Source organism: Myxine glutinosa, chromosome 1 (genome assembly GCF_964187855.1).
Source record: "Myxine glutinosa chromosome 1, kmMyxGlut1.1, whole genome shotgun sequence".
Classification (NCBI taxonomy): Eukaryota; Metazoa; Chordata; class Myxini; order Myxiniformes; family Myxinidae; genus Myxine; species Myxine glutinosa.
In genome coordinates, this window is record NC_136261.1 from 65,552,766 (window position 1) to 65,696,944 (window position 144,179).

At 45.4% G+C, this 144,179-nt stretch overlaps 1 protein-coding gene across 1 annotated transcript; it reads left to right on the forward strand.

Annotated features, from left to right (window-relative positions):
- Positions 1–32,487: 32,487 nt before the first annotated feature.
- On the forward strand, positions 32,488–113,459 carry LOC137422177 (uncharacterized). Its single transcript, XM_078770909.1, has 8 exons — positions 32,488–32,751; positions 54,744–55,091; positions 55,202–55,432; positions 55,560–55,829; positions 55,931–56,170; positions 105,893–106,000; positions 113,069–113,124; positions 113,204–113,459. The coding sequence occupies exons 1-8, from the start codon at positions 32,655–32,657 to the stop codon at positions 113,318–113,320; spliced, it is 1,467 nt and encodes a 488-aa protein (XP_078627035.1). The 5' UTR covers positions 32,488–32,654; the 3' UTR covers positions 113,321–113,459.
- Positions 113,460–144,179: the final 30,720 nt, after the last annotated feature.

Consider the following 144,179-nt stretch of genomic DNA (forward strand, 5'->3'; position numbering starts at 1 on the left):
CTCGGGTAGCGACTTCAGTGGCGGAGGTGCACAGGTAGTTGGACCTGCTAGTGGAGCCACAAGACCCAGCCCCGAAATTGTGCAAGGGCACAGGGAGAAAATTTGTGGGAGTGAGACCCAAATTTCAAGGGCACCACAGAATGGACAATGGGAATTCGGGTTTTTAGAACCACATAGTTTAAAGAAGGCCGATTGGCAGTGTATGACCCCGGGTAGGTGAAAAGTAAATGTCAGTAGTGTAGTTAGGAAGAGAAATCCCTTCGCGCCATCCACAGCCAGTCACCGAGGAGGACGAAACTCCACACCAGGGCTTGTAAACCGTTTCAGTGTAAGGCGCATCATGACGTAATGAGACATTGTGTTTGTTCCATTCCTTCCTTCCTGGGAGGGATTGGGAGACGAATTTGAATTAGAGGGGGATATGGGAGACAAGACAAAGGGACGAATTTGTAAATACAAGGAAGGGCTAGGGTAGTGTAAGCCGACGATGGGGGGTACAGATGGCTAGGGACGAGTCTGCTCTGCTCGCTCTTCCGCACCCCTCACACTGCATTACCTTGTGTTTTTGTGTATCTTTGTGGCCTTTCCGCTTTGCTGGTCGTGCTTTGTCTCTCCCCCCACCCCAGGACCATTTTGGAGGTGGAGCTGTGCAGCACCATCGACCTGTACAGCATCCCTGCTGCACTTTGTTACATCTGTGCAGCAGAACTGCGCAGCACTTTGCTGCCATATCCTTTTGTTATAACTTTGCTGCAACCATGCAGCACTTTGCTGCCGTGGACACTTTGCTGCACCACACACACTATGGACCACAAGTCTTGTGGCCTTGCACCTCTGCTGTGCAGCACCTTGCTGCAGAATCACCTTGCATCTTCGGACCACTTGTTTTGAGTGGCATTAATGTCACGCAGTCGGACCATATGAAGTTGGCCTGCTTGGCAAAGAAATACAATAAACGCATTTGTTGTGCATTTTAAATATGGTGTGCCAGGGACGAGAAGATTTGTAAGGTAGATAGCCCTGAAGATCAGGAATGGCCTGTATGCTGGTCCGGCGGCTAGCCAGTTTGATAAGCACACTGAAGAAGCAAGAAGCAAGACGCAAGAAGCAAGCAGCAAGTGTTATGAATTTTTGAGTGTGTTTGTGTTTTTGCTGTGCTTTCTCTCCCCTCCAATCTTCTCTTCAAAAAAAAAGGACAGGTCCTGGGTCATAGAATTGTAAATAAGAGTAAGTTTTTCTGTGCTTGTAAATATAAGATGCTGCCCACCGGCTATATGTTTAGTTTGACCAATTCCGGATTCGGTTAGTTGTGGGCATGATTCTGTTAGACAGCTACTCAACGCAATAGGGGGGACATATTTATTGTTTTAAAACTGTCGCATACACGGGTTAGAGTAAATGTTAGGGGGAACCACACCTAGATGTCACATGTAAAAGTAAAAGTAACTTGCATATCATTCTCAAAACCGGTCGTTCCATTTTTGTTGGGTTCGACTCGGGGACGAGTCTGACGAGGGAGAGGGGTGGTGTTGCGGTTTTGAGTTTGTACAATAAAGGTTGATTTCCCCCTCATAGTTAGTCACATTACAACACGTAGCCTCGCGATAGTTCAGTTATTTCATAGTAAATGTAAGCATAATCCTTTTCCTGTGTTAGTCTTGCGTTGAGTAGAATAATGAGAGTTAGGTCCTTTCATTGCCTTATGCAGCCTTATGCCGCCTTATGCCGCCTTTGGCTTTTGGCAAAAATTAACACGAAGCAGGCCTGACAAGTCGAGGCAAGACCGAAGGAAGGCGGAGGAGAAGCCGACAGTAAGAGCGAGATGCCAATCAGGGCTCGAAGGGAGTGGCTGTGGCACTGCATCACAAGGCATGGTTAGAACATTCGAGAGAGCTAAGGGGGTTGGCAATATAACCCGTTGCGCGAAGCCCCCACCGCAGTTCTGCGAGAGGTGAGCTGAACCAAGCTATAAGAGAGGGGCTTGAGTGTTGAGCAAGTTACGAGTTCTGAGAGAAGATGCGCATGAACCAAGCTATAAGTGCTCTTACAAATTGGACGCTCAGTTGAGCTTGAGGCAGAGCCTCTATTGGGTTACGCGAGTGAAAGCGCGCTGGTAATTAATCGCGCTAAGAGAAACCGCCAAGCCTGGCGAGAGATGCGCTGCAAGTATCCCTCCCACCACCTGCTTGCCGTCATCGACGGACGTGCTGTGGCCGGGGAGAGCCACACAGGGCGGAGCCGTTCCTGGAAGACCAAGTCAGCGCGTGAACATCATCCTACCTTCATTTCCCCCTGTGAGTGTGATCGGGCCCGTGTCTGGGGTTAACATAAGACTGTATAAGGCTGCTCTGTGTCTCTGCTTTCTACCGACTTGTACATAAAAGGGTAAATAATAATTAAACCTGTGTTCTTCCTTCCATTCGATTGTCCCCGTCATTTCCATCATTGACTTAGCGTGGTACGAATAAAACCGCTCTAATCGGGTTCCAATACCAAAGGTAACTGCACGGACCACGTGGTATGCAATCCGCTCAGTGTACTCAAATTACGCGTGGCTCATGCGAGGCTTGATTCCCCGCTTCCGCGGCGGTGCAGGTATTTAGGTACGTGCGAGAATTGTCCCGTAACCCTACTTTGCATTTGCCCAGGAGGGGCGATTCAAGCCTCTCGGTTGCACGGACCCAAGAAGAAAAAGGGGCCTAATCTCCCCTTGGTAAGGGAAGGGGGGTCGCGCGAAAACCGTAACAATACATATGCACGTCAATCTCTTTCACAGATAATGAATTATGGCTTACATATTGTCGCGTTCCCAGGGTGAACACCCCTGGGGATGGAATAGCCGAGCAAGCTTAACACTCTGAGGCGTTCAGTCAATGATGGCAGAGTTAATACGCACGTGGGAATGAGGCAGCGAAGGCTAACGAGGCTCTTACCTTCACGGACTCCACTGGATGTCTTCGCCCCTGCAATAATTAATTCAACTAACACGGAATTAAAATACAAAAATATCGGCTTTATTGAAAGAAATGCCGGTAACAAAAGAATGCACGGTAATCCTAATATTCCGAAATGGAGCGCCCCCGCACAGACTCTTATGCAACACAAGGGGAATACAAAAGAAAGAAAGCAAAAATGTAGTGTACTTAGCTTTGAGCGGCTCTTGAACCACGTCGGGAATCGTCACAGGCCCCGCGCCTCTGCACGGGAAAACACAACCCTCCATGCACATTTCACTCGCGGGAAATGCAGGCCTCGTTCTGCAGTTCGCTCCTCTAGCCACCGAGGGCGCAGCGAGCAGGCCGCACCGGTCCACTCCACACAGCCTTCAGACAACACACCGACGTCGTCTCTCTTCAGACAACACAACACACTGTCTAGAGCCAAGGCAACACACCGACATGCCCCCAACAATTTCTCGGACATGCATGGACAAATTTTGTTCAAATTTGGCACAAAGACAATACATGAGAGTAGATATGTGCAGAATATTTTGTTTTTTAATTCGACCAAAGATGGCCGACTGGTCGCCTTTAACTCCGTATAGCAAAATTACTAAAACCATGGGGGCTATGACATTTCATGTCTTTTTCTTCTTGTTACTTACATGATAAATAGATGGTATTAAAGCGCGGCGTTACGCGCGCTGCTTGCGAGCAAGGAGGAAGCGGACAAGCGGTAACTTATAAGCGTCTTTATTTCAGGAGCTCACTGTAACACTGGCGCGCTCCGGGCTGCGCGCCCGGTGTATATCATGAGGCCACGCCTACCCCTCGGGCGTGGCCACCGCCCACTTGGTGCGCGGAATGATGTCACCACGCCAGTGGGCTTTTGTGTCCGCCACACGCGCCCCCCTAGAATTCCCGCGCACCTGGAGGGCCAGTTTGCGGGGCAGACAAATGACCCGGCCGAAGCGCCCCCTGGCGATCGGCGGTGTCCGGGCTGCAGGGATGCCAGGTGGGATGCCCCTGGCTGCCCCTGCGATGGGTGCAGGACCGGGGGGCGGCGTGGCTGGGCGGTGCCGGGGGTCCGCCCACAGGGGGGCGGCCCCGACGTGGGGGTCGGGCCACTGGCGGTGGATGGTCCACGTCGAGGTGGGCCGGCTTGAGGCGGTCCACCGAAACGCGGTCAGGAGTACCGCCGATGTCCAGGGTGAAGTGCTTCGCCCCGGTCTCCAGCACGCGGAAAGGCCCGTCGTACGGGGGCCGCAGTGGTGTCCGGTGGGCATCGTGGCGGACGAAGACATACTCCGCCGTGCGAAGCTCCGGGGCGACGTGCGTCGGTGGGTGCCCGTGGCATGCCGTTGGCACCGGGGCGAACCTCTTGGCGGTCTCTTGCAGAGCGGAGCGCTGCTGTGCAGCGTCACCATGGTGCCGTGGAGTCGGGGAGGAACTCGCCCGGCACCCGCAGCGGTTGCCCGAAGACCAACTCCGCCGCGGATGCGTGCAGGTCCTCCTTGGGCGCCGTCCGGAGGCCCAGCAGGACCCAGGAGAGCCTGTCGACCCAGCCGCCTTCGCGGAGGGTGGCCCGGAGCACGGCCTTCAATGAGCGGTGAAATCGCTCACACAGGCCGTTAGCCTGGGGGTGGTAGGCCGTGGTTCGGTGCAGCCGGACCCCGAGCCCCTGCGCGACCGCCCCCCAGAGCTCCGAGGTGAACTGGGGGCCGCAGTCGGACGAGATGTCTGAGGGGGCGCCGAACCGGGCGACCCAGGTGGCGATGAAAGCCTGCGCGACATCGGCCGCCGTTGTCGACGCCAAGGGCACGGCCTCCGGCCACCGGGTGGTGCGGTCCACCATGGTGAGGACGTAGGTGCACCCCGCGAGGGGGGCAGAGGTCCCACCAGGTCCACGTGGACGTGGTCAAACCGGCGTTCCGGCACCGTGAACGGGGCCAACGGGGCCTGGGTGTGCCGGTGCACCTTGGCGCGCTGGCACGCGAGGCACGTCCTGGCCCAGCCACGGACGGCCTTCCGGAGGCCATGCCAGACGAACTTGTTGGCGATCAGCCTTTGGGAGGCCCTCGCGCCCGGGTGGGAAAGGCTGTGGATGGCGTCAAACACCTGGCGCTGCCAGCCCGCGGGCACGATGGGGCGAGGACGCCCGAGGGAGACGTCGCACAAGAGGGCCGCGCCCGTGCCGTCGAACGGCACCTCGGTGACGCGGAGGCCAGGGACGGCGGTCCGCAAGGCCTGGACGTCGGGGTCAGCGGCCTAGTCCGCTGCCATCCGGGCATAGTCGATGCAGAGGTGGACTGCGTGGGCGACGGCCCGGGAAAGGCAATCCGCCACTGGGTTGTCCTTCCCCGCGACGTGCTGGATGTCCGTCGTGTACTCGGACACGGCCGAGAGGTGACGCTGCTGCCGGGCCGACCACGGCTCGGTGACCTTGCCCATCGCGAAGATCAGCGGCTTGTGGTCGACGATGGCAGTGAACGCACGGCCCTCGAGCAGATGGCGGAAGTGCCTGACCGCCAAGTGAAGCCCGAGCAACTCGCGGTCGAAGGTACTGTAACGGCGTTCGGGCGGGCGAAGCTGCCGGCTAAAGAACGCCAGCGGTTGCCAAGCTCCACGCAACCATTGCTCGTGCACCGTGCCCACCGCGTAGTCTGAGGCATCGGTGGTGAGGGCGATCGGTGCATCGGGCGCCGGGTGCGCGAGCATGGTGGCGTTAGCCAAGGCGAGCTTCGCGCCCGTGAACGCCGTGTCCATCTGCTCGGTCCAGGTAACGTCGCCTTTGCCCGGCTTACCTAGGAGAGCTTCGTGCAGGGGGCGCAGGAGCTGGGCGATACGGGGCAGGAACCGATGGTAAAAGTTCACCATGCCCAGGAACTCCTGCAGCCCTCTGATCGTGCGGGGGCGCGGAAACCCCTTCACCGCCTCCACCTTGGCCGGCAGGGGGACGGCTCCGTTCCTGGTGACACGGTGCCCCAGAAAATCGATTATGGCGGCGCCGAACCGGCACTTTGCGGGGTTCACAATCAGGCCATGCTGGCCCAGGCGTTCGAAGAGCGTGCGGAGGTGGCGTAGGTGCTCTTCGCGGGACGCGCTGGCGACGAGGATATCATCCAGGTAGACGTAGACAAAATCCAAGTCGCGCAGGACGCTGTCCATCAGTCGCTGGAACGCCTGAGCCGCATTCTTCAACCGAAGGGCATGCGCAGGAACTCGAAGAGTCCGAATGACGTGATGACCGCCGTCTTCGGGACGTCCTCCGGCCTGATGGGGACCTGATGGTAGCCGCGTATGAGGTCCACCTTCGAGAAGAAGGACATGCCCGCCAAACGGGCGGAAAAGTCCTGAATGTGGGTGACGGGGTAGCGGTCAGGAGTCGTGGCGTCATTGAGATGGCGATAGTCCCCGCACGGTCGCCATCCCCCATCGGGCTTCGGCACGATGTGCAGCGGCGACGCCCAAGCGCTCTCTGAGCGCCGAACGATGCCGAGTCGCTCCAGGGTAGCGAACGCCGCTTTTGTCACCGCCAGCTTCGTCGGCTCGAGGCGGCGTGCCCGGACGTAGACCGGTGGCCCGACGGTGGGGATGTGATGGGCCACCCCGTGCTTGACGGCCCCCGCCGAGAAGGTGGGCCGCGTGAGGGCCGGGAAGCCGGCGAGGAGGCGGGTGAATGCGTCCGCTGCCGGAAGCATACAGACCAACGTGGCCGGAACCGAACCGTTTGGCAAGCCGCTTGGCAAGCCGCTCGTTGAGCTGCTCGCCAAGCTGGGCAACGCACAAGCGAGCGAGCTGAACGTCTCGGCCTGGACAAGACGTCTGCGCTTGACGTCGACCAGGAGCCCATTAGCGCACAGGAAGTCCGCGCCAAGCAGTGCCATGGGCACGTCGGCGGTGACGAACGTCCATCGGAAAACCTGCCCTCCGAACCGCAGAGAGAGGCAGCGTTTTCCGTACATACGGATGGGCGTCCCGTTCGCGGCAAGCAGTGCGGGGCCCCCACCCGCGGCGTGCTTGTCTGACGTGCCGGCGGGAACGACACTCACCTGCACTCCCGTGTCGCACAGGTAATGGCGCCCGGAGAAGGTGTCCGTTATGAACAGCAGGCTGCCCGAACGGCCGGCGCTCATCGCCACTATTGAGCGCCGGCCCGGGCGTTTCCCGACCTGTTGAAGGAGCATGGCGGATGACACTGCCGAGCTTCGTGGCCGAACTTGGCGTGGAACCAGCACCAGGTGGTGCAGCTGGAGGAGCGCGGCTGGCTCCGCCAGGCCGGTGGAGTTGGCGGGTTTCCCCGCGGTGGCGGTTTTCGCCGCGGCGGTGGGCGGGGCGTGGCGGCGGTCACGAGGTGCGTATCAGCATGCTGCGTATGCTGTATAAGCTGATGCTGTGGATCAGCAGCATCAGCAGCATTAGCAGCATCAGCAGCATTAGCAGCATCAGCCACGAGGGCCGTGACGGCCACGCCGACTCTCGCCCGCGTGTCCGAAGCGGCGAAGTACTTGTCCACCTCGGCCGCCAATGCTCGGGGTTCCGTTAGCCCGGTCCCGGCCAACGCGAGGCGAACCTGCGCTGGAAGTTGGCGACGGAAAAGCGCCCGGAATAGAGAACCGGGGGCTCCGTCGCCCAACAGTGACAGCATATGGTCCATTCGGACCGACGGGCGCATGTCACCGAGCTCGGGGAGATCCAGGAGGCGGTCGGCCCGTGCGTCGTCCGTGAGGCCGAACGTGGCTAGGAGTAGCCGCTTGAGTGCCTCGTACTTGTGGCCGTCCGGTGGGTGGCGAAGGACGGACACAACTCGAGCGGCCGTGCCGGGCCCGAGGGAGGCGACGACGTGGCAATAGCGCGTGTCATCGCCGGTGAGGCGCCGAAGCTGAAATTGGGCTTTGGCCTGGACGAACCAGACTTCGGCCTGAGCCTCCCAAAATTCGGGAAGTTTGATGAAGTTGGCCATGGCAATGGCGTCGCGTGTGGAAGGATCGCTCCGGCAGATCCAACGTCGAGGGTGTCACCAGTAAAGCGCGGCGTTACGCGCGCTGCTTGCGAGCAAGGAGGAAGCGGACAAGCGGTAACTTATAAGCGTCTTTATTTCAGGAGCTCACTGTAACACTGGCGCGCTCCGGGCTGCGCGCCCGGTGTATATCATGAGGCCACGCCTACCCCTCGGGCGTGGCCACCGCCCACTTGGTGCGCGGAATGATGTCACCACGCCAGTGGGCTTTTGTGTCCGCCACAGTATAGTGTTTTAACTGATAGGTTTTCAGAACCTTCCCCTACGCCCCCATTCTCTTCCCAGTTCTCCTCCCTTTTCACTATCTTCCGCCTTTCTATTCTCCCCTCCCTCTTCTACCCCTCCACTATCCTCCCCCCTCCCTCCCCTTCCTCTCCCCATTCTCATTCCTTTCCACTACCCCCCCCCCCTTTCAATTCTCCCATCCTCCCCCTGACCTCTAAGCCCCTTCATCCCCCTGCCCTCCTTCCTCCTCCCTCTCCTCCCCTTCCCTCTCCTTTCCCTCCTTCTCCTTCACCCTCCCTGTTCCCCTTATATCATGTACAATGCTCTATACAGAGCGTCAGTTTTGCCGAAGCAGTTTCTCTCCCCTCCCCCTCCCTTCTTCCCTATTACCTCCCATATCGCCCCCTCTTCTGTTTCCCCCCCCTCCTTCCCCTCCCTTATCATCCTCCCTTCACCTTCTCCCTCGCCTCCTTCATTCTCCTTTTGAATGGTATGCTGCCATTTGGTTGGTCATTATATAATTATCATTGATACAAATGAGAAACTCCATTGGAATCATTGAAACAGACAACTATCTATTGAAAGTTTAAAAGTACCATGGTCGACTATTATAATACTTCATTGGGTATTCATTCCTTGGGTTATTTTCATACAAAAGCAACGAAGATGAATATTTTTTTCTAATCTCACAGAATGAGAAGTAACTTTGTGGCTGTGTCCTTCCTCTTCCGATTTGCAACAACGGAAGCAGCTGACAATAGTCATTGTGAAACATTATGATTATTTGATGACAGTATTTTCCGTTGAATGTGTTGTTCACTTTTTTTTCTTTTTTCTTTTGTATACAGAATCGAGATTCGTGTAAGAGCTAACACATTGAACATGAAAACATGCACATACACATAAAACATGCAATAAAAGGAGCGGGAGACAAGAGGGGGAGAGAGGGAAACACAGAAGCACAAACAGAAGAGAACAGGGACGTCGGTAGATCTGTGGAAGGGGGAGGGCTGGGGGAGGGGAAAACGGTACAAAGCAAATGAACACTTTTTTTTTTCTTTTTTTTGTATACAAGATCGATGCTCGTGAAAGAGCTAACATTAATCACACAGAAAGACAAACCGACACATAAAACATTTCACATGGGGAGCGGTAGACAAGATTGGGAGAGAGGGGGAAGGACACAAACACAACATTTGAGAGCAGGGACATCGAGAGATCTGTGGGAGGGAGAGGGTTTTGGGGGGCGGCATGGGAAGGGGGGGGTGGGAGAGGTATAAAACATATGGACCCTGCCAGGTCTTCTAGGAAAGAAGTTGGAATTTCAAACAAGGTGGATCTGGGGTGAATTAGCGGGGGTAGAAAAGATCAAAGTTTTGGATGGGGGAAGATAAGAGATGGTGGTGAACAGCTGTTTTAAAGACCTGGAGGGAGGAGTGGGATTGAAGGGAGTGAGGGAGTTTGTTCCAGAGGTGGGAGAAAAGGGGAATGAAAGGGTGAGGATGAGCAGAGAGCCTAGATTTCGGCAGTTTAACCATCAGAGGGCTGCTGGCAGATCTTGTGCGACCTGTAGGAATATTTGGGGGACAAAGCACAGAGAGAGCTGGGGGAGCAAGGCCGGAGAGGAGTCGGTAGAAGGCAGAAAGACCACCAACCTGCCTGCGGTGAGTGAGTGAAAGGCCCTCGGAGTTATCTTCATCGCAGGAGATTCCAATGACTCTGAAAGCTTTGGTTTCAACAGCGTGAAGCTGAGCTAGGTGTGAGGCAGGAGCACCGGCCCAGAGGGGAGAGCAGTATTGCATTGAGCTGCGGATGAAAGCCTTGTATGTGGTGAGGAGCTCAGGTGTGCCAAGGAAGGACCCCCACACGACGGAGGATGCCCAGTCGGCGACTGGCTTTGGAGGCCAGATTTGAAATGTGGTTTTCCCAAGAAAGATCATGGCAGATAGTGAGACCTAAAAGCTTGAGGGACAGAACTTCTTGGAGAGGATTATTCAGAAAGTTGTTGGGAGGGTTGTCCAGTCGGTCTTTTCGGAGAGACATAGTAAGAGTGGGAGATTTGTCAGGATTGAAAGACATGTTCCACTTATTTGACCAGTCTGTGATTTTGTCCAGGTCTGCAGAGAATGAGGAGGCTGCAGACTGCCGATCCGAGGGATGAGGTATGGAGCGGCAGAGAGTGGAGTCCTCAGCCAAGAAATAGAGAGGATTTTCCAGAGTAGGAGAGATCATTGATGAAGACCAGAAAAAGCACAGGGCCCAGAACACTGCCTTGGGGAACTCCAGCCAGAACAGAAAGAACGTACTCAACTAACTCGTGTGACTCATTTGTGTAAAAAAAATTAAAAAGACACACACACAATGTGTGGTTTATGTACGTACATATAGCTCTTTCTTGTCCAGGTGCCGGAAAGGGTACCATAGATCTGGAAAAGCATGGGAATGTTGGAAATATCGCAGTAAGTATTTCTCTTTTCTTTAAAATGTGATACGAGTGAAATGATCGATTAACAATAATTGTCTGTCCTCGTTCTTGTTGTTTGCTATTACAGGACGAAGAAGAAGTGAAATATGACACAGTGCATATAAAAAGGGGAGAAATAACAGCAGAACCAAATGAGACAACCATCTATGCCTCATTAAAAAAGCATGAGAGAAATGAAAGATGAATTCAGGATATCCATCGAATTTTAGGATAATGAAAAAAAAAACTTCTAACATCGCAGATTTCAAACAAAAGGTACAAAATGTCGATTAAGAGGGAGCCATGACATCCGACTAATACCCAGGTTGATCCGTTTGGTGTTCCCATCATAGTATGGAGCATGCATCTCTAAAAATACAGGTATCTAAACACTTTACATTTTACAGGTAATACAGGTATCCCAGCTTCAATTCCATTTTTATATTATGCTGATTTGTCTATTGTCTAAAAATGTCCTTGCAATTCATGTTAACGTGTAATTTCTAACATTTTTCTTCGACATGTGTTACATGTTCAAACGCCTCAGTTTAAAATAACTCCGTAAATAATACTGTGACAAGGATGGCTTCGTAAATCTGTAAGTTTAGTCAATAAATGGGGAATGCAGTGTAATGTTTGTACTTATTTTGAGGTTAATTTGAGATGTTTTTTTTATTGAGTTTCGTGCTTTTTAACATGGACATTTCAATGTACAGTCGTTATTTTACACAATTTTAACCATTTAAAATGAACGTTCACCATTATTGTATTTCTCTTCTCACATTCATTAAGTTACAGATTTACCAATCATTGTTGGTATGAAAATTACAAACAAGAAAAACAATCCTTGCATGAAAATAATACTAATAAAGAGCCAGCGCAAAGTCGATGACGCACCATCGCAAATCCACACGCTTCCCACCTAAAGCAAAGTTGAAGGGTGACAAAAGGTTCCACTAGGAATGACCCAATATCAAATTTGGAGTTGAAAGAATATTTTGTCCCCTGTGACCCTAAGTCCCCACCCAAGGGCATGACCTGCGTCAAATTTTAAATATTGTTACACATTTAATATGTCCCCCAATTTTGACTGCATATTCAAACTTTCACTAAATATGTTTTAAAACGTGCCCGTAATTGCATTTTTTTTGGTATTTGACCTTTGACCCTTCCCCAGGGCCCCATTGGACCGGGCCAAAATTATTCTGCTCCTGAACCTTCGTGCCATGTGGTGATCATAACTACTAAGTTTGGTGAATTTATACACAACTGTTTAGAAGGATATAGCGTGACAGACGGACAGACAGACAGATGAAGCCGATTACAATATCCACTTTTTTTTTATTTCACGGCGTAGCCCACAGGGCAATTTCGTGGAGAACAACATTTGTCTGTCTGTATATTCTCACAAACGTACACCAATCAGAGCTGAGGATTTGATCACATGACTGGGGGGCACATTTAGTAATGATTACAGTTGCATATTTTACTAAAAAGAAATATAATAACCTCTAGTGGAATGTTTTGGGGTCCCATCGGGTGTCGTAACATGGGTAGGAGGTTTCAGAAAATTACTCAATACAATTATGATTTTGAAATGCGATCGACACGGATCTTGTTCCCGAATCCGGAAGTGACCCAATGATGACGGTTTTCTGGTTTGATAATATCTCAATACAATCGTGATTTAACATTATATCTTGATATATTAATACAATCTTACTATAATTCACCAAATGCCCGTCCGTCTGTTCGAAGGTACTGCAAAAACGGCTGAACCGATCGCAACGATATTTTGGGTGGGTAATCCTGGGACCCCTGGGAGTAAAATAGGCTATATTGTTTTTCCAATTTTTTCCCCCCAATTTTCCAAGTTTTCCAATTTTCCAGTTTTTCCAAACACGATGGAATAATATTTACTGATATGAACAGTGTTGTGGCTTTTGTTGAAATTCTACAAATACTGTTTATTCTATGTACCAGGAGAGAGTAGATCGACTCCTGACGAACTCTTCCGATATAAACGTGCAGCTCCGAAGTAACATGGCAGCGTGTGCAAAGCGACTGAAAAACAGGTGTAGCGGCTGCTTCAGTGTTACAGATTTGGTGCGCACTCTTCATACATAAACGTGCGACTGAGAAAGACGCATAGCGGCCACTTCCGTTTTGCAGAATTCAATCTTTTTTCAAAATGGGCGCCATGTACTGCTTAGATTTTGATGATTTGCGTGTGATATGATTCAACGAATGTTTATATGAATCGTTTAAAATTAAAAAAAGCCTTCAATTTCTGGTAATTTGCCTTTTCATTTGGGCTTCCCAATTGAATCCCCGCCCGTAGGGCGAGTTCCGTTGCCAGCAGTATTAATCTGTGATTGGAATGATGAATGATGCTGTTTGGAATGAAAATAGAGAGAACGTGTTGTCAATGCCTGACGTTCGACTGAAGGTGGCACACAAATGTAATATTCATTGGTTCATCGTTTGACTTTCGCCGTTTTTTACCCAAGTCATTCACGAACAGGCTGTCCATGCCTGAAGTCAAAAAAAATTAATACTTACATTATATGCTAACTGTTAACTGGTATCCCCACCCAGGTCATACTATCCTCATCAACTAAAGTATCAAACAAGCCCAGCTACGCCGCTATTAAACTTTCGGTCTTGTTTTCTTTAAAGCTCGTGGATCATTGAATACCCTGCATGAACAAAAGAAACATAAATGGGATAAGATGAGCACTTGATGATTGCATATACAATATACATGTTTGTGGCTGTGTATGCGGTGCTGCGGAATTGTCGATTTACCACTTTACTATTGAGCCTTTTGCAAGATTTATGTTATTTTGGGAACTTTGAGGCTCATAATTGCTTTGGTGGCCACCTGTAAGTCTTGAGGTGAAGGATGCTTCCTGTAAGTCTCGTCCAGCCCGGCTGTGCTGGATGTGGGCCGTACGTTGTTTCCTTTCTCTGATACCATTCTTCAGCCAATGGATTTAACTGCAACTCCATTTACAGAATAGCTTCATCTCACATCATCCATCTGTGCTACATTCCTCTCCAACCCTGTGATTTGTTTTTCATCCATATTGTCGACACCACCTTGCCTCCACCATTCTGCTCCTTATCTCCATTCACTGCAAATTCCTCAAACATCATCCGCCTCTGCTACAACTCTTGTCATCTTTACGCTGCCTTTTCTTCTTCACATCACAATGTTTTTGAATATCTGCTGCCTGTGCAATGCCATTGCCAATCTTCTCTTTGGCGCCATAAACCCTCCCTCCCCATTCCCTGCTCCTTCTATTCCCTTGCTCTCCCCTAGTTCCATATTTTCCCATCCTTGCTACTTCCTCCTTTTTTAAACCAGTTTGTTTATTTAAATGCTTTTGGTTATTTCAAACTTGTAGAAAGCTTTTTAATTGCAAATGTTTATCTCTTGTTTGGGCTTAGTTGCAATAGTTAGAGAAGCCTCTTTGGTGTGCAGGGAAACAAGCTATTGCTGTATTGTTTTGCAATAAATTTTCGTATTTGTTCTTTATTGTTCATTTTTATTTTTACCCTGTTCCTGTATCGTTTTTCAGTTTCTTCATAATTACTTAGATATAGCTGCGTAGCAATTTGCTGTCTCGTTGATCTCGCTCCTACCCTCCCTCCCCTCCATATATATTATCAACCCATCATGTAATCCCTTGCATCATGTAATCTCCATTTTCATAATTCTTATCCAGCCCCAGCACCTTACCTTTGTTTATGTTAAACTGCATCTGCTAATCCTTTGCTCAATCTATGAACGTTTCTAGACTTTTCTGAATCTGAGCAAATAACTATGATTATGATTAACACAAGCATGGATCGGCTCTTTGCACTCGCCTAACCACACATCGCTACAGAGGCACAGGCTTGTTTTAACTGAGGATAATGACCTTTCTGAATTTGAGTTGCTATGTTGTCATGATTTAAACCAATCATTATACAAACATTTCTTTTGTACAAATTTTTTTTTTTTTGTTTTTTTTTTGTATACAAGATCGAGGCTCGTGAAAGAGCGAACATTAATCACACAGAAAGACAAACAGACACATAAAACAAATAACATCGGGAGCGGTAGACAAGATGGGGAGAGAGGGGGAAGGACACAAACACAACATTTGAGAGCAGGGACCGAGAGACATGGAGACATCGAGAGATCTGTGGGAGGGAGAGGGCTTTGGGGGGGAGGCATGTGAAGGGGGGGAGGCATGTGGCGGGGGGGAGGCATGTGAAGGGGGGGGGGTGGGAGAGGTATAAACATATGGACACTGCCAGGATTTCCAGGAAAGAAGTTGGAATTTCAAACAAGGTGGATCTGGGGTGAATTAGTGGGGGTAGAAAAGATCAAGGTTATGGATGGGGGAAGATAAGAGATGGTGGTGAACAGCTGTTTTAAAGACCTGGAGGGAGGAGAGGGATTGAAGGGAGTGTGGGAGTTTGTTCCACAGGCGGGAGAAAAGAGGAATGAAAGAGTGAAGGTGAGCAGAGAGCCGAGATTTCGGCAGTTTAACCATCAGAGGGTTGCTGGCAGATCTTGTGCGACCTGTAGGAATATTTGGGGGACAGAGCACAGAGAGAGCTGGGGGAGCAAGGCCGGAGAGGAGTCGGTAGAAGACAGAAAGGCCACCTACCTGCCTGCGGTGAGTGAGTGAAAGGCCCTCAGAGATAGCTTCATCGCGGGAGATTCCAATGATTTTGAAAGCTTTGGATTCAACAGCGTGAAGCCGAGCCAGGTGTGAGGCAGGAGCACCAGCCCATAGGGGAGAACAGTATTCCATTGAGCTGCGGATGAAAGCCTTGTATGTGGTGAGGAGCTCAGGTGTGCCGAGGAAGGACTTCGCACGACGGAGGATGCCCAGTCGGCGACTGGCTTTGGAGGCCAGCTTGGAAATGTGGTTTTCCCAAGAAAGATCATGGCAGATAGTGAGACCCAAAAGCTTGAGTGACAGAACTTCTTGGAGAGGATTGTTGAGAAAGTAGATGGGAGGGTTGTCCAGTCGATCTTTTCGGAGAGACATAGTAAGAGAGTGAGATTTGTCAGGATTGAAAGACATGTTCCACTTGTTTGACCAGTCTGTGATTTTGTCCAGGTCTTCAGAGAGTGAGGAGGCTGCAGACTGCCGATCTGAGGGAAGAGGAAAGGAGCGGCAGAGAGTGGAGTCATCAGCAAAGAGATAGAGAGGATTTTCCAGAGAGTCGGAGAGATCATTGATAAAGACCAGAAAAAGCACAGGGCCCAGCACACTTCCTTGGGGAACTCCAGCCTGAACAGGAAGGGGAGATGAGAGAAATCCATTCAGGGCCACACGTTGACTACGACCAGAGAGGAAGTCCGCAAGCCATGCCTGGAGATTTCCATGGATACCATTACCATATTTGTAATATTGGTGATATTGTGGCGGACACAAAAGCCCACTGGCGTGGTGACATCATTCCGCGCACCAAGTGGGCGGTGGCCACGCACCAGGGGTAGGCGTGGCCTCATGATATACACCGGGCGCCCAGCCCGGAACAGTACAGTGTTACAGTGTGCTCTTACAATAAAGACATTTATATGTTACCGCTTGTCCGCTTCCTCCTTGCTCACAAGCAGCGCGCGTAACGCCACGCTTTACTGGTGACCCTCGACGTTGGATCTGCCGTAGCGATCCTTCCGAACACGACGCCATTGCAATGGCCAACGACAAGGCAATGGCGATTAAACTTCCCGAATTTTGGGAGGCCCAGGCCGAAGTCTGGTTCATTCAAGCCGAAGCCCAATTTCAGCTTCGGCGCCTCACCAACGACGACCTGCGCTACTGCCATGTCGTCGCCTCCCTCGGGCCCGGCACGGCCGCTCGAGTTTTGTCCGTCCTTCGCCACCCACCGGACGGCCACAAGTACGAGGCACTCAAGCGGCTACTCCTAGCCACGTTCGGCCTCACGGACGATGCACGGGCCGACCGCCTCCTGGATCTCCCCGAGCTCGGTGAGACGCGCCCGTCGGTCCGAATGGACCATATGCTGTCACTGTTGGGCGACGAAGCCCCCGGTTCGCTATTCCGGGCACTTTTCCGGCGCCAACTTCCAGCGCATGTTCGCCTCGCGTTGGCCGGGACCGAGCTAACGGAACCCCGAGCATTGGCAGCCCAGGCGGACAGGTACTTCGCCGCTTCGGACACGCGGGCGAGCGTCGGCGTGGCCGTCACGGCCCTCGACGCTGATGTTCAGCAGCATGCTGATACGCACCTCGTGAACGCCGCCATGCCCCGCCCACCGCCGCGGCGAAAACCGCCACCGCGGGGAAACCCGCCAACTCCACCGGCCTGGCGGAGCCAGCCGCGCTCCTCCAGCTCCACCACCTGGTGCTGGTTCCACGCCAAGTTCGGCCACGAAGCTCGGCGGTGTCATCCGCCGTGCTCCTTCAATGGGTCGGGAAACGCCCGGGCCGGCGCTCAATAGTGGCGATGAGCGCCGGCCGTTCGAACAGCCTGCTGTTCATAACGGACACCTTCTCCGGGCACCGTTACCTGTGCGACACGGGAGCGCAGGTGAGTGTCATTCCCGCCGGCACGTCAGACAAGCACGCCGCGGGTGGGGGCCCCGCGCTGCTTGCCGCGAACGGGACGCCCATCCGTACGTACGGAAAACGCTGCCTCTCTCTGCGGTTTGGAGGGCAGGTTTTCCGATGGACGTTCGTCACCGCCGACGTGCCCATGGCACTGCTTGGCGCGGACTTCCTGTGCGCTAATGGGCTCCTGGTCGACGTCAAACGCAGACGTCTTGTCCAGGCCGAGACGTTCAGCTCGCTCGCTTGTGCGTTGCCCAGCTCAACGAGCGGCTTGCCAAGTGGCTTGCCGAACGATTCGGTTCCGGCCACGTTGGTCTGTACGCTTCCGGCAGCGGACGCATTCACCCGCCTCCTCGCAGGCTTCCCGGCCCTCACACGGCCCACCTTCTCGGCGGGGGCCGTCAAGCACGGGGTGGCCCATCACATCCCCACCGTCGGGCCACCGGTCTACGCCCGGCACGCCGCCTCGAGCCGACGAAGCTGGCGGTGGCAAAAGCGGCGTTCGCTACCCTGGAGCGACTCGGCATCGTTCGGCGCTCAGAGAGCGCTTGGGCGTCGCCGCTGCACATCGTGCCAAAGCCTGGCAGGGGATGGCGACCGTGCGGGGACTATCGCCGTCTCAATGACGCCACGACTCCCGACCGCTACCCCGTCCCCCACATTCAGGACTTTTCCGCCCGCTTGGCGGGCAGGTCCTTCTTCTCGAAGGTGGACCTCATACGCGGCTACCATCAGGTCCCCGTCAGGCCGGAGGACGTCCCGAAGACGGCGGTCATCACGCCATTCGGACTCTTCGAGTTCCTGCGCATGCCCTTCGGTCTGAAGAATGCGGCTCAGGCGTTCCAGCGACTGATGGACAGCGTCCTGCGCGACTTGGATTTTGTCTATGTCTACCTGGACGATATCCTCGTCGCCAGCGCGTCCCGCGAAGAGCACCTACGCCACCTCCGCACACTCTTCGAACGCCTGGGCCAGCATGGCCTGATTGTGAACCCCGCAAAGTGCCGGTTCGGCGCCGCCACAATCGATTTTCTGGGGCACCGTGTCACCAGGCACGGAGCCGTCCCCCTGCCGGCCAAGGTGGAGGCGGTGAAGGGGTTTCCGCGCCCCCGCACGATCAGAGGGCTGCAGGAGTTCCTGGGCATGGTGAACTTTTACCATCGGTTCCTGCCCCGTATCGCCCAGCTCCTGCGCCCCCTGCACGAAGCTCTCCGAGGTAAGCCGGGCAAAGGCGACGTTACCTGGACCGAGCAGATGGACACGGCGTTCACGGGCGCGAAGCTCGCCTTGGCTAACGCCACCATGCTCGCGCACCCGGCGCCCGATGCACCGATCGCCCTCACCACCGATGCCTCGGACTACGCGGTGGGCGCGGTGCACGAGCAATGGGTGCGTGGAGCTTGGCAACCGCTGGCGTTCTTTAGCCGGCAGCTTCGCCCGCCCGAACGCCGTTACAGTACCTTCGACCGCGAGTTGCTCGGACTTCACTTGGCGGTCAGGCACTTCCGCCATCTGCTCGAGGGCCGTGCGTTCACTGCCTTCGTCGACCACAAGCCGCTGATCTTCGCGATGGGCAAGGTCACCGAGCCGTGGTCGGCCCGGCAGCAGCGTCACCTCTCGGCCGTGTCCGAGTACACGACGGACATCCAGCAAGTCGCGGGGAAGGACAACCCGGTGGCGGATTGCCTTTCCCGGGCCGTCGCCCACGCAGTCCACCTCGGCATCGACTATGCCCGGATGGCAGCGGACCAGGCCGCTGACCCCGATGTCCAGGCCTTGCGGACCGCCGTCACGGGCCTCCGCGTCACCGAGGTGCCGTTCGACGGCGCGGGCGCGGCCCTCTTGTGCGACGTCTCCCTCGGGCGTCCTCGCCCCATCGTGCCCGCGGGCTGGCAGCGCCAGGTGTTTGACGCCATCCACGGCCTGTCCCACCCGGGCGCGAGGGCCTCCCAAAGGCTGATCGCCGACAAGTTCGTCTGGCATGGCCTCCGGAAGGCCGTCCGCGGCTGGGCCAGGACGTGCCTCGCGTGCCAGCGCGCCAAGGTGCACCGGCACACCCAGGCCCCGTTGGCCCCGTTCACGGTGCCGGAACGCCGGTTTGACCACGTCCACGTGGACCTGGTGGGACCTCTGCCCCCCTCGCGGGGTTTCACCTACATCCTCACCATGGTGGACCGCACCACCCGGTGGCCGGAGGCCGTGCCCTTGGCGTCGACAACGGCGGCCGATGTCGCGCAGGCTTTCATCGCCACCTGGGTCGCCCGGTTCGGCGCCCCCTCAGACATCTCATCCGACCGCGGCCCCCAGTTCACCTCGGAGCTCTGGGGGGCAGTTGCGCAGGGGCTCGGGGTCCGGCTGCGCCGAACCACGGCCTACCACCCCCAGGCTAACGGCCTGTGTGAGCGATTTCACCGCTCATTGAAGGCCGCGCTCCGGGCCACCCTCCGCGACGGCGGTTGGGTCGACAGGCTCCCCTGGGTCCTGCTGGGCCTCCGGACGGCGCCCAAGGAGGACCTGCGCGCATCCGCAGCGGAGTTGGTCTTCGGGCAACCGCTGCGGGTGCCGGGCGAGTTCCTCCCCGACTCCACGGCACCATGGTCCGCGGCACAGCAGCGCTCCGCTCTGCAAGAGACCGCCCAGCGGTTCGCCCCGGTGCCAACGGCATGCCACGGGCACCCACCGACGCACGTCGCCCCGGAGCTTCGCACGGCGGAGTACGTCTTCGTCCGCCACGATGCCCATCGGACACCACTGCGGCCCCCGTACGACGGGCCTTTCCGCGTGCTGGAGACCGGGGCGAAGCACTTCACCCTGGACATCGGCGGTACTCCTGACCGCGTTTCGGTAGACCGCCTCAAGCCGGCCCACCTCGATGTGGACCATCCACCGCCAGTGGCCCGACCCCCACGTCGGGGCCGCCCTCCTGCGGGCGGACCCCCGGCACCGCCCAGCCCCGCCGCCACGCCGCCCCCCGGTCCTGCACCCATCCCAGGGGCAGCCAGGGGCATCCCACCTGGCATCCCTGCACCCCGGACGCCGCCGATCGCCAGGGGGCGCTTCGGCCGGGTCATTCGTCTGCCCCGCAAACTGGCCCTCCAGGTGCGCGGGAATTCTGGGGGGGCGCGTGTGGCGGACACAAAAGCCCACTGGCGTGGTGACATCATTCCGCGCACCAAGTGGGCGGTGGCCACGCACCAGGGGTAGGCGTGGCCTCATGATATACACCGGGCGCCCAGCCCGGAACAGTACAGTGTTACAGTGTGCTCTTACAATAAAGACGTTTATATGTTACCGCTTGTCCGCTTCCTCCTTGCTCACAAGCAGCGCGCGTAACGCCGCGCTTTAATATTATTTATTTGTAATTTATAAGTAATCAAAAAAGGTTCAAGTGGTTTAAAGCTCGAAATGGTCAAGAGTCCAAGCTGGTCTAAGTTTTTATTAGGAGATGTCAGGGTCTAAAGGGGATTTCAAGGAAATAGGGGATTAAAGGGTCTTTGGGATAATAGAGGTCTTTTGGATCTTCAGGGTCTTTGGGTCATCAGGTTATTTTGGGTCTGCTGGGTCTTTGGGATCTTTAGGGGTCTTGGTGGACTTAAAGTGTCTTCAAAATGATACGGGGTCTCGGCAGGCTAAAGCGTCGAAAGGAAATTTAGAGAAGAAGACGTTTTGGTCACAACTATAATATAACTATAAACGTCTAGCCATTCACACGTCTAGCCAAAGGAAATTGTAATACCCTCTGCCACCAACACCAAGTGGCACTACACGGTACACATATACAAAGAGAATTTATGTCCCTATCCCAGTCCCCGACACCCCCGGATGAGGCCGTGGCCACATAGCCAAAGTTACCCTGCAGCCAAAGTTGTATTTTTATTTGTACACCGAGTAAAGTATATACGTATTTATAGCTGGAGTACTCAGCATTGCTCAAGCGAAAAAGAAAAATTAACGTATTTGAAATGAGGGCAAATATAATGGAAAAGCAATTACATCCAAATCAGGATCCACCACAAATGTCAAATCATAATTTCACCTTTTTGTTGAATATCTGCTGCTGAATGTGCCGTTAATCACGTTTCTGAGTTAAGTGTGATGCGGATTAGGAAGAAGAAGAAGCCTTACTACCAACTTCGTAAACTTCTGGAATTGTTTGATTTATTTGTGTTCAAATGTTTGCGAATTGTTAAGTATTTATTTATGCGAATGTGTGCTTGTAGATAACTGTCATTAATCAAAAAGGTTTCGGTACTATAGAGCGATTTTTTAAAAATCCAAAAAATATCTTTTTTTTAAAAATTATTATTATTATTTTTTTTTTGCCTAAAACACTCCCAGGCACTCACTGAAAGTTTGACGATGATCCATTCAGCCATCTCTGAGAAAAATGGCGACACACACACACACACACACACACACACAGACAGACAGACCAACGGCTCTCTTATATAGTAGGAGCAGATCACCCACCCACATGAAATTGGGAATTTTGGTGCAAAAAAATAATGTGTACTGACCGAATAAGTGCGGACGTTTTTCAGTGGAAGAGACAGCGATCGGACCAGATAAAATGCAAAACCTTCCAGCCAAAACTCCATTGGTGCGATAATAACACCCCTACCTCCCCTCGGATGTCCTGTTTTGATGTCCCATCGTTCCTGAGGCCAGGCTTCCACGTACAGATCTTAACTGCTCTTTGATTTGTTAGTTGCTTATTAATGTCCTTTTTTGTATACATGGTCGAGGCTCGTGAAAGAGCTAGTACACTAAACGGATCAGGACACAACAGGACAAAAGGAACAGCAGAGAGCAGCGAACCATCAACAGAAGAGTTGAAGGCAAAGAAAGAGGCAGACTTGGACAAACGAAGGGTGTGGTGAGGAATTGGGGACAGGAGAGGTTGCATGCGGTGGACAAGATAAATACAGAAGGAAACTCTTAGGAGGGAAAACTGGAAATTTGGATGGAGGGGGGATTGGGATGGGTTAACAAGGTTAGAAAATATCATGGATTTGGATTGGGGATGATCTGAGATGGTGGTGAACAGCTGTGTTGAAGACCTGGAGGGAAGAATGAGATTGAAGAGGATGTGGAAGTTGGTTCCACAGGTGGGGAAAAGGAGGAATGAATGAGTGGAGGTGAGCAGTGATCATCGATATAGGTAGTTTCACTAGAAGGGGGTTGATAGTGGTCTTTGTGATCCCAGCAGAGACCCGGGAGACCCGGGGGGGGGGGGGGGGGTGGGGGAGTATGTACCTACAAAGCACGGAAAGGGCATAGGGTGTGTTACATATTTATGTGAATGTATGTGAATTACTATTCCGGGCTTTGCTTATCAATGCACATCGGATTTTTATGTGAAAAAATAAAAAATATTTTTTCACATAAAACCGCTTTTTTGCGCGCAAAAAAAATATTTTGCTATTTTCGGAGAAAAACAAATATTTCGCCCTTTTTCGGGAAAAGTTAAATAAAATGCCCTTTTTGGTCGAAAATGTCTGGCAATGCTAAAAAAGATTAGGGAATTTTTCGAAATTTTTAACTGCGATCGAAATGTTTAACTGCGATCGAAATTTTTAACTGCGATCGATCTCAAAAACAAAACGTTGCGTCCACTTGCGTGCGTTGCATCCCCAGCGTGTACAGCAGTGAGGCGGTGTACTACAGTGAGAGAGTGTACACAAAGTGTGAACAAGTCTCCTATCAAGATGAGTGCTGCTCTTCGTGACAAGTGGCTGAAGGAATTCAACGCTGGCGGCGATGGGGCCACCTTCAAGTACGTGTCGAGTGACACGGCTTTCTGTCGAGCTTGTGAAAAGACTTTCCGGGCGAAGCAGAAGTCTGAGCTGGCCCAACATGTCCGAGGAGACCGCCACAAGAACAACTTGGCCTTGAAGAAGAAGAGGACGGTCACGCAAGCCACCATGGAGGACTTTGGTGGCGGAAAGAGGCACAAGTGCGACGTCGTGGCTCAGGAGCTGTGCCAGGCCATGCTGGCCGCTGGCATCCCATGGTCGAAATTGGAAAACCCTGCCCTGAAATTGGAAAAGTCGTTCCTGCAGAAGCACATCACTCTCCAGATCCCCGATGAAAGCTGGATTCGAAAGCACTACCTCGACAAGTGCTATGACGAGGCCTTGGCGGGGATCCGTGCCGACCTCGGACAGCAGCCCATCTGGCTGCCCGTCGACGAGACGACCGATTCGGCAGGTCGATATGTGGCCAACATCATCGCGGGACGCTTGTCCAAGGAGGGGTACTTTCGTCCCCACCTCGTCCAGTGCATGTTTCTGGAGAAGACCAACTCCGGGGAGATCGTGCGCGCAGTCAATGACACGCTGCGCTATCTTTGGCCTGATTTCAAGCCGGAGTGCCTCAAGGTCCTCGTCAGTGACGCCGCGGCCTATATGATCAAGGCCGGCCATGCCCTGAAGGAACTCTTCCCGGACTTGCTGCATGTGACTTGCGTTGCCCACGCGCTCCACCGTGTCTGCGAGACAGTCCGAGAAATGTTCAAGGATGTCAACGACCTGATTGCCACGACGAAGAAGGTGTTCGTCAAAGCCCCGTCGCGTGTTGTCCTTTGGAAGGAGCAGCAGCCCAATCTTTCTCTCCCCCCGGAGCCCATTCTGACTCGGTGGGGGACGTGGATCTATGCCGCGCTGTTTTACGCCGAGCACTTCGAGGCCGTCAAAGACATTGTGGACCAGCTGAACGATGACGACGCGATGGCAATCCGGAGTGCCAAGGACCTGTTCGGAAAGGCGGACATCAAGCTCAGTTTGGTCTTCTTAAATGCCCACGTGTCGTTCATCCCGAAGATCCTTAAGCAGCTGGAGGAGGCCGGCATGGAGCTGGCCAAGGCCTTCCAGCTCCTTGATCAGGCCAAGGAGGAGCTCGAAAAGATCCGAGGCTGCCGTAAGGAGATCCTGCTCACCAAGTTCAAGGCGGTGCTGCAGCGCAATCCCGACATTGGTGTGCTGAGGACAGTGGCTTTGATCCTGGATGGAGATCAGCACGGATCTGAGGTTGGTGTGCCGGCTGGAGTCAAGCTTGCCGACATCCCCCTCTTGAGGTACTGCCCCATCGTCAGTGTCGACGTGGAAAGGTCCTTCTCCGTCTACAGAAACGTCCTCACCGACCGCCGACACCGCCTCACCAAGGAGAACATAACCAAGATAATGATTTCAAACACCTACTTTAACCGTTCCTAAAAGGGTATTGTCAATTTCTTCTAGGCCTCTACTTATCAAACAATGCGGTTGCAATAAAGGTACCTGAACGTCATTTTTTACCTGTTTACTAGCCCAGAGTGCTTAATGTTGTGCAGGAAAAAGCTTACCATTTTTTGTTCTTTTTTTGACTGATTTCTGAAAAACTTGGTAATAATAAAAAATTAATAAAACCGGGGAAAAAAATATTTCGGGATTTTTTCACATTAAAAAAAAAATCCGCTTTTCAAAACATAAAAGGCCTATTTTCTTAACATAAAAATCCGTAGTCTACTTATCAATGTGTAGTCGATTAAAGGTTGTTGTGATTAAAGGGTCAGGAGCCCTTCTGAGAAAAGGAGACCGGAAACGGAAGAAGAAAAGACACGAGGTCCTGGAGACGCGACGATTCTTCTTCTTCCTCGCCAAGCTCGGACGCGAGCGGTATCGATTGAGCAACGTAAGAGAATCGGCGTTTCAAAGCCCGTCTGGCGAGAGGAGTTACCGGGATGTGTAACTACCCTTTGACACGTCAAGTCACTGTGGGTTAGTGCACGGAACCAAGCAGCTGGCACAGTTCGCCTCACCGTCTACAAGGCCGCTTACGGGTCGCCCCTTGGGCCGCGCGCGCTGGGCAAGCCGCGTGTTGCTGTGCCTGCTTTACTTTACCCGCTTGGCTTGGCCAGGAGGTGCGCGCTGCAGCCGTGGTTCCCGGTACGGGACGTGCCCGGGGAAAGCACGTCAGGAAGGGTCCGTTCAACCGCCCACGTGCGGAGATCGAACTACAGGAGTACGGAGACATTGAGAGAGACATTGACCATGGAGGGAGTCGGGAGTGGGGCTCACGTGAGGAATGTATAAGATGGCCATCTCAGAGTTAATGTAGATGAGTTTACATCTTTGTACTATTGATTGCTGATTGTTGATGGTTGATTGCTCGGGGAATATATCATTGATTATTCCGGATCCTTGGTGTGGGGTTTTTTCTTGGTTGGAATTCATATTGATTGCGTTACGAAAGCGCATACATAATAAATCTTTCTGGCGGAGTTCCCCTCACGGTCCGGGGGTCACCGAGACCAGGTAGTCACCGGGAGGACCACGTAACAGAATTGGGGGCTCGTCCAAATTACGATTTGCGGATTCGCAATTGGGTCTACGTCCGGGATCTAAAATTGTATAAAATAATATATTTATTAATTAAAATTTATTAATGTAGTATTAATTGGTAAATTTTTGGGGAAATTGGGGTAAAGTCTTGGGTGAAGGTTAACAGGTGTTAACGATAGGCACCATGGCGTTTGTGGCACAGAACTTTGCGGTAACCCCGAGTGAGGCACAGTTCCGAGCGTTACTAAAGTCGGACCTCTTGAAATTGGCCAAACATTTTAACTTGGAGGTCCGAACTAATTTGAGGAAGGCAGAGTTGCAGACCACGGTGATACAGTCTATGGTGGGATTAGGAACATGGGACGAGTTAGCCTGGCAGTGGCTACCCGAAGAACCAGAAGACGTTGAGCTCCGGAAACTGGAGTTGCAATTACGGAGCCAGGAACGGATCAAAGAAGAAGAAAGGAAAGCAGAAGAGAGGAGAGAAGAGAAACAAGCAGAGGAAAGGAGAGTGGAACGAGAACTCCAGGAAAGGTTAAAAGAAGAAGAAAGGAAAGCAGAAAAGGAAAGAGCAGAAGAAGAAAGGAAAGCAGAAGAGAGGAGAGAAGAGAAACAAGCAGAGGAAAGGAGAGTGGAACGAGAACTCCAGGAAAGGTTAGAAGGAAGAAAAGCAGAGGAGAGGAGAGCTGCAAGGGACCTCGAAGCAGAGGAGAGAAAAGCGGAAAGGGAATTAAAGGAACATGACATGGAGCTTCAGCAAGAAATTAAATTCAAGGAGCTGGAGTTAATGAGAGAACGGGGAGAGGGACCACCCTTGCTGACGGGGTCGACACCTAGCCAGAACACCTGGGATGTGGGCAGACATGTGAGGCTGGTTCCACCCTTCAGTGAAAAGGAAGTCGCTAAATTTTTTCCACACTTTGAGAAAGTGGCTCGACAGTTAAACTGGCCGGAGGAGGCCTGGACCATACTAGTACAAAGTGTGCTGGTGGGAAAAGCTCAAGAGATTTATTCGGCGCTACCAATGGACCAATGTGCAGATTATGAGGTATTGAAGAAGCACATCCTCAAAGCCTATGAGTTGGTTCCGGAAGCTTACCGGCAAAAATTCAGGAATGCCAGGAAGAGGGAGAGTGAGACCCATGTGGAGTTTGCCAGAGTGAAAGAAAACATGTTTGATCGGTGGTGTGAGTCAAAAGGAGTCGGGAAAGACTTCGAAACATTGCGTGACTTGATCCTGGTGGAGGAATTTCAACAGTGTGTCCACGAGGACATCAAAGTGTACCTGCAGGAAAAGAAAGTACCGAAGTTGTGGGACGCAGCCACCCTGGCAGATGATTATGCCTTAACACACCGGATAGGGGTCCATGAACCTAACTCCTCGCCTAGATCTCCGCAGGGGAGGTGGGGAACAGCAGGTGTGGAGAACGACAATACATGGCGGCGGCCTCGAGAGGATTATGGGGACAACGCGGATACCCCACCTGTTCGAAATCAGAGGGCTGCGGGCCCAAGACAAACTTATTTTTTGGGGGGCCCGAGGCAGACCACGAGTTTTTCCTCCGGGCCTACTTGCGCTTTTTGCAAGAAACCTGGACACTTGATGTCCAGTTGTTACCTCATGAAAAGGGAAAACCCAGAGCGGAGTCCGACTATTACCACTCCGAATGCGATGGCAAACGTAAGAAATCACCCACAGAAGAGTTACCAACCATTTATTTATGAGGGGTTGGTCTCACTCAAGGGAGACTTGACTAACCCAAGACCGGTTAGGGTTTTGAGGGACACAGGAGCCCATCAATCCTTAATGCTTGAAGGCATTTTGCCATTGTCAAAGAGTACCGCAACTGGTGATAGTGTTCGGTTACAAGGGATTGGTGGCTGTGTTAGTGCCCCACTTCATGTCATCCATTTGGAATCCGATTTGCTGTCAGGAACGGTCACCGTCGGTTTACAAGCCACGCTTCCTGTAGAGGGAGTATCTGTGATTATCGGGAATGATTTGGCCGGGGGGCAAATTTATGTTAACCCGAGGGTTGGTAAAGAGCACAGCAGGGTAAATAACACCCCACCAGCTGGGGATGGCGACAAAAGTTCCAAGTTATTTGTAGGGGGACTGAACTTCAACACAGAGGAAGAAGTTCTGACCTCTGTCTTCAACAGATATGGGCCGCTGGTGGAAGTGCGGGTGGTAAAAGACAGGGAAACGCAACGGTCAAGAGGGTTCGGCTTTGTCACGTTTGCAAGCACAAGAGACGCCAGGGAAGCAGAGAAGAATTGGAATGGTAAGGATTTGGAGGGTCGAACCATAACAGTAGGGAAGGCCTTTCGTAGGCGTCGAGAGGTCTACAGAAGAGGACAACTTGGCAGTAGTTTTGGGGTTGGTAGCAGCCGATATTACTATGGAGGCTCCCAGAGTTACGGCACCTCCCGAAAGAATGAATGTCAGAGCACTGGCCGAGAAAGAGACCGCCAGTCAGGTAACGGCTGGGACAAGGGGTCCCACCGTAACGGTTAGGAGTCTGGAGAAGTTGAAGCACTATATACGGGGGAGCCGCCGAGCCGGGGCTCCTACACGGACTAACCGTGAACGCCACGTTCTTAAAGGCGTCCATGTAAAGAACTTTCCTCCCCGGACTAACCGTGAACTCCACATTCCTTAAGGCGTCCATGTAGGGAATATTCCGCTGGGCCTCCCGAAAAAGTGCTATAGAGAGGTTTAAATTTGGGGGCTTTGGTCACCACCTCTTAACCGTCATTCAAGAGAAACTAGAAGTGGTTGACGCTTGGTCCAGAGGGAATTAATCTAGGGGATCGTGTGAAATTTTGTTGCTTTATTTTTAAGTGATGACTGTGCCCGGGGGGAACTGATGAGTTGGGGGGGGGGGGGGTGAGTTACCTGGTTTGTTTATCCAAGTTGGCCGGCAAAGAAAGTTTTCGCTGGGTTCAAACTTTCTTTCTTGAAGGGGGGGAGTGTTACATATTTATGTGAATGTATGTGAATTACTATTCCGGGCTTTGCTTATCAATGTGTAGCCGATTAAAGGTTGTTGTGATTAAAGGGTCAGGAGCCCTTCTGAGAAAAGGAGACCGGAAACGGAAGAAGAAAAGACACGAGGTCCTGGAGACGCGACGATTCTTCTTCTTCCTCGCCAAGCTCGGACGCGAGCGGTATCGATTGAGCAACGTAAGAGAATCGGCGTTTCAAAGCCCGTCTGGCGAGAGGAGTTACCGGGACGTGTAACTACCTTTTGACACGTCAAGTCACTGTGGCTTAGTGCACGGAACCAAGCAGCTGGCACAGTTCGCCTCACCGTCTACAAGGCCGCTTACGGGTCGCCCCTTGGGCCGCGCGCGCTGGGCAAGCCGCGTGTTGCTGTGCCTGCTTTACTTTACCCGCTTGGCTTGGCCAGGAGGTGCACGCTGCAGCCGTGGTTCCCGGTATGGGACGTGCCCGGGGAAAGCACGTCAGGAAGGGTCCGTTCAACCGCCCACGTGCGGAGATCGAACTACAGGAGTACGGAGACATTGAGAGAGACATTGACCATGGAGGGAGTCGGGAGTGGGGCTCACGTGAGGAATGTATAAGATGGCCATCTTAGAGTTAATGGAGATGAGTTTACATCTTTGTACTATTGATTGCTGATTGTTGATGGTTGATTGCTCGGGGAATATATCATTGATTATTCCGGATCCTTGGTGTGGGGTTTTTTCTTGGTTGGAATTCATATTGATTGCGTTACGAAAGCGCATACATAATAAATCTTTCTGGCGGAGTTCCTCTCACGGTCCGGGGGTCACCGAGACCAGGTAGTCACCGGGAGGACCACGTAACAGGTGCAAGATCAGAAAGGAAGCGGTATAAGTCAGAGAGACGACCGACCTGTCTGTGATGGTGCGGTGATAGGCCGATAGACTCAACTTCACCGTGGGAGATTCCAATAATCTTGAAGGCCAATTGGTTTCCACGGCATCAAGCTGAGCAATATGTGAGGCAGAGGAGTCAGCCCAGAGGGGTGAACAGTACTCCATCAAGCTGCGGATGAAGGCCTTGAAGGTCGTTAGGAGTTTAGGTGGGAGTTTAGGTGTGCCAAGTAAGGATGCTACGGTGGAGGATGCCCAGTTGGCGGCTGGTTTTGGAGGCCAACTTAGATATGTGGTTTGCCCAAAAAAGATCATGGCTGATAGTGAGACCGAGGAGTTTGAATGACTGAACTTTCTCAAGAGGATTGTTGAGAAAGTATATTGGAGGGTTTTTCATAGTCATTTCAGAGAAAGATAGTGAGAGTGTGAGATTTGTCAGGATTGAAAGAGATATTCTAAGTGTTTGACCAGCTAGTGATTTTTTTTAAGGTCTGAAGAGAGGTGAGAGGCTGCAGACTGTCTGTCTGAAGGAGAAGGTATGTCACGGCAGAGGTTAGAGTCATCAGTATACAGATAAAGGGGATTTTCCAGAGAGTCAGAGAGATCATTAATGAAGATCAGGAAAAGGAATGGACCCAGAACACTGCCTTGGGATACTCCATCCTTGAGAGAAGATGAAAGGATTCCGTTGAAATCCACATGTTGACTACGAGAGTAGAGGAAGTTAGCAAGCCATGTGTGGAGCTGGCCATAGATGCCATAGGCAGACAGTTTGAGGAGACATGGCCAGAGAAACAGCCTTGATCTCACGTCTGACATTGAAGGCCTCCATTGTTGGGTGAGTATAAGCAGTATGTCTGAGGTGGAGTGACCTTGTCTGAAACCAAATTGGTGCTCTGATGAGGTTATTGGAGAAAAGAAAAGGAAGGATTTCGTATGAATTGTGATGATGCATTAGCCTTGCTGATGATTGGAAGTAAGCTGATAGGTCCATAGTTAAGGGGATCCGTTTTTGCAACTTTTAACCTCTGCCCCCAAAGGTGGATGGAAGTTATGTTTTCACCCATCTGTCTGCCTGTCTGTCTGTTTTTGAACACACACACACACACATATATATATATATATATATATATATATATATATATATGTATGTATGTATATATATATATATATATGTATGTATGTATATATATATATATATATATATATATATATATATATATATATATATATATATATATATATATGTACATATATATATATATATATATATATATATATATATCTGTGTGTGTATAAAAGCATGTATATTTCTTCGTTTGTGGGTGGAGGTAAAAAGATCCCATAGGAAAGGTAGCACTGTATAATTTATAGCATGGGCCATTTGATGTGTGGAACAAACCTCAATGTCATAAGTAGGGAAACTGTAACTTAGGGTTGTTTAAACGTTCTTCACGGGGGGGGGGGGGGGTGGGGGGGTCAAGCAGTGCTAATTAGTGTAGGGATTAAGGATAGTTTTTCCCAGTGCATGCTTTCCCTCTGTAATCTTTCTTTTACGTTTTGAAACTCCTTTAAACAACAGCAACCACACAAACAAAAAGCCAGGCAGGTTCCCGGACTCAGCCTCACCCTCAATGGACCTCATAAGGGAAAGGCCCTGTCCACGAGAGGCAGGGAATCAGGGAGCGGAGTGAAGAGCCTGCAGGCCACATGCCCTGAGCGACGAGGGCTGGGGGTGACGTCAGCGGGAAGCTTCGAGAGCAGAGAGAGTGCAGAGCTGAAGGTACAAAATGCTCGCCATTTTGGTTCAGTTGGGTCGTGGAGTTTGTGCGCTTTGGAGGAGAGCGAGCGGAGAGAGCAGATCAACAGCAGCTCTTTTCTTTGTTGGGCTGGAGGCCATGCTGTACATCCCTATGCGGCGGAGGAGCCTAAAAGACAACCTCTTGACTTTCATCTCACGTTCGTGGTGCCGTCGAGCGTGGCGCTGCAGCCATCTTGTGCCAGGTTCCCACCAAAGGGACATCAAACTCTGAGCCTCGTCCCCAGCTGCCAACCTCGCAGAAGGACCCATTTGGGATGCAGAGCTAAGTGCCGGCACGAAAAAGGACATTTTATTTTCCCCTGTGTGTGTGGTTGAGACAGTGTGTGGAGGATCCTTATAGTCGGGAATTAGTTTTTACCACGAGTTTTATTTCGTCTTTGATTTCTTTTTATTAAATTGTTATTGTGGGCATTTTACTGTCGTGTTTACTTGTTTGTGGTTTCAGAATAAACCTGTGTGTTCCGTTCAGCGAAACATCTCGCATTCCTTCATTCCCGCACGAACCAAGAGCAACCCTCATCTACGCCGGTCGCCTCATTAGTTAAAAGCTGTTTAAACCATCCGTCTCGGCTGATCTTCATCGGCTGAATGAAATCGAAATAGAAAATAGAAAAATCGGCTTCATCGGTTAAATTTATATATAATATAAATAAATTGACTCCTCCTATGCACTTCTAGCCGAAGAAAGCTGCATAACTGCAACCATGAAAGGCTACACAAGGTCAGCCCTTTGCTGTTTCAAACTCTTCCCAGAGTCCCTCCACAACTGTAATGACATTTACACACAAGAGAATACCAATGATACATACCCCCTTAGCTGCCGGACTGGTTTCATCGCTTCTTGGAGAGTCATCAGTGACAGCATAGACAAAAAGGGGTCCCATCGAGGATCCCAAGCTGTGGTGAATATACAGTATATAAAAAATTATTACACAAAAGCCTGGTGGTGGTTCAATGGTTAAGGTGGCTGGCTTGGAATGTAAAGGTCCTGAGCTCTAGCCCCTGTCGTGTCATTGAATTAACACCAGGTGGGTTGACTTAGCCTACCATCCTTCCGAGGTCGACAAAATGAGTACGTACCAGCTTTCTGGGAACAGGGGGCATTGCATCCGTGATGTAGCGACACAGCTGAGCCTCCAGAAAATGATGCAGCCAAGCAACCGCAGGCTGCATACAAAGCACGACATTACACAAAAACAGAACTGAAGTCGTCCAGCTATATACTTCCTCTAAACTTCCTGGTTGGGCCAAAGCAACTGGTTGAGCAATCATGGAACATATTACATTACAGACTTGATTCGGCAACTGTGTTGTTCTTCCTTTCGTCTGCTCAAACAGGACAGCCGTTGGAATGCCAGGCTCATTTGGAGATCGAAGTCTTCGAATTAATCTGAACCGACGAAAGAGACTCGATTTATGTTCATGTTGAAATTTAAATTTCATGTTCAAGATCTTCTCATGGCAAACTTCAACAATCCTCTTGGTCTTCTTGCTTTGACGTTTCTTCTCCCATGTACGTACATTTTCCCTTCCTTGGTTTGCATTATTATTACATGATATGTGATTGTTTATCATAAAGATATCGTGAAGTTGGATAATTTTATATTTAATTTACAATCCATATTGTCATTAGTTACACATAAACCATGTCATACAAACATTTTGATTCATACAATGTTGCCAAGCACAGCACATATTAAAAGTTGTTGATCACGGTTTGAGATAATACCTGATTATAGTTCATACCAATCCTTTACAAATAACGGACATTCACTGTTTTTTGTTTTCATATGGAAAACTCCAAGAGTCCAAGGAATGCTGGTCGTACATGTTGGTTTCCCACGGAGTTCTTGAAAACTCTTTTGATTAAAATATGCGAGCTGTTTGTGTGTTTGGTTCCAGAGGAGATCGCTCAATTAATATAGTTTCATTCCTCTTATCGAATACTAGCTGAAGTATCCGGCACTGCCCGGGGCCGGGGGTGGGGGTGGGGGCGGGAGGGGAAAGGGAGGCGGGAGGAGGCGGAGGAGAAGTGAGAGTAGGAGAGGCTTGTACTGGTATTCTTACATTCTCCATGTGGTAAATACGGCACTGGTGTTTTTACAATCTCCATGTTGTAAATACTGTAGGCTACTGGCTTTCTTACATTCTCCATGTTGTAAATACTGTGCTGGTGTTTTTACGTTCTCCATGTGGTAAACACTGTACTGTAGCGGTTACCGCTGGATGCACACAATCGCCTTGCACCGGCCAGAACACGGCCAGACGCGCCTCTCCCGGGCATGCCCGGACTCACTGTTCCCGGGCACGCCCGAACCTCCCGGGCACGCCCGGTCTTGTCTTTCCCGGGCATGCCCGCTTTCGCCTTTCCAGGGCTCGCCCAGAGCGTCCGGGCATGCCCGCTATCGCCTTTCCAGGGCTCGCCCAGAGCGTCCGGGCATGCCCGCTATCGCCTTTCCAGGGCTCGTCCAGAGCGCCCGGGCACGCCCAGCCTCGACTTGCCAGGCCGCAGCCAAACACGCCCGGGCAGGTCCAGACTCGCCTTTCCAAGGCTCGCCCTTGACACCCGGGCATGCCCGGTATAGCTTTTGCCGGGCAAACCTCCCGACATAAATGTGTATATATATTGCTGCCCGAAAAACGGGCTTGTGAGAATACCTGAGCTGTTTTGTTTCAATAAAGCAACTCGGACGAATTCCGTCTTTGGTCGCGTCAATTCTTTCGACTCGCGTTGGAGCGCAGTTCCTTCATTGGTGACCTACCGACATGGATACGGCAGTGACGCTTAAACTGCCTACCTTCTGGGAGGCTCACGCGGCTGTTTGGTTCGCTCAGGCGGACTCTCAGTTCGCCCTGCGAGGCATCACCGCGGACGACACCCGCTTCCACGATGTTGTGGCGGCGCTCGGTTCCGCCACCGCGGCCCGCGCCTTGAGCCTCCTCGAGCACCCGCCGGCTGCTGACAAATACGACGCGCTGAAGACACTCCTCCTCGACGCTTTCGCCCTCTCACCGGCAGCACGCGCAAGGCGCCTGCTCGCTCTGCCCGAGCTCGGCGACACGCGCCCGTCCGAGCGCCTGGACTATATGCTCTCGTTGCTCGGTGAGCACTCTCCGGATTTTCTGTTCCGCGAGCTGTTCCTTCGCCAGCTGCCTCACCCGGTACGCCTCGCCCTGGCTGGTACGTTGATCACGGATTCCCGCGCCCTCGCCAGGGAAGCCGATAAGATCTCCTCGGCGGGCCAGCACATCGGCGTGGTTACCTGGAGCCCGCCGCTGTCCGAGGCGATGCCCACGACACCCGAGCGCCCTGCGCGGTTGGAGGCCGAACTGCCGGTGCAACTGGCGGCCGCCACGCCGCACCGCCCGCTTCCGACACGACGGCCGGGGCCTCCACCTGACCGGGCGTGGTGTTATTACCATGCCAGGTTCGGACACAAGGCTCAGACGTGCCGGCCCCCGTGCACTTTCGGCAGGTCGGGAAACGGCCGGGCCGGCGTTCTTTCCCAGCCATGAGCGCCGGCCACTCGGGCAACTTGCTGTTTATTCGGGACTAAGCGTCTGGGCGGCGTTTCCTGTGTGACACCGGCGCCCAACTGAGCGTCATACCCGCCTCCGAGCAGGACAGGCGGGACGCCGTTTGCGGCCCCTCTTTGGTCGCTGCTAATGGCTCGGCCATACGCACTTTCGGCCCACGCGTCGTCACCCTCTGCTTCGGCAGCCAGCGTTTTCAATGGACTTTTGTGACCGCCTGCGTCCCCATGGTTTTGCTGGGCGCCGACTTCCTCTGCGAGCACGGGCTGCTGGTCGACGTCAAACGTCGTCGCCTTGTCAACGCCGAGACCTTCAGCTCCCTGGCGTGCACGATGAGCAGCTCCGCGCCGACCGAACTGGCGTGCGCCCTCCCGGCAGCGAACGAGTTCGCTCGCCTGCTCGCGGAATTCCCGGCCCTCACGCGGCCAACGTTTTCGGCCGTCGCGGTGCGGCACGGGATCGAGCACCACATACCCACTACGGGCCCGCCGGTCTACGCCAGGGCCCGCCGCCTCGACCCGGCCAAGCTCGCCGTGGCGAAGGCCGAGCACCTCAGCATCGTGCGGCGCTCCGATAGCGCGTGGGCCTCGCCACTGCACATCGTGCCAAAGCCGGGGGGTGGATGGCGCCCGTGTGGCGACTACCGCCGTCTCAACGACGCTACCACCCCCGACAGGTACCCGATCCCGCATATTCAGGACTTTTCCGCCCGTTTGGCGGGACGGGTCATCTTTTCGAAAATTGACCTGATACGGGGCTACCACCAGGTACCTGTCCGGGCGGCCGACGTCCCGAAGACGGCCGTCATCATGCCGTTCAGCCTGTTCGAATTTTTGCGGATGCCGTTTGGCCTCAAGAACGCGGCCCAGGCGTTCCAGCGCTTGATGGACGGCGTGCTGCGCGACCTGCCGTTTCTTTTCGTCTATCTGGACGATATCCTCGTCACCAGCACGTCCCGCGCCGAGCACCTCCTCCACCTCCGAACACTGTTCGGTCGCCTCAGCGAGCACGGCTTAATTGTCAACCCGGTCAAATGCCACTTCGGCGCGACGACCGTTGACTTTTTGGGCCACCGCATCACCAAGACCGGGGCCGTGCCGCTGCCGACCAAGGTCGAGGCCATCACCACGTTCCCGCGTCCCCGTTCCATCAAGGCCCTCCAAGAGTTCCTCGGCATGGTGAATTTTTATCACCGATTCGTGCCCCGTGCTGCTCAGCTCATGCGGCCCCTTTACGAGGCCCTCCGGGGCAAGCCGGCCAAGCATGACATTGTTTGGTCCGCGGCCATGGACGCGGCCTTCGCCAGCGCCAAACGGGCCCTCGCCGACGCAACGCTGCTGGCTCACCCGGTGCTCAACGCGCCCATCACCCTCACTACGGACGCCTCCAACTACGCGGTGGGCGCCATCCATGAGCAATGGGTGGACGGGGTTTGGCAGCCACTCGCTTTTTTCAGCCGGCAACTCCGGCCGAACGAGTTAAACTACAGCATGTTCGACCGCGAGCTGCTCGGGCTATTCCTGGCCGTTCGCCATTTCCGACACTTCCTGGAGGGCCGCCCGTTCACGGCTTTCGTCGACCACAAGCCATTGGTCTACGCAATGGCTAAGGTCACGGAGCCGTGGTCGGCCCGCCAGCAGCGCCACCTCTCCGCCGTGTCGGAGTTCATCACGGACATCCGGCACGTCGCCGGCAAAGACAACGCGTGGCCGACTGTCTTTCTCGGGCCAGCGCGAACGCGGTCCACCTCGGCGTGGACTTCGTGCTCATGGCGGCCGACCAGACCACCGACGCCTTGGTGCAGGCACTCCGTGCGGTGGACACGGGCCTCCGCCTGGCTGACATTCCCTTCGCAGGCACTGTCCTGCTCTGCGACGTCTCCCAGGGCCAGCCTCGCCCCATCGTGCCCGTTTCCTGGCAGCGCCGCATCTTCGCCTCCATCCACGGCCTTTCTCACCCGGGCCGGAAAGCTTCTCAGAAGCTGGTGTCGGCGCGTTTCGTCTGGCACGGCCTTCGATGAAACATCCGCGACTGGGCCAACGCCTGCACGGCCTGCCAGCGGGTCAAGGTCCACCGCCACACCCAGGCCCCGCTGGCACCTTTCGCCGTGCCTGAACGGCGTTTCGACCACGTCCACGTGGACCTGGTGGGTCCCCTGCCCCCCTCGCGGGGGTTCACCCACCTGCTCACCATGGTGGACAGGACCACCAGGTGGCCGGAGGCCGTGCCCCTCGCCTCCACCACCACCGCCGACGTGGCGGAGGCGTTCATCGCCACCTGGGTCACGCGCTTCGGCGCACCAGCGGACATCTCGTCCGACCGCGGCCCACAGTTCACGTCTGAGCTTTGGGGCGCGGTCGCCCGTTCGTTGGGGGTCACGCTGCACCGCACCACGGCCTACCACCCCCAAGCCAACGGGTTGTGCGAGCGGTTTCACCGCTCCATGAAGGCCGCACTCATGGCCGGCCTTCAGGACGACGGTTGGGCCGACCGGCTGCCGTGGGTCCTTTTGGGCCTTCGCATGGCCCCCAAGGAAGACCTCCAGGCGTCCGCCGCCGAGCTCGTCTACGGCCAGCCGCTCCGCGTCCCGGGCGAATTCGTGCCCGATGCTACCAGTCCCTGGTCCGCCGCTCGCCAGCGCTCGGACCTCCAGGAGGCCGCCCGACGATTTGCCCCCGTGCCGACATCCCGCCACGGTGGCCCCCAGTCCTACGTCCCCCCCGGCGCTTCGCACAGCGGAGTACATCTTTGTGCGTCATGACGCGCACCGGGGGCCACTCCGGCCGCCGTACGACGGGCCCTTCCGGGTCCTGCGACGGGGCGACAAGTCTTTCATCGTCGACTTCGGCGGCCGGCCGGACCAGATTTCTGTGGACCGCCTCAAACCGGCGCACATGGACGTCGACCGACCACCATGGTTGGCCCTTCCTCCGCGGCGAGGCCGCCCCCCGTCCACAGTTCCCCCCGCTCGACCACCCACCACCACGTCGGACCCCTCCCCACGACCCTCCAGGCGTCGCTTCGGCCGGGTCATCCGGACCCCCCTTAAATTGACCCTGCCGGTGCAGGTCGATTCTGGAGGGGCGTGTGTAGCGGTTACCGCTGGATGCACACAATCGCCTTGCACCGGCCAGAACACGGCCAGACGCGCCTCTCCCGGGCATGCCCGGACTCACTGTTCCCGGGCACGCCCGAACCTCCCGGGCACGCCCGGTCTCGTCTTTCCCGGGCATGCCCGCTCTCGCCTTTCCAGGGCTCGCCCAGAGCGTCCGGGCATGCCCGCTATCGCCTTTTCAGGGCTCGCCCAGAGCGTCCGGGCATGCCCGCTATCGCCTTTCCAGGGCTCGCCCAGAGCGTCCGGGCATGCCCGCTATCGCCTTTCCAGGGCTCGTGCAGAGCGCCCGGGCACGCCCAGCCTCGACTTGCCAGGCCGCAGCCAAACACACCCGGGCAGGTCCAGACTCGCCATTCCAAGGCTCGCCCTTGACACCCGGGCATGCCCGGTATAGCTTTTGCCGGGCAAACTTCCCGACATAAATGTGTATATATATTGCTGCCCGATAAACGGGCTTGTGAGAATACCTGAGCTGTTTTGTTTCAATAAAGCAACTCGGACGAATTCCGTCTTTGGTCGCGTCAATTCTTTCGACTCGCGTTGGAGCGCAGTTCCTTCAGTACTGGTGTTTTTACATTCTCCATGTTGTAAATACTGTACTGGTGTTTTTACGTTCTCCATGTGGTAAACACTGTACTGGTGTTTTTACATTCTCCATGTTGTAAATACTGTACTGGTGTCACCTTAGAAGTAAATTATTTTCTTGAATACATGCTGGTGAATGTGCCGTTGATCACGTTTCTGAGCTAAGTTTGATGACGTTCAAAAAGAAGAAGACCTACCACCAACTTCGACCCCTTCCGGAATTGTCTGGTTGAACATGAATTGTTGTTTTATTTGTGTTCAAATGTCTTGTAATTGTTTTGTATTTATTTATGTGCATGTGTACTTGTATATATCTGCCATTAATCTAAAGGGCTTCGGCACTACAGAGCGATTTTTAAAAGTCTTTCCACACTCCCTCCTTACTCCCAATTTTTTTTTGGTCCAAAACACTCCCTGGCACCCACTGACAAATGTTACGTGCTCCTCCCCAAACCCCAGTCATGGTGTACCTCCGAGCCCTGAGAGGTGTCACGGCAGAAAGATGTGTTATTCTGTATGTCAAAGATCAATGGTGAAACCACACCAATTGTTACCAACAAACAAGTATTGCATTAAGGTCACACAAGAATAACAGTACAATAACAATATTAATCAATTGTCCAACCAATATATCATTCCTATGATGGTACCATCAGTTTCGTACAATATAACTCACTGTGCCCCAAGTGAGTGAAAATAACATTCCCAATGTCTCTGTCCCAGCTTCAAACCAAAGTCGATCCATGCTCCAGTGATCGTCAGAACGATGTTGTATCGAGACCAGAATCCTGCTCGGTTGACAGTCACACTGCCAAAGATAGGCAAAAGTGTCCTCAAGAGGCGGCTGGGAAATCACACCTTCAGGTATGGACGTTCAACGGCTCCCAATCAGCGAACCGCAAATTCACACTCAAAATCCACGTTACACACACACACACCAGGTTAACGTCTGGATGCGGTGAAATGGTTGAAGCGAGGTGAAAAACCTGGAGCGATGCGAAAATCCAGCGTGAGGCAAAATGGCCAACGGTCCATTCTCGAGACGTAATGACACTCCAATGATTCTCTTCGGAATCAACCGCAAAACCTGTCACGCAGATTTATCTGTCACAGCGATAACAACTCTGTCACAGGAATCCCTTTCCCAGGAAACCCCAAAGTTCGCTAGTGACCCCCGTTCGCCAGCGTTTGCTCCAGACCTCAAAGCAGCTCGGATCCTTCTCGACCTCACTCGCTCCGCCTCCTTTTTCCTCTTCTTCTTCCTCTTCTTCTTCATCCGGTTCCCGATCCGGTTTCCGGTTTCTTTTTAAAACATTAATTTTTTTTACCTTTTGAAAACAGTTATCTCCAATTCACTTATACAATAACAATAACAGTACATGGAACCAAAAATGTTTACAGTGGCTGAGAACCACAACAACGGAAGTGACGAATCCGTAACACAAACCCCTGAAAGTTTGACGAAGATCCGTTCAGCCATCTCTGAGAAAAATGGCGACCGACCGACCGACCGACATACACACACACACACACACACACACACACACACACACACACACACACACACACACACGCACACCTCTTATAGTATAGATTATGCAATGTTCCTTTGCATGTTTAATTGAAGATTGCAAAGAAAACTACAATTGGAAAGTATGAAGCGCTAGTTTATAATTGTTAAACTTATCACCGTTCATCCCAAAAAAGCTTGCTAATAGAAAGTTGATTTATGGAGCCCGTACCCTCCACCCCACCTTCCACATACATACTGTACTTTGGAAATTAGTATCCGCAATTTCCTACCACATTGTCAGAACACTCTCTGTAATTATTAAAGCTTGAAGTAACGAAAAACCCAAATTACAATGTTAATTATGTATCAGTCAGCTCTATACCTTGTATTAATGGAATTTCCCGAGTTCTGCCGTTGTGGATGTTTGCATTATACAGAGCGTATCAAAAAAAAGGTAATCAGAATTCAAGGAGTTAATATGCAAAGGTTATTTATTTTGACAATTTACATGTGGTTTACTAATTAAGAGGAGATCCTCAGCTTTCAATTGATACCTTCCATGCATCATTGCTGTCATAGTGTCACACATGACCGAGTACATGTTCATTGAAAATGACAAGTTCAAATCGCATTTTTACAAGTTTGGCTAATCGATGCAAGTCAGGATAATTGGTGCAAAATGAACGTCAGATGTGAACTTTTCTGAGGAATGATTGGCCTTTATGCACCCACACCTTCAACATGTCCACCTCCCCTTTCAACACAAAGCTCACAGCGGCGGAGCATGCCCTGAACTACTCGTCTCACTATAGCCGGGTCATTGCTCAAAGCATCCACTTCATGTCGAATACGGCCCTGCAATTCGTCAAGATCACAGGGAGGAGTTACGACCACCTTGTTCTTTAAATTTCCCCAAAGGAAATAATCACATGGTGTGAGGTCAGGTGATCTTGGCGGCCATTCCATTGCATGGTTGAGGGCGATGACTCGGTCTCCAAAGAGTTCCCTCAGTCGATCTCGGACAGCGATAAGACAATGTGCTGGGGCGCCGTCTTGGGCCCACCAGAGATATCTGAAGACACCACGAACCTGTCGCTCAAAGTTCTCCTCCAGCTGCGGCAAAACTTCATCATTGATCATCTGCAGATACCTGTCACCATTGACATTCCTTTTAAAGAAAAATGGTCCGATCACCTGACCACTTCCACAAAGTCCGAACCAAACAGTTCACTTTTGTCGATTCATGTTGGTGTCAAAATTAAATTCAGGGGGTTGTCCTGTCGGTGCATATTCAAGATCATTATGGGTATTGACCTTGCCGTCCATGGCGAAAGCAGCTTCGTCGCTTATAACGAGATACCGCCAGAAATTGACATCTGCTTCGCAACGTGCTATCAACCATCTGGCAAGCACCAGCCTCCTGGCAAAATTCCCTGGCATAAGTTGATGCCGGATGTGAATCCGACATGGATGTTGGTGGAGGTCCAGTCTTGTGATTCGGTTGAATGTTGCCGAAGGCAATCCTGTCCCATTTCGTCTTGCGCTGGTATCCCTCGGATGCTCCAAAACTTGCTGCCTTACTGCTGCAATGTTCATTTCCGATCGCCCAGTGCGCCTCCTACCAGAATTCCCCTTGTTGCGGTTGAGGCTAGTGCCATGCTCTTGGTATTTTCTAACATTCACCCAGATGGTTTTGGCTGCTGGAGGCTCCCGTTCTGGGAAACGTTCCCTGAACGCATCACGAGTTCGCTGCAAACTTCCGGTTTGATGAAAGGTTGCAACCACAAAGATCCGCTGTTCAGTCGTAAGTTGAACCATCTTTTCAATGACTCAGACTGTCTCTAAACCCATACACTGTAGGCCCATCTTAAATACCCATCTTAAACAAAGAATGACGCAACCGACGATTACCAGGCCAGCTTAACAATTTTACATAATCAATTTGGCAGTCGACAAGTAATGCGTCCATTTAAAACTGTCTTGCACCGATTAGCCAAACTTGTAAACATGCGATTTGAACTTGTCATTTTCAATGAACATGTACTCGGTCATGTGTGACAGCAATGATGTATGAAAGGCATCAATGGAAAGCTGAGGATCTCCTCATAATTCGTAAACCACATGTACAGACTTGGCATTTAATATGGAATATTTTTTTTGTGGGGGTGAACTTACTTTTCAAGATGACTTCGAACCAAAAGTTCATTGGAATTATGTTGAAATTATTCTAGATTTTGTTAATGTGACCTTTAAAAGAAACAAAAACCACATTTGACATTTTGAAGCAAATAAATTGATCCTTGAAAGTGATGTAAACTGATATCGAACTCAATTCACGGACAGTACTATGTTAAACTTCTGTACGTTTTCCAGAAGTATCTCTTTATTTTGCACATTAGCCAATTTTTTTTTCAACAAAAACAAAAGCTAAATCATGACTGGGATTACGGACAGTAAAATTACAGTTCAGCACTTCATGTAACCCTCACGAGCATTCAGGAGAGCACGTACACGTCGAAACATGCTGTTCACGAGATTTGCCAAGGTTTGGACAGGAATCGCTTGCCATGCAGTGACAATAGCCTGCTGCAATTCACGCACAGAGGTCGGCTGCTGGTCCAAGTTGTCGATTTCACGCGTTAATTCTGCCCACAAGTTCTCTATCGGATTCATATCCGGGGACATGGCAGGCCACCCCATATGCTCTACACCACGGTCAGCAAGAAAGTGTTGGATCATGCGAGCACGATGAGGCTGTGCATTGTCATCTTGGAAGACAAAGTTTCCTCGAAAGGCTGCACGAGCAAATGGAAGCAATGTTTCTTCCAGAATGGCCCTGTACTTGAACTGGTTCAGGTTTCCATTCAGGACAACCAGGTCAGTTTTGCCCCCTGCATGAAAAGCAGCCCAAACGGTCACCCCACCACCTCCAGCTTGGACTCTTGGCACTATACAACCTTCATTGTGGGCTTCATGCACTTGTCTGCGCACTCGGACACGGCCATCTTGACGATTGACCAGAAATCTAGACTCGTCACTGAAGGTCACGTGATTCCAGTGTCCTGGCTGCCATTGACGGTGCTCTCTGGCCCACTGCAATCGGTGCTGGCTGTGTTGTCTGGTCAGGCGTGGCTTTCTCAGGGGACGCCTGGCATGATAGCCTGCTTGAACCAGTCGTTGGTTGACGAGCCTTCTGCATACAGGCACATTTGTCAGTTGCTGCCACTCAGCCCTAAGCCGATTAGCTGACTTGGTACGGCCATTGCAGACTAACCGGTGCAGCTGGCGATCATCTCTCTTTGTGGTTCTGCGTGGACGTCCTGGCCACGGTATTGGAGTACGGACACCCCTCTGAGCATTTCGTTTCAGGATCTTTGACACCTGACCTTGAGTAATGCCATACTGCCGAGCAATAGCACGCTGTTTCATGCCAGAATTTCGTAAAGTCACCACTCCATGACAAACAGCATTGTCGAGTTGACGGACCATCTCCAGAGGAAGCGGCAATAACTTTTGTAGACGTGCAGCAGTTGATTTCCACTAATACAGAACGCAACAACCCTTATATACCCGATTGTGAAGCGAATCGTCAAATGTACCTGTCCTTACATTTTGTCATGCCACCTGTGATATAATCCTGTTATTGACTTCTTGCTGCGAAAAACAATCAGTGACATGGTTCTTTCAACAAAGACATCACCAAAGGGTAAAAGAAACTCGCCAGATTGATATACTGAGTTCAGAAAGTAAACCCGTCAAGAAAAAAAAAAATTCCATATTCAATGCCAAGGCTGTAAATTGTCAAACGAAATAACCTTTGCATATTAACCCCTTGAATTCGGATTACCTTTTTTTGATACGCACTGTAGAAACAGGGTTCCCTAAAAGATAGGTTGGTAAAGGAATCTAAAAAGGGTAAAATTAATGGAAGAATTTGTTCACATTCGCATAGATATGTATGAGTAACTGGGACTGATCAACTCTTGGGGGGTGGGGGAGGGAAGTGGAGGAGGAGGACGACAAGACAGGGTTATCACCATAGTGATGTATATTCTTGCAGTTTTAACCCCTATTGGGGGGGGGGGGGGTTCACATATATATATATATAGTACATTCAGAAAGTATTCAGACCCCTTCACTTTTCTCACATTTTGTTATGTTGCAGCCTTATGCTGAAATCGTTGAAATTCATTTTTTCCCTCATCAATCTACACTCAAAACCCCATAATGACAGAGAAAACAGGATTTTAGAAAGTTTTGCAAATTTATTAAAAATAAAAAACTGAAATATCACATTGACATAAGTATTCATACCCTTTGCTATGACACTTGAAATTTAGCTCAGGTGCCTCCCATTTCTCTTGATCATCTTTGAGATGTTTTTCGACCTTGATTGGAGTCCACCTGTGGTAAATTCAATTGATTGGACATGATTTGGAAAGGCACACACCTGTCTATATAAGGTCTCACAGCTGACAATGCATATCAGAGCAAAAACCAAGCCATGAGTTCGAAGGAACTGCCTTCAGAGCTCAGAGACAGGATTGTGTCGAGGCACAGATCTGGGGAAGCCTACAACAAAATTTCTGCCGCATTGAAGGTTCCCAAGAGCACAGTGGCCTCCATAATTCTTAAATGGAAGAAGTTTGGAACAACCAGGACTCTTCCTAGATCTGGCCGCCCGGCCAAATTCAGCAATCGGGGGAGAAGAGCCTTGGTAAAAGAGGTGACCAAGAACCCGATGGTCACTCTGGCTGAGCTCCAGAGATCCTATGTGGAAATGGGAGAAACTTCCAGAAGGACAACCATCACTGCAACACTCCACCGATCTGGGTTTTATGGCAGAGTGGCCAGACGGAGGCCAAACAGTTCAATCTTGGTTTCATCAGACCAAAGAATCTTGTTTCTCCCAGTCTGAGAGTCCTTTAGGTGCTTTTTTGCAAACTCCAAGTGGGCTTCCATGTGTCTTTCACTGAGGAGAGGCTTGCATGTATGTATGTATGTATGTATGTATGTATGTATGTATGTATGTATGTATGTATGTATGTATGTATGTATGTGTGTCCGCTCTTCACCCATTGGATGGATATCTGAGCTAACGCTAACCACAATTGTAACATGAAATACTTAACCTAAAGCACCCAGAGGACCCAAAAGACAACCACCCACCCCAGACCCCTCTGTCCCCTCTGAGGACCCAAAAGACCCCAAGGACCCGAACACCAATAATACACGGAGGACCCAAAGGACCCAAAGAAACCAAAAGGCCCAGAGGACCCAAAAGACCCCAAATACCAAAAAGACTGAAAAGACCCAATGGACCCCAAAGACCCCAAAAATACCCTGACGACCCCGAAGATCAAAAATACCCCAAAAACTATAAAGACCCCAAAAACCCCATAGACCCCAAAGACCAATATGATTCTGAAGACTGAAATAATTTTGAAGCCCTAAAATACCCCAAAGACGCAAAAGATCCCAAAGATCCTGAAAGACCCTGAAGAAACAAAACACCCCAAAATTCCTTGAAGACCCCAAAGACCAAAAGACTGAAAAGACCCCAAAAGATCCTTAAATACACAAAAGACCCTTAAAGACCAAAAAGTCTGAAAATACCAAAATCGTCTCCCCTGTACAGTCTGCACAGTGATGAGTGGAGTGGAGAGGAGTGAGGGGTTGGAGAGGAGTGAGTGGTTGGAGAAGAGTGAGAGTCGGAGAGGAGAGAGGGAGGGGAGAAGAGAGAAGGAGGAGAGAAGAGAGAAGGAGGAGAGAAGAATGAGAGGGGGGGGGGGAGAGAGGAGTGAGGATTGAGAGGGAGGTAAGGGAATGGGAGAGGAGAGGAGTGAGGGGAAGGAGCGGGGAGTGTGGTGTAGAGAGGAGTGAGGGGTAGAGGAGAGTGAGGGGGAGAGGAGAGTGACGGGTAGAGGTGAGTGAGGGGTGGGGAGGAGTGATGGGTGGATTGGGGTGAGGAGGGGAGTGGAGGGGAGAGGAGGGAAGAGCGGAGAGGAGGGAAGAGCACAGAGGAGGGAGGAGAGGAGGGAAGAGCGGAAAGGAGGGAGAGTTGTGTTCCCTACAAGGGAATTAGTTATTTATTATACTTCGTAAAAGTACTGTGCTTGAAAACTGAAGTTAGGGATCTAACTGTAGTGTAATTATATATTTTTTCATATTCCCAGGGTATATATAATGAGTTTATTTCAGGCGAGTTAACTCTTCCAAATATGTAATTAAACAATACTTCAAAAAACTTTGTAGGTAATAAATTGTATACGTGGACTAACTATGGAATACAATCTCTATATATATATAATGGAGCAAGTGTTTGTGATTATGTATGCATGCATGTATTTATGTATGTATGTCCGTTCTTCACCCATTGGTTGGATGGCTGAGCTAACGCTAACCACAATTTCAACCTGAAATACTTAACCTAAAGCACCCAGAGGACCCAAAAGACCACCACCCACCCCAACCTCCCTCTGTCCCCTCTGAGGACCCAAAAGACCAAGAGGACCCAAACACCAAAAATACACCGAGGACCCAAAGGACCCAGAGAAACTAAAAGAGCCCGAGGACCCAAAAGACCCCAAAGACCAAAATGACTGAAAAGACCAGAAGACCCCAAAAACCCCATAGACCAAAAATACCCTGAAGATGCAAAAGACCCCAAAGACCCTTAAATACCCCAAAATCCTTAAAGTCCAAAATACTGAAAAGACCCCAAAATATCCTTAAATACACGAAAGACCATAAAAACCAAAAAGGCTGAAAATACCCAAAGACCCAAAATACCCTGAACACCCAAAACACCCCAAAGACCCTGAAGACCAAGAAGACTGAAAAGACCCCAAAGACCCTTAAATACCCAAAAGACCCTGAAGGGAAACCTAAATGCAATTTTTTTTTTGCCAAAAACCATTGATTAATTAAACACGGTCCAATTTTAAGGGAATTTTGTTTCTCTTTGCCAATCACAAAGTGCCAAAAAAAGCCCTAGAGTGTCGATTTTCGATATGGCCAGTGACGTCACATTGTGAACTCAGTAGGTATGAGATTATTATGAGATGCGGGTGATGCATCACGGGCGATGAAGGTTGTGGTCAAGTTTCATTGAAATTGTGTGTGTAGTTTCAGAGAAGATAGCAAATACCTATTTTGGGGAACAACCCCATGTACACTCCCTTGGGGCCCGATTTTTTTTTAATGCTGTGAACAAACTTTGGTACAAAAAGGGTGTTGAAGGTTGTGGTCAAGTTTTAACGAAATTGTGTGTGTAGTTTCAGAGAAAAGAGCAAATACCTATTTTTTTTGGAGGGGGTGGGGCAACCCCCCAGTAGACCCCCTCAGGGACCGATTTTTTTCTTAGTGCAGTGAACAAACTTTGGTACATCACAGTATTGTTACGTGCTCCTCCCTGACCTTCTGGTCTCGGTATACCTCCGAACCCTGGGAGGAGCCACGGCAGAAAAATATATATTATTCCGTGTCGAAATCAATAAGGAAACCACACCAATGGTTATAAACAAACCAATAATATATTAAAAATCACACAGGAATAACATCACCAATATGATAGCAAATCCAGACAATCAAAATCTTAAGATGGTACCATCTTATCTAGTACTTATCTCAAACTCACGGCACTCCCCAATGTCTCTATAACTCTCCAAGGTGAAGTTGATTCGCTCCAGCGATCGTGGGAACAATGTCCGATCAAGATCAATCGAGGCGTAGGCGGTCGAAGCGGCACAGAAGTCACGTGGTCCAACACCCAGCAAACTCGCGGTAGAATGGAAAATCCCCAAAGACGTGCGCCGACGTACACGTTCGCCGTTCAATCAGCGAACCGCCGTGTAACCTTCAAAACGCCGCTTTCGCACACATGCATCCCCGGCAGACGGCCGGAGGATGAGAAAAGTTGCCGCGTACCAAAACCTTCTTCGGTGGACGCAGCGTGCGGAGCAGAATGGGGGACGACTCTCACTCGAGCCGGAGCCTCTAGGCAAGGATTCTCCAGAACCTCAATGCCGATACCTGACTATGCAGGTTCCTCAATATTCCGGCGATAACACCTATCGCACGATATTCCTTTCAAGGACTCAAAGTTCACTCGCGATGTACGCTCGACCACGCTAGGTACGGAGCTTCGACACGCCTTTTTTTCCCCGACCTTTGCCTCACGACCTCTTCCTCTTCGCTCCCCCTCTTCCGGGTCACGATCCGGTTTCCTGTCTCATTTTTACCATGAGCGCTTTTAACCTTTTAACCACAATAACCATTTCCCTTAAACAACAATAATCGCCGTTTCCTTCCAACCTCGACAAGAATAATAATACATAACCAGCAATGTTACAAGTGGATGAAAGCCACAACCACGGAAGGGCCGAATCCATAACAGTATGATGAAGGTTGAGGTCAAGTTTCATCGAAATGGTGTGTGTAGTTTGACCCCAAAGTGTGTAGTGTGTAGATATAGTGTGTGTAGTTCCAGAGGAAAAAGCAAATCCCTATTTTGGGGGGTCAAACCTGGATCCACTTTGACCCCCGGTCACCCTGATGTTTTTCATGCCATGATCAAACTTGAGTTGCAAGACACCAAATATAATTTGTGCCAAGTTTGGTCACAATCCCATCAGCGGTTTCGGAGAAGAAGTTTCAATTATTTACGGACAGACGGGTGGATGATGCGCCATCGCATAAGCTCCCCAAAACTACGTTCCAGGTGAACTAAAAATCATCAAAGTGGTATTTAGATAGTGGATGTTGGTAAACTACACGTGCATATATACAGCGCCTTCAGAAAGTATTCACACCCCTTGACTTTTTCATATTTTGTAGTGTCACAACCTGAATTTAAAATTTATTAAATTGAGATTTTTTGGTCACTGATATACACATAATACCCAATAACGTCAAAGTGGATTATATATTTTTTAGAAATTTCTGCAAAACAATTAACAAAACATAGGGGCAATACCCCTGGTGCTCACCTGGTAGAATAAACAGTATACTGCACTGACTAAAGGTATTTTAAACCAATTTCAATGCTTGCTAGAAGACAGGACAGCATGTAGAATCATACTAACATAATCATAAGACTAAACAAACAAATGAAAAACCACTTATTTTGGGGGGGCAACCCCCCCCCCCCCTCCCTTCCCACCCCGTGTACCTCCTCAGACCCCAATTTTTCCAATGCTTTGAACAAAGATTGGTACATCATGGATGATGAAGGTTGTGGTGAAGTTTCATCAAAATTGTATGTGAAGGTTCTGAGAAAAGAGCAAATACCTTTTTGGGGGGGGGGGGGGTGGTCAAAACCTGGACCCATTTTGAGTGGGGGGGGGGGGATATTTTGTATTTAAGGATATTTTGGGGTCTTTTCAGTCTTTTGCTATTTTGGACTTTAAGGATTTTTGGGGTATTTAAGGGTCTTTGGGGTCTTTTGCATCTTCAGGGTATCCCCAAAGGGGCAGATTTTTTAATGCCGTAAACAAACTTTAGTCACAACACAACAAATATCATTTGTGCCAAATTTGGTCGTAATCCCATCAGCGGTTTCGGAGAAGAAGATTCAAATGTTTACGAACTGACGGACGGACGACGCGCCATCGCATAAGGTCCCCTGAACTTTGTTCTAGGTGAGCTAATTAAAAGCTGAAATGTCTTGCGTCAATAAGTATTCAACCCCTTTGCTATGTCACTCCAAATAGAGCTCAGGTACATCCAATTTCCTTTGATCATCTTTTAGATTTCTCTACAACTTGATTGGAGTTCACGTGTGGCCAATTCGATTGATTGGACATGATTTAGAAGGAAACACACCTTTCTATTGAAGGTCCCACAGTTGACAGTTCATGTCAGAGCAGAAACTCTACCATGAAGTCCAAGGAACTGTCCATATAATTCTGGTATTGAATTGTGGGGAGGCATAGATCTGGGGAAGGGTATAAAACAATTTCTGGAGTGTTGAAAGTTCCCAAGAGCACAGTGAGCTCCATCATTAGAAAATAGAAAGCATATTGAACTACTCAGAATCTTCCTTGAGCTGGCTGTCCGAACATACGGAGCAACCGGGCAGAAAGGACCTTGGTCAAGGAGTTGACCAAGAACCAAATGACCATTCTGACAGAACTACAGAGTTCCTTGGCTGAGATGGGAGAACCTGCCGGAAGGACAACAGTTATAACAAAATGAGGTGTATGAGTTGGTTAGGTGACAAGAAGAAGCCGATTCCATTTTGATTTAGGTCCAGATCCAGATCCGGCCTCTCAGTGAGATATAAAACGGAAACTGTTCAGCCTGGCGGAGGTATGTGATCTACCGAGTGCTGTCCAGAGTGCGTGCGTTTGTGCGAGTTCCAGACTCCTCTATACCTTAAGACCCCTTGACACCCTGAAGACCCCTAAAGGCCCGAAGACCATTGAGATTCTTAAGACCCCTCAACCCCTCTTGGACCTCACAATTCCCCTATAACCCTCCAGACCCCCAGGATCACAAGACCCTTAAGACTCAAAGACCTCCCACAACCCCAATACCCTTTCAACCCCTAACACCCCCAATAAACATAAGACTCCTAAGACCCCCAAAACCCTTAAGACCCTCAGAGGGTGGGTATTCCGCTGGTTCTTTTTAAAATTGACAAAATTCAAACATAAAAGCCTGTCCCATGACTTTTGATTTTGATTGCAAAATCATTTGATGTGCCACAATACCCAGACATTATTACACACACATACAAGCAGAACACCCACCCTCTTGGATGGGTAAAGTTTCTGCATTACTTGCTGAAAAAAGTATAGTCTGTGTTTTGAAAGAAGACTATAGACTTGTGTGTGAAGTGCATCTAAAAGGTTAAAGATGGTCTAAAGGGTGTAAAGGTCTCCAGGGTCCAAAGGCATATAGACTGACTAAAATGCTCTATGTGGTCTAAAAGGTATAAAGCTCTAAATGGTCAATGGTCCAAGCAGTCTAAGGGGTGTAAATATGTCTAACAAGGCTTAAGGGTCTGCAGTGTCTAAGGGGTGTTAAGATATAAGCCTCTAAGGGGTCTAAAGGGAGTCATGGGACTAAAGCCCCCCCCCCCTTCCCACGCCTCCTCCCCCCAAGCCCTCTCCCTCTCACAAATCTCCCGATGTCCATGCTCTCAAATGTTGTGTTTGTGTGCTTCCCCTTCTCTCCCCATCTTGTCTACCGCTTCCCTTATTATATGTTTTGTGTGTCTGTTTGATTTTTTGTGTAATAAATCTTAGCACTTTCACGAGCCTCGATCCCGCATACAAAAAAAAAAAAAAAGGTGTGTAAAGGTCTAAAGGGTCTGTCGGGTTTAAATGTGTCAAAAGTATCTTAAATGTATAAGGGGTCGAAAGGGGGCAGAGTCTAAAAGGTCTAATGAGGTCTATAAGTTTGAAAGGGTCTGAGGGAGTCTATAGGCCATGGTGTTCTAAAGGGTCTGATGGAGTCTATGGGGTGTTAGGGTTCTTCAGGGTCTCACCAGGTTTAAGGGGTTTAAATGGTCTGGTGGAGTCGATAGGATCTTAGGGTTCTAAGGATTATATATGGTCGTCGGGTTCCTTAAGTTCTTCTGGGTCTTTTGGGTCTTTCGGGTTCTTTGGGTCTTTTGGGTTCTGAAAGTCCTCGGGGTATTTTGGGTCTTAGGAGTCCTCAGGTTTTTTGGGTCTTCGGAGTCCTAAGGGTCTTTTGGGTCATTGGGGTCTTTTGGGTATTTAAGGGTCTTTGCAGTGTTTTGGGTCTTAGAGGTGTTGGGGGGAATCTTAAAGGGTCTTCTAAGGTCTAAGCGGTCTCAGTAGTCTAAAGGGTCGAAAGGTACAGTAGAAGTAAATAATAGACGTACGTAATTAATAGAAGGATGCAACTGAGGTCAAACAGTGCGTAATTAATAGACATATAGTCCCACAGCTTCACGGAAAGACGGACGCCAAGACCGAGCTCCTTTTATATTATAGATGTCCAATCAATTTAATTTGCCACAGGTGGACTCAACTCAAGTTGTAGAGACATCTCATGGATGATCAACGGAAATGGGATGTACCTGAGCTCTATTTGGAGTGTTATAGCAAAGGGGTTGAATACTTATTGACTCAAAAAATTTCAGCTTTTCGTTTTTAATTATTTTGTTGAAAATTCTAAAAAAGGAATTCCCCTTTGACGTTGTGGGTAGATCGGTGTAGATCAGTGTGATGTGTAGATCAGTGACAAAAAAGTCAATTTAATCAATTTTAAATTCAGGCTGTGACACAACAAAATGTGAAAATGTCAAGGGGTGTGAATACTTTCTGAAGGCCCTGTATGGATGTGCTAAATATTGTTGCGGATTTGAGAATCCTGTATTTGTAAATATCACCCTCTGTAAGTAATGTCATTATCTTTGTAAATACCTCCATTTGTGTAAAGGTCAAAGGTCGTCCCCTTAGTTAGTCCATCGCATGCACATAGAAAATCATATACCCTTCTAAATAGTTATTTATTTATTATGTGTTCCAGTTTAAGGCTCTGTTGCCCATTAGTTGACACTGCATTGCACCGAATCGAATAAGACAGATCCCCTTTTTCAAATTCCCCCAAAGCCTTCATTGCCAACTGCATTATTGCCAACTGCATTTGCCGCCATTACGGCGTGGTCAGCTCGGGGAAGAAGGGCGTGCCCGCCCATCATCATCAAGGGTGGAGCCAGAGAGCCCGTGCCCACCAATCGGCACTGCGGAGAGCGACCCGGTAGGCATGCCCTCTTAACCCGCGGTAGGCATGCCTTTGCTTGATCGTGGGAAAAGTCATAAAAGGAGGTTGGGAGGGACTGCTTAAAAAGATGAGCTCAGAGTTGGACACGAGGCAGAGCAGCTCGTTTGAGGGGAAGCTGAGAGGGGTTTTTGAGGGAGGTGCGCTGGACCGCAGACAGATTCTGTGAAGTAGTAAAGGAGCGTCGGAGATGCAGGAGGCGGAGGACGCATGAGACAGCTGACGGTGTGAAACCGAATACGTGGAGCTGCCGGCTCCTCGCTGCCAGCCCGAAGCGGAGCTGTGTGCCGGGTTTCGCCTCGAACCCACAAGCGTGGACCAAAGCGCGAGCTTCGAGCCGAACCTCGACGCCTACCATCTACCTGGACCCTCCTCTGCCGTCCCGTACCATCCCTGCCATACCATCCTTTTGTGTACGTGAGTTTGTCTTGTTTGTTTTGTCCCTGGGGTTTAAGTAAGCCTGTATAGAAAAGTAGAATTGCACTGTGTCTCCTTCTTCTGTAAATTGCTTTCGTTTTCTTTCCTTCTCCCTTGGTTTCTTTGGTTTTGTACAATAGTTAGTAATAAATACCTGTGTTCTTCCTACCTTCATCTTCATGCTCGTCCGATCGTCTTTGTGATTTCCCCCATTGAGTACCTGTGGCGCGATTTCGGCCAACGCTTCGGAATCGGGTTAGTGACTGTTAATAGCTCGAACTCCGGGTTGCTAAAACCGCTCGGCAATTGGAACATCTAAAACCGTGGTTCGAGCGGGAGTCCCTCCCCTGCTTCGTGGTCAGGAGTGGCACTCAGGTCCTTGGGACTTTTCGTTGACCAAATACCCTGGCTGCTCCCGACCGGAAGGAGCGTTGGGACCCCCAGGATTCACGTCGGTCAGTCGCAGACAAGGGGATTAATCCCCCCTTGGTAAGGGGAAAAGGGGCCGACATTGAGATCCGCAACAATATGAAAGGAATAGGTCCAGTCATTGTCGATTGGAGTATTCCGATGGAAGGATTCACATGACTCATAATATCCCACCTCCTCCCATAAATGAGGTCACACCTGTTTGGGACTAATAACGGTCCTCATACTAAACCCTAAGGTACCAAACTACTTACAACCTACCAGCGTGGTGTCCTCCCATTCACTGTTTGCTTCATAATGTCCACACATGTGGGAATTGGGGTTAATGATCTTTGTGACGTGGCAAACGAGTAATCAACACAAATAACCACTCCATTCACGTCTTTATTCACCCGTCGACCTTTTAATATAAATATACAATACTTACTGTTCGAGGAGGTACAGAGAGCTCGTTCGTTCAATCAGAGGAATCGGGTTCTATATTTTTTTTTTAATGCAGAATCGAGGCTCGTGAAAGAGCTAACATTTATCACACAAAAAAAAAATCAAACAGACACACAAAGTATACAATAAGGGGAGTGGTAGACAAGACGGGGAGAGAAGGGGAATCACACAAGTACAGCATTTGAGAGCAGGGACATCGGGAGATCTGTGGGAGGGAGAGGGCTTGGGGGGAGGAGGCGTGGGATGGGGTGTGGATATCTACGCTTCTAGATATTTTGTATCTACGCTAGATATTTTGTACCCATTGAACCACAAGTACCATCGACTCTGCAAAGCTGTTATATAATTACTTGGAGTGGGGAAACAAGAGGGGTTGGAGGGGGTGACATCTTCCAATTTGATCACTTTACATGCACGATTGTGAAAACGATAAAAGAAGAAGAGGAGGACTGTGAATGGTCAAATAATACTTGATTCGTCACATTTTGCTTTCCCGAATAGCGGATGAGCGGGTGATTGGGGTGGGGATTCGTACCTGTTACCCTCCCCCCTAAATGCTGCACTCTTCCATTGGGATTTAAATGTTTTGTTAACTTCGGTGGTTGATATCGATCCGATGATTCAGTTATATTGAAATAAACAAGATTATCAAATCTGTAAATGTTTATAAACAATTATCTGAATAACTCACAATGTTTTCTTGTGTTTTCAGGTGTTGAACACACACGAGCTGTGGAAGAGAAATCCGTGTTTGGAGTTGTGGGTGACGAGGTGACGCTGCCATGTTTGTTCAACAGATCATTGTGGAGAAAAGGGGCTCGGGTGGAATGGTGGAAATACAGCGGCAGCATCATGCACCAAGACTTCCCGGATGAAGGATTCACTTGGCGTGGATATGATAATATGAACATTACCGGTTATGGAGTCAAAGAAGGAGATTTTTCTCTCCTTATCTCACCTGTACGTTCTTATAATTATGGAACATTCACCTGTAACCACGTTAATCGTTCCACTGACAAACGAACCAAACTCGCTGAGGTGAATCTCGTCACTGCTGAAGGTGAATATTTATCATTATGTTTATTAATAAATACAATCATTGAATAAACACATGTGATTAATATAAATTAACGAAGTATTTAGTTAAAATATAATGTTTGTTCTGCACAGTGACGAGGCCGAAGTTCCCGGTAGAGGAAGGTCGTGAAACCACCTTGAGGTGCTCGATCTATGGTGCTGATGGTGACGTGGAGTGGATGAGGGGGGACCTGTCGGTAGGAAAGGGAGAGAAAATGAAAGTTTCACAAATGGGGATCACTGATGGGGGTAAATGGACCTGCGTCGTCTCCACAATGAACAAAACTCGTCTCACCATCAATCACTTTATCAACGTCTATAAAAGTGAGAGAATTATTTAATTATTGACTTATTATATAATTATCTTTATGTCACTTTTATTCACATTTGTTATTTAACATTAAACATTCAATTTCTCGTGTTATTAAACATCCCATTCCCTCTTTTACAGGATCACGTGATGGTGTAAAGAGATGTATTTTTATAACTCCAGTTAACAGTAACATCACCTTACCAGGTGTGAATCATCACAGCACTCGATGGTATAAAGTGAATGAATCAAAATCTCTGATGAAGGATCGAGATGAACAAACAAATGGGAAATCCACAATCACCGAGGATTTCTCACTTAGAATCTCCGATGTTCGTCCTGAGGACACCAGACATTACGAGTGTCGATCTGATCGGCATATTTATTATATATCGATCATCATCGTCACAGGTAAGCTGCTCCACCTGTAGTTATTGTAACAGAAACATGATGAGTTTCAAATAGGTTTTTATTGTAAAAATAAACAACAACATCTTTACTTTCACCTCCAGCCACAGTGACTCCAGGGAAAAGAGTTTCCAATGGAACTGCAGTGACTTTCAACTGTGAACTTTCACATCCTGTACCTGGTGTGACGTTCGGGTGGCGCCATGTAACGTCTGATCGTGACGTCACAAACCAGCCCAGTTTCACTTTCAATTTTACTCCTGAAGATGCAAGAAAATGGATGTGTGTTCTGTATGGAGAATCAGGAAGAGTTATCACAACAATCTCACAAACATTTACAGAAGGTACGTTTATGGATTTATTGTAAATGGTATAAACACGAGTGTGAACGAACGATTTGTTTATTACCTGCACTCGTGAAGCGAAAAGCAGGGTTCGGCATTCGGGTGCGTGCATTCCGTACGTACGTGTCTGTATGTTTACGTGGTTTGTAGTCGACCCAACTACAAACTGTTATTTTTAAAATTGATTTATTCATTCAGTTGGTCCGACTGACACGAAATTTTATCATGTCATCAGTGCCTTCATTATGACGTCATGATTTGACAAGTATAACGCTTCATCCGATCAGATGAATATTTTTTCTCAGCAACCGTTGGTCTGATGAACACGAAATTTTCACCATAGAAGCACCTCCTCCTGTAGAATAATTTAATGATAATCATGACGTCATAGGTCACGTGGTACAGGCACCATCTTCGAAAAACTGAAAAAAGTTGCACATCTATATCTCCACAACCGCTCTATGGGAAAAAATTGAAACGTGGCTCATTGTAAAGAACTCCGCATGGGGAATAGGTGTTGTCAACGACGACGACATTGGTGTGGTAATTATGACGTCATAATTTAAAAATGTTTGAAATACCCGCCGAACAAAAAACGACTCCTGCGAACAATTGACGACGCTTCCGAACCCCCGCGCATGTTTGGCGAACTTTTGGAGCCTAAAATACGAATGTTGGACTTTGCCATTTTTTCGACATTCACATCCTTCGCGAACCGTTCGCGTGTCCCGTGAAAACCCACCTTTAGCCTGATCCGTTTGAAATTTATTGAGCATGATCTGTGCAACAATTATATTAGAGAATATAAATTTATGATGTAATAATCGCTCACGTGGTCTGGCAGTCATATTGGATCAAAGAAAAAAAAAAACGTTCACAAACAAAAGAGTTGGCTCGCACCAAGATGACTGCACAGGGCAAGTATTCTATGAATATGTGAAGAAATTCAAACCATGTAACATCCACTATATACATTATAAGGTTTGTTATGTATCTATATAAATAAAAACGAAAAATACGGTGAAGCCAAAGTGACCAATGTGTGTACATCTATTAAGTACGTACTATTTGAACTGAGTAATGTACTGTACTTCTATCAATTTTCAATCACATCGTATTTGACTTGAGTACATCCATTCATTATATATTGTTAGGCCATAACTATTCCTCCATTTTCAATTTGGCCGTTGGACATTTCAGTTTATTAGAGATAAAATACCGAGTTTATTAAAGATTTCGACCTTTCAGACCCTGTGGACTCTTTCGAGTTTAAACCTTTAAAGATCTTCAAACCTTCCATTTGCAATCAATGAACCTTTCATTTCGTAAATTATTTCATTTATTGGTAAATTAGATTCCGTACTCAATCCCAGGGATTGACAAGATCGCCGAGACGTACACACACACGTCTCTTCGCTGTTTAGCCTGGGTTTGGATCTCGACCCAACTACAAACTGTTATCCCAGTGTGTCACAGGTAGGGTGATGTCATCAGTGTGTGTCGTCCCTTGAACCACCTTTAGAACCACCTTTGGAGGCCATTTTTTCCCACAGAGCAGGGGATGGCCTTTTTTGAAGCAATGTTCTCTGGCCGGATGCCCTTCCTGCCACCAACCCTGTTAGTCGCCTCTTGCGACACACAGGGAATTACCAGTGAACTTTTTTTTTTTTTTTTTTTTTTTTTTTTTTTGTATACAAGATCGAGGCTCGTGAAAGAGCGAAAATTAATCACACAGAAAGACAAACAGACACATAAAACAAATAACATCGGGAGCGGTAGACAAGATGGGAAGAGAGGGGGAAGGACACAAACACAACATTTGAGAGCAGGGACCGAGAGACATGGAGACATCGAGAGATCTGTGGGAGGGAGAGGGCTTTGGGGGGGAGGCATGTGAAGGGGGGAGGCATGTGAAGGGGGGGAGGCATGTGAAGGGGGGGGGGGGTGGGAGAGGTATAAACATATGGACACTGCCAGGATTTCCAGGAAATAAGTTGGAATTTCAAACAAGGTGGATCTGGGGTGAATTAGTGGGGGTAGAAAAGATCAAGGTTATGGATGGGGGAAGATAAGAGATGGTGGTGAACAGCTGTTTTAAAGACCTGGAGGGAGGAGAGGGATTGAAGGGAGTGTGGGAGTTTGTTCCACAGGCGGGAGAAAAGAGGAATGAAAGAGTGAAGGTGAGCAGAGAGCCGAGATTTCGGCAGTTTAACCATCAGAGGGTTGCTGGCAGATCTTGTGCGACCTGTAGGAATATTTGGGGGACAGAGCACGGAGAGAGCTGGGGGAGCAAGGCCGGAGAGGAGTCGGTAGAAGACAGAAAGACCACCTACCTGCCTGCGGTGAGTGAGTGAAAGGCCCTCAGAGATAGCTTCATCGCGGGAGATTCCAATGATTTTGAAAGCTTTGGATTCAACAGCGTGAAGCTGAGCCAGGTGTGAGGCAGGAGCACCAGCCCATAGGGGAGAACAGTATTCCATTGAGCTGCGGATGAAAGCCTTGTATGTGGTGAGGAGCTCAGGTGTGCCGAGGAAGGACTTCGCACGACGGAGGATGCCCAGTCGGCGACTGGCTTTGGAGGCCAGCTTGGAAATGTGGTTTTCCCAAGAAAGATCATGGCAGATAGTGAGACCCAAAAGCTTGAGTGACAGAACTTCTTGGAGAGGATTGTTGAGAAAGTAGATGGGAGGGTTGTCCTGGTACTCAAATTGCCGACATCGGAAGGATAACAGGCTGAGTCAATCCCTCTGGCGTTAATTCAGCAATCGACCGGCATTGCGAACCCAGGATCCGAGGATCCCAAGCCGGCACCCAAACCGCAAAGCCAACACCAGGCTTCGTGTGTGTCGTCCCTCGGATGGACGTTGAGCCGGGTAGATCCCACCATGTCCTTCATGAAGAGTAGGCAAGTTATCACCGACATTCTGGTCAAATTACAAATTATTGTCCTGACTAACTGCTGGGAAGGTAATGGCAAACCACCCATTATCACCCTTGCAAGCAGCTAATGACCTGCCTTCAGGTAAATCACCCAACCAATCAGTCTTCTCAAGTTTTTATACACCGCTCCTTTCCTATTCCATCTCCAGGCGCTCCATGACGTCATCGCCAGGCACCGAAGTACTCCGTTTTCACTGTTTGTTTGTTTGTCCGGACGATATCTCGGCCATCCTTTGAGATAGGAAGCTGAAATTTGGCCACAATAATGAGCAAGTACTTTGGCAAAACGGTATTTTTTTATTTATTGATGAATCAATGAATTGATTAATTATTTAATTATTGGCGATTTATTAAGTTCATATTAATCTTTTCTTTCTCATCTTTGCAATATCTCAGGTACCTTTTGAGTTAGGAAGCTGATATTTGGACATGACAATGACCAAATGATTTGGCTGCAAAGGATATTTTTGATTTATTGATGAATAAATTACCCATTTAATTATCTGATGAATTACTTAATTCGTTTTTTTAAAGTTACAGATTTGGATGGAAGGTCGTGGTTTAGCTATTATATTAGCCAATTGTTTAATAATTTAATTCTTTTACGATTATCATTTATTTATTTTCATTATTAATCACTTATTTATTTTCTTTCTCGTCTGGGCAATATCTCAGGCACCAGTAGATGATAAATGTTGTTCCTGGGACAGCCCCAAATCTCCATTCACTTACATGTAAATTTTCCTCACCATCACTTTTCTTCATTTCCCCTTAACACCCTCATTACTGCTACCCCCTTGGCCTTATGGACCTTTTAACCTTTTACTCTAATATCAATGATCATTGTTGTTCATTAGACAACTCAAACAATGACCCTACAAATATTTGTTTATGTGTGGGAAATAATTTAATTCTCCTCCAACTTCCATCACCATCTAATACATTAACAAAGTATATGTTTGAGTGTGGTTCTTTGTCAAGATATTTTAACTGAGCTGAGATAAAATGATAAACCTCCCTCAATGTTCTTGTTTGAGCGCCTCCTGTGCCACACACTATTTTAAAATTAAAGTATATATTATCCTGACAACCATCAAAGTTTTCCGTCCACTCAAAAATATTTCCATCTTTTTCACCCAACTCACCAGTATTTAAATTAATTCTCTTATTTGTTTTGTGATCTTTTTTTACCAGTTGCCTTTTCAATAAGTCTTATTTGATATTTTTCACATTCATTATGTTTTCCATTTATATACCAAGGTTGATTACACCTCCACTCTTTAGTCTGGTTGATACTTGGTTCTATCATTTATATAATAGTAAAAAAAGGTGGCCGTAGCCCGTTAAAATCCCTAACCCCCTTTTTAGCTTATCACTTATATATCTTTTAACACTTATAACCATAAGGGAGACTATCAATTCCATTTTCTAAAATAAACCTCTTATCATCAAAAGCCCCCAATGCTTTCTTATTCACCTCTTCTGAATATAATTGATGTTTATAACTTCTTATTCCATTAATCTTTCTAAACTCTTCTTTCTTTGTTGTTTTGTATACTGAATCGAGGCTCATGAAAGAGCTAACATTTACTTCACAAACAAATCAACCAGACAAACAAAATATATAAAAAGAGGGAGCGGAAGACAAGATGGGGAGAGAAGGGGAAGCACACTAACACAACATTTGAGAGCAGGGAGATGTGTGGAACGGAGAGGGCTTGAGGGGAGGAGGCGTGGGAAGGGGGGGGGGGGGAGGGAGAAGTATAAAACACAAGGACACCAAGGACTTCCAGGACAGAAGTTGGTATTTCAAAAAAGTGGAATTGGGGTGAAATTAGCAGGGGTAGAAAAGATCAAGGTTTTGGATGGGGGAAGATAAGAGATGGTGGTGAACAGCTGTTTTAAAGACCTGGAGGGTGGAGTGGGATTGAAGAGAGTGAGGGAGTTTGTTCCAGAGGCGGGAGAAAAGAGGAATGAAGGAGTGAAGGTGAGCAGAGAGTCTTGATTTTGGCAGTTTGACCAGAAGAGGGTTGCAGGCAGATCTTGTGCGACCTGTAGGAATATTTGCGGGACAGAGCCCCGAGAGAGCTGGGGGGCAAGGCCAGAGAGGAGTCGGTAGAAGACGGAAAGACCACCAACATGCCTGCGGTGAGTGAGTGAGAGGCCCTTGGAGTTAGCTTCATCGCGGGAGATTCCAATGATTCTGAATGCTTTGGTTTCAACAGCGTGAAGACGAGCTAGGTGAGAGGCAGGAGCACCAGCCCAGAGGGGAGAGCAGTATTCCATTGAGCTGCGGATGAAAGCCTTGTATGTGGTGAGGAGCTCAGGTGTGCCAAGGAACACCTTATAACTGTTGTTAAACAGTTATAATAATCCTTAAAGTTTATTGTTTCTTTAATAACATTTTTCTTTACACCTTTTAACTTCTTAGTCTTTTCAATGTTATTCACAATGTATTTATAAGCATAAGCCTTAGACCTCAATCCCACAAATTCACTCATAACATTTCCTCCTAATTCATCCTTGAACTTTCCAATCACATTTTTATTTTTAGAAGAGAACAACTCACTCTCTGGACTGTAATTACTTGTATCATAGATATTGTTGCGGATTTGAGAATCTTGTAATTGTTGTAAATATCACCCTGTGTAAATGTAATGATCCTTGTAAATACCTCCGTTAATTGTAAAGGTCAAAGGTCGTCCCCTTAGTTAGTCCATCGCATGCACGTAGAAAATCATATACCCTTATAAATAGTTATTTCCTTATTCTATGTTAGTTTAAGGCTCTGTTCCCCATTAGTTGACTCTGCATTGCATCGCATCGAATCGAATAAGATAGATCCCCTTGTCCAAATTCCCCCCAAAACCTCCATTTCCAAATGCGTCATTGCCATTCGCATTGCCAACTACATTTGCCGCCATTATGGCGAGGTCATCTCGGAGAAGAAAGGCGTGTCTCCACCTCGTCATGAGAAGGAGGAGTGAGCCAGCCCCCGATCAACCAACCAAGCATGAGCGGTTTGGCCTGAGAGGGCGGAGGAAAGAAACTTCAGGGAGGTTCAAGAAGATTCTAGGGCGTGGTTATATAACCCGTCATGTGGAGCCCCCACCTCAGTCCAGTTGAGGAGGAGCTGAGAGTCTAGTTGGAGCAGATGACGGAGGAAGCCCCACGAGCAGATGACCGAGGAAGCCCCCACGAGCAGATGAGTGAGGAGTCCACCGCAGCTGAATCCACCGCAGCTGAGTCCACCACAGCTGAATCCACCGCAGCTGGGTTGAGTTGAGAAGGAGTTGAGCTTTAACGGCAGTTCGACCCGCGGCCGCAAAGCAACGCCGCCGTACGAACGAGAGTGTGGAGAGTCGGCGGCTGCTCACTCCCGGCCCGGCCGTTCTCCTGCGTCCAGCTGAACCTTCCAGCCCTGTGGTCCCACCTCCTCATCTGTCCAGCCATCCACCTCCTGCCATTCCTGTCATCATCCGCGTGTAAGTCTGACTGTCGTCTGTTTGTCCGTGTTGTCCCTGTGAATAAGTAAGCCTGTATAGATAAGTAGAATTGCACTGTGTCTTCCTCTTCTGTAAATTATTTTCATTTCTTTCCTCCTCCTTGGTTTCTTTGGTTTTGTACAATAGTTAGTAATAAATTCCTGTTCTTCCTTACTCTGCTTTCTTTTCTTCACATCCGTTCGTTTTAGAGGTTTCCATCATTGAACACCTGTGGCACGATTTGGCCAATGTTTAGGATTGGGTTTAGTATTGCTAATGGTTCGAGCCGCAGGCTGCTAATCCGCTCGGCAAAATAACATCTTGTCCGTGGTCTCGAACGGGGTTGTCCCCCTGCCTTGTGGAGCGGGGTAGCTTCAGGAGCGGAGACGGCCAGTGAGAATAAAAGGGGGATTAACCCCCCTCTTGCTAAGGGGAAGAGCCATACTCCGTTTCCTTAACAATTGGTGTCGGGAGCGATATTCGGACCTGAAGTGCGCTTAGCGCACTCAAAATTACGAGTGGCCAAAATTTTATTTTAACACCCTAAATTTAAATCGTGCCATGGATAATCAAGGCGATCGGGTGCCGGTGGGGGAGATAGAAGGGGTAGAAGCGACCCAGGACCCCAGGGAAATGTATATGGGGGAGAGAGAGGAGGAGAGCAATGAGGATGTGGTTGCGGGGGTTTCATGCGCACAAAATGGCGGCTCGCACGTGGTTGCGGCAGCCGCGCCCGCAGCACCGATGGACTGGGGCCTATTTATGGAACAAATAAGGGCCTTTATGGTTAAGTCGGGTGAAGAAATGGAAGACAGAAGGAGGGCTTACAGTGAGAAAATGGAAAGCAGAATGATCAGAGAAATGAGGGACAAAGCGAGGGGTACCAGAAACCAAATGAAAGAAATTAGTGAGGAGCTGGTGAGGGACAAAGCCCAGTATGAAGCAAGGCGTAGTACTGAAAAAATAGAGGGGGACAAATTAAGGGCAGAAATGAGGGCCGATGGAGAGCAAATGGGAAATGATTGGAAAACCAAATTCGGGGGATTGAGTAAGGAGGTGGAAAAGATGGATGCAATGCCAATGAGGGAAGAAGTAAGGGCCAACACCAATAACTTAGGAAGCAAATTGGAGGGACTCGGAAGCAAATTGGAGGGACTCGGAAGCAAATTTGAGGGATTCGGAAGCAGGTTAGGGGACAAACTGGGGGGCATGGTTGGCCAAGCCAAAGAAATTAATGAGGGGTTGGCGAGGGGGCAAGCCGCATATGAGGTGAGGAAAGCCGAGAGGGAGGTTGACCGCAGGTTGAGCGGGAGGGGCACACGGGTGCACGATGAGGTAACGCAACTCAAGGAGCGCAGGTTGAGCGAGTCGGAGCAAGGCACAGGTAACTGGACCGGGCTAGACATCGCGACCCGGGGTATGGAAAAGCCGGCGACCGCTGAGGTAGAGGGAATTTAAATACAGCCAGCGGTCGTCGAGGTGAATAAAGAAAAAGCAGTAGTGGGAATCGAAATTGGAGAGACCGGGGGCTTAGAAAAGCACTCGCGGCAGGGAGAGATGGGAAATGTGCAAAGTCCCTGCGCACATCACGATGCTGTGCTTAATAACACCAATGAAAGTTTGCAGGTGGTGTTGGAGCGAGGAGGAAGAAGAATCCCCCAGGTGAGAAGGGCTGTGTATGGTGCGAAGAGGTTTTGCAGGAAGATGTTTGGCACAAAAGGATTTTTTGTGCGCTTGGGATCGTGAAAGCACCCGTGCGTTCGTGGAAGGTCCTTTTTTTTGTTTTGTTTTTTTTTGTTTTGTTTTGTTTTGTTTTGTTTTGTATTGTATACAAGATCGAGGCTCGTGAAAGAGCTAACATTAATCACACAAAAAGACAAACCGACACACAAAACACAAAAAACAAGGGGAGCGGCAGACAAGATGGGGAGAGAGGGGGAAGGACACAAAAGAGAGGGGGAAGAGGGGGAAGGACACAAACACAACATTTGAGAGCAGGGACATCGGGAGGACTTGGGGGGAGGTGGGAGAGGAATAAAACATATGAACACTGCAAGGACTCTGGGGTGAATTACCAGGGGTAGAAAAGATCAAGGTTTTCGATGGGGGAAGATAAGAGATGGTGGTGAACAGCTGTTTTAAAGACCTGGAGGGAGGAGTGGGATTGAAGGGAGTGGGGGAGTTTGTTCCAGAGGCGGGAGAAAAGGGGAATGAAAGAGTGAAGGTGAGCAGAGAGCCTAGACTTTGGCAGTTTAACCATAAGAGGGTTGCAGGCAGATCTTGAGCGACCTGAAGGAATATTGGGGGGACAGAGCACAGAGAGAGCTGGGGGAGCAAGGCCGGAGAGGAGTCGGTAGAAGACAGAAAGACCTTTGTGTGCTGTGTTAAAGCGAATGGCACGCGTGGGAGGAAAAAGTGTGCGTCAAAGATTGAGCGTGTTATAAAGTGTGGGGGTAAAACCGAGTGCGAGCAGGAATGCACGTCGGAGTGTACGGAGTGTGACACAGAGAGTGAGAGCGATACGGAGTGTACGTGCGAGGGTGAGAGTGACCCGGAGAGTGAGTTGGTGGAGGAGCGGGTGTGAGGATGCACGTTTGGGATGGACGGCGAGAGTGTGCAAGAAAGCACACCTAGGTTGGTTGTGGCGCGGGTGTGGGAGAGCCCATGGAAGCGCGTGAGTGGGTGGATGCAAGAGTGCATGCCCATGGTGATTGTTACGGAGGACGTAATGGAGGAGAGGTGTGGAACGAAGTGTGCGAACGTCGAGTGTGCGCAAGAGGGTGCGCGAGAGGTGTGGTGTGTAACAGGGAGTACGGTGGTGGAATTGGCGAAGTGCATGGGATGTATGAGCAACAAACGGAACGAGTGGTGTGAGCATGTCCGGGGGGGCATCGACGTTGACCAGGGCAGCGTTTAGGGCGATGGATAGCGTGTGCGGTGTGCTTTGTTTGCAGCGAGGGCCAGCCGGGACCGTAAGCGCGTCGCTCTTCGGAGCGTCGTGTGCGATTCAGGCCGGGTCCCCCACTGAATGGTCGGTGCCGCGTCAGAGCGGCGATCGGCGCGATTCCGGGGGAGGGGAGCCAAGGGGACCTTCGCCCCCTGGTGGGGACGGGGTTCCGACCGGGCGAGATTGAGCCATCGGGCCGGAGACCGCAAGGATCCGCGCCGAGATGGTGCGTGGAATCTCGGCCCGACCAAACCGCCTCCCCTGAACCGAATGCCAGACGGATTCAACCTGCAGGCGACCAAACCACCCGAATTCATTGCTCGGCTTTGCGAAGCCGAGTTTTAATAATGTAACAACGCACCGAGGCTCACATATAGCGGACTGTGATGATAATAGTGTTTTGGATCCGAAATTGAGAGTAGTGAATAGGATTGGCAGAAATGATTGGCAAATTGATGATTGGTATAATGATTGGCAGTGATTGGCAAATTTTGATTTGCAGGAAATTGGATGGGCCAAATTGATAGTAGAAGATGCCCAATGTGGTGGGATGGCATCTCTGCCATCCCTCACACACAATGGGGGCACATGAGCTATAGTTTTATGGGGTTTGGCAGTGAAAACTAGCCCGGGAGGGTTAGGATAATGTATAGGGACCTAGAGATGACCAAAGGTAACGGTAGAGGTAAGTAGCGACATTGGACAGGTAGTCGGGGACATAGAGAGGTTAGAATGGTTGTTAATGACGTGGTATGTGCTTAGTTTAAAGGGAAGACGGGGAGCACCAAGTTAGAAGGAAACCAAGTAGCCAGCTTAGATGATGCCGTGTGTGTGAGAGTCTTTGCCGGTGAGCATGTTGAGCAAATGAGGCAATGCTCGTGAATGGTGCCGTGTGTTTGTGTTGAAAGTGTATGGAGCAGTGTATGAGTGAGTGAGGTAATTGTGAGTTGTATTGAGCGTGGAAGTGTATGGAGCAGTGCATGAGGAACAATTGTGGTTGTGCATTGTATTGAATGATTGAAGAAGCCTGGGAGGAAGGAGGGTGCAGGTGGCACCAGGTGTGATTGCACAGGTGTGCAAATGAACAGGTGTGTGGAATACATGGAGTATGGAATACATGGAGTATGGAATGGATGGTGTGGAGGGAGTATGGTGGAAACTGTGGAGTGGACGGTGCGAAGGTGTGAATGGGGGAAAAGTGGACCCCTATCACGAATACCCAGGGAGGGTAGTTTAAGAGTTAGGTAGAGGGAGTAGGTAAATTGTGGTTGGATATTGGCATCTGTGGTGCGTGGTGGAAGAATGGTGTTTGGATGGGTGCATTAGTGACGTGGATTGGCTGGGCATGTGGCCTGTTAGTGTGTGTAGTTAAATGGGCACTCCGCCACTGTGAGGACGTCGGCCAGGTGAGGCCGCAGGTGGGCTCTGGGAGCCGGTAGAGTTGTTGTGGATGGGGCCCAAGGATCCAAAGGACGGACCCGGGTAGCCCAGTGCCAGAGAGGGCACTGAGGGGGGTAAGTGTCAGAGAGGGCCTTCCCCAGGTAGATAGGTTAGGGTAAGGAGCAGGTAAGCTCAGAGGCAACTGCAGTGGTGGAGGTGTGCAGGTGGGTAGACCTGCTGGGAGAGCCACACGACCCAGTACTGAAATTGTGCAAAGGCACAGGGAGTTGAATCGGGGGAGTGAGACCGCAAATTGATGAAGCACCACAGTTTCATCAATGGGAATTGGTTCTTAAAACCGCATAGAGTGTAAGATGGCCAATGGATTGGCAGGGAAAGACCCCGGGTAGTGTAAAGTGTATTAAAGTCATTTAGAGGATAGTTAGGATTAAGAATCTCCTCGCACCATCTACATTCACTCACCTGAGGTGACAAAACTCCACACCATGCCATGTTTTTATTATTTTTGTGTAAATGTTTGGAATGTGAGACGCATCATGACGTGGGTGTGACATTGTGCTGATGTTCCATCTCTCCCTCCTTATGAGGATTGATGATGAATTGGTGATGGCAAATTTAGACAATGGGATTGTGACGAATTTGGTATTAGGGGAAATATGGGGAGGACGAGACGGTAGCGACGGATTTGTAAATTGTAGTGTAATGTGTAAATTGTTGTAAATATGGGTAAGGGCAAGGGTGGAGTAGGTGACGGGGGGGTGGCGTACGGTAGGGACGAGCTTTCTCACTTCCTTCTCCGTACGCACCTCGTTCTGCATTACCTGGTTTGATGTGTACCCTTGCGCCCTTACCCCTCGCTCACCTGTCTTCTCTGTCTTCCTTCCCCAACCCGAGGATCGTGCTCCCTGGGCACCGAGGGGAGCGTGCGGGGGGGGGGGGCCGCATCGGTGTGCCCGAATCCTCGCAACCAGCTGCCTGCATCCACGCACCACTTATGGACCACAGTCTGTGGCCAAGCACCACTTATGGACCACAAGCTTTGTGGCATGGCCCCTCCGCTGGAACCGGCCACGATGGCCCAAGATCTTGCTTGCGGACCCGGTGAGGTGGCACCAAGCCCACAGGTGAACAACCATAGTCGGCCCCTGTGGGCCATAAATAAAAACAGTGGACACGGTTGTGCTTTTGTTTTATATCCACCAAATAGGCCACAAGAAAGACAACTGGAAGAACGACAACGGCCAGCAGAGGGAGCCGAAGAGGAAGACCAGCATCAGCTGTTGTTTTTTAAAATATAACTATGGTGACTGTGCACTCTGGTGCGTTTTGGTGAGTAGTGCTTTGGTGATTATTGGTGCTGGTGCGTCGATGCAGTGCATGCTGTCTTCCCCCCCCCCCCCCCCCCCAAAAAGAAAAATCGCAGGTCCTGGGTTGCAGTGTAAATACAATCAGCGTCACTTGTAAATAATGCTCCCCACCGTTCCTGTGTAGTTTGAGAATCAATTCCGCAATTCGGTTATCCTGTGGGCATGAATCTGTTAGGCAGGGTGCAATGCAGCAGAAGGACATACTTATTTGTGTTTTAAAACTGTCGCACTCGGGGTCAGGTTAATTGTAGAGGGAACTACACCTACGTGTCACACTAAGTAAAGTTTTATAGGCCCGGGACGTGCCTGGAGGATGAGGGTGCAGTGTTGCGGATTTGAGAATCCTGTAATTGTTGTAAATATCACCCTGTGTAAGTGTAATGATCCTTGTAAATACCTCCGTTAATTGTAAAGGTCAAAGGTCATCCCCTTAGTTAGTCCATCGCATGCACGTAGAAAATCATATACCCTTCTAAATAGTTATTTCCTTATTCTATGTTAGTTTAAGGCTCTGTTTCCCATTAGTTGACTCTGCATTGCATCGAATCGAATAAGATAAATCCCCTTGTTCAAATTCCCCCAAAACCTCCATTTCCAACTGCGTCATTGCCATTAGCATTGCCAACTACATTTGCCGCCATTACGGCGAGGTCATCTCGGAGAAGAATGTGGGAGGAGTCAACCAAGCGCCAGGAACAAGGCGTGGCTTTGCCAAAGCCTCAAAGGGGGTGGGATCGGTGAGCCCTCGCGGCCAATCCAGGCCGAGGCGAGCTCACCGATGGGCGTTTCTAAGAGCCCGGCGGCTTGATCGCCACGCGCCTTATAAAAGGAAGTTGGGAGGGACTGCTTGAGCAGATGACCGAGGAAGCCCCCACGAGCAGATGACCGAGGAAGCCCCCACGAGCAGATGACCGAGGAAGCCCCCACAAGCAGATGACCAAGGAAGCCCACATGAGCAGATGACCGAGGAAGCCCCCACAGCAGATGAGTAAGGAATCCACCGCAGCTGAATCCACCGCAGCTGAGTCCACCGCAGCTGAGTTGAGTTGAGAAGGAGTTGAGCTTTAACGGCAGTTCGACCCGTGGCCGCGAAGCAACGCCGCCGTACGAACGAGAGTGTGGAGAGTCGGCGGCTGCTCACTCCCGGCCCGGCCGTTCTCCTGCGTCCAGCTGAACCTTCCTCCCCTTCCAGCCATTCGTTCCTGCCCTCATCCATCCTTTTGTGTACGTGAGTTTGTTTTGTTTGTCTTGTCCCTGTGGTATAAGTAAGCCTGAATAGATAAGCCAGTATTGCACGATGTCTTCTCATTCTGTCATTATTTTCGTTTAATTCCATCTCCTTGGTTTCTTTGACTTGTATATAATTAGTAATAAATTCCTGTTCTTCCTTACTCTGCATTCTTTTCTTCACATCCATTCGTTTGAGGTTTCCATCATTGAACACCTGTGGCACGATTTGGCCAACGTTTAGAATCGGGTCTAGTTTTTGTTAATGGTTCGAGCCGCGGGCTGCTTATCCGCTCGGCAAATAACATCTTGTCCGCGGTCTCGAACGAGGTTGCCCACCTGCCTCGTGGAGGGAGCAGGGCGGCTTCAGGAGTGGAGACAGCCAGTGAAAAGAAAAGGGGGATTAACCCCCCTCTTGCTAAGGGGAAGAGCCGTACTCCATTTCCGTAACAATATTAATGTCCTTTTTCATGTCTGAATAAACATCATCAGTATTAATTTTCAAAATAAAACTATCTGTATTCATATAAAGTAGATTAACATCATTTTGATATTTCTTCCTCAAGTTATTATAAAAGTAATCATACATTAATGACTTTGATAAATCAAGAATTGATGTTCCAATATAAATAGGTTTGTCCATTTCAATACTCTCTTTAACCAAATGGATCGCACAAAAGTTTTCAGTAAAGACCTCGGCTCTTATAAAACTCGGTCGATTAATTAATTTTGATGCTTGTTCCCAAGATGTTGATAGTATGATATTTTGTCTTTTCCTCACATTCTCCATGGTCTTACCAAAGACCGCATTATTCATCGATTTAGAAAAGTCTTTCTCAAAATCTGTTTTTGACTCTGTTCTTCTTTGTGTATTAAAATCAATGTACTCCTTTAGCCAATGACTTTGATTGAACTTTCGAACCCGATGGATCTTCTCTACTCTTAGACCTTTTGATAAATATTGTCGCAAATTTCTTTGGTGTAGAACATAATTTTTCTTGTTATATAATGTAGTAAGTAATTTTTCTGTTGATTCACCTATATCAAACGATCGTTGATAATCACTCAACCATTCTTTCTTTGGACTTTCTTTCTCACAAGCAAATGGAAGATCTTTATGTTTGATATGAAGTTCTTCAGGATATTTTAAATTGACCTCAAAATAATAACCAACCTTTGAATCATCCAATTCTTTTTGTGTAGAGATACATACATCTTGTAAAACCTTTTTGTAGTCTTTTTCCTTTACCCATCTAAGTTTTCCATAAGGAAGAGCTTGAGACATTGCCCAGCCATACAAGTTGTTTGCGTCATTGTACATCAAGTAAGAACTCTCTTTCGTTGAATCATAATTTGGAAGATATTTGTTATTTGCTTTTGCATATCTGCTCGAGCAGACTTGTGAAATTCCACCTCTTTTTGCCTTTTCAATCATCAAAAGCATATCAACATCGGTTATCAAATCCAAAACTTGTTTTGTCATTTTCAACATTGCGGTCCAAGCCAATCCAGGTGCTGTGTAGTAGTGAGCAGGATCCAATCCATATCCAGTGCGACAAACATATCTAAAGGCTTCAATCAAATACATCGGCCAATAAAAGCACATCAGTTTTGAGATACAAATCGTGATACTCGCCAAGATTCTTGATGTTATATTTTTCCCAAACATTTTGTGCGTGTACATAATCTTTATCAGATATATGACTGTTGTTTAATTTGTTATAGAAATTTCCTTTTAAAGGAAGTTGTGTTTCATTGAATCTCTCAAATGAGTCCATATAGTCATAGGGGTAAATTCCCTTTTGTGTTAGTAAATCTTTATCTGAAAAATACTCTGAAAGACATGGAAACTCTTTTAGATTTTGAACCAAGTTAGCCAATGGACTTGCCATGAATTTAAATGTATCAAGAAATCTGATATGAGTAATAGGAGCTGTGTGAATTGTTTTTGTGAATGAAATGTATTTCTGATCCGTGTTAGGAATTGCTGAAATGTTTCCAGATGTCTTTGAAAGTTCATTAATAAATAGATGCGTATCATAATGAGCATTGTTATGAAGAAAGACAGGAATGAAAGAGGGGAGTTTATAATTAATATTACAACTTTGATGAGCCGGACCTCTATATTTACCAGTGAGATGACAATGATCTCTAACCTTTGGACCATCACCAATTTTTTCCTCACAAATATGGCAAACATTGTTTTTTCTAAATTCCCTTTTCTCTTCACTCGTCAAGGACATTGGTTTATTGGTTTCTCTCATTATCTTGGTTAATCGTGTACAGTCTTTTTCTAGTCGTTTCACGAACTCCTCTGGGGTATTTGAGCCTCTATACTCCTCTAACTTGTTATATTTATCACCAACGGATGATTTGATATAATAACAAAAACCGCAAGGAGTATGTTTTTGATATTTGTTTGTGTATGATTGTTTTGGATCTGGAGAAGCAGTATCTATTTTTTCTAGAATACTTTCAAAATCAGCATATATTACAAACGGATGTTTGATCGTTTTCTTTTCATCTTTGAATGTGATATTTGAGCCTTCTTTAGGCATATTGATTACCGTTGATTTATGATCACCACAATAATTTGAATGTTTATCTAATCTTTCTTGTGAATTGAAGAAGTTAAGACAACGCAAACAAATATATATTTTATTTGTTCTTTTACATACTTGTGGTTTTATTAATTTAGCAATATCTTTGATGTATGTATAATGTGAATTTTCCTCTGAATTAAAATATAGAAGATTAATATGAGTTTGTTTACAATTGTCAGAAAGCTTTAAAACCTGAATGTTGTTTGTTTCTGTTAGACCATAAACATTAACTGATAAATTATTCATCTTTTCAAATTTAGGAATATCATTTAAAGCCATAGGAAACTTTAGATCTTTCATATTTAATGTATTCTCATATTTTTTATAATGAGATACTCTTTCATCATGAAAATGTGGAGGATGTAAGTGTGCTAGAATAGACCAGAGAAAACATTTATTGTCTTTATTTTTGATATTGATAACTGCTTTTCTATTTTTGATAACACTAGGTAAATCAATGTAAGAAGAAGCTTTTAGAGGATCTGATTTAAGAATATGAATGTCGATGAAAATAATTTTTCCTATATTGAATCCACTTCCTACGATTGAATTATCCACATCTTGCTCTTGTTTAATAAGTTCATCATAGACTCCTGATGTTTTAAAATCTTGATATGAAGATATAAAGTGTGGCTCAGTTCTCATGTATGGTGTATCTATAACTCCTTCGTCCTTTGTCATTTCTAATTTTACTCCCATATAAAATTTAAGTGGTTTCATTTCTTTTAGTGTTTTTTCAATCAACGTTTGAACAGCAGGTTTAACTATTTCTACAGCATCAACTATAGACTCTGGTTCAGGAGGTTTGAAGTTAAAGACTCTTATTTTAATATGTCCTTTGAATGCGCCATCAGAGTTTTTAGTTGTGATAAAATTTGATAAATGTAGATTTGTTTTAAGATGAATTTCGAAGCCTTTCTTGAGGATATTTTTTATGACAGACAGAACAGTGTTTTGTTTCCTTCTGAATAGGAGCTAGTAGGTGAAGTAGATTAAATGTGTTTGTTAGTTTTAAGGTGTCTTTTGTATTGTTTATATTCTTGTTCACAAACGTCGCAATACGTTGCTTTGATCATATTTATATAGTAAAATTATACTTAAAACAAAGCGCCTTTTTACAGGCTTTTTATATACTAGGGCATGCCCGTACTATATATATATCTAAAATTATATCCCCCCCCTCTATTTACATGAAATGGTTTGGTCCATTCGCAAAGCCAAAGCGAACGGCTTGCGAGTACGGTGACAATCCCCCCCCCCCTCTATTTACATGAAATGGTTTGGTCCATTCGCAAAGTCAAAGCGAACGGCTTGCGAGTACGGTAGAACCCCCCCCCCCCTCTATTTACATGAAATGGTTTGGTCCATTCGCAAAGCCAAAGCGAACGGAACGGCTAAATCGCCATAGCTCGGTAACTACTTGTCCGATTAATATGAAACCTTGAAAAGGCACATCCTCAGGTCCCCAGCAATATACCTGGCAAGTTTCAAGTATATCGGACCCGTGGTTGTCGAGAAACAGCGGTCACAGACACACAGACACACAGACACACACACACACATACACACAGAGATTACTGGAATTATAGATAGATGAAACTATACTTAAAGTAAAACACTTATAGAAGAAAGTGCCTTTTTACAAGCTTTTTATATATGAAACTATACTTAAAGTAAAACACCTTTTTACAGGTATACTAAAAGTAAAGCGCTTTTTAATCACAAAATTCAACACTAAAATCATCATCATCACTATCATCTAAGTTCAATGAGAACACAGTATCATTTGTGTACACTGAATTATCATCACTAAAATCACTACACTTTCACTATCACTATCACTCATTGATTCACTATCATCATCAATAAAACTACTCTCATAACTATCATTTGAACACAAACTATTAGTATCATAACTATCTTTAGATCCTAGACTCTCAGTATCATATTCAGATCCTAGACTCTCAGAGTATTGACTGTCAATATCACTCATTTACATACCATTAAACTTCCATCAATTTCTATATATTTTCTTTCATTAGAACTAATAACCACAATATTTTTTACATTAAATGTTATTTTCAAATAATCTCTAATAATCAGGGTACGGAATGATAGTTCACCACTAATATTCATATTATTAATTTCACCCACATCTTTGGGTCTATTAAAGAATATACAAATGTTTCCTCTAGAATCGTTGATGGTCTTAGCATTCATTTTCAAAGCTTCTTTATCAATGATCTTTTCAAGCTTTGAGTAAATTGCCAGTAGTAGTGGAGAAACTTTTGTCAAATTTACTTTAATAGAGTTATTAATTAACATAGCTTGTCCCGTAAATTTAATAAAAGGACACATGTTATTCTCCATTATGGGTTTAACCCAAAAATTTCCATATTTATCTTTGTTCAATTTAACATCTTTGACATATTTTTCTGCTGGTACCGAAGTAGAGATTGATTGAAATTTGTCTTTTGTGTTTTGAAACATTGTATTTATTAGCTAATAAACTTGCGTTTAGTTTAAGTAAAAATTTACTATATAAATATGATAGAAGGATATTTAGAATTTCCAGACTCTCCATATGATAAATTAGAGAATTGTCCGGCTAGTGATAGAGTGGGGCTTAATGATGAGGATTCATATAAACAATGTTTATTCTGTGATTATCTTCTAATTAATGATAATAAAAAATATATATATATATATAACTTTTAAATTAGAACCAAAAATGAATTACTTTACAAGATTAATAAGAGAGATGAATGTTAAGTATTGTGATAATAATACACCATTTATTTCAAGAGAAGAGACTCTTTGTATTGAGGAAACTAGGGCATTGCCCGTACTATATCTATATCTAAAATTATATCCCCCCCCTCTATTTACATGAAATGGTTTGGTCCAAAGCGAACGGCTTGCGAGTACGGTGACAATCCCCCCCCTCTATTTACATGCAATGGTTTGGTCCAAAGCGAACGGCTTCCGGAGTTTGGTAAAGAAATCGCCATCGCGTGCACAAACGCGCAGGAAAGCGAATGAATCGCAAATTCGGTTTTATTAGTTTTAAAACATAGTTTAACGCCAACATAGTTTGCAAACGTGAAATAAATGAATACGCTCTCAAATGTGCCATCCGAGGCAGAGTGTGTCCTCCACGTTCGGCACACGCGATCGTTCGCTGCTCTCTGATTGGTTGAATCGTTTTTTGGACATAGCTCGGTAAGTAATTGTCCGATTAATATGAAACCTTGAAAAGGCACATCCTCGGGTCCCCAGCAATATACCTGGCAAGTTAAAAGTATATCGGACCCGTGGTTGTCGAGAAACAGCGGTCACAGACAAACAAACAAACGTACAGACGTACAGAGATTACTGGAATTATAGATAGATGTATAAGGGTTTAATGATATTTATTATTCAAAATAATTTTAATTGGAAATGTTAATACAAGATACTATATGAATAAAATAATGAATTATTTTGAAATTAAACCTGAACTCAGGATAAAATATAGAGTTTCTAAAATAGCTCAAAAAAAGTTAGATGACTTGTTTTCCAAATATATAAATGAATGATTTTTTACCCGTTTGGGGAAACAAGATAAAATTTAACAACCATAAATATCTTCCAAATTCATTAAGATGTCTAATAGTCGGTTCAAGCGGATGTAAAAACCTGTTTGCTTTTAAAGATGCTCCTTACCCCCAACTTTTTAGATTATGATAATTTCATAATTTTTACAAAGTCAAGTTTTCAACCCGAGTATCAACTACTATCACAAGGTTTTAATGCTGGTCTTAAAAAGGAAGACGTTATCAGTTTATTTAAACTTCAAAACAAACTAAATGATTATAATATTGAAGATATAATACAATTATTTTGTGATACACAGAAATCAAAACCGAAACCAAAACCCATAACTTGTATTCTCAGTGATAATACGGATGATATACCTTCACCTCAAGATTTAGATAAATCAAAAAAGAACCTCGTCATCTTTGATGATTGTGTTAATGAGAGAAACCAAACAGTAATGGATAGCTACTATACAAGAGGGAGACATTCTTCTTGTAATTGTATTTATCTTAGTCAGTCATATTTTCAACTCTCTCGGTGCTCAATAAGAAACAATGCTAATACTTTTATTTAAGTTGAATTCAATAGATACAAATAATTTTTGGAGAGATAATTGTTCTACATTATGTAGTAAGAAGGAATTTGAAAATTATATGAAACATGATTGGAAAATATAAAAATATTGTTATGAAACAAGATGAGATACTAACTGATATTTTACACACGTAAATGACAACAATTATTATTAATCTTGTGGGTAAATCTGCTTCAGGAAAAAACTTTCATAAATCTAAACTCTTGAATAGTAAAAATGAAAAGATTGTAAGTTTTTGAAAAAAACACTGATTCGTTTTATAGGTACTACAACCAGGGCAAAGCGACCAGGAGAAGTAGAAGGGAAAGATTATTACTACATTTCAATGGAGGAACATATACGATTGAGGAACGAAAGTCAAATATTTGAGGAGGTCTCTCTTGGTTCTACAAAATATTCATATTGAAGAGTGAGTCAAATAAAGTAAAATCTAACGGTCTTGGGATTTTAGAAACTAATCCTGAAGGAATGAGACAAATTATTAAACATTTGCGTGGTGATGGAGTTAAGATTTTATCATTCGGTTTTGATATCGATGAGGAGACTCAACACAAACGTATGAAAAGCAGAGATACAAGTATTAGTGAAGAAGAAATAACAACTCGTATTAATACTAACAAAGAATTTGATGAAATATTTAAAGAAAAGGATTTATTTCAACACATTTACTATAATGATGAAGAAAAGGAAAATTTCCACATTGACCTTAACAATTCAGTAAATGATATTTTTCAATAAATAAATACAGAAAATGAATACCGAAGAAAGAGCAAGAAAGTTTAAAGAACATCAAGAGTTGGTTTCAAAAGTTGTAAAGCAACAGGAAGACATAAAGAAGAAAAGGAGACAGAAACTGACAGGTGAAGAAGCCTTTGAAAGAAAACAAGAGAAATTTTTTTAACCACTTTTAAAAACTCAACAAACGATTTCACCTACAGTTCCCACGGTAGAATTTACTCCGAAAAAACTTCAAATGCTCAAAGATTTTAGTCAAATGACAAAGCAAGAACTTGGAGAATTAGAATATGATGAGGGATTATTTCGGAAACTTGAGGAGGTAAATCAACCACCTAATTATGTTGTGGAAGCTCTTCAAAACAATGAATATTTGGCGGATTCAAAAACCAGAGCAGGTCTCATTCCAACAGAAGAACCAGCATAGTTCCATCTTGTGAAAGAAAAGTTATTGATATTTAATGATAAATTGGTGTTCTTAAGTTCTGCTCAACCAAATGTTAAATTAACTCCAACATTAATGTTTCTTCTAACAAACTCCGGATTCAGCGGTTTAAAATATTTTAGGGAACCACTTGATATGGAAAGAGAGGAAGATAGAGAGTATATTGAGTTGCTAAACACACTTGATTATGGAGTTTCTGTTGCTGGTAAAAGTAAGAAGAATGAGAAGGAGAAACATATTATTGATGCTTTAAGTAAGCTTGGTTCGGGTGTTAGCTTTCTTCCAAATGACCCATCACAATTAGTTAATAGACTATTATTGTTGTTAGGTAGTAAGAAGGCTGGAAACAACAATTGTTTTAATGAAACATCCGCCATTTTAGACCAGTTGATGAATATGAAAATAATTAATAAATATCAATACAAAGATATTTTATTAGACATTAAATAAGATGAGAAGCACAATTCTTAGTTTTAATTTCACAACGAGTGATTACACAGCATCATTCCCTTACCCACTACAACTTGACCCCACAAAAGAATTTGAGGCATCTTTATTGTCGATGGAAACTTATAATACCCTTTTTAATATCACAGAGAAAAACAACAAGTTTAGTTATAATCCAGGAAGTGGATATAAAACTATAACCGTTTCACCCGGAGCTTACGAGATTTCTCAAATATCTTCTGAAGTCTCTCGCCTTATGAAAGAACAAGGTGATGAACCAAAAAATATGGTAATAGATATTCAAAAACACACTTCAAAATCAACTATTAAACTTAAAAATAATTATAAAGTTGATTTCATGATTGAAAAATCGTTTAGAGAGCTATTGGGTTTCTCTTCAAAAAAGATTGAAACTAACGGGACGTCTTACAGTGATAATGTCATTCAAATATCCTCCGGTATAAATTCAGTATTAATTCATTGTGATTTGATCGATGGTGCTTATAACGATGGAATAAGAACAAATACAATATTTTCATTCAGCGCATACCCAACCCCGATTGTTTATAAATTTAATATGGAACCAAAAAATCTTGTCTATTTACCTGTGTCAGGAAAAACCATATACAGAGTAAATTTTAGGATAACCGACCAAGATAATCGTATGATATCCTTTAATGATGAAATTATATCCATCAGAATTCACCTACGTGAAGTTTTTAAATAAATAAACAATGGTTATTGTGAGAAAACACGAGTTGGGAAAATATAAAATAATTACAGGGGATGGGATGTTCCTTTCACCATACTATAAGGGTGAATGTATGTTTCTTGGTAGAGGATACTATAAACCAAAGAGACAACGGGGTGTGTGACATCAATTTAGAAATAAAGGAGATGGGATAATTGATACTCTAATGGGTATTGGTTCAACCATCCTTAAACATAAAGACCGAATTGGTTCAACTGCTTCTGCCGTGGGCTCAGTTGCGGGTGCTATAAAGAGTATGAAAGATGCTCAAAAGGAGTCTCATAAATTACAAGCAATCAAATAAATTTAAAAAGGGAAAACTCAACTATCTTCACAAGAACGACAAAAAATCATTAAAATACTTGGGTCAGGGTTTCAACAATTTTAATGCTATATAAATACAAGTGTGGAAGCGATTGATAGTATCTATGATTTGGATGATACGATTATCATTTCAAACTCCACTAAAAAGGAAGACTATTTTAAGGTAAATGCTATAACAGGAATAGACTGGAATTTAAACGGAACAAAAAGTTTTGAAATAAATAATCAACAAACTTACTTGAATCTAGCTGATAGTTTCTTGCTGTGTAAATTTAAATTCACTAAGGCTGCGAATAACACTAATGCTACACTCGTAAATGATTTCTTCTGGAAAATGTTTGATCGTGTCCGCCTATATATTGGAACACAAGAGGTTGAAGCGGTTGATTATGTCTCTGCTACATCTGAAATGATGAAATTTACACTATATTCGTTTAGTGATAGAATGGGTAAGGGAGCTGTTGAAGGTTTTATTCCTGATATGTCAATGGGAACAAATGCTGACCCTGGTTATAGTCAAAGGAAGGCAATGTATAATGATGATACAAAAACAGAGAATAATTTTACCGTAGCAGTACCTCTGAAAGGTATATTTGGATTTTGTGATTATGATAAAGTTTTGTATGGGCTTAAAATTAGATTTCAACTACAAAGGAATGACAATGTAAATAGGTTGCTTTTTGGGGCCGAAAATGCTTTTGGAGACAATAATAAATTTGTTATTAATGATTTGTGTTGGTATATCAGTGAATATACTCCTAATCTTAAAACGGAAGAGATGTTGAATAGAAGACTTAACTCAAAGAAACCGCTAAATGTATCATACCTTAAAAGAAGATGTCAACACGTTAAACTGGAACACACTACCTACACTTGGAATTTGGGTGTTCTTCAAGGAAAGCCACGATACCTATGGCTCATTTTTTAAAAACCAGATGGAGAGGACGGTACTGATAAGAATAATGCACTGAGTGATAATGCTAAGGTGAAACAACTTCGGGTTTCTCTTGATGGCACATTTTATCCGCGAGATAGATTGGAAATTGATTGGGAAAAAAATGATTATGCGGAGGCCTACAAGTCTTACCAAAAGGTATGTGAAAGCAACGGTAATAATGATCCTATTTTGGATATGGTTGCGTTTCAAAAACTTTATATGATCTATGCAATTGACCTGAGTTCTCAAAAAGAAACTATAAAGTCTAATAGAGTGGATACTTCTCTATACATTGAAAGAGGGGAGAGTGAAGAGGTTAATACATATTGTTTGCTTTTGGAAGAAACAGAATTATAGATTAATACAGATAATGGTGTTATGATTAATATCACATAGATTTTTTTTCTCATAAATAAATGAGTAGGAAAGAACCGGTATATGTTAATCAAATCAATCTTAATAAATTAACATCTTGTATTCAAAATCAAAAGCCTTGTATTATTAATGTTAATACAATTCAAAGAAAAGGAGCAGTAAGAATTGATGTTTTACTCACAAGAGAGCAGGTAAAAACACAATGATGCTGGTTCACTTAAAATTAAAATGACAAAACCTATGTTGAAGAAATATTCAACAAGGGAAACGAGTGGAGGATTTCTCCCGTTTCTAATTCCTTTATTTGCTGGTTTAAGTGCGGCGGGAGCATTGACTGGTGGTATTTCAGCAGCGGTAAAAACTGCTAACGAAAGGAAGGCACAACTAAAAGCTCAAAAAGAATGGGAAAGACATAACAAGGAGTTGGAGAAACAAATTAGTGGAAGTGGTGTAATTGTGGATTTTGCTCAAAAACTTGAAAGTTTACCTGATAAAGCTAGATTGTTGGTTGGAGATATGCTTTCCTCTATCGCTCAAGAGGGTGTTAAACTAACTAAAAGGGGTAATGGGTTATATCTTTCTCATAAATAAATGGATAAATGGTTTAAACAATTTGGAAAGAATACAACGTCAAATATAGAACTTGCTAAGTATTGTAAAAAACAAAAAATTGATAATGTGGTTATTTGTATGAGAGATGAATTAACAAAGTTGACCAAGAATACTAAGAATATTATTATGAATTTAGACACACAGAATGGTTCTCATTGGGTTTGTATTCATAATAGTCAGGATAAATATTATTTTGATAGTTATGGTATACCACCACCTGTTGAAGTAATACAATTCTTACAGAATGGTGTTTATCAAACATTTCAAGTTCAAGAAATTAATTCTAAATGTTGTGGTCAATTATGTTTATATGTATTATTTCAACTCAACAATAATGAAAATTTTTATGATGTCATTTTTAACCTAATATAAATGACTTATGTTGGAAAAGATGGTTCTATCTTTGGAGAATCCTCTCAGGATATTGATTTATCAAATTATTATACAAAGACACAGGCTGAACGACAAAAATATAATATAACAAAAAATATTGATATGAAAAATACTTATAAATTAATCAATTATCCAAACCCTACAGATGCGAATGACTTAATTAGCTTCAGTGATTTATCACAATATATATATTTAAATAAAACAGCACGTTTTGTTAAACAAGTAAAATTTACAACCACAACACCTGGTTATACTGACCATACACCTTTCCTCATTCAATTTAACTACCTGCTTACAATTGAATTTTATAAAGAAGGACATATAGTTAATATGCGAATTAATAAATGGGGGTATGATATGCCTGATTTAGGGTATAATTGGTCTTTTTCAATAAACTTAGAAGACCTACATGATTTGAATCAGTCTCGTAAAGAAGAATATTATCCACTTGGTGAGGATAAGGATTTATGTGGAAGTACAATTCGTAAACAACAAATACATGATTTTAAGAAAAGAAAAATATATGATAGTATAGCGATGGTTAGCATGACAAAGAAGGATGGTAATGAGATAAGGATAGAAAGCCGAGGAATACAAAGCGATTTGGTAGTGGGAAGATGGGGTGGTATTACCTGTCATAATATTAATCTCACATATATTTCTGATACATAAATGGCAGGAAGAAGACTACAAGAGAATTATAATTTTTGTATTTAGGGATACTTACAAGAAAAGGGTGCTCGGTATTACATACCTTGTGATTTGGAGCATATACATGGAAATTTTGTCATTAAAAACTGGCCTTATACTGATATTGCTAAACCCACAAATAGAGACTTGTTTAAAATATTATATAAAAATGAACTTCTCAAAGTTATGAAATATAAAACTCTTTTAGAAATCATCAACAAATCTTATTGGTGTCCTATTATGAGAAAAATAATTATTGATACAAGAATATCTCAAAATCCAGATGAGTATATGTATAATATTATTTGGGGTTCAAACTCGAGGGTAGCAAGGGAAGGAATTGAAGAAGAGAAGGAGGAAAGAGAGGAGGAAAGGGAGAAAAAGGAGAAGGAGGAGAGGGAGAAAAAGGAGAAGGATGAAAGGGAGAAAAAGGAGAAGGAGGAAAGAGAGAAAAAGGAGCAGGAGGAGAGGGAGGAAAGAGAGAGGGAGGAAAAATATAAAAAGATAAAAATCAGTGAGATTAATAAAAGATTGAATGTATTACAGCAAATACATCAATCTCAATGCACCGAAGAGGAAAATAAAGAATTAATGACTCTTTCGAAGATATTGGTTTTTTAATTTGCTGAGATGAGTTTGGGGATAAGATATACATGAAGAAGAGGAAGGTCATATAGTTGATGATGTTGGTGTTATTGACTTTAGTTAGTTTTATTTGTAAATAAATGGAGGAGAGAGTGAAGGCATTCCTTAGGATTCTTTATGTTTTAAAAATAAAGATTGAAATGTATATGTTAAAAACCAAAAAGGTTTTGATACTCTGTCGGAATTTTTCTGATAAATAAATATGAGTTATTGTCTCAAATGTAAAAAGAAAACTAAATCTAAAAATATCTCTTATGTTAAAGCTAAAAATAATAGAGTTTATCAAAAAGGATAAACAGCTGTTCACCACCATCTCTTATCTTCCCCCATCCAAAACCTTGATCTTTTCTACCCCCACTAATTCACCCCAGATCCACCTTGTTTGAAATTCCAACTTCTTTCCTGGAAGTCTTGGCAGTGTCCATATGTTTTATACCTTTCCCACCCCCCCCCCCCCCCTCCCATGCCTCCCCCCCAAAGCCCTCTCCCTCCCACAGTTCTCTCGATGTCTCCATGTCTCTCGGTCCCTGCTCTCAAATGTTGTGTTTGTGTCCTTCCCCCTCTCTCCCCATCTTGTCTACCGCTCCCGATGTTATTTGTTTTGTGTGTCTGTTTGTCCTTCTGTGTGATTAATGTTCGCTCTTTCACGAGCCTCGATCTTGTATACAAAAAAAACAAAAAAAAAAAAAAAAAAGGAATATGTCAAGTGTGTGGCTCTAAAAAGTGCCAATTCATCTCTCCTAAAAGTGGAGGAGACATACAAAAGTTTTTGGCAGGAAGTAAATTTACAACAACTGGAATTCCAGGGGAACTACATATACCTGGATATTCTTTCTGTGGTCCAGGAACAAACTTGGATAAAAGATTAGATGAGGCTGACAATCCTAAACCTTGGTCTAAACCTATAAATAGGGTTGATGAAGTGTGTATGAAGCATGATATTGCTTATGGGAATACCACTACATTGGATGAAAAACATGAAGCAGACAGTGAAATGTTGTATAATTTGTCTTTGATACGAAATCCTACGTTGAGAGAGAAAGTTGATAGGTTTATTGTGAAAAAAATGATAAGTGCTAAATTGAAACTTGGTCTTGATTATTCACCCTAAAAAAACTATTAGGCTCTAATGATGTCATCAAGACTGAGGAGCTTTTGGCTAATGAATTACACAAACCTATAATCACAAAGTTTAAAAGAAGGAAAGTTTATTCTAAATACACCGACCACATATGGTCCACTGATTTAATCGAACTAAATAATGATAAGGGATACAGGTATGCTTTAACCGTTATTGACTTGAGTAGATTTGCCTGGGTTGTTCCTTTAAAAAATAAAAAGGGTGGTACTTTAATGTTATCCTTTAAGCTAATATTTGATAGGGATAAAAGAAAACCAAAGAAACTGTGGACCGATGAGGGAACAGAGTTCTATAACAAAATATTTATGAAATTTCTTAAGGGGGAGGATATTAAATTATACAGCACCTTTAATGAAGGAAAGGCAGTTGTTATTGAGCGTTTTAATCGTACTTTGAAAGAGAAATTATATAAAAAATTCACACAACTCGGTTCTGAACAGTGGGTATATTTAATTCAAAATATTGTAGATAATTACAATAATACCGTTCATTCATCAACAAAATCAAAACCATCAGAATCATTTACAAAATTAGAATATGAAAAGGAGATTAATTTGAGAAAACCGAAGTTCAAAGTTGGTGATATTGTAAGAATATACAGATGGAAAAGTCATTTTGAGAAAGGTTATACCAAAAAATGGACTAAAGAATTATTTATAATCGTTGATGTAATGGATACAGTCCCTTGGACCTACAAATTATAGGATTTAAATGGAGAAGAAATCTTGGGTTCATTTTACTCACAAGAATTACAAAAAACACAAGTAAGCAGTTAATACCCTTGAAAATAATAAATAAATAAATAAAATGTAATGGGGATACGTTCTTGAGATCTGTGAACCCCAAACACAGAATCCCTCAACTTTTCAGTTGGGGCTTAACGTGTGTGTGTGTGTGTGTGTGTGTGTGTGTGTGTGTGTGTGTGTGTGTGTGTGTGTGTGTGTGTGTGTAATGGGGATACGTTTTTGAGATCTGTGAACCCCAAACACAGAATCCCTCAACTTTTCAGTTGGGGCTTAACTTTTGTGTGTGTGTTCAATGGGGATACGTTCTTGAGATCTGTGAACCCCAAACACAGAATCCCTCAACTTTTCAGTTGGGGCTTAACTTCTGAACACAATTTTGTTTGTTGGTGTGTGTGAGTGAGTCATAATAATATAGAACCCTAACCCAACCTCAACCCCAACCCTAACCCTAACTGAACCCTTAACCCCCACATTAAAACACCAAATTTGTTAGTCTAAACAACTGTGTCCATTACATCAACTATTAAAAAAGTTCTTAACTCCATCTCTTTGTATAACCTTCCAATTCTATTCATCTTTTTTCCAACTTTTTAAAAACAATTCAATGATATAATATAAGATAAATGAGTCTGTGAGGTATGACATTCATTCAAAAATTCACCTCACATCCAGAACCCTAACCCAACCCCATCCCTTACCCAACCCATCCCTAACCCTCACATTCAAAATCCCAACCCTAACCCAACCCGAACCCTCACATTCAAAATCCCAACCCTAACCCAACCCATCCCTAACCCATTAACCCAACCCCATCCCTAACCCTCACATTCAAACTCCCAACCCTAACCCAACCCATCCCTAACCCATTAACCCAACCCCATCCCTAACCCTCACATTCAAAATCCCAACCCTAACCCTAGCATAATCTTTTTTCCTTTAATTTTTTTAAATACGTATTTCAATATATATTTTCTTTTTTTAAATACGTATTTCAATATTTATTTTTTTCCGCTTCTCCCAATTCTGTCTTTCAAGGCTTTCAAGTTGGAAAAAGTAGAAATGGGAAGAAATTATTTTCCAGCATCTTCTTCCCCGAACTTTCTTGATATTGCTGAAATACATGTAAAAAAACAAAAAAAAATTACTTATCTAATATTGAATGAAATAACATATACTTTAATTGATTATTAATCAACTGAACTTACCTTAAATCAAATGTCATTAAAGAAAGAACATTGTTCATTGCTTTAGAATCCAAAGAGCCTCCAAGGTAAAACTCTTTCGTTGGATTATCAAGGTAGAACTCGTTCTGTGGGTCTTGGTTGTTCAAAAGGTCTTCAAATAAATCGATCATTTCACTCCAGGTTGTGGCAAAAGTGGTATTTTCATTTTGTATCTCAGTTACAATTTCCTGTGAGAAAATAACAACGTATTAATTTAATACATTATTATTTATATAAATCAAGCTCTGTGAATATTAAAAGAAACTTTGCTAACTCTTACACGAGTCTTATCTAAAAAAAAAAAAAAAAAAAAAAAAAAAAAATTTAATAATTAAATAAATAAATAAATAAACAAACTTACCTCCATTGATAAGAGGTTCGAGTCCAGTTCATCAATCTGGAGGTTGAGTTCTACACAGGTAGTAGGACTCCAAGGGATACCAAAGTTATCCCATTCCATGTCAGTCGAGTCCATTCTCAGGAGAAGCAGAAAGCATGTTTTAAAAAGCCTGTGTGGTCGGTGCCTTTTATAAGAAGGGCTGGGTGTGTCTCATTTCCTGTGGAAATTCCCTGGGCAAGTCTGGGCATGTCTCAACAGAAAATGATGTAATGTTTCAACAGAAAATGATGTAATGTTTCAACAGAAAATGATGTAATGTTTCAACAGAAAATGATGTAATGTTTCAACAGAAAATGATGTAATGTTTCAACAGAAAATGATGTAATGTTTCAACAGAAAATGATGTAATGTCTCAACAGAAAATGATGTAATGTTTCAACAGAAAATGATGTAATGTTTCAACAGAAAATGATGTAATGTCTCAACAGAAAATGATGTAATGTTTCAACAGAAAATGATGTAATGTTTCAACAGAAAATGATGTAATGTTTCAACAGAAAATGATGTAATGTCTTAACTGAAAATGATGGAATGCTGGAGGGTTTATAAAGTGGGTGGGACGTAACAAAGTGGGTGGGGATCAACAAAAAGGGGGCGGAGCTTAGTGAAAGTGGGCGGGACTTAGTAAAAAGTAGGTGTGGCTTAACAAAAAGTGGGCGGAGCATAACAAAAAGTGGGCGGCGCTTAGTAAAAAATAGGTGTGGCTTAACACAAAATGGGTGGGGCTTAGTAAAAAAGTGGGCGTGGCTTACCAAAAAGTGGGCAGAGCCTACCAAAAAGTGTGTGGCACAGGAGGCGCTCAGACAAAAACATTGAGGGAGGTTTATCATTTTATCTTAGCTCAGTTAAAATATCTTGACAAAGAACCACACTCAAACATATACTTTGTTAATGTATTAGATGGTGATGGAAGTTGGAGAATTAAATTATTTCCCACACATAAACAAATATTTGTAGGGTCATTGTTTGAGTGGTCTAATGAACAACAATGATCATTGATATTAGAGTAAAAGGTTAAAAGGTCCATAAGGCCAAGGGGGTAGCAGTAATGAGGGTGTTAAGGGGAAATGAAGAAAAGTGATGGTGAGAGGTAAATTTACATGTAAGTGAATGGAGATTTGGGGCTGTCCCAGGAACAACATTTATCATCTACTGGCACCTTTGAGTTAGAAATCTGATATTCGGACACAAGTGTTTTTTCTTTGTATGCTCAGTCAAGGCTCGTGTAACAGCTAACATAGAACATATAATAAAGGGAGCAGGAGACAAGAGGGTTGAGAGAGGGAAGCACAACACCAGTAGAAAGAGGGACATTGGGGTCCACGGTATAACCAAATGGACACTACAAGGACTTTCAGGAAAGAAATTGGAATTTAAAGGAGGTGGATTTAGGGTGGATTAACGAGGGTAGAAAATATCAAGACTTTCGATGGGGAAAGATAAGAGATGGTGGTGGACAGCTGTTTTGAAAACCTGGAGGGATTGAAGAGATTGTGGGAGTTTGTTCCAGAGGTGGGAAAAAAAGAGGAATGAAGGAATGAAGGTGAGCAGAGAGTCTAGATTTTGGCAGTTTAACCATAAGAGGGTTGCTCACAGATCTTGTTCGACCGGTAGGAATATTTGGAGGACAGAGCCCAGAGAGAGCTGGGGGGGGGGGGGGGAGGATGGGGCAAGGCCGGAGAGGAGTCGAGACAGAAAGACCACCAACCTGCCTGTGGTGAGTGAATGAAAGGCCCTCAGAAACAGCTTCATCACAGGAGATTCCAATGATTTCAAAAGCCTTGGTTTCTACAGCGTGAAGCCGGGCTCGGTGTGAGGCAGGAGCACCAGCCCAGAGGGGAGGGAGAGCAGCATTCTATCGAGCTGCGGATGAAAGCTTTGTATGTGGTGAGGAGCTCAGTAGCTTTGTATTTGATGAGGAGCTCAGTCGCTTTGTATGTGGTGAGGAGCTCAGTAGCTTGGTATGTGGTGAGGAGTTCAATAGCTTTGTATGTGGTGAGGAGCTCAGTATCTTTGTATGTGGTGAGGAGCTCAGTAGGTTTGTATGTGGTGAGGAGCTCAGTAGCTTTGTATGTGGTGAGGAGCTCAGTAGCTTTGCATGTGGTGAGGAGCTCAGTAGCTTTGCATGTGGTGAGGAGCTCAGTAGCTTTGCATGTGGTGAGGAGCTCAGTAGCTTTGTATGTGGTGAGGAGCTCAGTCACTTTGTATGTCGTGAAGAGCTCAGTAGCTTTGTATGTGGTGAGGAGCTCAGTAGCTTTGTATGTGGTGAGGAGCTCAGTAGCTTTGTATGTGGTGAGGAGCTCAGTAGCTTTGTATGTGGTGAGGAGCTCAGTCGCTTTGTATGTGGTGAGGAGCTCAGTGGTGCCGAGGAAATTTATCATTCATTATCTTCATTAATAAATACTCGAACAGGTACAGAAAAGGTACAGTGGTATTGCTAACTATACATCACGTTCCATAAATCGAAGTCGTTTCAAATCATCTTCATAAAATGACTAATTAAGGCAAAACAATCAGCTCAATTGTTTTCAGAAAATAACTAATTAAGGAATTACAATCTGTGAGTTTGGCATAAATAGGATATCTGACAAATGAAAATGAATGGACATGCACACACCAGTTCAAATAGTATCACGCAATAGCTAATTAAGGGGGAGCAGTGGAAGCAATTAGCTGCTACAACATTGAAATACGTAGTCTGAAATCAGCAGATTAGTCTTTCTCATCTTCATCGTCATCATCATCCTGCACATTCAGCCCTCAAATTAATTCATCGGTGGGGGTTTTCGAGCTATTCTCACAATTTTGGCACTTAACAGATATTCGTGCAGCACAGGGTAGAGGAGCGACATTAATACAGCCCCGTTTTGCATTTTGACATTCCACCTGCGCAGTTAACTACCTGAAACATCATTTCTGGGGTGAATCTTGTGTCATCCACAGAACTGACAATTAATTACCGTAACTCGCCAGACGTGACGAATTGGATAAGGAGCATTGATGACGGGGGAGAGGGCTGGTCTGCGTATGGCGGCTTGATAGTTGGCCTGCAATATATGTTGGTGCAGGTCGTCTGTTATAGGTGGCATTCACTGTTCTCCTGGTGACAAAGCCAAACAAAATAATCGGTACCGTGTATCACTGACGTCAGGTGCCAAGTCTTGACCATAAATAGCACAAACAAACCTCTCCAGTGCAGCCTCCAATACAGGTTGCTATGTTAAAATCAGCCAACAATTGTGTCAAGCCTTGCACTAAGTCTCACTTTAATACAGTAGTGAGGTACCCATGCTACGCACGGGTGGGAGGCCAGAAGCAAACAGACATTGCAGAAACGGTGAATGCTAAAGCATGAAACCAATAAATTCCACATTCCTGTAGCACCCTCAGTCGCATGTCAGACATGGACAGCAAGTTCGTGAAAGACTTCCATGAAAAACGTACCCGTTGGCAAACAAACGGGTACGTGTGTTCCATTCCTAGTCAATGGCGAATCTGCATATGGCGATCCGCGAATTTCACATTTAGAAAGGAGAAACCCTCACGGCATTTCATCATTCACTTGAACTAGATATCTCTTCTTCTTTTTTTTTTTTTTTTTTTTTTTTTGTATACTGAATCGAGGCTCGTGAAAGAGCTGACATTTACTTCACAAACAAATCAACCAGACAAACAAAATATATAAAAAGAGGGAGCGGAAGACAAGAGAATGGGAAGCACACAAACACGAGAGCACACAACATTTGAGAGCAGGGAGATGTGTGGGAGGGAGAGGGCTCGGGGGGAGGAGGCGTGGGAAGGGGTGGGGGGGGTGGGGGGTGGGAGAAGTATAAAACACAAGGACACCAAGGACTTCCAGGTCAGAAGTTGGTATTTCAAAAAGTGGAATTGGGGTGAAATTATCGGGGATAGAAAAGATCAAGGTTTTGGATGGGGGAAGATAAGAGATGGTGGTGAACAGCTGTTTTAAAGACCTGGAGGGTGGAGTGGGATTGAAGAGAGTGAGGGAGTTTGTTCCAGAGGCGGGAGAAAAGCGGAATGAAGGAGCGAAGGTGAGCAGAGAGTCTTGATTTTGGCAGTTTAACCATAAGAGGGTTGCAGGCAGATCTTGTGCGACCTGTAGGAATATTTGCGGGACAGAGCCCAGAGAGAGCTGGGGGGGCAAGGCCAGAGAGGAGTCGGTAGAAGACGGAAAGACCACCAACCTGCCTGCGGTGAGTGAGTGAAAGGCCCTTGGAGTTAGCTTCATCGCGGAAGATTCCAATGATTCTGAATGCTTTGCTTTCAACAGCGTGAAGACGAGCTAGGTGTGAGGCAGGAGCACCAGCCCAGAGGGGAGAGCAGTATTCCATTGAGCTGCGGATGAAAGCCTTGTACGTGGTGAGGAGCTCAGGTGTGCCAAGGAAGGACTTCGCACGACGGAGGATGCCCAGTCGGCGACTGGCTTTGGAGGCCAGATTTGAAATGTGGTTTTCCCAGAAAAGATCATGGCAGATAGTGAGACCCAAAAGTTTGAGTGACAGAACTTCTTGGAGAGGATTATTCAGAAAGTAGATGGGAGGGTTGTCCAGTCGGTCTTTTCGGAGAGACATTGTAAGAGTGTGAGATTTGTCAGGATTGAAAGACATGTTCCACTTGTTTGCCCAGTCTGTGATTTTGTCCAGGTCTGCAGAGAGTGAGGAGGCTGCAGACTGTCGATCTGAGGGATGAAGAATGGAGCGACAGAGAGTAGAGTCATCAGCAAAGAGATAGAGGATTTTCAAGAGAGTCGGGGAGATCATTGATGAAGACCAGAAAAAGCACAGGGCCCAGAACACTGCCTTGGGGAACTCCAGCCTGAACAGGAAGAGGAGATGAGAGAAACCCATTCAGCGCCACACGTTGACTACGACTAGAGAGGAAGTCCGCCAGCCATGCGTGGAGATTTCCATGGATACCAACAGAGGAGAGTTTGGTGAGCAGGGCGGGGTGCCAGACCGTATCGAAGGCACATGCTATGTCAAGGGAGACAGCTCGAATTTCCTGTTTGGCATTGAGGACCTCCATCCATTGCTGAGAAAGCAGAAGCAGCATGTCCAGAGTAGAGTGACCAGGTCTGAAACCAAATTGATGATCAGAGATCAAGCCATTGGAGAAGAGGAAAGATTTCATATCTGAAGCAATGATGGATTCCATGACTTTACTGATAATTGAGAGAAGGCTGATTGGTCTGTAGTTGCTAGGATCTGTTTTTGCACCTTTTTTGTGCAAAGCGGTGATGTTGGCAGATTTCCAAGCAGATGGCAGATGACCTTGAGCAAAAGAGAGTGTGAAGAGAACAGAGAGAGGGAGTGAAAGAGCGGAAGAACAAGATTTTAGGACCCGTGGGCTGATGCCATCACGTCCAGTTGCAGAATCAGAGTCGAGGGTTGACAGAAACTTTTCCACCTTGTCAGGAGGAAAGGACACAGAGTCCAGGAGCAGCTGGGTACGACTGGGTACGGTGGGTACAGAGAGGGATGGGTTTGGGACACAAGATTTAGAGGCAAACACAGAGTTGAGGCATTCAGCTTTTTCACGCGCGGAGTCAGCCGTGTGGCCGTTTGAGATGAGGAAGGGGATGGAGGGGGAACAAACACCAGAAACAGATTTGACCAGACGCCACCAGGATTTGGAAGAGGGAGACAGATAAGAGAGTTCTGTCCTGAGAACGGATAGATATTGTTTCCTGGCTCTCCTGAGGGTGGACACACACTTGTTTCGGGCTTTGTGAAAGGAAATGAGATTTCCTTCCGTTGGCTTTGCTTTCCAGGAGACGAAAGCAAGTTGTTTCTGGGCAATAGCCTCACCACAAGATTCCGTGTACCATGGATGGGAGGAAGGGTATGACAACTGAAGACGAGATGGGATAAAGCTGTGCATGAGAGAGAGCAGTTTACTTTGGAAGAATTCCCAGGATGAGTTGATGTCAGAGGCGGTAGAGATGGGAGACCAGTCCAGATGATTGATGGCTGCTTGAAGACCATGCCAGTTGGCCTGAGTGAAATGCCAGACTCGTCGACGCTGAGGAGGCTGAGGAGGCTCTCTGAGAATGGTCAGAGAGATGTCCACTTTAACAAGCACATGATCAGATGAGCCGATTGGAGCAGAAGAAGAGCAGCAGACATTTTCAGGGAAGTTAGTCATAACCAAGTCCAGAAGAGAAGATGCTCCATTGATTGAGATCCGGGTCGGGAAATTGACAGATTGTGTCAGTACCAGTGAGTCACAGAAGTCCTTTGCTGAAGAGCCATGGCTGGTGAGAGAGGTACCCACACCCAGCCAACTGGCATGGTGACAATTGAAATCACCACATATGAGGAAGAGAGAGTTGGGATGGGTAGATAGAAGTTGGTCCATGTTATCAGACAGCGAGATGTGGATGGAGTCATCACTGTTTGGTGGACGGTACAACACACATATGAACAAAAGGTGGGAGCGAAGGGGAAGCCGTAGCCAAAGGTATTCCTGGGGGTGAGGTTGAGAGAGGGCAGTGCAGGGCGAGTGAGGAAGAGAGTTTTTTATAAAGATAGCAACCCCCCCCCCCCTCCAGGACGAGGCTCAGGTCTATCATACCGGAGGAGGGAGTAACCTGGGAGAGATACCAAGGAATCAGAGACATCATGAAGGAGGAAAGTTTCTGTTCAGCAGATCACGTCTGGTTTGTCAGAAGCAACCTGTATGGAGAGATCAGTCAAGTTTGAGCGAAGGCCCCGGATGTTTGAGGTCCATACTGTTAAAGAAGAGGAAGGGGGAGCATCGGATACAGAACGGGGGGGGGGAGCGGTACGGTATGATGTGGAAGAGGAGGAAGAGGTAGGGAGAGCTGTTGAAGGTGCGTCAGAGATTTCAGAACAGCTTGGAGAAAGGGAAGTATGGGGCGGACAAAAGGTTTGATGGTGATTGGGTGAGGCGCAGTGAGGTGTTGTTTGAGGAGGGGGAAGAGTGAGGCAGAAGGTTGGGGGAGGTGAAGTGGAGAGTTGGAAGGGGGAAGAAGCGGGGAGGATGCTTTGAGGAGGAGGGGTGAGAGGGGAGTCTAGGACGGGAGGAGTGAGGGAGGGTCTCAGAGGGGAGGGGTGTGGGGGGAGTTTAGGAGGGAAGGGGCAAGGGGGGAGATCTGAAAGGGATGGGTGATGGGGAAGATTTGGAGGGGAGGGGCAAGGGGGAAGATTTGAAAGGGATGGGTGATGGGGAAGATTTGGAGGGGAGGGGTGAGATTGGATTTTGAAAAATGTACGATTAATGGGAAACGAACATTTCTTGCAAAATGAGATTCTTGCGACCTTCGAGTCAAAAATACGTTTGAGGATGCTGAAGGATGGGTGGAGTTCTGGAGAGTTTAGGGAATGAATGAAAGATGCACTATAAGAGATGGAATTTTTTTTTGGAATGAATAGATTTGGTGAGCAAGCCGAAAGCATCCTTTTATAGAAGAAGAAGAAAAAGGTGTTATAGAATATGACAGAATACCATTCTTCAGGGGACAGATGGAACATTTTTTAACGACGTGAACAAAGAACGAACGAACAAATAAGAACGAAACGGATAAGAACAGAGAAGGGAATATATATATATATATTTTATTTTTTTGAGTTGGGATGAAAACAAAGACAGAGACCGAACGTGGAACGTGAAAAATAGAGACCGAAAGGAATTGCGAGCGCCGAAAGGAAACCGACGATTCTGTACACAGGTATGAAAAACCAACACCAAGAATACTATTAGAGACACACCATTAGTTACATACACACCGAAAGAAAGATAAAGTTTCGACCTGTGGTAAAGCCGGTCCTTTCATTCTTTCATTCTTTCATTCCAAACAGCATAACTCCAATCACAAATTAAATAACATCAATATAAAAAAATTAACTTTTCACAACATTCGTGACACAAATAAATATTTAAATCCTCATGTGAAGTTCCGTACGGTTGGGTGAACACAATTACGATTTCAAAATCGTAATTGTATTCACTCAATTCCAATCATCATTTGATACTTTAACAAAACGATTAACACGATTAACGTTTAACATTACGATCGAATGACGGTTGTATTTGTATATTATCAAACCAGTGCATTTCCGTCATCTGTCCACTTCCGCATTCGCGGCAGGTTTATAATTCTCATCAAAATCTAAACAGTATTTGTAGAATTTCAACAAAAGCCACATCACTGTTCATATCGGTAAATATTATTCCATCGTGTTTGGAAAAACTGGAAAATTGGAAAACTTGGAAAAACAATATAGCCTATTTTACTCCCAGGGGTCCCAGGAATACCCACCCAAAATATCGTTGCGATCGGTTCAGCCGTTTTTGCGGTACATTCGAACGGACGGACGGACATTTGGTGAATTATAGTAAGATGGTGGTAAATGTTCTCCTTTTACCATCGCCATAAAACGAATTTGTGGCGTCACACTTGGTTAGAGTATGAAACTCATTGAGACTTTGAGACAATGGCTCCCCAAGGCCATCTTTGATGCGCCCGATATCAATCACATGGGCACATTTTTGACGCCAGTTGAAAAAAAACAAATTTGCTGGTATTTGTGGACTGAGAGCAGCAGCGATCACTGTGACATCATTATCTGGACTGTGAATGTCAATATCACGATGACTGGAACTGGTGAGCTTTGCATGGAGGAGGAGACGGGTGTCAGTCTCCTCGTGATCGCACTGCAACTCATCCACGAACTGGATATATAGCTCACCTGATGACACTTTCAACACGTGACATTGGTCAGAATGTGTCACATAAATGCTGTATTCTCGCCCAGATCAGGCAGTTTGCTTGACCTACAAATGGCGAAGATGAAATCAATCAGTGCTTCGTTATCTCACCCCTAGGGAGAAATTGATTTCACCGACTTGAACTTTGTGATCGGGTCTGTAATGTTCAGACGATGGAGTGTGATGTGCAGTATATGGAGGGTGATGTGCAGTATATAGTGTGATGTGCAGTTTATGGAGTGCGATGTGCAGTTTATGGAGTGTGATGTGCAGTTTATGGAGGGTGATGTGCAGTATATGGAGTGTGATGTGCAGTATATGCAGTGTGAAGTGCAGTATATGGAATGTGATGTGCAAAGTGCAGTGTGATATGCAGACTATGGAGTGTGATGTGCAGAATATGCATTGTGATGTGCAGAATATGCATTGTGATGTGCAGTATATGGAGGGGGATGTGCAGTATATGGAGGGTGATGTGCAGTATATGGAGGGTGATGTGCAGTATATGGAGTGCGATGTGCAGTATATGGAGTGTGATGTGCAGTATATGGAGTGTGATGTGCATTGTATGCAGTGTGATGTGCAGTATATGGAATGTGATGTGCAGAGTACAGTGTGAAGTGTGGTATATGGAGGGTGAAGTGCAGTATATGGAATGTGAGTGCAGTATTTGGAATGTGATGTGCAGACTGCAGTGCTATGTGCAGTATACGGAGTGTGATGTGCAGTATATGCAGTGTGATGTGCAGTAAATGCAGTGTGATGTGCAGTAAATGCAGTGTGATGTGAAGTATATGGAATGTGATGTGCATAGTGCAGCACATGTGATGTGCAGTATAATAAGTGTGATGTGCAGTATATGGAATGTGATGTGCAGAGTGCAGTGCATGTGATGTGCAGTAAATGCAGTGTGATGTGCAGTAAATGCAGTGTGAAGTGCAGTATATGGAGTGTAATGTGAAGCATTTGGAATGTGATGTGCAGAGTGCAGTGCATGTAATGTGCAGTATAATGAGTGTGATGTGCAGAGTGCATGATAATTGTGATACTGCAATCAGGCGGTCACCACTTACCCGTCTAAATCTAGCATCTTAAACCTGACCCGTCTAAATCTAGCATCTTAAACCTGACCCGTCTAAATCTAGCATCTTAAACCTGACCCGTCTAAATCTAGCATCTTAAACCTGACCCGTCTAAATCTAGCATCTTAAACCTGACCCGTCTAAATCTAGCATCTTAAACCTGACCCGTCTAAATCTAGCATCTTAAACCTGACCCGTCTAAATCTAGCATCTTAAACCTGACCAGTCTAAATCTAGCATCTTAAACCTGACCCGTCTAAATCTATCATCTCAAACCTGACCAGTCTAAATCATTTCTCGAAGCAGTCACGATACTTATTCCATCTTACATTAGAGAACGGAGAACGGACATATTCTGTGCTTTTACCAAGGCCAGATGCAAAACACAGAATAAGAAAGACTTCCCATTATATTTTGCCTCAGACCTGACTCACCTCACACCGACATGGGGGCTGCCATTGCAAGACAAGTCGTGCAGGTGTTTACAAAAATACGGGTTCTGATTGGCCAAGTGCTATTACTATGCCAACTGGCCAAATTACTCCGCCGCTCAAGCTCCTTTATGCGCTTCCACAAAGAGAAATGAGTGCTTGTAACTCGTACCCAATGCGAATCATTGGGCTTTGTTCACTCAGAGAACTTTAAACACACAACAGGAAATACCATTTTATCTATATTCTCAGTTCGACAAGTCGCACCTCTTCCACAGATCAAAATGATAGCAGCGGACTGCCCACAGCCCACACGCGCTCTCGTCTGGTGTGACTTTTAATTGAGATGGAACCTACCAGTGGGTTCACTTCTAACGCAGGCCAAAGATAAACTTCAGGTTAGTGATGACCCGACTGCAAAACTTTGACATTAGCAGTTCTACCTCCGGATAGTTGGAGAAATAGTCCATAACCAGTAGATACGGTTTACCAGCATAGAGGAAGATGGCACAGCCAACCTTGACACGTTTTCTTCGTCCTCCATGTGGCTGTTGGAGTTCTGCTCATTGAGCACTGCGGTGTTTCAGGCAGACTTCACAATGGCTCTCATAGTCTTCACTTTAGCCATTCATTGCTGGCCATTACATGGCCTTCGGTGCCCTTCATTTGCACTTCTCATTGCATAGGCAGAGGTCGTGGATTCTACTGAGCATGCCACTGTGCATGTTGAAGGGAACGGCTATCCGTTGACCTTTTATCGGCATTCCATCTACCTCCGCAGTTCATCCTGAAATGCAGAGTATGGCTTTTATTTTATTATTATTTTTTAATACAAGATCGAGGCTCGTATAAGCGCTAACATTAATCACAAAAAAAAACGGACACATAAAACATAATAAGGGGAGCGGTAGACAAGATGGGGAGAGAGGGGGAAGCACACAAACATAACATTTGATAGCAGACACATCGGGAGATCTGTGGGAGGGAGGGCTTGGGGGGAGGAGGTGTAGGAAGGTAGAGGCATAAAACACATGGACACTGCAAGGTCTTCCAGGAAAGGGGGGTAGGGATACTTTGGGCACTGTCTACAAATTTCCTTGATGCTGTTGGTCACCTGTTGTTTATATCGTTTTGGATTGGATAAAGTCTTGTACGATGAACAAACGCATTTTCTTCGTATTTAAAATGTAATTATTCTGAAACCTGATTTTCAGCGTCATTATTGCTGGTCGGTGTTTTCACGGGATGAATGGAGCTGAGTTTCCTTTGATTCAACACCGCCAATATTGAGCTGTAAAATGATGTTTTCCACAATTTGATATCGTGATTAAAAGTCGTGCGACACTTGTTCTGCATTAACCAAATGAGTCGTTCGTTGTCAATCGATTTAAAGTCCGAACGTCGATTTAACTTCCTGTTTATTCTCTTCACCCTAGTCATCTGTTTAATGTAATGGGATTTAATGTTTTTAAAGAGCATTTATCATTTTAAAAATAATTCGATTCATACAACTTTACCTACTGCCTTTACGTACTCACAGGTTTTAACATATTGTCGTGTCGACCCTGTAGTGAAGACCTCAGGGTAAGAGATGACCAAATGAGCCAGAACTCCGAGGCGTATGAGCCGAATCGATGGCGATTCCTTCGTATGGCGCGCGAGGGAAACGGAGGTCCCGTGCTCTTATCTGAATGGAAGGACGTGACGGGTGGTTATCCAAAATCACGAACACAGAAACGAACAAAACAGGCACGACAACGGAATGCAATAAATACGGGGTTTCGTAAAATAATGCAAAGTAACAGGGAAGGTGAGGTGAGATAAAATTCCGAAATGAGGGACCCTCCAGACAGACTCGTATACAGACACAGGGAGAAATTAGAATTGCACTCAGTAGAGAGCATAGCTCTACCTGGTTGGCCATATCACTCAATGGTGAAGAATCACTTGAGATTTTACTTGCCGGATCCGAATCTTCACCAAAATTGAATTGGTTCTTCCTTGTCACACATACAACCTGTCCACCATGTTTTGTCCAAATCCATCCATAACCTTTTGAGATATCCCGCTATGTATCGTTTTTGGCCCTATCTCTCCATGGTGAAGAATCACTTCAAATTAAATAAATCTAATATCCAAATCCACATTCAGATCTTCATCAAAATTGAATTGAATCGTCCTTGTCAGACACCCAACCAGTCCACCAAGTTTCGTCCAAATCCGTCTGCAACTCTTTAAGATATCCCGCTATGTATCGTTTTTGTCCCTATCTCCCAATGGTGAAGATTTACTTAAAATTAAATTAATCTCATATCCAAATCCATATTCAGATCTTCACCAAAATCTAATCATTTCGTCCTTGTCACATACGCTACTTCTCTGTCAATTTTCGTCCAAATCCGTCCACAACTTTTTGAGCTATCTTGTTCACAATCTAACAAACGGACAGACAGGGGTGAAAACATAACCATCCACCTTTGGTGGTGGAGGTAAAAATGAAAAGAAAATGTGTTTGTGTGGTGCATTGGCCAGTATTCAGCCTGGCGTCTTCAAATGGCCCTCAAAAACCTGGTGGTCGTCGAATGGGTCCTGAGTCACTGCATGGGAAAACACACGATGGCGCGAAGTCACACCGCAGCCAGCCGCCCAAGCGAGGCAGCGGGTAGAATCACCACCCTTGGTCCTGCACATTCGACTGCACGAAGCTTCAGCTGTCTCTCAGGCGCACCCAGCACGAAGCGCAACACGATTGCGTCCTCCCTCGTCGGCGGCGACCATGCACGAAGAGACTAAAAGGGAGAGAGAGCAAGAGAGATCACCTCCGACCAAGCCAGAACCACAAGAGAGCACAATATAAAAGGCCGTCGCTCACCACTAAGCCCAGGACAGAGAGAGAGAACAATCATGATCCCTTTGCTTTTCTTCCTCCATTCTTGAAGGTTCCCGTTGACCAAGCGAGGCAGCGGGGTGTGACCCTTTAATCACAGCACTCACTCCAATCACGATTCAATCACCCCCATCGTTCTTCAACCAATCCTCCTTCAGGGCGTGACCTCACGGCCATTCTTGACCACCCATAGAGAATGTCCGGCTGGGCAGGGTGTACTTGTCGGTCGTAATGTCTGGGTACTGTCGGCGATGATGGTTGTTGTTGTAATGGCGGTCTTTTTTAGATGAAATAAAACATAAGGGAAAAATCACAGTGCAATTACACACTGGGGATTATTCTTAAGCCCTACCTAATCAGCATAGCTCCACCCCTCGTATGGAGACACATAGACGATCTTACCCAGACAGTCGGCCTAATGGATTCCTACTTATTTACATGAAGGTGGGCTTCTTTTTTGCTTCCTCAGAGCATTCTAATGTATACAGTTCTATCTCGACTGAGGTATTTCATTACCTACCCCCACACACATCAGATATATGTAGGGTGCCCCTTCATATGAATATTTCTAGAGCATTACTTGGTTCCTCCTAAGAATACAAGGGTCATACAGCATGCATGAGATTTTTTGAAAGTCCCTTATTGTCTATTGTCTGGCATTTTCCACAAGCCATGGAGTGTACCTTCTTTTTTGTTGTTTGGCATTTTCTACAAGCTATGGAATGTCCTTTCTTTTCTTTGCCACATGGCACATACCATATAAAGGGGTTGTTTTTATGCCACTGGCATTTTCCCAAAAATGTCCTTCATTTTCTATGGCCATCACAATGATGGATGAAAAAAATGCATGCTGACATCACATACATCAATTAAAAACTAACCTATTTTCCACGGTCTGTATGGAGGTCCTGCCCGATACTGCAAACCATCTCTCCCATTGCTCGTCATGAAATATGGTATCAATCGTATCCTGGACAAAGAAAAAATTGTGCCGCCATTCTTTTTGTTCTTCTTTCATTCTTTCAGCACACAATTCATTCTATAATGATTACTACCTGTGTCGAAATTTTTTCTGTGTCCAACTTTTTGTGGTTCGCCTCTATGAGCAAAGCAAAATGTAGGGCACTTCGGTGGAATTTATTTAGAAAGCCATTAATTAGACACATTGGGCGATGTATATTCCAAGTTTCAGCGAGTTTCAATGTATAGCCTTTCAGATATGAGCGTCAACACATTTCGGGCGGAAGGACGAACGGACTGATGGACGGACAGACAGACACCAACGTGAATACGAGGGTTTTCTTAATAAAACTCAAGAATGAGTAAATGGACGTTGCTGAAATTTGGAACATATTACCTCGATATACAAAGTATTTACTGAAATTTGCAGCCGATTTTGTCCAGTAGAAGCCGAGAAACGAATTTTCAGTCCAACTGTTAAAGCTGCATACAGAGAAACGATCCCATATATATAGGGAGGGGAACTTTGCACCTCCCTTGATAATGTGCATATGTATGAATAATTTGTGTAAGAAATGAATAAAGTTCGTATGTACTATGTACCAACCAATTGCAAACATGCTGGGAGTGATTTATTATTTGTGACAAGCACGATGTGTGTCCACATTATAGGCCACAATTGGATTAGATGGACGAATTCTACACATGTGCAGTGCAGACTATTTTACCAGTCCCTCTTGGACCATAATTGCACATTACATAAACTTGCAAGTGTTGACATTGCAGACATATTGGACAAACGCGATATGTACATGATGAATACTGATGATAATTAGAGATGATGGATGAATAGCACATGTACACCTACTTCTGCAATAGAATGGAAAACTAATATAATGTATGGCATTTCAATTATTTCCAGAAAAATGAAGGACCGTGAAGCACTCCCCTTCAATCCAGTTACAGTATCTTGGTCTTTGCACATAAAACACAAACCATCTGAAGGGGATAAAATCAAGCTGATGGAGTGCAAAGCGAGGCACTGCAAAATATTCAGATAACACCTCAGCATGGAGACAAGTTTCACAAAGAGCAAGCAGATCCAGAGAATTCAGTTTCAAGAAGGATTGGATGGCAGAAAAATTGCCACGAACCCCCCTAATATTAGCATAGCAGATACTTAGAGGCATCTACAGTCACGTGAAAAAGTAAGTACACCCCATGTAAAGTTTTGACTTTTTCAACGTATTTCAACATACAGCTATTTGATCTTCATTTCAACAATATTGACAGATAAAGGTGATATAATATAACAAATATCATGAAACATTTACACTTTGTAGTCCATTGTATAAAACATAAATGCAAATTTCGCATAAGGAAAAAGTAAAGGGCCTATCTCATTGGCCTGGAGACTAGGTGGCGACCTGGTGGCGGCTCGAGTCTCCGCTAGTTGCGGAGACGTCTCCGTAACGTCTCCTGGAGACTAGCCGGGTCTCCGGGAAGTCGCGGGAAATTCAAACATGTTCGATTTTTCGGCGATGTCGCGGAGACTAATTTTGTCCGCGACTGGGGAGACGTCTCCGCGACCTGCTGGAGACCAAGGAGACTGAGGAGACGTTGCGGCGACGTCTCCGCGACGCTGCTTGACCCACTTTAGAGACCACGTGACTGAGCGCGTGCTGGCATCATCGAGACGCCTTCACTCCTGGTCCAAGTCAGGTACAGGATCCGGTCAAGGTCTTCATCATTTGGTACTTGTTCATGCTACTGCTGCTGCTCCTTGTACTGGCCTTGGAATAGGCCCCACCATCTTGTCTTGCCAGGGGACAGCTCCAACTCCAGAGTAGTACTGTCCTTCCACCATGCCACCCAAGGGCAGTGGGGGCCGGAAGGGCAAGAAGGAGGATGAAGCAGTTGTAGCAGCTTCAGCACAGTTTGTGGATGCTGAGGCAGCAGTTGATGCTAGAGAAGATGAGGAACATGGTTCCAGCGGCGATCCGACTAGAAAACAATATGATTGGAAAGAGGGGCATCAAGAGGCAATGGCTGACTTCTGGGAGGATCATCCGGAATTTTACGATAAATCGTATGCAAGATACAAAGATAACCAATACAAAAAAGCAACGGTTGAAACCTTCCTTGTTGATATGCAGAACATCTTCGAGGAGATCAAGAAGCCCCTACCTACATGTGAGTGTATATTTAAATTGCATTGAATTTATATTTAATTGCATTAAAATAAATACATGCAAAAATATGTAAAAAATGTAGCAAAAGGAGTAGTGATGAATATCATCGCCCTGGTGTAGACGTCGCCCTGGCGTCGCCTTGGTGAGAGCGCAAGCCATTTTTTGGTCTCCCGAGTCGCCCGAGTTGCCGCGACTAATTAGTCGCGGCAGTCGCGGCGACGTCTCCGCCAATGAGATAGGCCCTTAAGTACACCCTTGGCTCTAATATGTGGTATTGCCCCCTTTGGCGGAAACAACCTCAAGTATGCGTTTCTTATGACTGTCTACCAGTCTCTGACATCGACGGGGAGAATTTTTTGCCCACTCCTCCATGCAGAATTCTTTCAGCTGTGCGATCTTTGAGGGGTTTCTTGCATGCACAGCTCGTTTCAAATCCACCCAGAACATCTCGATGGGATTTAGATCCGGGCTTTGACTTGGCCATTCCAGAACCCTCCATTTCTTTCTTTCAGCCATTCCTTGGTGGATTTACTGGTATGTTTAGGGTCATTGTCATGTTGCAAGGTCCACCTTCGGTTGAGCTTCAACAATCCGACAGATGGCCTCACATTATCCTCAAGCACCCTCTGGTACAATGAAGAATTCATGGTGGATTCTATGATGGTGAGCTGCCCAGGCCCTGATTCAGCAAAGCTGCCCCAAACCATAATATTTCCACCACCATGCTTTACAGTTGGTATCAGGTTCTTGTGGTCAAATGCTGTCTTTGGTTTTTGCCAAACATGTCTTCTGGTACTGTGGCCAAATATCTCTACCTTTGACTCATCTGTCCACAGCACATTGTTCCAGTAGTGCTGGTCTTTGCCTAGGTGTTCATTGGCAAACTTTAGTCTTGCCCTGATGTTCTTTCTGCACAGCAAAGGTTTCCTCCTGGCCCACCACACCTCCCATGTAGATCAAATTTGTGCAGCCTCTTTCTAATGGTAGACGCGTGCACTTTGACATCAACAGTGGCAAGAGCTACCTGAAGGTCCTGTGATGACATTCTGGGGGTTCTTCGAGACTTCTTTCAGCATCTTGCGGTCTGCTCTCAGGCTGAACTTGCTGGGGCGGCCTGGCCTGAACAAGTTGGCAGTTGTTTGGAATCTTCTCCACTTGTAGATGATCTTCTGGACAGTCGAATGATTGATTTCAAATTGTTTGGAGATCTTTTTAAATCCCTTCCCAGACTCGTAGGCATCTATTACCTTCTTTCTGAAGGCCTCAGAGAGGTCTTTTGATCTAGGCATGGTGACGCCGCACACTTCAACAACAAAGAGCAAACCAAACTAAATGTCTGAGGTTGAAATAAGACAGGTTCCTCCAAGATCCTCTCTAACGATGTTCTAATTATTTGCACCTGAGCTGGTGCACCTGATTCTAATTTTAGGTATTTGAAGTGGTGATAAATGTAGGGGTGACTTACTTTTTCCACATGCGAAATTTGCATTTATGTTTATTTAAATTATACAATGGACTACAAAATGTAAATGTTTCATGATATTTGTTATATTATATCACCTTTATCTATCAATATTGTTGAAATGAAGATCAAATAGCTGTATGTTGAAATATGTTGAAAAAGTCAAAACTTTACATGGGGTGTACTTAATTTTTCACGTGACTGTACTTAGGTGCCCTTGGTGGCGGGACCTGTAATGCAGATTGAAACCGAGTTTCATTAGATTGAATAGTCATAGTGTTACATTATATAGAGAATGAAAGAAGGGGAAAAAAGGATCGTTAGTTCACCAATCTACATGTCATGTGCAAGGCCACAATGGAGACAAAACATCAAGACAAAAGAGCTACGGGTGGAGGCTGTCAGAGGTTCAGTGAGGATTCTCAAAGGAGCCCTTGGAACAAAGCTGTGAGAATGAAGTTTCACAATCTGGTTCATGATTAACGATCATTCACCAAAAAAGGAGGTGGAGATTTCGATTTCTGGGAGCACTTCATCCCACCTCCTAAAACCGGCATATGGGGATACCAACCAACGAGAGACGTCAAGACCCTAAATGAACCCCAAGCCGGAGCAGAGGCACCCTGATGGCCCGGGAATGCAACCGGAAGTAGATGTAAGGGCCACCATCCATGCATGTCCATGGCAGTGCAGCTTCCCTGGCATTTTGCAAACGCGGATGGATCAGCCGCTCAATGTATTACCATTGAGTTCGGGATCCTATACTATCGAGTGCCATGACCTGCAGTATGTCTTTAACCTGCACCCTTCAGAGTGATCAGACTCAGGTTGTGAAACACAGGGCTATTAAAGTTTGCATTAAGTGCTGGGGGTACTAAGTGTCAGGTACATGAATGTAACGACAAACTAACCATCCCCAAAAATGGAACAACTAGCCCCTAAAACCGAAACAAGACAAACATAGAAAGTTTGGCTCTTCACAGTACAAAAAGGGCTGGGATGGGTTATTAGTCTGCTTCAAGACAACAGATAGTACATTTACCCCCATTTTTGGTTGACTGCCGACCAAGGCTAACAAGCTCGACCCGCCCAGAGTACCCGGTCTTAAGGTGCTGGGGATTTGCCTAAACCATCTGCCTTTAGTAAGAAACAGGGTCGGTCGGAGAAGCCAGGCAGTAGGATTTGGTTGGGCTCTTTGAGGCACTGCGCTATATTTGGGACTTTTCAGAGGAGATGGAGATGCTCAATCAACCAACCCAATCCCAGCACATTCCCCAACCCATTATGACCACCCTTCTTGAAAAATCTCTTTTCTGTCGAGTTCTTCTTCTAGCTTCTCCCTTGCGAGCAATTGGTACACACCTGGGTGCAGGAATGACTGGTACTGCATCCTCTCGGAGTTGGATAGAATGCACTGCACACCTGGCATGCATCCGATCTCTGCAAACAGTGATGGGTGAGTCTTTTGACTCATGGGGCTAACTACAACAAAAAGCAAGGCAATTATTTGTGGGTCTGTGTCTGTCTGCATGTCATAGGGAAAAAAACACAAGTGGTCAATCTCTACTAAAGTTTGCATAAGTGCTGGGGGGTACTAAGGGTCAGGTTATGGGCACAACCTCCCCTCTCTCTGTGCACCCCTGGCACTGTGCTCAGAAGGGGAAAATGGCTTTTGATCTTGCCTGTACATGTGGCACAGTACAAGTGGTTCACTGAACCCTGCTGAAAATGGGGATTAATAGCCACAACCCAAAATATATTTGCTCCAACTCCCCCAATATCTCTCCTTCAATATCTCCTCGACTGCTCCTGTGGTGAGCAGGTGTTTCTAGTGTTAAAAAGTATACAGTTCCTCAATTTTACCTTCATTCATTCTTTCAATATGTGTGGTACATACAAGATTCTTCGAATACACGCCTCACCGTTTTGTTGTAAATGTTTTTCTGCAGTGAAACAACAATTGAATTGGTTGCAGGTGGGAATTGGCATTGCAGTGTTTGTACTCCTAGTCATGATCATTGCCATGCTTCTGTTTTGGAACAAGCAGAGGAAGAAAGGTACGAACCCTGCATTGTAAATCATTTTTCTTTCACAATATACATTTACTTTAGGGTTTAATATACAGTATCTGAGGAAGAATCTCGTATTGTTAAATACTCCAACATATGTTTGTGGACTTTACTACATTCGGTGCAAATTGATATTGTCCTGTCCACAGCTGGTTACCACCGAGCCATGGACAGATGAGCCAAACCCAGCTTTAATCCCTGAGGCAATCCAATTATGGCTGTTCTGACGGTCAGGGACCGAAGAACCACGAAGCGTTTATTCTCATGAACACACGGGTTTATTCCGAACCCACCAATAACACAATAAAAACGTAACAATAATTATTCACAGCAAAAGAAGGTGCGGAATGAGAATAAATAAAAGAAGTACTGAGGTAAAAATGTGACGGCAAGGATTCTCTCACACAGACACAGTCACACACAGGGTGAAGTAAGAAAATAAAAGACACGCTCCGGCACTCAGCTGGACCAAATTTATCCTGTGGCAAGTCAGCAGCCGTTGAAACCTGAAGCCACACAGGCGGGAAGCCCGGAAAATGGTGAACCAAAACCGCGCGTCGAGAACGCCGCGGTCGCCCGGGATTGAGGCGAGTGGTGTAGACAGCCCTCTTTCTCTCCAGTCTCAAGGTTCCACAATCCTTTTTGAGTGATAACTGGAATTAATAGCCTCCTCTAGGGGAAAGGAAAATACGTCCTGCAGCACCCCCGGGACAGTAGAAAAAGCTTTTACATGGGCACACTAAAAACACTCTTCTCTCTCGAACCTTCTTTTTCCCCGTTGCTTTTTTGCTCACGCTCTCCCCGCCAACGTTATCGGGCCACGTCACACCGGGGAGTGGGGGAGGGGAGGGGGGAGAGGAGTTGGCTGCCGGCCCTGTTCCCCACCCATCAAACCATTGTAGCTCTGTCTCTCACAGGTGGGTCTTTGCCTTATCATGTCCATTGGAGCGTGAATAGCTTGGTCGGCTGATGTTATAAATGTTACGGATGGCCACAGGGGGTATGACGAAGAAGGGAAATTAACCGTAATCCTTACTACTAAGTAACACGGCATCACCCCCCATATGATGCACAATTAAATGCAATCTTAAGCTGCATTTTCCCTACTTATTACATCAAAATGCTCCTCCTACATGTCGCACGGTCCGGTCCATCCTATTCTTAAGCAATCCCACCTTTACTATGATATTCTCAAACCTCCCCCCATAAACGTAACAATATTCACACTATATAAGATTACAAATCAAACAAGATGTTCAAAATGTTCTCAGAGCGTGGCACAATTATCCAAGAAATGCCAACGTTTTATATCTTTCAATATGCAATTTATAAATGAATAGTCAAAAGATGTTTCTTTCTTACCAGCTCTAGATACCTCTCTGTTGATAAATTATAGAAAACCCTTGGCTTTTCGTTGACTATTGCAAGTATCTCGGTCTAAGGACTTATAACGCCATAAATACATAATTTGTTGGTATTTTAAAAGAAAGTCGACTGTTTGAAAGGCGGTGGACCATGACCTCTTAATTTCTACCTACATCACTGTCGTGAAACTAGAATGGCATTCGGTAGAGCGCATACCTCTGCTAGGCTGAAAAGTTTCCATATCATGGGTCAGAATTTGAGAGGACAATAGATGGCTGGTGGTACACTGCGTGTTTGAAGTCCTCGAGGGAAGAGTGAGCAAAACAGCCTGCAGTGTGATTCCATAGATGAGAGAAGCAAGGAATTAAAAAAAAAGTCGAGGTGTGCAGTAAGCCTGGATTTTGGAAGTTTAATCAGGAGGGGGTTTATGGAAGAATGCATGTGTAATAGAATATATAAGGAGGGTTGCAGGACTGATAGAGAGGAGGGAGCAATGTTGATGAATAGATGTTAGAGAAAACAGAGACCAGTATTTTGTCTGCCATGTGACAGCAACAGACCTATTACTTTGGCCTTAATAGGGGAGATTCCAATAGTTTTGAGAGATTTGGATTCCACAGACCGAGTAGAGACAGATGTGATGCTGGAGCGCCAATCCATAGTGGAGAGCAGTACTCCATTGATTGTGCTTTGGACAAAGGCCTTGGAAGATTGAGAGTCGCTCTGATTTTCCAATTAAGATTTGGATTGACGTAGGATACCTAGTCTGTGGCTGGCTTTGGCAACCGGCTTTGCTGCTGGGTCGGCCCATGAAAGGTCATGGCTGATGGTGAGACCTGGATGTTCATTAGATTGAACCAAGACCATTTCCTTCACTTTTCCTCCTCCAAGAACATCAGTGTGATACAGAAAACAGATTGGCATGGCAAGGTTACCATATTTCGAGTTCTCAGTAAATCTGCAATTATCACAGCTTCCATGTGCGCATTTGTGACTTTCAGAATATTTTTTGGAAGAAAAGGGACAAGTAAATGTCAGAAACTAAAACTACAGCAATTACTTTTTAATCAATCCTTCAATTACAACAGAAGAGATATAAAATGCTTGCATTGTATGAATTCAGGAAAAGGCAGTGGTGTTGATATTACATGTCCCCAGATTTTCTGAAAAACCCTTTGCCCTAAGTGTAGAAAATAGCTTGCCAAGTTTGTCTCATATTATCTTGGATTATGGGATTGCAAATGTATGACCGAAAGCCAAAGTGATTGCAACCCTAAAACCAGGGAGATGATATTCTCACGTTTGCAATTACCGACCAATAACTCTGCAAAGCTGTAGTTATCAACGGCTTAAGCGATTAATCCTTCTGTGAAGAATTCCTACAGTGGAATATGTTTTGAGTGACACTCAAGCAATCTTTCGCCGAAGCCACAGCACATGTGATCGAAAGCCAAACCATCGCCACTGAAAATGAAAACACTGGGATAAAAAGAAGTCCTTCGACACTGGGATACACAGGATATGCATCCAACCTTCTGAAACAGAAAGTTTCAAGTCGTATTTGACAGCAAATTGAGCTCATGTATGTACTATATCCAGATTCTGGGGAAATCAGAAAAATGACCAATCACAGAGATCTGTGCGAGCCCCCAACACTTTTGTCAATGACCTGCTAATCTTATGGTTGGATAGATGTTGTTGTCTGGCTCTCCAGAGTGGACACACTCTTTACTTATTTCAAGCTTTGTGGAATGATCTGAGGTTGTCTTCGGTTGGATTTGCCTTCCAGGAGAATGCAAGTCGTTTTGAAGCAATTGCCTCTCCACAGAATTCAGAGTACCAAGAGTAGGAGGATGCATGGTTCGGTTAATTGAATAGATGCGATGAATCTGTGCATAAAAGAGAGCAGGTTTCTGGAGAAGAAATCACAAAACTGAATGAATATCAGCGGCGTTGTATATAGTAGACCAGTCCTGAAGTATTTATAAAAAGTGTTTTTTGTTTTTTTATACTGTGAATACGTGAAGCACAAATGTAGAAGCAGGTCACATGTGATGAACTGCAAATACGCACGGGGTCCGCGAATGATGAGGATCGATTGTACTTCAAAACTGGAGGTTCTTGGAAGTATTATGACAGGTGATTTGTGTTCTGCAGTCTTCAAGTATGTAATTCAATTTTAATAAAATAAAGATTGTATATGTCATATTCCTGGTTATTAGTAACTAACAGTAAGTTTCCTGTTTGGAATGATTTTCAATTTTGTTTGAATATCAGATTGGCAAACAGAGGACAAAATCTCACTCTCTGCGCTTGTGCGATTGGGACGAATTCAGAGCCAAAAGCAGACTTGTCTTCCGATTCATGTTCAAAATATAACATTCAATTTTAATAAGTTGTTCCTCGTTCATAAACTGATAAGACAAACAGACAGACGGACGGATGGACGTGAACCAATTGCTTAATGCCGCTTTTCGCTTTGCGTATGCGGGGTAGAAATCCACCATCAATTCAAACACTAATAAAAAATACCACTCGGCCCATCCTTCACAAGGAAGTGTTCAAAAACAGCAGCAAGAAACGATGTGAACAAGGTTGGTGCAAACACAGCCCTGCTTCACGCGCTTCTCAATTGCGAAAGGAGCCGACAGCCTATTATTAACTTTGATGTGACCATTCATATCGTGCAGACTCAAGCAGTCTTTCGCCTAAGCTACAGCACATGTGATCAAGTTCTTGCCACTAACCATCGCCACTGAATGAATCAGTGAGGTATCTGCCCTACCAGTGAGATACAAAGTGTGAAATTGTTCAGCCTGACAGAGGTATACGCTCCGAGTGCCGGTGTAGGAGGATAAAATCACTCCCCAGGATGAAATCACTCCCCCTAGGATTTTAACACTCCCCGTTGCAGGATCAAATGACCCCAGGATTATAACACTCCCCCTATATATTTTGTGATTTAAACAATATTTATTGCATGGTAATGACATACAACCATGACAAAGTTAATGAATACTAGAGCGTGCCCGTACGTGGGTGCAAAAAAACATGCGTGCAAACAACAACAACAAAAAAAAACTTTGAAACCACGTGGCAGTAACGACCACAGAACCCCCCCCTCTATTTACATGAAATGGTTTGGTCCATTCGCAAAGCCAAAGCGAACGGCTTGCGAGTACGGTAGAACCCCCCCCCCCTCTATTTACATGAAATGGTTTGGTCCATTCGCAAAGCCAAAGCGAACGGCGAACGGCTAAATCGCCATAGCTCGGTAACTACTTGTCCGATTAATATGAAACCTTGAAAAGGCACATCCTCAGGTCCCCAGCAATATACCTGGCAAGTTTCAAGTATATCGGACCTGTGGTTGTCGAGAAACAGCGGTCACAGACACGCAGACACACAGACACACACACATACACACACACAGAGATTACTGGAATTATAGATAGACTAGGGCATGCCCGTACGTGGGTGCAATGCCCGTACGTGGGTACGTGGGTACGTGGGTGCGAGTACGGTGACAATCCCCCCCCCTCTATTTACATGAAATGGTTTGGTCCATGAAATGGTTTGGTTCATTCGCAACGCCAAAGCGAACGGCGAACGCTTTACATGAAATGGTTTGGTTCATGAAATGTTTTGGTTCATTCGCAACGCCAAAGCGAACGGCGAACGGCTTGCGAGTACAGTGACAATCCCCCCCCTCTATTTACATGAAATGGTTTTAATTAGTTTTAAAACATAGTTTAACGCCAACATAGCGGCAACATAGTTTGCCAACGTGAAATAAATGAATACGCTCTCAAATGTGCCGTCCGAGGCAGAGTGTGTTCGCCACGTTCGGCACACGCGATAACTCGCTGCTCTCTGATTGGTTGAATCGTTTTTTGGACATAGCTCGGTAAGTACTTGTCCGATTAATATGAAACCTTGAAAAGGCACATCCTCGGGTCCCCAGCAATATACCTGGCAAGTTTAAAGTATATCGGACCCGTGGTTGTCGAGAAACAGCGGTCACAGACAAACACACATACACACATACAAACACACATACACACATACACACAGAGATTAATGGAATTATAGATAGATGAACATAAAATGATAAATGAATTTATAAACAGGGCAGAATGATGTCCTTTGTAAATGTCTCTCCCTAAAAATAAAAATACAATGTTTTTCGCATCCCTGTATTAAACTGGGTAAATCAAATAAAGAAAAGTATAAATTTAACATTCAAATAACTATATATTTTGATATTAGAGCATTCGCAGTAATCATTACGATACATTTACGATGTTTTATACGAAAAGGATATTTTCATTTCAACATATAATATGTCATTTTAAGTTACGTTCAATAACTTTACTTTGCTATAACTTTACTACCCCTAACCCTAACCCTATACATATAGATATGAAATGAAGTACACTGCATGATATAAAAAAACAAAAAAAAAAGCATAATAACTCTCATGTGAATATAAATGAACGGGAGTATTGATTAAATATACGGGGAAAACGGGACTCATGTCTTCTTTTGTTGTATTGAAATAATGATGGGCTCAAATATAGTACATGTATTCAACAATGTAACATTAAGATCCGACAATATGATGCACATGCTCACACGGTATACACTAAAATACATAGTAAAAGCTCTGTTGATCATTGCAACGATATCTAACATCCTGTGAGTTATATTTCCAAAGTAACTAAATATATCTTTCCATTCTTTCTGGGGGATTGACTTTATCCTAAAGGGGAGTGCTTTGATCCTGGAGGGAGTGTGTTGATCCTGACAGGGGGAGTGATTCTGTCCTAGGATAATTACACTCTAGAGTGTGCCAGTCCTAGGAATAGTTCACTCTAGAGTGTTTTATCCTTGGACAGAATCACTCTAGAGTGAGATTTTAGGGGAGTGAGAGAATCCTGCTACACCTGTAGTGAGATTTTAGGGGAGTGAGAGAATCCTGCTACACCGGTCTGGTTACCTCCGCCACTGGAGGTGGGCGGATGTTGTCTTTTTCCCACTGTCTGTTTTGCTGTGAACAGGATATAAAAAAAAAATGGAGGACAGATTCGGACGAAACTTGATGGACAGGTTGCGTTGGTGACAAGGAAGAATTGATTCAATTTTGCCGAAGTTTCGAATCCGCATCCGCATCAGATAATTTTTAAAAAGTTAATCTTCACCAGCGAGTGATTGGGCTAAAACCGATATATGGAGCAATATCTCAAACAGTTATGGAAGGATTTGGACGGAACTTGGTGGACAAGTTGGGTGTGTGACAAGGACGAATCATTGTGATTTTGGTGAAGATCCGAATAGGGATGCGGTCATTTTTGGTGATTTTGTAGCCATACGAGAATTATATATATATATATTTCAGTGATTCTTCACCATGAGTGATGGAGTCAAAAACGATACATAGCATGATATTTGAAAAAGTTGTGGATGGATTATGAAAGATGGATGAGGTGGTTAGGGGACAAGAAAAAGCAATTAGATCTTGGTTCAGGTCCGGATCCAGATCCGGCCTATAAGTAGGATACAAAACATAAACTCTTCAACCTGACGGAAGTATGTGCTCTCCCGATTGCCATTCTAGTTCTTCCTGCCATCACTTTATTTCCCCTTGTATCTTAATTTTACATGCTCAAAACGTTTTTTTCTTTCCGCCAGATGCAAGACAGAATGAAATAAAAACAAATGAAACTCTGAATGGGGGAAATATCCCAGTAAGTATTTTTCTTTTCTTTAATATTTTATCTGATGGGAAAAAATAGTAAATAAAAAACTGCTTGTTCGGATTTTCAGGAGAATGAAGAAGAAGAAGAAGTGCAATACTCCACGGTGCACATCAAGAGTATAACAGCAGAGGCGGTGGAAGATTCCGATGACACAACTGAGTATGCTACACTGAAAAAACGTTAGAAAGAAGTTGCTGAAGCAAGATACGAACAACGCATTTTGTTACTTGGACTTATTGTTTAATAATTTCACGAATTAAATAATGAATCTCATTTATTGGCTGAAAATGTATGAACATTCCATTGGGTGAACACCATGATGATCTTTGCAGAGGCCCTTTTCTTAAGTCAGATGTTATTGTGTAAAGAGATAAGTGTAGTCTTTGATACCTTTTTTCAAACTAGGGCATGCCCGTACTATATATATATCTAAAATTATATCCCCCCCCTCTATTTACATGAAATGGTTTGGTCCATTCGCAAAGCCAAAGCGAACGGCTTGCGAGTACGGTGACAATCCCCCCCCCCCCCCTCTATTTACATGAAATGGTTTGGTCCATTCGCAAAGCCAAAGCGAACGGCAGTTACGAATCGCAGTTACGATGAATCGCAAAGTAGTTTTAATTAGTTTTAAAACATAGTTTAACGCCAACATAGCGCCAACATAGTTTGCCAACGTGAAATAAATGAATACGCTCTCAAATGTGCCGTCCGAGGCAGAGTCTGTTCGCCACGTTCGGCACACGTGATAGCTCGCTGCTCTCTGATTGGTTGAATCGTTTTTTGGACATAGCTCGCTAACTACTTGTCCGATTAATATGAAACCTTGAAAAGGCACATCCTCGGGTCCCCAGCAATATACCTGGCAAGTTTCAAGTATATCGGACCGGTAGTTGTCGAGAAACAGCGGTCGCATACACACAGACACACAGAGATTACTGGAATTATAGATAGATGGTATCCATGGGAATGTCCACACGTAGCTCGCAGACTTCTTCTGCTGTTGTCGTTAACGTAAGGCGCCAAATGGAATTCTCTGATCTCCCCTTCCTGTCCAGGCTGGAGTTCCTCAAGGCAGTGTTCTGGGCACTGTGCTTGTTCTGCTCTTTATGATCTCTCTCACTCACTGGAAAATCCTATCTTTTTGCTGATGACCCCACTCTCTGCCGCTCCATATCTTAACCCTCAGATCGGCAGGCAGCAGCCCCATCACTCCATGCAGACCTGGATAAAATCACAAACCGGGCAAACAAGTGGAACATGTCTTTCAATCCTGACAAATCTCACACTCTCACGATATCTGTCCGAAAAGACCACCTGGACAACCCTCCCATCTACTTTCTCAACAATGCTCTCGAAGAAGTTATGTCACTCAAGCTTTTGGGTCTCACTATCTGCCATGATCTTTCCTGGGAAATCCACATTTCCAAGCTGGCCTCCAAATCCAGTCGCCGACTGGGCATCCTCCATCGTGCGGTCCTTTCTTGGTAATTCTCAGCTCCTCAACACATACAAAGCTTCATCCGCAGCTTGATGGAGTACTGCTCTCCCCTCTGGGCTGGTGCTCCTGCCTCACACCCAGCCCGGCTTCACGCTGTAGAAACCAAAGCTTTTACAATCATTGGCATCTCCCGCGATGAAGCTGATTCTGAGGGCCTTTCACTCTCTCACCACAGGCAGGTTGTGGTCTTTCTGTTTTCTACCGACTCCTCTCCGGCCTAGTTCCCCCTGCTCTCTCTGTGCTCTGTCCCCCAAATATTCCTGCAGGACACAATATCTGCCAGCATCCCTCTTATGGTTAAACTGCCAAAATCGAGAATCTCTGCTCACCTTCACTCTTAGGCTATCAGCTAGGGGGGTCAACCGGTACCAAATTGAGGGAGTAAGGCTAATAATGATTTTTGACAAGGTTTTTACCTCTAGAATAAGAAAATATGTGATAGCAAATTCAACGATGTAGCTAAATGTGTGTTATCACCCATTGATACATTTCAATGGGTGAAATGTATCAATTCATTGATACATTTCCACTATGTCGAAAATACGTGGTGGTGCGATACTTTTTTTCCATGTGTATACTTGGAAATCTACTGAATGCCAGTTATTTTCGTGCATATTTTGTGCATAAAGTTGTTGCTATGATGGCAGCCATTTTGTGAAATTGGGCACCATATTGGATTCTATCTTCTTGGATTAAAGTTCAGATGATGTATTTCATACTTTAAGAGAGTTGTAAAGTCTTAAACATCTCAAAACGCAATGCTATTTGTTACAAATTCCTACAAGAATATGAAACATGGTGTTTTTAATAGAAAAACATGCATTTTGGCGGCCATTTTGAAAATGAGGTGATAACACCCATTTAGCTACATGGTTGAATTTGCTATCACATATTTTCATATTCTAGGGGTAAAGACCTATCCAAAAATCAATATTAGGCTTACTCCCTCATTTTGGTACCAATGGACCCTATTTTGGGGGTCTGGCTGATGGCCTATCTTTCATTCCCCTTTTTTCCTGCCTCTGGAACAAACTCCCCCACTCCCTTCAATCCCACTCCTCCCTCCAGGTCTTTAAAACAGCTGTTCACCACCATCTCTTATCTTCCCCTTTCCAAAACCTTGATCTTTTCAACTCCCATTAATACACCCCAAATCCACCTTTTTCAAGTTCCGTTTTCTTTCCTGAAATTCCTCGTAGTGCCCATTTGTTTTATCCCATGTACCCCACCCCAGCCCTCTCTTCCTCCACAGATCTCCTGATGTCCATGTTCTCAGCTGGTGTTGTACTTCCCTTTATCTCCCCCTCTTGTTTCCCACTCCCTTTATTATATGTCCTACGTGTTAGCTCTTACACGAGCCTCGACTTATTATACAAAAAAAAGGAAATTCAGTTAGACCAAACCAACAGTGGCCACTGCATCGACAGCGGAGCCGCACTCCCAAGCAATGATGCAAACCCACAGGGATGTGCTTCCAGAATAAAGAAAAAAAAGTGGGATTATTGGATGTTTCCTTGTTATAGGTATCATTTTGGTGCCCATCCAAATTTGCCTTGATGGTAATAGGAGTCAACCCTGAGGCATTGCGTGGCATCACAGAGACAGACCTGGCAACACTTGTGCCCAGCTTAACTCACATATTAATATGATGTCCCAAAGGTGGTTATAGACATTTTAGATGTTTGGAGGTAACTTCCACTTCGGTTGGCATATTAATAGACAAAGAAACACACAACCCTTCTCTGGAAAGGATTGACACTTCCTCAAATTTTTGATCGCTTGCACATGTAGCAAAATTTATCCAGTTTCTTCTTCGAGGAGTTTGATTATCAGGTCTTCATTAGCACCTTCAGCCATACGACAGCAATGTTATTTCATGTATCCAACATCAGCTTGTCCAATTGTTTTTAACTACTGTTTCTCCCCTAATCTTAAATGCCAAATGTTAATGTATTGGTCAGTCATCATTAATCCTGTCTCCACAGGAAGTGTCGCCATTTTTATTGGCCCATTAATGAGTAACACATTCGGTTCCTGGAATGAAAGACGGAGTTGTGTCGAAACAGTTGAATTCATCTACTTCTGCTGTGAGGACAGTTGATATAACTCCATATAACTTCAAAGTGAAAAGAAAGTAGCTTAGCTTGGAGCGAAAGAGGTGGCACATTTATATGAGAAAAGTAGTTCACTCCTGTAACAAGATTGTGCATTAAATAAAAATAATTTGCCATTTTAAACCTTTAAAAAAAAGCATTTCACTCTCTGAACATCGCGACTATTCACGATCCATTTCCCAACACCGCCTTTGTACTTATCACTCGTTCAACTTGTATACCCTCGAATACAACATGAGTGTGGGGGTGATTCCCTAATATCATTATGTAACTATTTTATTCAGTTGTTTCATCATTTCATGTTATAATTTGGATGAGAAGGTTCATTCAATCTCCCTTGTGTACTAGGAATGAAGTCCTTCATCCAGCTTGTTTTGCTTTGAATCATAGAAGTGGAGGTTATTTCGTTTATTTAAAATTAACCGCCGCCTTCCATCTGCTTGATCTGCCTCATTCACAACATCTCAATCACGATGTGTTATAGTTTGTCGCTCCACTGTATAGCAGCTTTGCATTTTGCCAAATGCATCTGCAAGCTTCTCTGGTTTCTGACTGTTACCCTGCACACGCGAAGCGAAAGCAATTGGTTTATGTCCATCTTATCAGTTTATGATTGGGGAATAACATATTTAAATCGAATATTGTATTTTGAATGCGAATCGAAACTTGAATAGTAAGACAAGTCTTTGTTTCACCATACCTTGGCTCTGAATTCGTCCCGGAGTGATAATATTTTTACTCTCCCTGCCTGCCTGGGAGTCAAACAAAATTTAAAATCATTCCAAACAAGAAACTTACTGTTTTTAAAGATTGTATAAAGGCCAAAAACAGCAGGCATGTGGAACTCATGTCATGTGTTAGATACGGTGATGTAATAGATCCTGCGGAAAATGGCGGTAACACCCGAAATTAATTTACTTATATGACTTTTACAATCTTTATTTTATTTGAATTGAATTATATACTTCACGACAGTATAATACAAATCATCTATCATAATACTTCCAATAACTTCCAGTTTTGCAGTGCTTCAATTTCAACAATGGTGCAATTGGGGCGGTGTATAATGATGGTGTTCGAAACTGCTTCTGGTCTACTTCAATAGCATGAAACATCTGGATTTTTTAACGATCGTTAAAATTGTTCTTTTAAAATTGAAGTACTGCATATAGCTGAACACTGGGTGGGATATCGTGTTCTATGAACTCTCCGGTTATTTTGAAGTACAAGGAAATTTCCTTTGAATATTGTGAGAGGACAGTTGGTGGGAAGGGGAGATGAAATTGGTACAAAGATGAGTAAAAATCAAAGATTGGCAATGTGTAGAGAGTTGTTCTATTTGATTCAGTGGTTTTTGTTTTTCATGTGATGAAAACTGCAAGTTCACAATATTTGAGCAGGAGCACTTTTGCATCACAAACCTTCCTGGGAGTTCCCTGAATCCACCGTCATTGGTTTAATTGAAATCCGTTAATCTTTTCTCAAGTTATAGCACGACAGACAGACAGACAGCTTCCTTTTATCATAAAGATGCAAAATTGTGATTGTAAACTTCTGGTATATATTTTTGTTTATTTCATGCTTCGTCTATTGGATTGGATGAGTTTTACAAAGTTTTTCCTTCATGTATCCACATGTGGAAATAAATTCCATTTTATTGTATATTTGACATTGTGTTTTGTCAGTTGTTCCTGTTCTGTGAAAATATGCTTATGAAAATATTGATTGACTGGTAAAAAGCCCGACAAAAATGACGTGTTGGAACAGTTTTTGACAGTCCAGCTCCAGCCCCGTGAGCATGCTGAAGTCTGAAGCCTGGGCCTAGTGCCAGGTGTGCTTGTATCTTCTTTATTTATTAGACATCCTACAGACATAAATTGACACACTCAGTTTACTCTGCACGGCGCGTTGTACATCACATGCAGGAAATTTCACCACCCTGCACCTTGTATTTATTGTTATAAAAAAACAAAAACGCTTCTGGACACAAACCTTGAGGCTCAGTTTGCAAGCCATCGTCTACATTCCAATAGAAGAGACATAATTACTCTTCTTTTGGGTCTTCAGAGTCGTCGGGGTCTTTTGGGTGCTCAGGGTCTTTTGCATCCTTGGGAATTTTTTGCGTCCTCTGGATCTTTTGGTTTCTCGGGGTCTTTTGGATCTTTTGGGTCGTTAGTGTATTTTGGGTCTTCGGGTTCTTTGGGTTCTTTTTTGGTCTTCTGGGTCTTTTCAATCTTTGGAGTTTTTATGGTCGTTGGGGTCTTTTAATGGTCTTTGTGATATTTTGGTTCTTCCCAATCTTCAGGGTATTTAAGAGTCTTTGGGGTATTTGGGATCTTTGGGGGGTATTTTGGGTCTTCGTGGTTCTTTTCGTCTTCAGAGTCCTTGGGGTCTTTTGGACTTTTGTGGTCTTTTGGGTTTTCATGGTCATTTGGGTCTTTAACGGTCTTCAAGGTCTTTTGAGTCTTCTGGGTCCTTGGGGTCTTCTGGGTCCTCAGGGTCTTTTGGATCCTTGGGGTCGTTTGGGTGTTTTGGATCCATGGGGTATTTTGGGGCCTCAGAGTCTTTTAGGTGTTTTAGCTGGTGGACACATCGTCCTGTTCAAAGATTTCCCATTAAAACGCCACTCAAATCCCGCCTAAAGCACTACTCAAAGCCTTTAAAACCTACCCTTATGAAGGGGGACAGACATCACACAAATACACAAACACACATTTATTTATTTTTATTTTTTATTTTTTTTGTATACAAGATCGAGCTCGTGAAAGAGCTAACATTAATCACACAAAAAGACAAACCGACACACAAAACACAAAAAACAAGGGGAGCGGCAGACAAGATGGGGAGAGAGGGGGAAGGACACAAAAGAGAGGGGGAAGAGGGGGAAGGACACAAACACAACATTTGAGAGCAGGGACATCGGGAGGACTTGGGGGGAGGTGGGAGAGGATTAAAACATATGAACACTGCAAGGACTCTGCGGTGAATTACCGGGGGTAGAAACGATCAAGGTTTTCGATGGGGGAAGATAAGAGATGGTGGTGAACAGCTGTTTTAAAGACCTGGAGGGAGGAGTGGGATTGAAGGGAGTGGGGGAGTTTGTTCCAGAGGCGAGAGAAAAGGGGAATGAAAGAGTGAAGGTGAGCAGAGAGCCTAGACTTTGGCAGTTTAACCATAAGAGGGTTGCAGGCAGATCTTGTGCGACCTGAAGGAATATTGGGGGGACAGAGCACAGAGAGAGCTGGGGGAGCAAGGCCGGAGAGGAGTCGGTAGAAGACAGAAAGACCACCAACCTGCCTGCGGTGAGTGAGTGAAAGGCCCTCGGCGTTGACTACATCGCAGGAGATTCCAATGATTCTGAAAGCTTTGGCCTCAACAGCGTGAAGCCAAGCAAGGTGTGAGGCAGGAGCACCAGCCCAGAGGGGGGAACAGTATTCCATTGAGCTGCGGATGAAAGCCTTGTATGTGGTGAGGAGCTCAGGTGTGCCAAGGAAGGACTTCGCACGACGGAGGATGCCCAGTCGGCGACTGGCTTTGGAGGCCAGCTTGGAAATGTGGTTTTCCCAAGAAAGATCATGGCAGATAGTGAGACCCAAAAGCTTGAGCGACAGAACTTCTTGGAGAGGATTGTTGAGAAAGTAGATGAGGGTTGTCCAGTCGGTCCTTTCGGAGAGACATTGTAAGAGTGTGAGATTTGTCAGGATTGAAAGACATGTTCCACTTGTTTGACCAGTCTGTGATTTTGTCCAGGTCTGCAGAGAGTGAGGAGGCTGCAGACTGCCGATCTGAGGGATGAGGAATGGAGCGACAGAGAGTAGAGTCGTCAGCAAAGAGATAGAGAGGATTTTCAAGAGAGTCAGAGAGATCATTGATGAAGACCAGAAAAAGCACAGGGCCCAGAACACTACCTTCTGGGCCCCTGTGCTCTGGGCCATTGTGATTTATATGGTAGATTCTTTGGGAAAATCATGACGTGGCTATTCCAGTGACCTCATAACGAGATGGAATGGTTTTCCTATTAAAGGTAAGGTCTTTGACCATCTTACAAAACAAACGTGACAACCATTGGAAATATCAACCCAAGTTGCAGTTTATTTTTCAAGGTTAATTTACGTTTGTTGTTTGCATGTATTCAGTTAAAACAATTCCCACGCAACTGATTTAAATTCGGTGACATTCGTCTGAACATTTTCCTTTGTTGTCTGAAATTGGTTCACAACCGTTACATGTCCCATCATTTGGTTGGCCTAACTCTCTTGTCCATATTTTCTCTGCATTGCTATCATCCACCATTTATAAGATTCGTTTTTCTTTCCAATTTGGTCAGAGTTCACATCAAAACAGTTGAAGGAATCTTTGCTATTCCGTTTAAGGAATCTTCACCTTCACATCAAAACCTTTGCTTTTCATGCAAGAGAAACTGTGATGTTGTGGCGGACACGATGGCCCGCTGGCGCGATGACATCATTCCGCGCACCAGGAGGGTGTCGGCCACGCCTACCCCTCGGGATATACACGGGGCTCACAGCCCCGAGCACGGCAGTGCTATAGTTTGATCCGTGGAATAAAGACACTTGTGGTTACATCGTTGTTGCTTCCTTTATTGGCAAAACAAGTCGTGCGCATAGCACCGCACTAATCCGTTAGCACCGCCATGACGAGCAGCAATGCGGTAGCAGTGAAACTCCCCGAGTTTTGGGAAGCTCAGGCGGAGATATGGTTCATGCAGGCTGAAGCCCAGTTTCAGCTTTGTGGCATAACGGCGGACGAGACGCGCTATTTCCACGTCATCGCTGCCCTCGGGCCCGGCACAGCCGCCCGAGTCGTGTCCGTCCTGCGGAACCCACTGGCCGACCACAGGTACGAGGCGCTCAAGCGTCGCCTTATCGCCACGTTCGGCCTCACAGAGGGCCTGGCAGCAGCGTCACCTCTCGGCCGTGTCCGAGTACACGACGGACATCCGGCACATCGTGGGGAAGGACAACCCGGTGGCGGATTGCCTTTCCCGGTCCGTCGCCCACGCGGTCCACTTCGGCATCGACTATGCCCGGATGGTGGCAGACCAGACCACCGATCTCGACGTCCAGGCCTTGCGGACCGCCGTCACGGGTCTCCGCATCACCGAGGTGCCGTTCGACGGTGCGGGCACGGCCCTCTTGTGCGACGTCTCCCTCAGGCGGCCTCGCCCCATCGTGCCCGCGGGCTGGCAGCGCCGGGTTTTTGACGCCATCCATGGCCTGTCCCACCCAGGCATGAAGGCCTCCCAGAGGCTGGTCGCCGACAAGTTCGTCTGGCATGGCCTCTGGAAGGTCATCCACGATTGGACCAGGACGTGCCTTGCGTGCCAGCGCGCAAAGCACGAAGGTCCACCGCCACAACAGGGCCCCACTGGCCCCGTTTACGGTGCCCGAACGTCGGTTCGACCACGTTCACGTGGACTTGGTGGGACCTCTGCCCCCCTCGCGGGGTTTCACCCACGCCCTCACCATGGTGGACCGCACCACCCGGTGGCACTGCCTTTGGCGGCGATGACGGCGGCGGACGTCGCGCAGGCGTTCATCGCCACCTGGGTGGCCCGGTTCGGCGCCCCCTCGGACATCTCGTCCGACCACAGCCCCCAGTTCACCTCAGAGCTCTGGGGGGCGGTCGCGCGGGGGCTCGGTGTCCAGCTGCACCGTACCACGGCCTATCATCCCCAGGCCAATGGCCTGTGCGAGTGTTTCCACCGGTCCTTAAAGGCCGCGCTCCGGGCCACCATCCGCGACGGCGGCTGGGTCGACAGGCTCCCCTGGGTCCTGCTGGGCCTCCGAACGGCGCCCAAGAACGACCTGCGCGCATCCGCGGCGGAGTTGGTCTTCGGACAACCGCTGCGGGTGCCGGGCGAGTTCCTCCCCGACTCCACGGAACCATGGTCCGCGGCGAGCAGCGCTCCGCGCTGCAGGAGACCGCCCAGAGGTTCGCCCCGGTGCCGACGGCGCACCATGGGCGCCCACCAACGCACGTCGCCCCGGAGCTTCGCACGGCGGAGTACGTTTTCGTCTGACACGACGCCCACCGGACACCGCTGTGGCCCCTGTATGACGGGCCCTTCCGCGTGCTGGAGACCGGGGCAAAGCACTTCACCCTGGACATCGGCGGTACTCCTGACCGCGTGTCCATGGACCGCCTTAAACCGGCCCACCTCGACGTGGACCACCCTCCGCCAGTGGCTCAGCCCCATGTCGGGGCCGCCCCCCAGCGGGCGGACCCCCGGCACCACCCAACACCGCCGGCACGCCGCCCACCGGCCCCGCACCCATCCCAGGGGCAGCCGGTGGCATCCCGGCATCCCAGACGCCGCCAGCCGCCAGAGGGCGCTTCGGCCGGGTCATCCGTTTGCCCCGCAAACTGACCCTTCAGGTGCGCGGGAATTCTGGGGGGGCGCGTGTGGCGGACACGATGGCTCGCTGGCGCGATGACATCATTCCGCGCAACAGGAGGGTGTCGGCCACGCCTACTCCTCGGGATATACACGGGGCTCACAGCCCCGAGCACGGCAGTGCTATAGTTTGATCCGTGGAATAACGACACTTGTGGTTACATCGTTGTTGCTTCCTTTATTGGCAAAACAAGTCGTGCGCATAGCACCGCACTATAATGTCATCATGATGACAACACGACTGCAAGCCCAGAGGGGCATCTAGCAGTTCAAGAAAGCAAAGTCGAGGGTGGCACTAAGCAGATGAAAAGCGAAGCTGCTGACCTGATTTTGTCCTTGTTGGGGCTCGTCAGGGCAACATATCGCTTTTTCCTCCCTTTCGTGACTTTGAAGCCTCCCGGCTCATATACTGGCTAATGATGCCTCACTAACTGTGACTGAATCTCCCGCGATAAAACTGATTCTGAGAGCCTTTCACTCTCTCACTGCAGGCAGGTTGGTGGTCTTTCTGTCTTCTACCAATTCCTCTCCGGCCCTGCATTCCCTGCTCTGTCTGTGCTCTGTCCCCCAAGTATTCCTTCAGGACGCACAAGATCTGTCAGCAACCCTCTTCTGGTGAAACTGCAAACATCAAGTTTCTGTGCTCACCTTCATTCTTTCATTCCCCTTTTTCCCCACTTCTGGAAAAAAAACTCCCATACTCTCCTGAAAGTCCTTGTAGTGTCCATCTTGTTTATACCATGCGTGTACCCCACCCCAGCCCTCTCTCTTCCACAGATCTCCCAATGTCCCTGTTCTCTCCTGCTGTTGTGCTTCCCTCTCCCTCCCTTTATTATATTGTTACGGATCTGGGGTCGGCATGCCCCCTACCAAGGGGGGGTCAATCCCCTTGTCTTTTACACTGGCCGATTCCCCCAGTCCTGGGGGTATGACGTCATGCCCGGTCAGCACTGAATAGGGTATTAGGCCTATCCGTCCTATGACCTAAGTACCAGCGCCTTCCGGTACGCAAGGAAATACTCCGCCCGGACCGCAGTGTAATTATGGATTACGCCGAGCGAAGCACGCTGCGGAATCCGAGCCGTTTAACAAGGGACTAAACCCAATTCTAAAGCGTTGGCCGAAATCGCGCCACAGGAACTCAATTGACAGAAATCACGAAAGCGATCAGATGAGAATGAAAACCCAAGAATAAGGATGAACAGAGATTTATTATTATTTACAACGAACCAAAGAAAGAAGAAGAACGAAGTTATTTACAGAAAAAGAACAGAAGACACAGTGCAATTCTTAGCTTATACAGGCTTACTTACTCCCAGGGACAATACAGACAGAACGAACTCACATACACGAAAGGGGAAGATGGATGACAGGGATCGATGGCATAGGATGGCAGCAAGGGTGGGTCCAGGCAGGAGGAACGGCTCGGGGCCTCAGGACTCAGCGGGACGCGGGAAACAGCTCCGTGGCTGCGTCGTCGCAGCGTGGGCTCAGCGTGGTAACTCCTTCAATCGACACAGCTTCAGCACAGCTTGTAATTCCTTTGGTCAGCCCAGCTCCCGCTCACGACCTTGCCTTGGAATTTCAAAGTCTCTCAGCCTGAACCTTCTTAACTCAGCCTTTTAACGCCAGCTTCGTCTCCAACCTTTCTCCTCAGCTTGGCACTCTCTCTCCACAGAACTCGACTCGGTTCGTGCTCCCTCACGCATCTGCATAAGCAGTCCCTCACTCACCCTTTTATGGCCCTCCCCGAGATCAAGCCGCGGGCTACGAGGGCACGCCTACTGGGTCGCTCACCGCAGTGCCGATTGGTTGGCACGGGCTCTTCCTGGCTCCGCCTACGATGACGAGGTGGGGGCCACGCCCTTCTTCTCCGGCTCGACCATGTGCGTAATGGAGTCTTGGGGCATTCGAACGAGCCCCAGCCAAAGGGCAGCGAACGCTGCCTTACTGGCACTTTTAGGAGGTCATGGGGATATTGCAGGGGATCTATCTGATTTGATTGATGCAACGCAAGGTCAACTACTGGAAACACATCCTTACCTGACACACATAATAATGAAATAACTGTTAGAAGGGCCGATGATTTGCTACGTTTTGCAATGTGGACTAACTAAGGTGCACTCATTTCAATTAACAGCCAATTAAGGGGAATGTACACAGGGGTTATTTATAAGGAAATTTACTACTAAATTGACAAAGTGGAGGTTGTAAAAACCCTAACAATATGTTCTACATGTTAGCTCTTACACCAGCCTTGACTGCGTATACAAAAAAAATAGCATAATTGGGGTCCTGATACCTCACCATGTGTGCACTGTTATGCAAAACATGGATGGAAATGAGGATGGATTTATACTGTGTTGCTCCAAGGGGTAAGTTCAATTACCTCTACTATTTACCATACCTGCTCGACTACAACAACTTTCTTCAGGTGATGATGGGAAATGTCACAACTTCTGAAACAACATCCGAAGTTACAATTCGGCTTTAGCTTTTGCATCAATGGGTGCTCAGATCTCATCTCTTCCAGGAAATGGACCATACTGTTTCAAAATCCATGGTCAAAATTATCGCTGTGGTCCATTACATCCATCACATGTGGATGACCAACCAAAGCACAATTTATCCAGGTACAGACGCTATCTTGGAAAAACGTTACACCTCTATATCTCTGAAACTGCTCCATGCAAAAAATTGAAACGTGGCTCATTGTAAAGAACTCCGCATTTTGAATAAGTGTCGTTAATGATGACGTCATCGGTGCCTTAATTGTGATGTCATATTCGAGAGGTACACAGCTTAGTCTGGTCAGTTTGAAATGTATTGAGCGTGACCTACGCAACAATTCTATTGGAGAATGTAAACTTATGATGTCATCGCTCCCGTGTTCTGGCAGCCATATTGGATCAATGAAAAAAAAACTTTCAAAAACAAAAGAGTTGGCTCGCACGAAGTTGACCGCAGTTTAAGTATTCCATGAATACCATCTCGTATCTCAATGAGTTGATGTTGAACTCTAAGTGAGAATAATTCTAAATTTTAAAAAACTTTCATCTAATGGACTGTCAAAGAACATTGTTTAGTGACCTCTTGGACACTCAATGAGACACATGGAAAGTTACTCAGTTTAAATATAGATTTATTAATCTCTTGCAATGAACAGTTCCACGAAAATATAGTTATACTCTAAAATCAAACACATGACACGACAGTCTGCTCTCTCGCGCTCCTGCTTCCTCCGATGATTCCCCGTCCAGTTCTCTCGATCTCTCCGAGCCTCTCATTAAATAGAACTTGCTCCTTTTCATGTCAGAGCATTGGTATTCAGAGTTCAGCCCAAGGCCTATAGCCCCAGACATTGAGGCACCCCAAGGCATCTGTTGCTATTTTAAAAAGCCCCAATAAGCCCCGGAACAGCTGCTTATCGCTGAGAACCACAGAACACTTCATTCCAGTTCATGGGAGAGGTCATTCTCTCATGACCTCAGAGAGAAGGAATTCGCCCAGCGCCTGGGTTTGTCAGTGAGTTGACAGCAAGCCATTTTCCAGATGGCGCCTCCCCCTCCAAGTTCCATTTCCACAAGCGTTACACAGGAAAAACACCTTCTGTCCTTAGAAGGATATATGAGAACATATATAAAATATATATACTTCCACAATCCCTCATTTTTTCTTTTTGTTTATATTAACCATTAATCTAAACATCAACTTGTTAAATATTCAAACCACAAACTTGGTAATCCAATTTCCTAAGGCATACACCGTCATTCTGGAAGAATCTGATTACAAAACATTTCTTTATTCATTGACACTTTCTATATTAATAATGCAATTCAATTGCATAAAGCATACAACCCTTCACCTTTACCACAACTATTTCAATTCACCAAAATAATAAAGCATCTGCAACATTTGGCAATACGTTTTGTTTCAAAACAAATATTGACTTTTTGTTTGAAAAAGAGAAGAGGCTGATCACTCGTGTTTGAAATTCAAATATGAAACATTTTCTTCTGATGTCTTCATAGCACCTACACTATTTCGCTTAGGATTTTCCGCTGTTGTGATAGCTGGGTGGAGTCATAAACTGACCCTGCTCTGCATGTAGCATCCTTGCCACTCTTGCTGTGAGCCACAGTAGACCCGAACAAGGCCTTCGTCCAGTTGCAGTCGACTTGCCTCCTCACTCATCATGAGTATGGAGCAAGTGTTGATGTGATGTTGATTGGCCAGCAAGATGTGGAACAGGGATGCCAGATGCATCCGCAACGATGTTGGGACCATGGCATTCAAGTTGTCCATGGCCCATACAAGGAGCAACCAGCAGAATCGTGCACAGCTGTTATGGAGGAAAAGGCACAGCCGTTCGCTTGCAGCTCCATGCTGGCTCCCCGGAAGTTGGTGAAGTAATGACACACGTCACCGCATCCAGTAGAAGTTGCAGGTAAAATGTCGTCATCCTGCAATTGCTGACGTGATGAATGTTCGAGGCATTCAAACAAAAGTAAGTGATCGCCTTTTCTTCCATATGTTGCAGTGTGATGCAGGCAAATGGTCACAAAAATTCCTTTGGTGAAGGTAAGCATCCATCTCCAATTTTACAAAGGAGAATGTCTTCATCATTCTTTGAGAAGGAGGGTGTATGCCAAGATTAACTTCATTTTTAGCCACAAATTTTCTTTCTCGAACTTCTTCCCAATTCCGTTAGCACTCCCTATGAGATGTGATCTGGTCTTATCCTTTTACTCAGCCATATCTGAATCTGCTTTCCACACACACTGAATCAGATACGGTACATCTTATCATAAAATCACCATATTTTAACTAATCATATATTTCTTATAATAGTTTCACATTCAACCATTTGTTGTTTTCCTTAAAACATTCAATAAAGTTATATTCATTTATATGCGTCACACAAATAATATTCAATCAGGTATGTATTTTCTACTAAACGAAGAATAGCATTTAAAATTGCTTTCAAATCAATATCGTTTGAAAATTAAACTCATGCAGTTATTTTAACACTACTCAAAGAAAATAAATGCATTAATAATGAGTGTATATGATTAAAATCACAAACAGGATTATCTAATTCCCAACAAATCTTGCAAACCAGCAAACTATGCATAATGTATTATTATCATAGTCCTCCTCACTTTATTTTTTCTTCCCATTTAACAGTGTAACTTATGGTGATATGAGTTCACTGATCTGATAAAACTGACGCAATTCATAACATTTTCATTATGCCATCATCTTAACTCTACTGTACTCATTTGCAACATTACTTGATTCAATCATTTAATCTCGGTATTATTCATATCATCATAAAATCTTTCTATTTTGGGTCCATATTTGTTTCTATTCTCATCAATCTCCTATGGTTTATCAATTCGTTCCAAAATACCACAAACAAAGGTTTTAACCAAAGCTCTACCAAACTATTTCCAATTTGAACTCAAAATACTGGTGAAACAATGATTTGAAGAATTAACGTCAAGGGGTCAACAAATTCATTTTATAACCAGATCTAATTTTCCCATCCAATAGTTTTCCTTGCCAAATGTCATATTATAATACTTTAATAAACCTTCGAAACATGTTTTCCATCTCAATAAATTCGCTTTTCACTTTACAAATAGCCATCTGTAAATTACGTATGTAACCACAATTTTCTCCCAATTTGTTTGGCCTAAATGGCCGCAAAAGTGGCTGCCAACATGCAGTACCTTTTTGTTATCTACCAAGCAAGTACTCATCCACATAAGACCTCTACCAAAATGTTGTTTTAAAAACAAATCTGGGATTTCTGATTATATGGATGCACACTCTCAGGATATTTCAGGCTGCTGTTAACAATCCACTACGATAAATTAATTCCTTTACCCACAATCAAATAATTAATACAAATTGAGGATATTCTCCCTATCACATTCATTTATAGATTCATTATGTTGGATCTAATTTTTTTCTCCCACTTCTATAAGGAAGAATAATAGCTCTTAAAAGTCTTTGTAATATCTCACTTAATTTACTCAGCATCGAAGAATTTATTTACTATCCTTTCCCATCTGTTAACCAATGACTTTGTTTGAACTCCAAAACTTAATTTGATAAATCCCATGTGTACAGCTACCACTTATTGAAACCCCTACTTTTGTAGAAAATATCCAAGTAAGTGTTCTTACGCCCCCTTAGCTGTTGCTCATCCATTTCTATGCAACTAGTGAATACTACTGACACCAGTATGCCAATATATGTGTGCCAGATTAACAAATATGTCACAGGTACATGTAACATCGCATTCTGAGGTTAAATAATGTAACAGCGTGTTCATGTCTGCCCCTTGGTTTTAAGATTCACAATGCATTCCGTTTTAAAACTCACAATAGTTCAATTTAGCAAGATTTCCTTCACTATTTTCCATATCATCTACGCCTAATATACATCCATACATACAGCACAATTTATATGCTGATAAAAGTCAAGTTTATATATGTCAAAAATCCGTGAGCAGAGTACTCTGGGAAGTCAGTGTAAGACCTCTCCCAAATTTGGTTAATTTTGTACTCCCTCATTTTTTTATGAAGCTCATATCCATAAATAGCTGTTATTCTCATATAAATTCTATCAAAAATGGAATCCCAAGATTACTCACAATTTTACTATTAATTAATGGCTGCTCATAACCCAGCACATCAAATCTTGATATTCCATCTCCCTTGACAAAAGAGATAATGTTCCTAATCATATTATATTTCTATTTTATTTTATGAATTCTCTGGATATTCGATCCCATCCACATGAAACTATCTATTTCCAGACAAGCACATTGTCGGTTTCAACAATCTTGTAAGATTGACACACAAAAAAAACAAAAACACAAACATTGACACACATTATGTCTATTTGTTTGCGTTGGAACCATTATTAACAGATCAAGATGGGTGTCAATTTTATTTCAATTTCGTAAAATTTGTCCTTTAATTTTAGAAACGCTAATACACAAATAGACAAAAAGTTTATTTTTAGAAAACCCCTATAATGTCACATTGAAATTACCCTTTCGGTTCCCACAATAATTTATCCAAATTTGACAATACCTCCATTTACATGTCAGTCGACCATTGACCTATCAATCATGCAAAACAATAGTCCAAAATTCCCACCTGATGATCATGTGACGCTTATCACTTGGTTTCCAAAAAATTTGCAAAGCAATCGTTCCAGCTATTGTTCCAAACTTTGTAAATTAACAAAATTGTTTTGCCCACAATGCTCCCTAAAGTCACATTTATAATTGGCAAATATGAGGCTTCCAGAATGAACTCTAATTCTGGATCTTTTAAATCATGTTCCAAAAATAACCAATTTTGGCATTTGATCAATTAATTATTAATTCGCTAACAAGCAAAAAGTAAAAATCATTCTTGCTCCGAAAACTTTTCAGACACAAGAAGCATCGACAGTTATTCATGTTGGTCTAATGATTTAATCTGTTGAGGCCAGTCGTCATTTGGGATCTGCAGCAATGAAGGCCTAATCGTTATCTGAGGTACCGGTAAGCACTGGTACCCTTGAGCTTGGTTTGTCCTATGAACTAGTCTTCCTATTTGAATATGGACAATGACGTTTCCAGTGTCCCATATTTCCATACTTGTAACATCGGTTTCTGTCATTGCCTGATCTGCCCACCTGCTCACTTGTATTGGTGGGCTGCATCTCTGGATGCCTGGGCTGCCACTGCGATCTTTGGTTATCTCCTGAACCATAAAAAATTCTCTGTACTGTTCTTTTTGGGGAGACAAATGGGAATCAGATGGGGCAACTGTCACTTGTATTCCTATTTTTGAGGGCAGTTGTGCATTTATCTCCTCCAATGTATCCTGTATTGTTTTCATTTTAAGTTTTAGGTCCGTTATCCGTTCTTGCTGTTCCCATTTCCTGGATTCAACATCCTAATAATGGAATGCAAGCCAGTCTACTGTTAAATTCTGTTTCTTCCTGGCTTTAAATTCTTGTCCTAATCTCTCCAATCGACTTCGCTCAAATGTACCATCTCTTGGAAACTCCTTAGCATGTCCCTTTGTCCACAAATACCAATTCTCAACCTCTCTAATAGCCTCTACACCATAACGGTCATACATATAATATGCACAAGTACCTTTTTGTGGAATATCTGGTTGTCCTTGTGTATTCTTACAGGCTCCATTCCCCATTCTGCCTGTATGTGAATAACACTCAGTATTCACTCAATGTACCAAGGTAAATTACTAGGATCTGCGCTTTGGAATACACCTATACACACCTGTACTATATGTACTGTAAATAAAATCTACTAGGGTTTGTTCCACCTTTTATCAAAGTAGCGTTGGATGCGTTGTTGCCTAGCTTCTATATATATAAAGTAGAGTTGGCCTCTATCTATGATCTCTAAGATCTCGAGAACCCGTGGACGGATTTGCGAGCGGAAAGTACTGTTCGACTCGGCATGGTCCCAGGAATGTCACGGAGACATAAACATTTATAATCACTTGCTAGCGAATAAATAATAACGCATAAATACCTTTCAGCAGCGCGTAAAATAATCTTTCGTTTCAAGTCACTCTCACAAATAGCTTTCCGGAAATGACGGGTCGAAGTGGTCGAGCTGTTAGCATGACGCCTTATCTTTTCAGAGTCCGGGGTTCGAATCACCCCTCTGACATTTATTTTTCGCTTTTATCACGTCCTTTCCCGCACAATTTTTGGGACAGATCCCGTTGAGTGTTTTATTAAAGTTATTGTTTTGTCATTTTCTTATTGTTTTCATGTTTATTTGGCTTGAAACAAAAAAATTATGCCGCCGTTAGGCGTTATGACATCCGATCATAATGCAGCTAATTAGCTTCTAAAAACCAAGAGTCTGGCAATATAGAAACGCTCTGGCACTGTAGACATTTATCTGCCATGCGGTTTCAATATTCGATTGGTAAAGTTCTACAACACAATAAACTATACTAGCGTGTTTTTATTTGCATAATTTAACAAGCCGCGTACAAACTCACTACCGTCTATCTCATATCAAGTTTTAAAGTGTGTCTTACTTTGCATAATTATAGATTCTGCCAATTTCTGGTGTCGACAACCACAGACTAACGTCTACCAGTGTCACGTTTGTTTTAATTTGCATAATTTAAAAAGCCGCGTACAAACTCACTACCGTCCATCTAATCTCAAGTTTTGCCCGCATACAACACCACTACCGTCTACCGGACCGCCTGCAACCCCACTACCATTAACCAGCCCGCCGGCAACCCCACTACCGTCTACCAGGCCACCTACAACACCGGTAACAGGTGAGTTAACAATATTAACTTCTATATATATAAAGTAGAGTTGGCCTCTGTGTCTGTATCCTGATCTATGTATGATCTCTAAGATCTCGAGAACCCGTGGACGGATTTGCGAGCGGAAAGTACTGTTCGACTCGGGATGGTCCCAGGAATGTCACGGAGACATAAACATTTATAATCACTTGCTAGCGAATAAATAATAACGCATAAATACCTTTCAGCAGCGCGTAAAATAATCTTTCGAAGGGAGGGAGCGCAGCGCTTCTAGCGCTTCTGACTACAGCACACCTTAAAATTAAAAAAACTTCGGGTTTTAAAATTAGTGTGTTACGCGTAATTAGCGCTAGCAGAAGAGGGAGGGAATCTAAGGGAGGGAGCGCAGTGCTCCCTCCAGCGCTTCTGTTAGCGTAATTAGCGTATTTCGGAACGTTAATTTTTCAACTTCATTATTCGGAATCAGTACGTCCCAGAGAACCTTCGTAACGTTAATTTTTCAACTTCATCCGATTGACATGGGACCAACGGCATGTGACAAAGAGTGAAACATACAGGCTACATTTATTTGACGACAATGAGTTCCGACTTCCGACCTCGGTGGGATGACAGGCTGAGTCAACCCCCCTGGTGTGAAGGGGGAGGAGGAGGGGAGGGGGAAGAGAAGGGGAGGGGAACGAGGGGGAAGGGGATGGGAGGGGGGGAGGGGGAGGGGGAAGGGGGAGGGGGAAGGGGGAGGGGAGGGGCCCTTCTTCCCCTGGGCACCCCCGCACCCTTCCCTCCCCCCTTCCCCTCCCCCCTCCCCCCCATTCCCCTCCCCTCCTCTTCCCCCTCCCCTCCTCCTCCCCCGCTTCCCCCTCCCCCCTCCCCCCCGTTCCCCTCCCCTCCTCTTCCCCCTCCCCTCCTCCTCCCACTCCCGTGCAAAGCCGGGTACCTCTGCTAGTGTTCCTATAAAGCTCCACTCGCACTTCCGGGAAGGATCTCTCCACCTGTTCAAACGGTGATTTCCAGAGAATCTCTCTCACCTGTGGCTTTTGCACAACCCAATCTCACAGATCGGTATTGCAGATGAGCCAAATGGGTCAGTATGAAATGGGTGAACCCGCAGATCTCCCGTTCTGTTGAAGGGGGAATCACACAATGGTAACCGCATATATATCTATATATAGACTTACCACCTTGCTCAATTTCCAAGGTTGTCTGCACATTGATAATATTTCACAAATATATATCAAGGCTTCTTTCTTGAAACCGCACTTTCATCAATCAATTTATTCAATTAAATCAATTCAATTATTCAATTTCAATCAATTTATCAACATTCATCAATAAATCAAATTAATCATTTTAGATGACTCCCTACATAAGCCTTTTCCCAATGTTGCCAGAACAGTTCTATCTGTTGACTGAGATCTATGATCATTGGTCGTCACCTCTGACCCACACCTCATGTCAATTAACGAATCACTGTTCTGTCCTAGGGATCATATCTGACATATTTTTCCAATCTTGTCTGGCCATTGTATCACAAAATTCGACTTTTGCAACCACTAAAGGCAACTCATCCTTCATTCGTGAGACAGTCAGCCAAAATTGATCAGACAGATATGGACCAGTTCATTGGGAAAAATATCTCAATTTGAATGGTACCCAAACGTCTTGACAATTAAAATTTCGTAAAACTCCTGAAATGTTCTACCAACGGATGACAATTAATTCATAATATTAGCCAATTTTAATCCAATCATGCTCAAATTTTGACACTTTATTTAACTCTATTACTTGTAATGCATCATTAATCCTACAGGGCTCAAAAGTTGTCCTTTAAGCCCGTGCAATCATTTTACACTGAAAACCTCATGATCTCATTCCTGTCAAGCATAACATCATGATTTTAAAATCATTATCATAATGATTATCATTATTATCATAATCGTAGTCATACCATAATCATCCATTTGAAAAAACAAACATTTCCTGTATCACCACATCCACGTGGTATAATGAACAATGAAAAAAAAAAAAAGAACTGTACATAGCAAAAGGCTACTTCCTGACCAATTAGTATACCTATTTACAAGAAGTTGTAACAATATCAAATAGTCATTAAAAAATTAAAAAAGAGGAAAAAAAATCGCTTCTATTTCTGGTGCCGCAGCATTCATCATTCCATGCACTCCCCCACCGTGACCAAACCGAGATAAAGGGAACTCAACCATAGGAATACCATAGAAGCCTCAACCATAGGAGCTCAACGTAATCACGACTCGGCCACAAAAACTAGCAGATTTCGCAGGACGTTACGCTAAACGTTTCAAAAAATAATTGGACGAGCACAGCACCTTTTCTCTAACGGCCAACGCAGTCCATTAGTGGTTCTTTGGACTCGTGGAATTTACCTGAAAAAAAATTGAAAAAAATTGGAAGAAAAAAGAAAAGTAAAAAATACATGACAGGGACGAGCACATCACCCTTTCTCTAATGATCAACACGGTCTATTCGTGGTTCTTTGGACTCGTGAAATTATTCCGGGGCTTTCCACACACCTCAAAGAGGTATACCTTGTGGTGTTGCCCACCTACCACATTTAATTAATCTCAAATATTTCTTCCATTCAAATCATAAAGCAAAAACCAAAAAGTTAAATAAAAAATGAACTCAAAAATGAAAAAAAAAATGAAAAAAAATGAAAACAAAAATGAAAAAAATGAAAACAAAAAAAGCAAAAAAAAGGCAAACAAAAAATGAAAAAAAAAGGAAATTAAAATCACAAATCATCTCCCTCTAAAAAAAAATCACGTTTATTATCACAATCTTCTGATTTCAATTTAAGTATTTCAATGCTCCCTTTTTAAGAATTCACTTTTAAACCAATTAAAAGACAACATGCATAATCCCTTTTCCAATTTGGTCCAACTTTAATTTTGAAAACTAACTCAAAAGTTCGGCCAAAAGGTCTAACCGATGAAAAAGCATTTGTCCACTCTAATCCATTTCCCTATCACATCTTACAAAGGAGCCTGGAAGAGAATGGAAAATCACAAGCTCTATCAAAGGAACAATAATATGTTGTTCCAAACCCACAACAACAAAAAACATCAGCCAAAAAAAAAAAATCCTAATAAAATTCAATAGAACACCATTTAGCTCAATACAGCCCGATTCCTCATTTAATAGGTAGGAAACACAAATCCGCTTCTTGGGGGTCCTCCAAGGAGCGAAAATAACTTCCCACTCATCCTATTACCTCCATCAAAAAAGAGGATATTACATTTAAACCCGTATGGTTGTCTGTCTGCACAGACCAATTTTGATTTTCTCTACATTTGTTGCTATGAATGACAGAAAATTTCCATCACAGGTGCAACATCACCTGTGCAAGTGTGTAAAATCATAATCATGTCATTGATGACATGGTGTAGGCACCATAATTGTTTTAACACAGCAATCTTAACATCACTTAGAAAAAATCCTGGCAAAAATCCACAATCCTGATTTCTGTGTCAATGATAATATTACCTACATAACATATTAATATTGATTTATAATATACAATAAAATGAAGACATAACATCTCATGGCAAGGGGTTCAGGGAAAAACAATAACGTTTACCTGCAAGACATATGTCCACCCCATGCATCAATTGGAACAAACGAAGCATTCCGAATCCCAAATAAATTTTCACAGCATGGTACATGGTGCTTAATTACGTTAGCTCTTGTACCAGGAGAGATGATCTCTAATAATATTGATGACAAAAGACAGGTGAAAATATGAAACGATCAAATTTACATTCGATGGCTCTGCCTTCTAGAAATTCTATATCCCCGTGACATGGGATTGCCTCTCATCGATTTTCATATTGATCGAATAAAATTTAGCTGTCATCCAAGATGGCCGCCGCAATAAAAATCCTTAAAAAACGTATATTTTCCTCTTCGGGATTCAAATATAGGGATGATTACAGGTGAAAATGTCATATTACAGAGCGGGAGGGTGGTGGGGGGAAGGGGGTGGGGAGGGAGGGGGATAGGGATGCAGGAGGGAAGGAGGGGGGGTGAGATGGGAGGGGGTTAGGGCCAGGACCAGGGTTAGGCTGGAGGGGGCGGGAAACGGAAGAAGGGAGGGGGGGTTGGGCGGGAGCACAGAGGGAACAGAGAAAGAAAGAGAGGGGGTGGGGCTGAAAGATTAAGGAAAAAGGGGAGGGAGGGGGGGAAGGACAGGTAATGCAGGTAGATTAGAATAAGAAGAAGAAGAAAAAAAATAAGTAAAAACAACAACAACAACACTGGCGATTATTTGCTCCATGAAAGCATTTGCTACCTGGAACCTTTCAAAACACATACATACTGATCCCAAAGAGGCACAATGCATGGATCATACCATTGGCCCACTCCTCAATAGGAGTGAGTCCACTGACATCTAAAAGAGCTGATGCCAACGTAGGTTTTAGCATTCTCCAACAAACACGTCAGCTTTTCCCTTACTCAAACGACATAACATCGGTGTGATCATAGAATTACGACTTAAATTGATACCCATTTAAGAGGGAACATTAAATTATATCGCATAGAGTATTTATTTACCAAAATAATACATATTTATTATTTTGGTGAATTAAAATCGTTGCGGTAAAGGTGAAGGGTTGTATGCTTTATGCAATTGAATTGCATTATTAATATGGAAAGAGTCAATGAATAAAGAAATGTTTTGTAATCAGATTCTTCCAGAATGACGGTGAATGCCTTAGGAAATTGGATTACCAAGTTTGTGGTTTGAATATTTAATAAGTTGATGTTTAGATTAATGGTTAATACAAACAAAAAGAAAAAATGAGGGATTGTAGAAGTATATATATTTTATATATGTTCTCATATATCCTTCTAAGGACAGGAGGTGTTTTTCCTGTGTAACGCTTGTGGAAATGGAACTTGGAGGGGGAGGCGCCATCTGGAAAATGGCTTGCTGTCAACTCTCTGACAAACCCAGGTGCTGGGCGAATTCCTTCTCTCTGAGGTCATGAGCTCTGAGGTCCTCGATGTCTGGGGCTATAGGCCTTGGGCTGAACTCTGAATACCAATGCTCTGACATGAAAAGGAGCAAGTTATATTTAATGTGAGGCTCGGAGAGATCGAGAGAACTGGACGGGGAATCATCAGAGGAAGCAGGAGCGAGAGAGAGCAGAATGTCACGTCATGTTTTTGATTTTAGAGTATAACTATATTTTCGTGGAACTGTTCGTTGCAAGAGATTAATAAATCTATATTTAAACTAAGTAACTTTCCATGTGTCTCATTGAGTGTCCAAGAGGTCACTAAACAAAGTTCTTTGACAAGTGGTGGCCATACGTGGTTGCAATGCTGGGGGAGAATGGCAGCGGAACGGCGAAGCAGAGGTATGAAAATTCGAGAGGTACAAAGCTTAATCTGGTCAGTTTGAAATTTATTGAGCGTGATCTATGCAACAATTATATTGGAGAATGTAAACTTATGATGTCATCGCTCCCGTGTTCTGGCAGCCATATTGGATCAACGAAAAAAAACTTTCAAAAACAGAAGAGTTGGCTCGCACGAAGTTGACTGCGCAGTTTAAGTATTCTTTGAATACCATCTCGTATCTCAACGAGTTGATGTTGAACTCTAAGTGAGAATAATTCTAAATTAAAAAAAACTTTTATCTAATGCACTCGAAGCACAGGTTCAACCAAAGCTCCAAACAGCTATTTCAGATATCTGGGATTTATAAAGAAACTATTTCTCCCATGTGCATGGACATGTATTGATATATTATATGAAGTAAATAAATTGTGAAGATTACATCATTTCTGTATTTGATGAGATGCCAGTACCCATTTTGTAAAACGCTACATATAGTATCCAACTCAAGATGTCCAAATGTCATACATGTCTTTGCCTGCAGGTTCCCCATGGGTGCTCTACTAGTATATTCATATATCTTTAAACACAAAAAGAGAACCGAAGTTATGGAGCTGTATCCGTCCTCGAAACCTACACTAGAGTCAAACAAACCAGTTTAGCAATTGTTTCGTGACACAGTGTTGTTCTTCCTTCCTCTTCCTCCACTCGAACAGGAGAACCGTTCAATTGGCAGCCCCATTTGGAGGGGAACGTCTTCAAAAAAGACCCGAGCAGATGAAAGAGAATTGATACATGTTCATTTTAAATTTTAAGTTCATTTTCAAGATCTTTCCGAGGATTTTCAAACCTCCCATGGCAAACTTCAACAACCTTCGTGGTCTGCTTCCTTTGATGTTTCTCTTTCCATGTATGTACATATGTCCTCCGATCATTTGCATTACTATTATATGTGATGCGATTTTGTATCATAAAGATAATGAATGGTAAGATGTATAATTTTAAATAGCATTTCAATTCATTTGGTGATCAGTTATAAAGAAAAACTTCGTCATGCAAATATTTTAATACAATGTTTTCATAAACACAACATGTTGTATAGAATATATTCTCAAGGTGATGCTCACAGTTGGAATTAATACCAATCTAGAACAGCACTAGATAGCGATCAAACCTCCACCATGCTGAACAGTTAACGGTTTATAACCCACTGATATTTTGGATCGGGAATCGGACCTGAACCAAAATCTAAGTTTGCTCTTGTCACTTACCCAACTCATCCACCTAGTTTTTTCATAAGTCGTCCAAATGTTTTTGAAATATCATGCTATATACAGTTCTTGGTCCTGTCGCTCAATGGTGAAGAATCACTTAAAATGAAAAAAACAAACTTATATCCGAATCCAGATTCGGATGCGGATCTTCACCAAAATCTAATCAATTCGTCCTTGTCACACACCAAACCGGTCCACCAAGTTTCGTCCGAATCCGTCCACAACTTTTTGATATATCGTGCAAAACATATTTTTTATGTATCGGTTTTAGCCCAATCACACAATGGTGAAGAATCACTTTTAAAATTCTCTGATCTGGATCCGGATTCGGATCTTCACCAAACTTTTATCAATTCGTCATTGTCACATACCCAAACTCTCCACCAAAGTTCGTCCAAATCCGTACACAACATTTTGAGATATCCTGTTCACAAACAAACAGACAAACAGACAGGGCTGAAAACATAACCTCCATCCACCTTTGGAGGTGGAGATAATAAACACAATCCAAGACAAGTTATATATGATATATATATACTGCATATGATATATATATACTGTATATGATATATATATATGTCAGCCATTGGGGTTTAAACCCCATGACTCAATTGATCATAAACATCTGAAATTATATATCGTGCTTCTGAAAACTGATTTGAACTCAGCTGCAGGCAGAGGCGGGGGGGACAAAATGTGCTTTCGAGACTCGAGGTACAGGGTGGATCCTTAGCCCAGTAAACAAGTCCTTGAATGTATGTGCCAGACAGTAGATAAAATGCTCGCGACCCACGTACAGGGAAAACATGTCGCCAAACGCCTTCTTCACCAAGGGAATAATTAATTATATATCTTTGTAGTTTCTAGTATGTCTCCTAAATCAAGGATGTAACCAACCTTGGAAAGAAATATAGACATTACATATCCTTGATTGTTATTGTATTCAGCACGTGTATCCAATCATTCATCTACCATTTAGCCTAGTGTATGAGAATATTTTCTTCGGCCTGCGCTCGGGTCTGATATGTTTAGATAAAGAGCCAAAAAGGCTCAGCCTATCCTATGCTTACATCTTTTTGTCTAAGTTTGGCCTTCTTCAGGAAGGGACGAGGGAAGGTGGGTCGTTATGGCCCAGGTTTTGCTATGTCTTTAGCGCAGATTCTTGTCTGATATTTTGCTATAAATGAAATGCCTTTTTACTTATTTTTCAGCGAGTGTCTTGAGGAATTGCCCGCTGCGTGTTAGGCGGTGCATTCTCGAGCCTTGCTCCACACTGTGTGTTTGTAATCGATCCCATTAAACATTGTTGCTCTGATTATTCTTCTTCTTCCGTCCCTTGAGGTCTTAGACCGACATATATATATATATATATATATATATATATATATATATATATATATATATATATATATATATATATATTTATATTGTTGCGGATATGGGATTTGGCCTCCATCCATATCCGCTTGTAAATATTCCCCTATTTCCCCAATACTCCCCAACTATCCCCAATCCCCCATTCCCTAGTCCCATTGTCTGTAAACAACACTCTGTAGCCCCGACCTTCCCCTTTTTCCCCCATTAAATGTCGTGCCCAGGTTCACCGCATCTCACGTAGACAACTATAGGACATCTTGCTAGTTATTCTTAGTCTATGTCAGTTAAGGACTCGTTTCCATTAATTCTGACTCTTCGTTGCACCAGAATGTGATTGTATGGCACCATTAGTAAGTTTAGGACCTCCCAATACCTCCCTGCATCTCTTCCTCATGAAACTACAACAACAACAACAACTACAACAACAGCGGGGGGTGGCGCGGCAGCGGCACGGGGAGTGCGCGTCCTCACACCGGCTTGGTTAGCCGCCATTGACCATGTGCTCCGACGGGGTTACCACGCAGGGGCTCGCCGTCAGCTCCTCGTCAAGGGCGGAGCCCGGTAACCCCCCCCCCCCGCACCCAATAAGAAGCGGTGGACCGATTCCATCTGGGGCGGAGCTAACGAGCCGAGGGCGTGTCACTCCCCGCTGGATATACGCAGCCACTTACCGGAGGTGACGTGAGATGCGCCTCAGCTACGACGACAAAAGGGACGCCACCTCCAGCGCGACGATACCTCCCCGCATATCTGGACCGGACCGTGTGGATCCTGTCCCTGAGCCAAGGTGCACCTTGAGCCATCGACTACCTGCCCCTCCTTGCCATCAATCCCTGTGTGAGTCAGTCTTGTCCCGTTTATCTGTGGTCTGTCGGGGCTAAGATAAGACCGTGTTTAAGTGCCCACCTTTCTGTGCTGTATCTCTTGTGCCGTGTAGTCTAAACATTCTGCAAACCCATATTATAACCTCCTCCGGAGGTCTTGAGAACTGTACCCCTGGTGTCGTGTCATTTAATCCCAGCCGTTGTGTACTTTCCTTCATTGATTTAGCATAGCGCGATTTGGCCAACGTTCGAGTGGAATCGGGTAAACTGTGCAGACGCGGTCATACCAAACCGCTTGGTAAACTAACATCCAAAACCGCGTCTGTAACAATATATATATATATACAGTGGAACCTTGACTTACGAGTTTAATCCGTTCCGTGACCGAGCTCGTAACTCAAATTGCTCGTATCTCAAATCAAATTTCCCCATTGAAATGCATTGAAATGCTATTAATCCGTTCCAGCCCGCCAAAAACCACACCAATTTTTTTTTTAATATACAGTATATATAAAAATATCTCGCGCTTTATATTTCACCTGTATGCAGCATACAAGTTGGCAGGATGGCCTGGACTGGAGGTACGCACACTTGACTCTAAAGTCTAAACTGTCCAGCCTGGGTTTGAATCCCGACCCAGCTATAACCTGTCATGGGTGAATCACAGGCAGGGTGATTCATCAATGGGTGTACCGCTAAACTGGGCGCCCCGTTTGCGTCCCATTAGTTGTTGGATGTTAAGGATCTCACCGTGTTTTCCACAAAGAGAAGGCGAGCTATCGCCGGCACTCTGAACAAGTTGACGGCAGAGATACTGTACTTGCACGGCATGATAACCACGTGTCGCACGATCTCTTGTCATGGTCCACAAGATTATCACAGAGAGGTGCAGCTTCCAGCGTTTCGAGATCTGATCCAGGCCTATCCAACGAGACCGGTCCCAGCGTTCTAGGCCCGGTGGTTGTCTCAGACGGACCCGACAACGGCAGTGTTCGTTTTAACTCGATTCGATTCGAGCGCCGACGTGCCGGCGAACAAAACCGGTCATATCTTTTGAACGCGTGGCTCGATTTTTACAAAATAAACTTTTTCTTGAAGGTCTGAACCGTGCGCTCAAAACGATACCGAGTTTGACCATGAGAGAGCCGTTTTGCGCCGGCAAAGGCGCCTTGTGTGACGTGAGGACCACGTCGTGCTGCATAGATTATCATAAATTATCATATCATTATCGGCGGCGTTATATATCATTAGCGCTATACGACAGAGATACTGTACTTGAACGGCAAGATAACCACGTGACCGGGTGGCGAAAGCTCGTAACTCGGATCTCGGCTCGCATCTCAAAGCAATAAACTGCCAGAGTGACGGCTCGTATCTCGAAAAACTCGTAAGTTGGGGCACTCGTAAGTCGAGGTTCCACTGTATATTGTTACGGTTTTCACGCGACCCTCCAGCCCTTACCAAGGGGAGATTAAGCCCCTTGTTATTTTTGGGTCGTCGCAACCGAGAGACGAGTCGTCCCTCCCGGGCAGACGCAAGGTAGGGTTTCGGGACAATTCTCACACGTACCTAAGTACCTACGCCGCCGCGGAAGTGGGGTTCAAGCCTCGCACGAACCACGCGTAATTTGAGTACGTCCGAGCGGATGACGTACCACGTGGTCCGTGCAGTTACCTAGTATTGGAACCCGATTAGAGCGATAATTCGTACCACGCTTCGTCAATGATGGAAAACACAAAAGCCGTAGAATCAAAGGAATAACACGATTTAATTATTATTTGCAATGATTCGGTAGAAAGCAGAGACACAGGGCAGTCTTATACAGTCTTAGCTTATCCCCAGACACGGGCCCGTTCACATTCACAGGGGGAAATGAAGGAAGGATGTTGTTCACGCGCTGAACGCGCCGGCTTGGTCGTCCAGGAACAGCTTCGCCTGGCGTGGCCCTCCCCGGTCACAGCACGTCCCTCGATGAAGGCAAGCAGGCGGCGGGAGGGATCCTTGCAGCGCATCTCTCGAACAAAGGCAGAGCAGGCAGGCGGGAAAATATACGCGTCTCTCGCACGGCTCGGTGGTTCCTCACAGCGCTATTAATCAGCGGCGTGCTTTCACTCGCTTAACTCAATGGAGAGGATCTGCCTCAAGCTCAACCGAGCAATTAACTTGTTTAAACGCCTCTTCCCTCAAAACTCGTTTGGCTTTTTTCAGCGCACCTCTCCTCAGAACTTGTTCACTTGTCAAGCGCCTCTCTCATACCTCATTCACTTCTCAAGCGCCTCTCCCATAACTCGTTCACTTCTCAAGCGCCTCTCCCATCACTTGTTCACAACCCAGTGCATGCCCTTCTCACAACTTGTTTCAACAGAGCGCCTTTCCCCATAACTGGGGTGGGGGCTTTTTGCAAAGGGTTTTATTGCCACGCCCTTAGCCCCCATCGAATGTTCTAACCACGCCTTTTGACGCAGTACTAAGCCACTCCCTTTGAGCCCTGATTGGCGGCTCGCGCTTGCCGTCGGCTTCTCCTCTGCCTTCCTTCGGTCTTGCCTCGACTTGTCAGGCCTGCCACGTGCTAATTTGCGCCAAAAACCACAGTATCGAGGCGGCATAAGCAATGGAAGAACCTAACTCTCATTATTCTACTCAACGCAAAACTAACACAGGAAAAGGACTATGCTTACATTTAGTAAGAAATAACTGAACTATTGTGAGGCTACGTGTTGTAGTGTGACTAAACTATGAGGCGGAAATTAACCTTTATTTGTAAAAACTCAAAACCGCAACAATATATATATACAGACTTGGCATTTAATATGGAATATTGTTT

Bases quoted from the DNA above. Each gene is read 5' to 3' on its own strand.
- LOC137422177 (XM_078770909.1), top strand. From the start codon at position 32,655: ATGTTCATGTTGAAATTTAAATTTCATGTTCAAGATCTTCTCATGGCA. The intron at 32,752-54,743 runs GTACGTACATTT...TTGTGTTTTCAG, and splicing joins TTTGACGTTTCTTCTCCCAT to GTGTTGAACACACACGAGCT. The intron at 106,001-113,068 runs GTACGAACCCTG...TCTTTCCGCCAG, and splicing joins GAACAAGCAGAGGAAGAAAG to ATGCAAGACAGAATGAAATA.